The sequence below is a fragment of the Myripristis murdjan genome, chromosome 7, assembly GCF_902150065.1.
Source record: "Myripristis murdjan chromosome 7, fMyrMur1.1, whole genome shotgun sequence".
NCBI lineage: Eukaryota > Metazoa > Chordata > Actinopteri > Holocentriformes > Holocentridae > Myripristis > Myripristis murdjan.
The window spans coordinates 22,921,864-23,049,656 of record NC_043986.1 but is presented as its reverse complement, the minus strand read 5'-3'; the positions used below and the strand labels follow the sequence as shown (position 1 = coordinate 23,049,656).

Below are 127,793 nucleotides of genomic sequence, written 5' to 3'. Positions count from 1 at the left end.
ATGCAGGTCCAGGGCAAGTCGGATTTTAAAAGACACTCATCATCCCAACCACAGACTGTTCGAGTGGCTGCCCTCAGGCAAGCGGCTTCGCTCCATCAAAGCCCGGACTGAGAGGCTGAGAAGGAGCTTCTTTCCCCAGGCCACTCGGATTCTGAACACATAACACAAACTCTGTATATCAGTCCACAACACCCCCCACCCCCCTCCCACCACCACCTACAACTACACTACACCCTACATTACTGGCAGATTGCAACACGTAAAGACTGGAGGGGAAGGGGTGACTCCACAAGGCTGGATCAAGTCTGACAGCTCCTGTAACCCAGTACCGGGCATCAGGTTTATGTCACTTGGTCTCACGGTTTCACACTAACCCTGAACCTCCGGTGGAACGTGTTGTTCTTCAGGGTTTTGCAACTCAGTTCTTCTACTCATTTGTACTTACCCTCTACTTATTTGTACTTTTTGTACTTTTTGTACCTTTTGTATATTGTTGCAGATTGTATATAGTCGTTCATTGTATATAGGAATGTCATATATTCTTTCTATTTTATCTTTATTTCTATCTTATTTTCTTTTATTTTTTTATTATTATTACCGTTATTATTATTATTTGTATTTTTATTTTTATTTTATTTTATTTTTTTACTTGCACAGTGCCGGAGTTGTTGCAATTACATTTCACTGCTGCTGTACCTGTACATTCATGCATGTGACAAATAAACCTTGAATCTTGAATCTTGAATCTCCAGTGTGAGTCATGGATGTTAGTTTAGATGCGTGCAGCCCTTAGCAGGAAGGTTTTTATAAAGAATGTAGATTTCCTCACAACTCCAACAGAGAAAAGCAAACACAGGCTGAGGAGCATACAGAGTTTATTCCACTTTCACTCGAATCTGAATCAGGAACTGAAATAACTTCAAAAGGAATTAGCCATCAATCAATCACAGAAGAAATTGTGGAACTGAAAATAATTTTGAAGATACTTATATATCAGGATAATGTATAGTATTTGCTGCTAAGTCTATCTTCAGAGCCCCCTGACATGACATCTGTTAACAAAACTGTTTTCTGAACGCTACTCTTTCCTTTTTTTTTTTTTTTTTTTTTTTTTGATGAAATTCATGACAGAAACCTTAAATGCAACACCACCTTTGAAAACCGCACACTGAGCATTCACAGATGCCGGCTATATGCAAAGCAATTATATAATACCACAGTGTAATGGAGAAAAAAAAAATAAAGAATTTTTATGCTGTGGCTGCAATTCCAGGTGTGAAAGATCACTTCTATATATATTTCACAGTTTGGTGTGTGTGTGTGTGTGTGTGTGTGTGTGTGTGTTTGAGTGTGTGTGGTGGGTCTTGCTCCACTATCTGAAGATATATTACAGTTCATATGTGTTAGTTTACCACAAACTCTGACCTATTTTGGGTTAAACTGACCTCTTTCACTCTGATCGAAAGGGTAGTGGTCTTTCTGCTAAGTGAGGTGTTTACAGGCACTGGAGAGGCTTTGCCAAAAATACATTCTGTCCTCCTACTGTTAGTTCTACCCTAGTTTACTCCCCAAAAAATAAAAATAAAAAATAAATAGAAACACAAAAATTTAGACACAAAAACAAAAATGTCTCCTGGTTGAGTGAAGGTTCATCCGCTTCTACAGTTACAGTATTTGCACAATCTCCATGACGCTCACACAAACGGCCTTAAAAATTATCTTCACCACCTCCGTTGTTTTCTTCTTGAGCGGTTGATTTGAATGACTCGAACAACCTAAAAAAATAAATAAATAAATGTACAAAAATAAATTGATAATTAAATGAATAAATACATATAATGAAGGTTTGAATGAAGGTTTCTCAAGCACAGTGTTTACTTGGAAAATGCCCAACCACGTTTTGTGGAGGAGAAAAAAACCCTGGAGGCGGGGTGGGGGTGGCGGGTGGGGGGGCCTAAAGAGGAAATGGCACCTCACGGCATGGGGAACAGAGCACGCTCATGAGCTCGCCTACATCTTGTACACTCTCATCTCACTTAATGACAACTGTGTGACAATAACAAGAGCCCCACTGACACAAAGGATATTGCTAACCCTACAGGATATGCAGCAGTATACACTGAATTTCCTCTGTCTGATGTCTGTCACCCCAGTAAAAACAAAACAAACAAACAAAAAAAGTTATTTGCATATGCCAGCTGCTGATATTGCATCTATGTATTTATCTATCTATCTAAACACAGTGTATTAGACTAGGGGACAGCCCTATAAGCTGATCTACTTCACAACTACTAACAAACGCACCAGGTGAATGATAATGACTTACCCCAGCGCTGATTAAGGATAAAATAATTTTGCCAAGGCCTAATACTAGGTAGCCCACAATGCTCCACATCACCGGCAGGTCCTTCACAGTCAAGGAGCAGGTGAGGTTGGCGTTAGTGACCCCCGGCGTGTCTGTCACTGCTGTCAGGTAGACCTGGCTGACACACTCTGTGAACGAGTAAAAACAGAAAGATAAGAAACAATAGCTCAGGCTGCTATAAACCATAAACATGGTGATAAGTAAATAATTTCAGATGATGGCAGTCTCTACCATATTGATTTTATAAATGGCAGACCACTGTGAATACTTTCACACAGCAATGATTTTGTCAGGAAGATGAAAAATCCTTTAGTTGGTGGGTACATTTGAACATAAAAGCCTGCTCGGAAACCTTCAAAAGTGTCACAAAGGAAACTATTGCGTGTAGAGACAGATTGGTGGGTGCTACAACGAGCTCCACATGTATGTTGTGCTTTTTGATGTGGCTCCGCATGTTCTGTCGGTATCCGCCTTTGACAGAATCAAACTGTGACAATGAAGTTACAGTAGATGAGTCTGTATAATGTGCTGTTTCCTCAGATGAGCAGTAAAAACATCCACTGTGCTTGATTGTTTGGTTTGCAAACTAAACATATTTTTGAACCCTAGCAATGTCTCTGCATGAGGTGGCAGCTGTAGTCCACAATGTTCCCATCATTATTAGGATGGTGGTATATGTGACATGCCTGACTGAGTCTGTTAAAAAGAGGTCTAAATGATCAAATCTTCAAAGAGGTTCACAACTCCCACAGTGGAGCTTCGGTTCAGGCATCAGTTTATTCTCAAAAGTCTGCCGAAATTACTTGTAAGGGGAAAAATCTCTGTCTGGAAACTCTGTGGCAGGAGAAAGCTGTCCATAAAACACGAGCAGAATGTAATTCACAGCTAGCTCTTATAAACACTGAGATGCAACCACAGCATCACTGTTGCATCACGGATGGAAGAAGCACCTAGAAATAGAGCTTTGTGGATATTTGAGGGCTGCAGACTTGAAGAAAATCACTGTGTATCATCAAACCAACAATAATTGCTTTACTTTCATTCATTTAAAAAATGTTTTCATTAAAAATTATTTTATTAAATTCATTAAAAAAATTTCATTTGATTTCAGGATCAAGCTGCGGCTCATCATTTTAACCTAAGCTGAAATTCACAAGTGAAGAGCAATTTAAGATAATTCTTTTCTGCTCAAATACTTTGGCTTGTGAAAAAGGAATACAGTCTACAAAACAGGCTTCTACAATTATGGATGAAAATACCATATTTCTTATGAAGATTCCACAGTCTCTTTTTCATATCAGAGATCAAGAATACATGGCCAAGATTAAAAAAAAAAAAAAAAAAAAAAAAAAAAAAAAATTAAAGTGTCGAAATAGTTTCCAGATGCCTTAGCAGCTTAAGCTCTGGTCTACTCGTATCACTGTAAAATCAGAAATTTTTCTGAGGATGGTGATAATAACATTAAATGTACCTTCAACTGTCAGGTTGATCTTGGAGTTTGAATTTTTGCCCCCTACATTTGCCCCGATGGCGCACTCGTACATCCCCGAGTCTTCAGGTCTGATTCTGGGAAGAAACAGGCCGTACTCCTCTCCAAAGCTGGCTGTCCGGGAAAAGTTATAGGGCCGAGTCTGGCCGGCGCTGTGCCGCACAATGCCAACTGAGCTGTTACCGAGCTGCACAAAGTAAAATCACAGTGTTTACTCTATATTCATTCACCAGTGATGTGGCATCACAGCAGGGAAACACCACTCTAAGAGACAATGTGAAGTCAAAATAAACATTGTAGTTGTGTTCAATTACTATCCAAACCTAAAAAAGTATAGCCCAGTTTTTCAGAATGAATTATGAATTATATTTTTTTTATTTACTTATTTATTCATTTATTTTCTTTATTCAACATAGAATGCAGGTGTACTTGAGAAAGTAGCCTCTGTACATTCAATAGCAGGAACATCTGCTCAACAACAAAATAATAAAAGGTTAAATAATGTTGGGCCACATTACAAGTATCCATGATGATCACAGACAGATAATGCAAGAGCAAAGAAATAAACCTGCACTTTCACACAACTTTTTTGTTTTTTGATTTTTAACCCAACCCAACCCATCCCCAGAGATCATTCTATAAATTTCATTATATTTTACAGATAGGATATTTCAGTACATTTAATTGCATAGTGAACAAAACAATTCCAAAAAACAAAAACAACAAAACAAAACAAATTATATATTTATTGAGCCTCAATTTGAATTACAACTTAGGCCCAAACGATGACAGACAGAAGACAAAGTGTCACTCAAAAGCACCACAGCTGCACAGAGCTGAACACTGAAGCAAACATGATTAAAAATGAACTTGACTTCATTACACCTTAAATAAAGCATGAGCTTAAGGATGGCTGTAAATTATATACAGAATATTTCAGTTTCTGTGACATGACTGACCTTGTACCATGTCACCGATCGGAAGTTTGTGTTGATACCCGGACACGGCAGAGTAACATCACTGCTGCAGTCTGCTTGGAGCTGTATCACACTTGGTGCTACTGAACACACCAGCAGCAGCTGAGATACACAAACCACAGCACCGTTTATCACATCATAATCATAGTGTCACAGCTCCTGGCTCAAACAAGCGAATAATGTCAACATCTTTTGCGTTTTATGTATTGAACTGTCAACAAAATATTACGGCAATACATAATGGTAACACTTTCTATGAAGGTCTATTGTATAATGCATTATGAGCGCATTCATAAGGCATTATAATGCATTTATAATGCGTTATAAAACATGTTATAAATGTTCATAATTGTGTATGACAACTTATAACAAGGTTTATAAATGATTATAAGTGGTGGATATAATGTGTTATAAGCTCATCATTCATAATGTTTTATACCTTCATGGCAAAGTGACAACAGTGTTTTATGGAAGAATCTGAAGTCCTGGGTGGTATACCATGTTATAACTACCAGTTATAAAAATAAATTAATTAATTGTATTATAGTATTATAGTATCATATAATTGCTAATAACCTTACACAATGCTGTCACTTTACTTAGAGCTCACAAAGTCATCCTATAGCACATTATTGATGTTTATTAGACATTATTCCAGAAGTGCTGACACTTTACTTTAAGCTCACAAAGTCATCCTCTAACACATTATTGATGTTTATAAGGTATTATTCCATTTCAGAATTTGAGCATTTATTATTTCTTAAGATGTGTTACAGCAGTTCATATTATTTTTTATAACTGGTAGTTATAACATGGTATACCACCCAGGACTTCAGATTCTTCCATAAAACACTGTTGTCACTTTGCCATGAAGGTATAAAACATTATGAATGATGAGCTTATAACACATTATATCCACCACTTATAATCATTTATAAACCTTGTTATAAGTTGTCATACACGATTATGAACATTTATAACATGTTGTATAACGCATTATAAATGCATTATAATGCCTTATGAATGCGCTCATAATGCATTATACAATAGACCTTCATAGAAAGTGTTACCTACATAATTTTAGTGACTCCATGTCAAGTTAAAGTTAACTCACCTCAATGAACAAAATCATCTTGGACATATTTCACAATTGTCTCAGTAAGTGTCTGACGTTTTGATCTCACTTTTCTTGAAGTGAAAGGAGTATTTCCTGTGAAGAAATATATTCAAACCCAGCAAGGTGTCCACAAAAGGTTCAGTGTGTTGTTATGGAGAACATGTGCCACCATGTGGTGGCGGTGCACAGTAAAGCCTGTTTTTGTTCAGAACAGCATTGCTTTAATTTCAGCTCATATTCAGATAGTTTACATTAGGGCTACAAAATGTGGAAAATGTGTTGAGTTGTGGGTCACTTCCTTAAACCAGCAGTGGGTCAGTCAGGCGTCTCTTCCAGCGGACTCTCCAAGACTGAAAATCTTACATATAGAGCAGTCGGCAGGCTGACATCAAACACACACGAGTCCGGCTTATCCTGTTGTTTCCATCCCAGGGAACTCCCCATTGTCTCTCTTCAGCCGTATTATTTGTATGTGTCGCTCTTGTTGACAAAGGAGGTAGATATATGGTTATTAATAGGAGGCTGGCTTTATGGAAAAGGGAAGAGTGAGGTCTTTGGATTCCGCCATCTGGATTAAACAATGCCTCATTCAGCAGCAGCTGACACAATGAATGCATGGAGGTAGAAAGTTATTGACGACCAAATAACATCAGTGGAAATGAGGATACTTGGCCATTTCCTACTGCAGGCTGGTAACAGCAGCTGTGAGTGTTTTTAGTTTTATCATAGATAATTATCTTGGCAACAGACTGCAACAGCAAATAGAGAAGCACAATATTCTACATTTGACATATTCCAGCAAATGTGGACTCAATTATCTTTGTGGGGGTGCTTGTAACACATTTTCAGAATTATTTTTCAACTTGTTAGGAGGTGCAGTTGTCCAGGTGTTTCAGTGTTGTGCTCAGTTAAATACGCCTTAATCAAGCACAAGGGACTTTAACAACTGATGCAAAGTACGTGTTATACTCAAGGAAAAGCAGTGATTTATTATAGAAGGCGATTGGGAAAATGGTAGCTGAAAAACGTCCACGTTAGGTTGAGATTAGCTTCAAGGAATCCTTGTTTACTGATTCTCTTAAGGTTTGATTGTGAGTATGTAGTAACTGGGTGCATGTGTGTGCACAAATGTGTCTGTGTGATTTTGACCCTCCATATCGTAGCTACAGGGTGCTGCATACTCCAGTGAATCCCAGAGGTTGTTAGCACGCCCAGCTGCAAGTGCAGGCCTCCATGTTTCTGTCAGCGAGGTTGTTCATTGCGCACTCTGCAGCCTCTGATTGAGGAAATCCTCTGACTGTTTGCTCCTGTGCCAAAATCAAACGTCCCAATGGTTCCGCCATCCCTCCCATAGGCCCTGTGCAGAGAGACTTTCCCATGAAGCCTGTGCACGTTTACGACCGCTTGACCAATATGGCTTTTTGATAGCTGATACCAACAGCAGCCGATAGTTTGAGGCAGCTCTCGATATTTTTAAATATTTCAAGTTCAGCTTTTCCTCCATGTTTTTATTCTTGGCAGGGTGGCAAAACTTCAGACAGTGTTTATATTATTATGTGACACTAAAACTCTCCACAGAAACGAAGACTACCGAAATTCTTTTAAGGGTGGCAGCTCTTTAAAGGTGCGTTATGCGAAATTGGCAAGAACCCTTTAGACTCAGCTGACTAACAACATGGAATAAGCATTTATGAGTGGATCAGCTCACGAAAACCATGTAGACTCAGCCAGCAAATTATGTGCTCATTCCATGTTTTTTTTTGTCAGTCACTTCTTTCAACCCTTGGCAATTATAGTGCACCTTTAAGGCAAGATGGCTTATAATTGGGAAAACTCTGGGATAGATAACTGCATTAAAGTGAAGGGTTAATTTACAAAAAAACATTACTGAATGAGTAGATTAATAAATAAAATACAAAAACACAACTTTTTATTGCAGGTTTTAGAGACTGTTCTTATGTGCCTGTGGTGAGGAGAGAACCTCTAGCGAATCAGCAGAGGAAAAGTATGACTGGTTTATATCTTAATCTTAATATATTGGCCTTTAATTGGCAAACAGATATCTTAGTCTAACCTTAATGTGCACACACACACACACGCACAGACACAAATCAGACATATGTGACACACAACTGAACAAACACAGCTACACATGCTCCTGCGCTCCATCCTCAGAGGATCAGCATTCCCATATTTATTAAGTTCATGATTATTTTTCTAGAGTCTACGCAGCATGTTTGGGAAATACATTTGTTCTTACAGTTGCTATTGATCATCAGCACCGCATTTAGAGCATTCCTGCTTTCGTAAAGGAATTGTGGCCAAAGGGCTGAATCACATTGTTCAATTGTTTGTTTAAGGAAGCAAAGCCTTGGAATCCCTCTTACTGGATTCTCACCTCTGCCGCTGGGCTTTGGCAAGCTGCTGGGCGCTGGGTGGGTCGTCCTAACCTTTACCAGAACAGAGCTGCGCTACGATGGGCTGCATTGTGCTGTGATTTCTTCTCTGGGACTTCCTTTATTCTCTGAACCCCCCCTCCCCTCTCCGCATTCACTATCCATGTCCAGCCCTCCATCATCCTCCCCTGTCTCAAGGCCCTGCCAAACTCTTTGGCACATAAAAGCAATTGTTCCTCTTTGGGAGAACGGAGCAGACACAGCCTGCTCCTCAGACAGCCTCTTCTCCCCACAGAACCTCAGCTGATGGTCCGGCAGACTTCCTCCTCCTCTGGAAAAGCGGTCAAGTCGGATCGGAAGCAGGGTATCCAAGTCTCAGGACAGGGGAGCCACAAAGTGTCTCACAGCCATTAATATCTTTGACATGCAGGTTGAGCGGGAGGCCATCTCCCCAGTCAATGAGTGTTTGAAACATGGTGAAACAGACTTTACTTCAAGCTGAGGGCTGAGAGAGGATGCTATTAAAATATTACCCCAGTACAGGTTTGTTTCCATAAAGAGCTCTTTAGCAAGAGCCTTCAGGCTACAAATGGCTGCAGGTAAGCACCCGTCTGGGAATCAGGGCTGTGCTCCCACATGAGGTTGAAAAAACGTTTAACTTCCTTCCCTTTTCTGGATCATCTATTTTAGTTTTTCTTTCTTTTTTATTTCGGGTAAGGTGAGTGAAGGAACATGTTTAAGCAGTGAGTGCTGACAGAGCAGTGATTTGTGTTTTCTATATAAAGATGATTTTCATAGTGCAGACCCCCGCCAGGATGCATCAAATGGTGCATCCTAAATTTTATACTCTCTACATCTGCATGATTTGCTTGACAAGTTATCTCACTGGGTCACATTATCAGGATTATACAAATAACAGGGATAGGTCTACGACTCAGTTTGAGAGGTTACATTATGATTTGTTGTTTTGATATTTGATTTTTGTGCAAGCACAACACTCTCCATAACCTAAAAACAACAAAAATAAATCTCTATGATGTCAAATTGAGACTTGAGCTGTTGCACTGACAGTTAAAGGGAATATAGTTCGTTACCTTATTGTATTAGGTGTTCAACAAAGTTTATTGTATAAAAGTGTAACCTTCTGTGATCCAGATGACCCACTCCTATCTGAAAAGCAAAATGACAGTAAGTCCCTGTCACATTTTTCTGTGGCTGACTCTGAATGTTAAATACCAGATTAAATCCCAACACCAAATTTATGACCCTCACTCACTCTCGCTCTAAAGCAGCTGATCACACTATGTATTAGAGGGTACATCTATAGAAAGAGTCATTTCTTACAAATACCTAGACATATGGCCTGATGAAAAGTTGTGTTTTAATGTGCAAACTGGTAACCTGTTCAAAAGGCTTAGGACTTAACTAGGTCTCTTTTTCCATTTAAAAAAAATGTTTTCCTTTTAAGGCCAGAAACAAAATAGTGCAAAGCTCATTTCTACCTGTATTAGACTATGGTGATGAGATTTACATGCATGCAATTCACCATGGCTTTTTATATTAATATTTAGGGTGGTCCACTCCATACCAGAGGTGAAACATAGCCTACATGTTGCTCTTTATCACCAAGACATTGTTAAATTACCTCCTTATATCTCAAACCTTCTATTCTTTCAAACAAGCAACTATAACACAAGATACTTAGCAACCAGATTGTTTTAAATGTCCCCAGGGTGCACTCAGATCTTTCTCTTTTTATGCACCTTGGACATGGAAAGAGCTGCAAAATATCATTACCTTAAAGGCACTCCTTTCTTTGAATATTTTTAAAGGTCTTTTACAAACTGCCATGAAGGAAACGTGTGGTTTTACATCATTTCCTTGACTTGAGGTGGACGGTGATTGGATATCGTTGGTATGGCCTGAATGCCGCCCTTCCTTAACTATTTCCCTTGTGCTGTTTTTATGTGTTGTTTTGTGTTCTATCATGTGAAATTGTTTTTTATGTGAAACTAATTGTGCAGCCGTCTTGACAAGGACTCCCTGGAAAGAGATCTTGTGTCTCAATGGGACCTTCCCGACCAAATAAAGGATAAATATATTAAAAAAAACTAAAAAAAATAAAATAAAAAAAAATGTCAGGATGTAGATATAGAGCATCTCTCTTTGTCTTTCTGCACCAATCTTATGAGTTTATATGGATGATTAATCCATCACTTCATCCAACAAAGAAGAGGAAATGGCAGAAATAAAAAAAATAGGAATAGGGAAGTAATGAGGGTTTTCTTCACCGTTGTTTTGTATTTTCCATCTTTCACAAACAATAAAGCACACATATGTAGGCCATTTTTCATCTCAGGTCACAGAGCTGGCAGGGGGAAGTGGAACTGCCGTCTAGCTTCATTTCACCCCCGCTGAAATTCTTCCGGCACAAAATCTCTTTGGGCAGCTGGGAGATGCGAGCTTCTGAGGAAGAAAAAAAAACCTCAGAGAAGTGAAGTAGTAAAGTATAAACCTTTGCAGCGGTCCCCCAGGTGGATCTCTATCCCTGCCTGTCAGACATGTTAAACACATCCACAGTGGCCTTATTCTCTGCCTTTGCTTTTTCTGCTTCTTCTCTTCATCTTATGGTCTCTGTCATTAATTTCTTCCTGTCATCTTGCAAAAAGTCTTCTTCTGAATTTGTTGAAAACTCACTATTTTGTTCACTTTCCCTGGAAATATCACCAGAGAGTGTACATCTGGGTCCCAGCGCCGGATGATGTCAAGACTGGCGCTGACCCAAAGCCTGCCGCACAGAGAGTAGCTCAGAGAGGTCGGCTGTGCGTGTTTTCCCTTCCTGTGCCTCCGTGACATCTTCCTGCCGGGGGGTGGGGGGGCCTCAGGGAGCCATTCGAGGAGGCCTGGGCCTGGAGCGCCGAGGACTTAGCACAGCAAATTCTAATTAGTCTGACAGGGCAGGTGGGGCGGGGGGATATGTTTGGACCCCCAGCATGCACCTTTTACTGCCTTGAAATTCACTTTCCATATAGCCTCCTCTGTCACCAGGGACCCTTCCTCTGTCATTTTCAGGACTACGTCTGCAGTCTGATTCAAAGCGATCCCAGACTCGACTGTCTGTGTGTCTGAGCCACAGTTTGCCTGTTAGACCCATCACCCACAGTGGCTTTTCAGACCGGACAAGAAAGAAAAAGGCCCGCCGAGAGTGGACTGCTTTTGCTTAGCTGCCCAGTTCCTCAGTAGTTATGAAACATTTTCCAGTAGAACTGGTCTAAGTTGGCTCTTTAGTTTGGAGACGATGTTGCAAAGGAATATAATAAATACAAAAAATATGCAAGATTTTTCCGTACCTTTCAATGGGATATTTAAGATTGCAAAAATGTCACCCCCAAATGTTTCACTAACATGCAATTATGACTCGAACAATGCTGATGTGGCAAGCACTCAGTGAAATCCATCATAAAGACGACGGTCAGAGCTGGAGGTCAGTTTAAGGGTGAATGTTGGCCTGCACATGTGAAAGCTCCTCTAATCATTTAAAATAACTGCATTTTATCTATTAGATACAATATCCTGAAACTGTAGTGAGGAGTACTTTTGTAATCGGCAGCAGAATCATACCAGCATCACTCTCCTCCATTAGACGTCAACAGGGTTTCGCTTCTGTGCTCCACCATGACCTCTGACCTCTCACCCCATCCCTCCCTGTCCATTGGGCCCACAGCAGTGATTTATCCCTCTGACATACCAACAGCTGTGTTGGGGGCTCCAAGCAGAGTGAGGGCTACTATTTGCCGTGACTAATCGATAACAGACTTCAAAAAAACAGCAACCGTGAGATTTGAAAAAAGGAAAAAAAAAAAAAAAATACACCAGTCAATGACACCAGAAACCCTGACCCTTTACTTTGGCTCCACAGACTTCATAAACAACTTCTTGGCAACGCTTTTGGAAACAATGGAATGGAATGTGTGTGTGTGTGTGTGTGTGTGTGTGTGTGTGTGTGTGTGTGTGTGTGTGTTGGTAGGTGGGTGGGGGTGTTGTCTTACCATGAACACATAAAAACCATTTCACCTTTCTAAGTTTCTGATACTGTGTTGAGGATCGATGTCTGTAAATGAAGATTTGAAGATAAAGATGTTGATGTAGCGCTCGGCTTTCAAGCAAAGAAACTTGGGCGTCTGCATGAGGACTGAGGTCATCAAGAAAAAAAATATACTCATCAGCTGTTTTATGAAATAAGCGATCCAAAGTCATGATGTAAACTGAGTGGGCAGGTTCAAAAACCGCTGTAAAAAGGTGGTGTAGCAACAGGTTTGATTAGATTATTATGTCATATTTGGTTAAGATGTCTGTGGCAGGAACCACCCATTTCAAGTATATAATGCCAAATGTAATATTTTCCTTGTGATGTATATCATGTCGATGTAGTTTGTCATTTCCTGACAACTGTCCTTGTTCCTCCTTCCATCACAGACCACAATGGAAACAAAAGCTCAAGCTTTCTTGTATTATCCTCAACAATCTCTGAAAATTTTACATGGGAGTCCATATTGGGTTATTTATGTTCCACTGTATTGCATAAAATCAATCAATCGGTCAGTCAAGAGTCTGGGTGGGGACCTGATTTTTTTTTTTTTTTTTTTAAACTGCAGGCACTGACAGGCTTGTTGTAAAATAAAAGCACCCTTCTTCATGTCAGCCAACTAGTAGAATCAAGCAGGTCTCAAAAACAGATACTTGATTTTAAGAAGACAACATGTGACATTTTTTTGTTACTTTTTTAAGGAGGCTATGTGTGTGTGTGTGTGTGTGTGTGTGTGTGTGTGTATATATATATATATATATATATATATATCCTTAACCTTTGTTCATCCACATCCCACCCACAACCACATGAAATCAGGAAAATGTTCAGAGAAGGTTAATGTTCAATAATTTTTCTACTTTTAACAAACTTAGGCTGCTATGTTGCAGATGATTTCTTGATGATGAACTTTATTCCATCATAATAACTGTGGAAACCCTTCAAGTCTGAATCAGAGACAAAATCACGCCAGTTTGATAAAAATATATTTTATTTTAAACTTTTGTCATTCATGCTCCAAAACTCCTGAAGCTCTAAACAAATGCACTGCATTTTCGTAAGGCTTCTGCCCAGTTTCTCAAGTATAAATAGTCTCTTTGGTTCTGTTATTTAATCCAGCATTATGTGTGAGTGTGTGTGTGTGTGTGTGTGTGTGTGTGTGTGTGTGTGTGTGTGTGTGTGTGTGCATGTACTATTAAACCAGCTTTGACTCTTCCCTGAGAAAGTCTATGAGGATTTTCAGGTTGTTGATCATTCACTGGTCTTCAATCAGCGTCTCATTCGCAGGGAACCCAGCCCTCGGAGTTTTAAACAGTCCTTGCCATCCTTTATCTGGAAAAAAAAAAAAAAAGAAATGAAATGCAAACGAATTAGTCACTTAAAACCATACCAAAAAAAGTCTTGCACAACAGATTCGATTTGATTGAATATATCTTTCCAAGACTTCTATGGATTTTTTTGTCCAGTGCAATAACAAAATACTGTATGTAATAAATCACTGAAAGATACTCTCATTAAAATTAACTATACAGTGACTTATCTGAGGTGACAAGGAACAACTAACTAATTCATTTATGCTTGATATGCAGTTAAATTCCTGATGCAAAACATTGCTGGGAATTATGTTTTCAGGTTAGTATATGCTGTGCACTATAGTGGTGTGAGCTATTTAGTAAGGGGGCTACCAATGAAGTTACAGCCGCGTGCGTCAACACAAAGGCGTAGTGCGTAAAAGTGATTTTTACGCACACAACCCAAGACAAAATAATATAACAAAATAAGAGTGTTATGTTGTTTTTATGTTGTTTAGCCTGACTAAATGCTAAAAGGATTACACACCAATCACAACCCACTTATTCAACTCATCTTCATACAACAAATACTGTCTGCTCTCAGGTCTGACTAATAATCCGGTCACTGCAACAGATTTGGACACGTGTTGTATTTTAAAAGCACACTGACATTGTGGGATGTTTGTTTGAATATGTGATCAAAATTACAGCATTTACCCCTTTCCTTTGGTTGCTCAAGCAGAAGGTGCAGATGGTCCGCGGCTGCTTCGCGCCGCTCTCTCCTTGCGCGTAAACCGCACCGAGGCACGGCTGTCCGTCGCCGTTCCCGTCTCCGAGCAGAAGCACGTTGGCCAGATGAGAGATGTAGCTGGATGCCAGGCGAAGGGTTTCTATCTTTGACAGCTTTCTGTCCACCGGCTCGGTGGGTATCAGAGTCCGAAGTGCTGTGAACGCCGTGTTGACACTTTGGGTCCGGTCTCTCTCCCGGGCATTAGCCGCGTTCCTCTGTTTTATAACCACGACGCTGCTTCCATCCGTTTTCCGTGAAATCCTTCGTCTTTTTTCGGTGGCACACACTCCATAACTTCGTTCCGAGCTGCCGTCGCTCTCGCTGCGGTTGTCATCATCCTCGGACATCACGCTGAGATCTGAGTAGATCAAGTGCGTCGCCATAGGCCGCAGCATGGCAAATGTCATCATCAAAAGCTTGCCAGTTGTGGCCCAAAATAATTTGGTAAATCCTGACAAAAATGAGCAACAAAATCAGTCCATTATAGATCTAACCCTATAGGGCCATCTCAGTGTTGTGTGAAGGGCTGCATCAGGATAAAAACAATCCAAGACGGGTGTGATGTTACTGAGCGACTTCTCCTAAATCATGAGTCAACTTACTTTTAGCCTCTTGAGCGAATGGACCCTGACTACCTGGACAGCTGGACTCTTATAGCTGGATGGGAGGAGTTGCCACCGGCATACAAAGTTAAAACAGCCTATGACATGGAGAAAAAGAGTCTACCCTGACGAAAGCCTGTAATAAATCAAACAGGATAGTCTATGCCAATTATACAAACATCTCATTTATCCTATGTTTTTATAGAAATACGTTGTAATGTGATACGAGATTTAAAATAATAATAATAATACCACAGGCACTATAAGTCCCTCTAGGAATATTTAAGAGGCATTATGGGCCTAATGATTTTTGCAGGAGTAACTTAGTTATCATTATCAACATAGTAAATCTTTCTTTTATGTTTATAAGCAGTATAACCGCATTTTGGAGAGGAATTACTTCACCTAAACTATATTTCAGGTAGATATAAGCAAGAGGTGGCAGGGGTCTCTCAATTGTGATAAAATTTAAAAGGCACAAGCCGATTATAGACTTGCAAAATTTTCACCACGGGTATTAAAATGTAACCCCATTAAAGAGACGGGAGGCTGGTTTGCAGTCACCTTGTGTTTACTTGACATGTTTATGGCACTGCCACCCGCTGTGATTTGTTTACTTTGTACCAAACTGCTAACACATTGTAGAGTCAGTGCGCGCAATGAACTTTTCCCATGTGATAAATAAAACCAGCCCTTCCTTCGTTTTCGCTTAAATTAAAACAACCCGAGTAACAGCAGTTTTGTGCTACGGCTGGGTTTGTGATTGTATTTGTCTAACACTTCAAATCTCAAGTCTCAAAAATAAAGAATTCCCGTCTGTTATTCTAATGTCTTTTCAGAAATCCCTATTTTCTCTCTGTAGCAACACGTGGGCTCTTTAGCGGAATTATTTGTAGATATGCTGCTGTGCCTATTTCATGGAAAAATTCAACAGATATTACTAAATATTTCTAAATTAATATCAGAATTTTTCCATGCTTCACGCTGAGAATGAGCGGAGGGAGAAAGTTAAATGTCCAGGGGGCTATTCCACAAAGTAGGATTAGCAATTTTTACAAAAATATATTCTAAAATTTTGTTGTTGTTGTTGTTGTTGTTATTGTTGTTGTTGTTGTTGTTTTATAGTAATCATGCATAAGTGGACTATATTCCTAATCTAACATTCACATTTGATTTTACAGATTCAGATTACTGCCACACAGTGATCTAACTACCTTGCTGATCCTGCTTTGAGGCAAACCCCCAGCTGTTGATCCTGGAATGACAAAGATTTATATTCTTGTTGGCCTTGGTTTAAAAAAAAAAAAAAAAAAAAAAAAAAAAAGAGTCACAGGGCTGATTTAGAAGCACCAGACCTCCAACAGCCACGTTGCCAGAGGCCGGGTCTTGCAAACATGTCCCTTCCAGCCACAGCCGCCAGCTCATCCAGACACTCGAATGTGCCTCAGCTGCATCAACAATGCTGTCAGACACCCAGGCCGGCTGGTGAAGCAGCACCGAGCTCTCAGAGGACACGAACCAAGCACAAGACTCTGCACTGCCAAAGGCTGTTAAACAACATTCAAATAAAAATACTTGTCACCAGTCTCTGATGTGGTATCTAAGGTTCCGGCAGTGACTTCAGTACAGTTTCACATAAAGCCAACCGTACACACACTGGGTGGTGTGTCATTCCCCTATCTAGCAGTCAATAAATTATGTTCTGTATTTTTAGTGGCCATACGGTTAACTAGTCATTCCATGATGCAAGGCTCGTCAGGGCTGATCAATGTGTTTGTGTGGATATTTGCAGTGTGTGTAGGCCTATGCATGCCTTAAGCGCTGACAGAGATTGTGTGTGTGTGTGTGTGTGTGTGTGTGTGTGTGAGAATGAGCATGTTGACTTAGGACAGAGCGGTGGAAGGCTAAGCCATGGCTTCTTAGAACAACACTCATATTTTATGGGATCCTGGAAGGCTCTTGTGCTCATCCGGAAGAAGTGCTGCCATTTATCCATAGTGATGAGGCAACAGCCTGTTGGCTTTGCTGCCTGCAGAGGTCTGTGTTGTTTTGCTTCGCAGAGCTCTGAGAACAGCAGCTCCGCCTGAGCCGCAGAGCACAGAGCTGCCTGCCATGTTTGTGCTGTGCCACTGCATATTTCAGAGGAGAGCGTCCCATCCTGAATCCCACTGAACCATCGTCGATAAAGGTCAGGGGAAACTTCTGAGAGACACAGAGGCCTATTCATAGACAAAATGTTTAAATGTGCCTTGTCTTACATTTTATTAGACATACTATTAAAGAAATAATCCACTAAAAGTGTCTTCATATTCATATATATGTAGATGTGACATGATGATTAGACTTGGTGATTAGAGGGGGAAAGTAAATAGGAGCTTTCACTACAGTACTGTGCTTAAGTACAATTGTATTACAATTTAGTGAGGCTTCATACTTTTACACATTTACACATTTATTAGGAAAATGTGCTGCATTATCTGATTACCGAAGTAACTAGTTACTTCTCAGAATAAGGTTTTACATTAAAAATCATACCATTAACCCATAAATATGATGCACTGTTAGTTTTCAATCTTGCCAACAGTAACTGGAGCACGTACACCTACAATATTAAAATATGTGTTAGAGGTTAATGCATCAATAATTTAACACTGAAGGGAACCAAACAGTACTCTTCAGACTGAATACTTCTGCTTTTCATTTTGTTCGCTGACACTTGTGGGATTTTATTCACATTACATTTTTAATCCAGGACTTTTGCTGTTTATTTTTCCAACTATAGCATTGCTAGTTTTATTCAAGTAAAGGACTGGAGTACTTTTTCCAAGACTGATTTGCATTAAAAATGAAGAACTATCATGAGTTCTGATCAAATCTCAATTTAAGATCTGTTGCAAATGCTTTTGAGTTGATGATGAATTTTAAACAATAATCTTGTCAGGCTTTGCAGGGTCGTGTTAACCAGAGGGAGGGAGGTTCGTGCGGGATGCCTCTGTGTGCAGCAGGGAGGTCAGAGGTCGAGTGAAGCATTGCAAATCTGGCGCAAATTACACGCCTGCAGCGGCCGGTAGTCTGATGAAATTCCGGACGGAGAGCTGTGAGAAGTCATCATCATCTCCTCAAACACCTATACCTCCCCTCCTTCAAAAGGACTGTGGCTGTAACGCCTCCCAGAGTGGAACAAATGGGGTGAGCTGGCTAACCAGAGATCACTTTTCAGCTTTTACTTTAAATTTAGACGCACTCCACAGGGGGAGTAAGGATCAAGGGTGTGTTTAAATATCGCCATGCAGGGCTCGGTTAAGATCTTGGTAGTTTTATTCCCTCACTGTACTGGATCACATTACAGACCCACCAGGGATGAGGAGGTAAAGCTCTTGATGTGGATATTTGTTCAAACGTTAGAGGAGCGGTCCTGGTGGCTAAGGCGGGTGAGGTGCCTATCACATCGGGCTGGGTGATGTATCACTATCAATACTATATTGCTATTGTGATAAAGGACAAGATATCATCAGTGATTTTGGATATCATAATACTGTGTTGTGGCATAAGTGCTGTCTTTTCCTGGTTTTAAAGGCCTCATTACAGTAAAGGAATGTAATTTTCTAAACTTATTTAACTGTTATAGTTTTATTATTCAAGATATTGTGATATTTGAGTTTGTACGTACTACTACCACATAATTACAACATCCTACATTCCTATCTTAAATCATTAAAGCGGAAATGACATAATCTTTCAATAAACCTGATACAGTGAAGGCCTGCCATGTCTCTTAGCTTCAATAATTGTAACAGTAACTGACCTCCACATGAGTTAGAGTGGTGAAAAAAAATCCACATGGGAAAAAGGCAAGAACATGACATGGCAACAAACCATTTATCACAACGACCTGAATCACTTCCTCCACTGAGCCCCCCAAAATCCCCTTGATCTGTCTGAATCCCCAAAGATGAAGCGTACAGAACCACCCATGGAAACAGCCCCCCAAAGTAACAGGTGCAATGTTTTTTTCTCCCCTTTTTCTTACCGGGTTTTGCGTGTCAAAAACCCTTTGAGGATTCAGTTACTTCCAGACAGTCAGTGAGCCACAGGAAATCTTCTCACACGCGACGATTCATTGGAGAAATTTACAGTCCTTCAGGGCCGGCCGGTCGAGGCTGCCCCGGGTCTGTCCTCACTTCCTCGATGGCCACAGAGGGAGAGTATCAGGCAGGTCTGAGGCTGCATTGTGAGGGTATTGATAAAGGAAGAGCCTTGTTTCTGTGTAATGACCTGCAATGTATAGTTTACCTGGTATTCTTCTGCTCAGCTACAGTTCCTTCCTCTACGACACAGGCAAGAGAGCTGTCGTCTCACTGATGATTTATTGAGCAGGGCCGGCCTCGAGGTCTGAACCAGCAAACAGGGAGTCGTGGAAAATATTTTGCAAGTGATGCACTTCTTACGATTTGTCATTACAACAGGGCAAGGCATCATTAGAAACAAGTGTTGGGGTGTTTAAGGAAAGCAAAAAAAAAAAAAGTTCTGCTCAAAGTATTGCACTGGAAAGCATTCCTACTCTTTTAAATAAAATTTGTCAGTGTGAACGATTTGCAATGCAATAAACCGCACAAAGACTGGTTTTGTGCTTTCCTATCCATTCCTGCTGGTCTCATCAGTGAGTTTATCATTGTCGTGTGGCCGAGCTTTGTTCAAACCCGAAGTACTTTATTTGAAATTCTGGTTGAGATCCCAAGGTTTTCAAAGATACCAAACATGTCCTGCTCAATTACAGGGAAATGTGTATGAAATTATGCACAAGACATGTCGATATTTTCTCTTTTTTGCAACGCTGCAGCCATGAAACAATGGCATCTTGGGTTTGGATATTTCACACAATGTGAGCCTGATGTAGAGACAGACGATTAATTGGTCGGCTGATTGTACTGTCATACAACATGGAAAAACATGTTTTGATTTTTCTAAATTTTAAGCTATTTTGGGGACACTGATGGGTTTCAAGGGGTTAAACATTTAAATTATTAAGAAGACCAGTATGAAGCGTTGCCCAAGCATAACGTTGCTTATTACAACAATGTCCAGGTCCTGAGTTCATTCACCTGGTTGTCACTCAGGGTGAAGGAAGTGAGAGAAGGCCTTGCTTTTTTCTGGGGGGGGCGGGGGTGGGGAGTCTTATGATTTCACCTTCAGCCCTGCATCCCAGAGGAAATACTGAGCTTTTCATCCTCCTTCTTGCTTGGGCAAAACACAATCTGGAAGGGGTGGGAAGGTTAACAAGAGGCATCCTTTGTACAGACGGTGCCTGGGCAAGACTGATGATGAGAGGAAGGGGCAAAACTCAATGCCTGCCTCAAAATAGCCTGTACTATTAGACGGTACAAAGTGAAGACTGTCTTTTCCCAGTCAGCCTGATCCCGACCACGGAGGCTCTGTATTCTCATGACACCTGACCCCTCCTCCAACCCGCATGCTCCATCTATAGGCTCCTGTATTATGTGCTGCTGGAAACATCACAATTATAAGATGAGTGAACATGGATGATCCAACAAAACAGTGAGTAGCACAGGGAAAATGGGAATTTACTGTGATACATGGGCTGCTGAGATGTGACACTGACATGAAGGCTGTGATGACAACTGGTGGCAAAAAGTATTTAATTTTATTGGATGGTCAATATGTTACTGTATATGTTATTATTAGTAATTATCTATATGAAATATTGGCATCTTGTTTAAATAGGTTTCTTGTTTAAACCTTTTGTTTACGTTACAGTTCATGCCAAATGTACATTTTCTGTTCATTCTGTCACTGCAGCAAAAACTAGCTCTGTGTTGTTTGATTACCAAAATAAAATTGCCACCAAAACATGGTCACATTACAGGCTCCAAGCTGAGCAAAGTAAACGTTACATTTACTCTGTGACAGGAAACTGCAAAGAACCTGCGTGACAACTCACAAGAGGTGCACAATGCGGCAAGTCCCGAAACCAAAACCTCATACAGGGGGGCTCCGGGGGCATCTGCCCCCACAAGAAAATTTTAGTAGTTTTAACATGAAGCATTCATGAAGTCTGACTTTACCAATGTTTCAACCACACATTTCCAACCATAAGTGGAAGAATGATGGGAAAATGAAGATGTAAATTCTGTTTTATGCATGATTTTTGTTTGGAAAGACTGAAGCAACAGAATGACAAATTAACACTTGGTAAAATGTGAAACTTAAACACACATACTTAGCCATATGCATGCATGCATGCACGCATGCACGCACACACACACACACACACACACACACACACACACACACACGTTTCAACACAATGTCTTGTGTACAACTAAGGAGCTACATCTCCCCCTGCTGGTGAAGCTTTGCTCTTCAGTCACCAGCTGCAATAGGAGAGTTGCTACCTCTAACTGGAAAGAGAAATTTGGTTCTATAGAGAAAAACAAATGCAGTGTAACTCCACAGATGTGAGCCGACTGAACATGTCTGCTGAACAAACTGCTCTGGCCTCACAGCAGATCAGGTGTCGAGGCACCAAGGTAAGTCCTGAGGTCTGAGATGTTTGACTTGATGAGCTTGGCCGGGATTGTCGTCATGTTCAGCCGCTGGTACGCTGCAAACCTGTGACAGCCTCCAAAAGAGTAGAAGTAATCCCCTCCTTCTCTGCCTTTGATCCACAGCACGTCGATGGGAGGAACGGTGTTGACGTCTGCTGCCTCCTGAAGGAGATGAAGATCAGTGATGAATTCACAGGTTCACGGCAAGCATTTCACTCAAAACAAATGTCTTGCCTGAGTAACATACATGATGCTCACCCACAGGGATTTGATGTGATGTGTAAAATGACAACTGTTACTATCTATTCAAACCTCTGTTTTCATTGCCACTTTAAATTCCCTCATGAAAAAAGTAGGTATGCTATAATGTTTTTCAGAAGCGCACTACAAGCAGCAGACACACCATTAAGCCCCTATAGGAACATTATACTGATGATACACTATATGTTCCCGGGATATCACTCTGCATGAATATCATTGTGATGCCATATGAGATTAAAAAAAGGAATACTCTGCCTGAGGACCCCAGGATGTCCACATCAGCTACAACATTAAAGTCACTGTATCAGACACATTTTACAGGCTCGTTTTCATGTAAATTTCTATGTGCTGCCAGTTCAAGTTTTACAATTTTAGTATCAGTATCGGTAGTAGTACTAGTTGTAGCAGTAGTAGTAGCTGCAGGCCTGGTATTAATATTAGTAGTATTAGTAGTACTAGCATCAGTAGTAGTAGTTGTAGGCCTAGTATTAATATTAGTAGTATCAGTAATCACAGTAGTTGTAGTAGTAGTAGTAGTAGCAGTTGTAGGCCTCGTATTAATATTAGTAGTATTTGTAGTACTAGTATCAGCAGTAGCAGTAGTAGTAGTTGTTGTAGGCCAAGTATTAATATTAGTAGTATTTGTAGTGCTAGTATCAGTAGTAGTAGTAGTTGTAGGCTTAGTATTAATATTAGTAGTATTTGTAGTACTAGTATTAGTAGTAGTAGTAGTAGTAGTTGTAGGCCTAGTATTAATATTAGTAGAATCAGTAGTCATAGTAATTGTAGTAGTAGTAGTAGTAGTAGTAGTAGTAGTAGCAGTAGTAGTTGTAGGCCCAGTATTAATATTAGTAGTATCTGTGGTACTAGTATCAGTAGTAGTAGTAGTAGTAGTAGTAGCAGTAGTAGTAATAGTAGTAGTTGTAGGCCTAGTATTAACTTTAGTAGTATTTGTAGTACTAGTATCAGTAGCACTAGCAGTAGTAGTAGTAGGCCTAGTATTAATATTAGTAGTATCAGTAGTAGTGATAGTTGTAGTAATGTTAGTCGTAGTTGTTGTAGGCCTAGTATTGGTAGTATTAGTAATTGCAGTTATAGAAGTATTAGTATTGTCAGTAGTGTTAGTATGAAGTAAGCCTACAGCGTCACTAACAGGCTACAGAGCCACAGACACACCGTGACTCTACAGTCGCATTAGTGAGGTGACAGCTGGACATTAAAACATGAAATTAAAATATAAAGTCACAAGTGAGTACCACCAGCCCCCTGCGGTGAGGCACTCAAACAGCCCATGATCATGTGTATTTATTGGTTTTTACCTGTATTGTGCTCATGAGGCTGCGGACTTTGTGCTCGTCCAGCTCGGGCGGGATCGGCCGGATGATGACCCGCAGCGGGACGTTGTGGACCTCCTGGACGCCGTCGGAGTGGACGGACCTGCTGTCGCTGTGTTTAACCCTCCTCCAGTGTTCGGGTCAAATCTGACCGATTTGAAACTTAAAATAATCATAAAAATTTTATTTTTCATCGTATTGCCTCAAGGCCTCATGATATCCTCCACACTAGGCCTTTGAACATATAAAATTGTTGATAATCACTTTCATTGAATTTTGAGTGATTTAGTGAACATTGTTACACCCTCGGTGTTCCCGGTCAAAAATGACCGCCATAAGAAATGAATGGGAAAGACTATCGTCTAGTCATCCTTCAACTGGAAAACATCTCCATACACACACCCACTCACCCACCCATCCACAGCCACAACCCCCCCCCCCCCCCACACACACACACACACACACACACACACACACATACACACACACACACATACACACCACCCACCCACCTGGGAACCTGTCTCTTTCTCGTGCTTACATGCCCACCCCACCTCGTGTGAACCGCACCTGCAAGAATTAACAATGTATTGTATCTTCTCACAGACCCCATAAATGAAGTACATGTTACATATTTCAGCTTCAACTATTAGGTGTTAGTTACGGGAACCTGTCTCTTTCTCGTGCTTACCAACCCCCTACCCCCCGCGTGAACTGCACCTCGCGTGAACCGCACCTGGCAGAATTAACAATGTATCGTATCTTCTCACAGACCCCAGACATAAAGATTTATTTGTGCCTCGCTCTCATTCTACTCTGTGAACACCATGAGTAGACAACTGATGAGGCGGTTTTCTGTCCAAGAGGTTCTAGACCATACTAGCATATTTTATAAGCAAATGGTAATGGAGAGGAGATTGAGACTGAACAGGAGCTAGAGGAGGATGTCTCAGAAATGGAAGACAAACTTTAAAGCTTGACAAAAAGTTGACAAAGCTTTAGTGACCCCTCTAACTCAACGGCACCCTCTGGTGAGGCACCTGCAGGCCACAGATGCTCCACCAACAGAAAAGGGGCAAGCTCTGTGCCCCTAGAAGCAATAAAACCAGCCTCTCCTGCCACACACACACACACACACACACACACACACACACACACACACACACACGACTGTTGATGCTGATGTTCAGTGCATTTGGTCCCTGTTTTGAATTTGTTTACAATAAGGACTTCTGTGCTCTGTCTGTTTTTTCTGCAATAATTGCATTTACTTATGTCATCTACTGGTCTGAGACATTCCTTAACATCTTAAAAAGGTCTTCAACAAAAGTTGAAAAGTAATTAATGTTTTTTGTGTCAATATAAGCAGTTAAAACAGATCGGTCTAATCTGACCGCGAAGACTGAAATAAGGGCTGAAAAACGAATACTGGAGGAGGGTTAAAGTCCGTACCAGCCTGTGTAGACATGGCCAGCTGGGTACGGCAGACCGCTGACACTCTCACTCCGTTTTTAGCACCGTGAAACAAATGAAACATACCCCCGGTACAGTTTTAGAGGCGTGTGTCGGTTTGTTTACTTCCTCCTCCTGACGCGGAAATGAACAGGAAGCTTGTGATTGGCTTTCCGCGCTGCCAATCATCTCACTGCCCGTAATCCCGCCCCACCTGGCCTGACGGGCTCCACACCTCGCAAACAAAGGAAAATAATATTTTTTTATTATTATTTAAAGTAGGTAAACACATGTTTCATTTGTTTTATCAGCAGACAACATACGCAGCTGTGTTTGTGCTTGATGTTGTGCAGTAAAACACTGTCCTGTGTCGTAAACAGGAGCAATCACAGGTCTGCTGCTTGTTACCTGCAAACAGGCCTGCAAAGCACCGGAGGTGTTTGTTCAGGACTGCATGGCATTTATTAGTGATACAAACAAAACAAACCTAGTTACTGTAAACTTTCCCCCGAGCTGCACAGCCTAGCCTTTTGGTGGCACATCCTCTGCGAGATATCACGGCCAAACTGTCTCTCATTAAAATTCACTCTAGCAATTAGTCAAACAGTTGAAAAGAGTAGCTACAAGCTCAGAATCCTTTGCTGATGATAATTTTTAATGAGGTGAGTGTTGTGTATTGTTGAGTGTTGCATGATATTAGGCTCCCTCTTTCAAAGAGCACTTGGTAATATTCTATTTCTGTAGAGATTTCAAAGACCCAACCGGGTTGCTGTGGTTACAAAAAAGGACGTCTGGGCTCAGAGCTGTGCACAGGTAAGCGGAAAGCTTCAAAGATCCACGACAGCAGAGTGGAAACAAAACTATTGTTGTTTTCTCCAACCCACAGCCACAGCATCTTCTAATGAGACAATTAAAAATGATTTCTTGGACAGGGGAGGCAGACCATTATATTGAATTTATTGCAAATACTTTCAACTGCAGTGGCAGCGCCTTTCATGTTGATTAATTGGTCACACGGGGATCAGTTGCAATATGTAGGAGGTCCACATATAGAGTGTGTACTCATTAATAACGGTAGCAGTACATTATGTAGCTTTGTAGAATAAAACTGAACAAAATGCACCTTGTAGCTTGGGCGCTGCAGCGAATATAACCAATATGATCAGCTTTTTTTTTTTTTTGTCTTTTATAATGGTAGATATTCAGCAGTCTGAGCAACAATCTGTTTCATAATATCCCCCAAATAGTTAAGCAATCAAAGCTACTTTAAAGTTCGAGCTTTTTTCCCCTCTGAGAGAGAGCAACTCAGCTCATTACAATGCCACAGATGATGGGTAGAAAGCCAGCTAAAAAAAGAATTAAAAAAAAAAAAAATCCCCAATAAGAACAACAGGATGCTGACATAAATTGAGCACCTGGCTGCATGACTTGGTATTTCTGTATGAATAACTGTGGTAAATATGTATGGTGACATATCCCTCCTGGGCATTTGCTTCTTTATACAATGTCACATTCAAGTCGATGCTTTGCTGTCAATCAAAAGCCGCCACATCACAAACCACCAAAAGAGCCTCACATGAAGAGAAGAGGCCTTGTCAATCAAACCATATAGACATGTAAATTATCTGCACTGCCGAGGTGTATCTGGAGTCCCACTACACTCTGTGTGACCCTCCGCTGTCACAGCAGGACTGTATTCTAGTTGCTAACATATCTCAATTACTTAGATTGAGTTAGTCACACAGGTACAGCGGCGGGTCATGGAAGAACAGTTCCCACATAATGATTTGCTGTTAATATTAGATTTCAGTCCCCGTGGGATTGTCACACTTAGAGCAGCTGGAGAAAATTACCTGCCAGCTCCCCGACAGGGAAGTGAGCTATATTTATTTATACCTTAGTTTTTTTAACACATTGACATGCTTTTAAAGTGATAATTATTCTGACGGTGATTTTCGGTCTTCAAACTAGCTTTGTGATAGATGAATGTGTCTGAAATCATGACACGGTTTAGCAGCAGCGGATGTTACTGTGTGTGCAGCTGAATATGTGACTGATTTGTTCAGTGATGTTGATTATTCACTGGTGGCTCTCGCTGCCTAAACCTTTGAAATTATTTTCATCGCTGTGCTATCTCATTGCAGTACAGCTGCCCAGAATGGGATTTCTGTTTAATGATCTTCCTTGCCTTGAAATGAATTTGCTCGCCCAACCACATCCACAGAAAGTGCAAGTGGTTCTTTGGAGTGTGGTTATTTATATGTGGATTAGGCTTCCAGTGCTGTACCCCTTTCTTTCCATTTGCAGCCAGTTTACATAGAAACACATGATTACAGGTTTTTAACTATATATTCAGGCTTGAGTATCAACATTACACGGCACTCAAGAGTCATTAAATTGGTGTGCATTTCCCTCCAAAACACATCAGCACCTCATAAGTATTTTATTTGCAGTTCATTTATGTATTGTCCTTGTCTTTGCATTTATTGTGTACCACGAAAACAAGTCGCTATTTAAGGAGTGCCCCTTTTGACTTTTGCCTGAGTGCTAATGACAAGTTGGATATCTTAGATGCATAAAAATACGATTTTGACACGACTTCAAAAAGAGAAGCATACGGATGAGGTGGACCCTCTGCCAACAGAGAGAGGAGGAAACAGATGGGTTTTACACAAACAGCGCAAACATCAAGAACACTGAGTTAAAGAGCTTGGCAGTCTCACTTGATGAAACAGTGAGGAATGGAGGCGCTTTAATGAGCATCTCTCTCCTGTGATGCAGAATGTGAAAAGACAAACTGTTAGCTCTTAAAGGGGCAGTTACAGTTGGTTGGCCTTGACTGGCTGAACCAACTGGTGTGCACCAGCCTCGTGTTGAGACCCACTTTGGCCAGTGAGCTCGCAGGTTGGCCGGTTACATGGAGATTAATTTGGAGATTGAGATGCAAATGGAGTTTACATTTTGAAAATTAAACAGCCTAGATCATAACTTTACCTCCAAGTTAAGGATTCAATTTAGCTGATGACTATCATCAGTGAACAAAGGGTGCTAAGCTTGTTTTATTGTTTCATTGTTTATGAGCTCAGCTGACAGGAGGTGACCAGCCAACAGATGGCGCCAGATGTATGTTTAAGGTCAGAGCAGGAGCCCACACCAGTTGAAAGATGTTGCATTAGGTTGTAAGAGTTTTTTTTTTTTTTTTTTTTTAATTTACAAAGATTGCATGTTGAATATTGAGTTCAGTTTGAGCAACTGAAAGATGCTAGTTGCAGTCAAAATAGTCATTTTCACCACTGAATTAGGCCTAGATATTGACTGCATTATGCATTATGAAGATTATACTTCTCATCATTCAGGTTTTTTGCCCATAATATCAACAATAGAGACAATTTCTTTGCGTTTGGGCAACAGTTCAGAATTTAAATAAATGCTGCTTACCAGTAAATAATGTGAAAATCACAAATGGCCCAGGATTTCATTTTCCAGTCTGTGTTGTTAAACCGGCCTGCGCCTGGTGCTGCATGCAGATTTGTGCTATAACCTTGTGGTGCCACTTCCTCCATCAGAAGACAGTTTTTCCTCTGTGACAGTCACCTAAAAGGTGACCGTGGTCTCCTGTGGATATCTTTGAGGTGTAACAGTGCAGCCTGCTCAGTTTTGCAGGTTAGTTTTCAGTAATTTGGTTAATTTGCAGTGATGGTGGATGGTGATGGCTGTCATGCAGCAGAGTGATGTGGGGATATGTATGCAGGGCCATGGTCCCTCTACCTGCCTGCCATTGTTGATCACTCATAGCCGTTCTTGTTACACACGCAGCACACCCAGGGGTGATGTAATTGGATTCCATGGGTCCCTATTTTACAGTCCATTGCCATGTAATGAAATCAGTTATTTACTTTCATCATAAAATCTGATAAGGGCCAACATCTGCCATGCTAAACTTCCAGTGAGCACCGCACATGAATGTTGATGTCGAGCCTGAAACATCTTCATCTGCAGCACAGGGAGCCTGTGTGCTGATTTTACATAGAGCACTGGGATCAACACCGGGTGTAAACTTGTTGTTTGATTCTCAGAGGAGGCAAAAGATTCATCAAAATATGAGTTTATGTTTTGGTTATTTGCTTGTTCATGTTTAGTGGCTCGACTAGCAAGGAAGGCTGCTTTGTGGCGGTCACCACTTCCCTGCAGTTGCATAGGAAGAGGGCAATGTGCAGCAAAGTGTCTTGTTTCTGAGTCCCTGCTCAGCCTGCTGTCTCATTATACTGCCGGTGCGCTGCTGGAGGACACTGAAGGACACAAGTGATTGAATTCAAGTGTTGTATATTCCCCGGAAACCAATCAAGAAAAGCCCCAGAATAATAATCCCTGTCCGCTGCCATGATTCATTTTTATTTTGTTCCATATTTTTCTCTGGCTTTTGAGTCACTCAGAAAGAGTAGTTCCAGCATAAAATCAATGTTCCATTAAAATTTAATGATCAGGAAGGGCTTAATAGTGCTGGAACAGATGCCTCTGCTTTTGATATTACTCTGCATCTCAGGAAGCCTTTTTCAAAGCTATATTGGTATTGTCAGTGTCTCTGATCATCCCTGTTGTCCTCAGCTGAAAACAGGCGCTGTGAAAACAAATGTTTATTGGCACCGAAAGTGTTAGATTAGTCGTGCTGAAATTATAGTGAGGAAATTGATAATAAGTCTGATAAAATCCATCAGACGTTGACAAAGGAAGCTACAGTTGATGGCACATTATTATCACAACTATAATTACTTTATGAATTAATGTTGAGTAAGGACTGTTTAAAACAGATTCTGTGTTAAATACTATTATCTTGGCACTCTGTATATTTTCTGGTAAAATCTTAAACATCTATATATGTATATAAAAACTATTAAATTTATGAATTAGATGGAGGAGATTATGCTCTCTCAACCCCCATCTTTAAGTGTGTGTGTGTGTGTGTGTGTGTGTGTGTGTGTGTGTCTTTTCTCCTTTTCCTTGAGTAGCGATAAAATAATATCCAAAATATCTGTTGTCATGTTCTAATCTAAAATCAAATATCTTGTGAGTTTCCTTTGAAAGTCCAGTGAGTATTTCATAAGAAATAAAAATGGACTTGTAGGTTACTTGTGCTATTGTTTTTATTAACTTTATCATTGTTATTGTTGTCATCATTATTAAGTGTAGCAGAACAAGATAAACCAAAACACCCCTCAGCAATCATGGCTTAAGTTTCTTCATAATCAGCTGGAACAGAGAGATAGAAAGATAAAGAGAGAGAGAGCGAGAAAGAAAGTGGAAAATCTAAATCACTTTTTTTTTTTTGAGGACCATATGGAAGGTTTCAAGCAGCCAACCATATGTTGAAGGCTTTTGTCATGGAAATCATACTTTTTGGCACTTTTCATTGCGCAGCCAAGCCGGGCACATAAATAAAAGAAAACAAGAACAGAAAATCATACAGAACATGATCAAATCTTTCAGAATACACAGAGTTTGAAGTTTTCGTTGGTAACTTACAACAGATAGCTTTTAATCAAGACACTCCCTGATTCACATTGCCACCCAGACTGCAATTGGTACCTGTAATTTGTCTTTTTCTCAAAAAGACAACATGAATTTAAAAAAGAGCAATTAAATGTCTACATGCATTGTCATATTATTGCTGTGATATATTTACAAATATATTTACAAAATCATCAAAGAGGAACAATGTTTCCCTATACCCAAATTCAGAATCAAATTGTGCCTCCATTGCTGTGTAGGACGATCCGTAACACTGACAGTTTTAGATGCGACTTTCATTTTCCACAAGTTGTGATAATTTTAGTGGGTTTTTTTTTTCTGCAATACTAAAATCCCTCGCTTTTGGAAATCGATCCCTGTCACACAGTAGAACAGAAAAAAAAAGATAAAAACAGAACAAGATTGAATAGGAAATCCTGATTTCTGCCTGAATAAAAAGCTGTAATGTGAATATAAAGCAACGTGCCAAACCATGTGTGCGCTGCAAGCTAATGGGAAGACAGGTGGTTTGGATGCTCTCCTACAGTGATTCAACTGTAGCACTTAAACTACCATTGACAGGATAATGCTGGAATAGGAGGGAAGGACGGATAAGACCGGAAACCATTTTTTATTTCCTTTTCTGTCTCCCCCCACTCCCCCTTTTTTTTTTTTTTTTTTTTTTTTTTAAAGACAAGCTCACCATTACTGTGAGTGTGTCATCCATTTAGAATATGCAAATAGCTGACAGTGCATTTGCCTGCTGGTGCTTGACCTTCCCCTTGGAGGTCGCTCACCGACTCAATTACGCTCCCTATCTGCAGTCTGTCTGCAAACACCTGTTATCCTCCCACACTCTGCCACCCTCCGCCAATCCCACTTCAGCACATCTCCTACTCCATACGTCTGTTTGGAGACAGTTGGGATGGGACGAGGGCGGGTGGTGAGGGATGCGGAGCGGGGACAAATGAAAGGGGGAGTTGGAAGTGCATTAGAGTGCGTCATTTTATTACAACAATCACAGAAAAAAAAAAAAAAAAAAAAACTTTCTCCACCAGGATAGTTTCTCGTCAAGATCATCCCTGTTAGTGCCGGGCCGGGTTACACAGCACAACCCCTGACAGCCAGCCGTTCTGTTATCTCAGCAGGATTTTCTCCTTTAACACGTCCGAGGCTTACTTAGCTGTTTTAAGAAGCCATGCTGCAGCGCAATTTGAAAAAAAAGCACTGGTGACTTTGAATTTAATTTCGTTTAAATGCCCTATTATGTCAGTGACCTAAATGAGAATTATTGTCATCCTGTTGTGTAATACATGCAGCAGTTCAGTCAAACCATACCTTCCCCTCAGCTTCCAGGAAAGATTTAGCATTTTTTTCTTTCTTTCTTTCTTTCTTTTTTTTAGAAAACAAAAGAGGTATTAAAAATAATACAAAAGGAAAGCACTCTCCTCCAAGCAAATTACCTCTATTTAAAACACGTTTTTTTCCCCATCAGTTTTGGAATCTGTTACACTGTATAAAGGATTGAGTCTTGTTCATAGTCACTGCATCACTATTATTATTATTATTGCTTATCCACCTTTGAAAACTCAGTGTAACTAGATTACACCTACATTATTTCTATTCTCTAAGTTAAACAAGCTGCAAATTTACAAATGGATAAATGGATAATGTAACTTTTTTGGAGGGGGTGATATCTACACACACATCAGCATCAGGTTCTGCCATCTCTGGGAATTATTGCCTGAGATTTGAAGACAGAAAAGGGGCTCGAAATCTTCAGCCATAAGGGAGGAGGCAGTGGATTTTACATTTGGAATCAGCAGAAGGGGAGATATTTTAGCGCTTTATTTTCATTGTTTCATTTTTATTGCCCTAAATCGACTTGAAAAACAGGACAGCTATGATTGTTACACATGTCAATTGCCGTGCCAGTGAAGTTATTGCCGTGAAAGCCAAAGCAATCTGCATTCGTTTATTTGAAGCACTCTACACCGCTGCTACTGTACATTGTTCCTCTTTAAAAAACTAAGTCCCACGGACTCTCTACAGTTTCATGCATATAAACATTTTCTTTGAAGATCAGCAGCATCTTACAAGGTCAATGGATGTTCATTATTTTAAACTCAATTATAAACAATAAATAAATAGATGATAATGACTTAAGAAGCAAGGTTTTCAATAAATACACAGAAAAAAAATAAGGTAAATCAACCAATAAATAAATAGATAAATAAATAGATAAATAAAGTATTTACATGATAAATAGATGGTGTACATCTAAAACCATGGGCGGAGCTTTGAGCGACGTACAAACAGACAAACAATTATTTGACTGTCACTTTGTAACTGAGGGTGTGTGAGTCCATACCTTCTTCAATGTGAGGTATCAGGCGAGGAGGGGGAGCACCTCAAACGGTGGATGGAGATTGCTTTTGTTAAGACTGCATGATGCACCATAAAGGCAGCAGAGTTCATGCAAAGCCACCATGGTGGAGGAAGAACAACGAGAGTTTTCATTGCTATAGACAGGTCGCTGCACATGGCACTTATAACGATAGATCATTTGGTTTAGCTCCCAGTGTTTTTGTCCGAGTCAATATATCAGGGCAAGGAACATGAATTTGATCAGACGGCGTGCGTGAGAACCTGTTCAACAGGCTTGTTTAACACATCAAAATACCTGCTCTTGCAGAATTGAATTGAATGACCTATGGCCTATGAGCTTGTATAGCTTATGTAAATCACTTGAATGGGCTTGGCTTTTGCTTTTGTTTGCTTTTTTTTTTTTGTTGTTTTTTGTTTGTTTTTTTTTTTAACTTGTTTGAATACCCACAGTTACAAAGATACTCTTCATCAACAAGGGATAATAAGCACAAAAAAATAAATTTAGAAAAATCAAATAGAAAAATAACATCCGTTGAATTGAAACATTGGTGTGGAAAAAAAGGGGGTTTGTCTTTTTACCTTTTTAAAATGATCTCCCTTTTTTTTGCAAATACTGTCATAGTTCACATTTTCATAAAAAGTTCATGTTGGCAGTTGCAAAAGAATTCAATTCTTAGCAAATAAAAAGCAGCATAAAAATACAAGAGGTCATTTTTGTCTCTAAAAAAACAAAAGAACACTGTTACAGTCTGTTTTATGTTTTTGTTTTTTTTTTTCATTTTCCCATACTATTTGCTATAAAATATCAGGAATCTAAATATTATTACTATTGATATCAATATCATTATAGTCATTGATAAAAATTCACATGCCAGGCCTCATATATAATTGTGTTTGTGTGTTCATGTGTGTGTGTGTGTGTGTGTGTGTGTGTGTGTGTGTTAATATGTAAGTGTGCACATCCACGTGCACACGTGTTAGTTATTTGTGTACAACTAACATCTACAGTTTCTATTTTGGGGAAGGTTGTTTGATTGTATGTTTCTGTGGACGATTAGCTACTGTGCAGGGAAAAAAATCCAGCATCTTTTGAAATTGTCTTTGCCATAATCATTATAGTTTCTTCACATAATCTCAGTGAAAATATTGCTTTCTAAAAAAAGGGAAGAAAAAAGGCATGGAGGGCAGAGTGAACAGGGTTATTGGTTGAGAACCTACAACAGGGGTTCCAAATTTTGCTTCCTTCTTGTACTTAGTTTTCCGATCCAGAGTCGTCTTCGTCTGCGGAGCCCTTGAAGCAAGCTGACTCATAATGCTTGTTCAGGTAGGACTTGAGAGCGAAGGTCTTATTGCAGCGCTTGCATCTGTAGTGCTTGAAGGCAGAGTGTGTTTGCATGTGGGCGCGGAGGTTTGAACGGTCAGCAAAGGCTTTGCCACAGTGGGCGCAGGCAAAGGGCTTCTCCCCCGTGTGTGAGCGCATGTGACCTTGAAGGAGCCACGGCCTGCTGAAGGCCTTGCTGCACACGTCACACTTGTGCTTGAGGTCATGGGTGAGGATGTGCATGGCCAGCGCAGGCATGGACACGTACACTTTGTCGCAGGTGGGACACTTGCGGGCCATCTTGCTGTCCAGGCTGCGGTGCGTCTGCTTGTGTCTGCTGAGGTTGGAGGAGGTGGCGTACGTCTTGCCGCATTCGTTGCAGGTGTGGCGAGGCGTGCCGGCTCCCCTTTCCTGGGCCGCAGCGTTGGCAGTGCTGCTTCTTGAGCTCCCCCCACGACCCTCGCTGTCTCCCTTCCGCCTCGAGCGCCCATCAGAGATGAAGAAGGCATCCATGGTGTAACCCTCAGTCAGGGCCTCTGATTCGCCACTGTAGAAGCCGCTGGCTGTCATGCCGGACTGGGGGCTGTCGGGGTGCTCCAGGTCAGGGTCGCAGTACTCCTCCCCCCCGCTGCTCACCTGGGTGTACAGGGGGTCCGACACCGGTGAAGCCAGTTTGTGCTCCATCTTCTTCTCCCCCTGGTATACAGATGGCGTGATGTAATCCTGGATGTAGCCTGGGGAAGAGACACACACGCAATTACAGTTAGCCAGGGGTTGTGAGGGATAGGATGCGGTGACATGGTGGTGATTACATGATTATCGTGTTGGATGATTGCCCTTTTGTGAAATGATGGAGTAATGGCAGCGCAGAACAAATTGCATTTTTTCCAGATCACACAGGCTTTATGCATAGTAACGCAATGACGCAGGAAAACAAGACGCACTCAGCAGTGTTTAGGGAAGGTTGCACTGTTGCATCGAGAACGAACCCTGGATTTGAGGCACAGTTAATAGCTCATCAAAGAATTCCCCTGTGAACAAAGATGCACATTAAAGCCCCTCTTACATAAAGTAGTCTCATTGATTAGACCTTCCGCCTATGATAAGATTTTCTTCATCTATGATATGCCAGTCCTCTGTGACTGTGGCCTATCTCCCTGTTTGCTCAATTAAGGCTCTGTGAGCACTGGCATTATGAGTCAAATGGACAGCACACTTTGTGGAAGGAGACACTGGCACAGAGCAGCATTATGTGTCAACTCTGAACTTTACAAAAAAAAAAAATGGATAATGAATTTGTGCATTATTATTGTGAAGTGCTTTACTGCTGCAGGGGTTTTGTTTGTTTTTCCAAACCAGGAGTTTTGTATTATTAGAAAACGCACATCAAAACAGGTTGCACCTCTTACTTGAGAGTGCTGTCTGTATTATTCACCGCTGTTTTGTTGGAGGCAAATAAATTTTGGCACGCAGTGGGGGGAGATTGTGGAACACATCAACTTGTTACGGAGCTGGCTACATGCTGTAGGTTTTTAAGCTGCTTCTTCAAGCAGGTTTTTTGCATGATGCAGCAAAGCACAAAAATATCACAACCAACATAAATTTTCTGCAGCTGTACAGGACACAATTACAGAGAGATATATTCTTGTTGGCATCATTCCTGTCTTTCTTTCCCTTCTGAAGTAGCCCAGTGCCATAGGAGCTAAAAGGCTTGCTGGCAGCTTAAAGGCATCCAAACAGAAGTCAGTATATTCTTGTGCGGTGAATCTCAAGAGCTGAATGAATTCTGAATTACCTCCAGGGTTGCTATCATATAGGGTGAACATACAGTGTAGCTGCAAATCTAAAATCTGGTGCAATCCCTATCCTGAGAAAATAGTGCATAACTGCAGAAAAAAAAGCCATTCCTAAGCATTGTGTGCAGCAAGCAGTGGAAATTAGGTATTGACTGCTTTTTAATGAAATTCAAAGTTTTGCACTGATCAATAGGCCATCATCTGTAAAATAGTACAGCTGTTAGAACGGCCGAGTGCAGGAGAGGATGGAAATAGTGTAAGGAACCGATTAAGTGTCCGCGACACACAATAATAGTTTATTGAGCATGGTGTACTTGAGGACAGAGTTGAGCTGATATCTGATACATGGCATTATAGAGGGACAAAAAAATCCTTATATTGTTTGTGAAGAGGGTCACCTGTCTAGCACAGCGAGCCTGCTGAAGTGCCTTCAAGAATGAGGTCATTAGGAAATCAATTGAAGTGCTCTCTTACTGCACTATCTCCATCCCCAAGGGTTTCTGCTCACACAGCCCACCTTGTCAAAGGCATGACCATGACACCCAGCCACAGGGAAACACCAGGCACACTCATTAAACACACACATACACTCGCTTTGTTAAGGCAACAACAATGCTCTCTGTAAAAGAAAAAAAGAAAGAAAAGAAAAAAAGGAATCAGTGTTTTATTCAGGTAATACACAGAGTATGTTGTGGCTTAATCTTGATTTTACAAATATTAACAATTATTGGTAGGCACATCACAAGCCAAGATTAATTCATACTTGTTTTATATTAAAGATTTCCACAAATACACCTAAGTATCACTGCATTTTATGTATAATCTTTTTGGTTCTTATTTTGTTGAGATTTTTCCTCAGTAAATTCTATCAATGCAAGCAGAGTCATATAGCATGTTTCAATTACCCAAGGTCAGACAAGGAGTTCATCATTTAGGACTTGCACTGTATCAGCCTTTACAGCTCACAGACTCATTTCTCTAATGCAAAGCAAGCATGTAATTAATGGACCCTCTCAGCCACCCCTCTTTGTTGTTCGACAGACACTCAAGTCAAATGTCTCCACAATGGGGGGAAAGAAAATCTCTTGGCACGGCAGAAGTGCTGATGCTAGGTATTTCAGCCATGTTGAGAATTCTTTTATTTTGCCTTTTTTTTGACTCAGCATGAAAAGAGAGATTCTTTTGTGTGAGTTAAATACCTTTTGTCAAAGCCAGTGCGGTGCCTTATCGTTCTTTCCCCTTATTGCCCTTTTTTCTTTTTTAAATAATGCTTATTTATCATGGTTTTGAACAATAGAACAGGCACAAAAGAGGGTGAGAATACTAATACAAACATTTGCCCCATCATCATAATCTAAATGAATACAGCGTTAAAGCTAAATAACTTTCAGTCCAAACTGTACACTAAAATTAATCTGGTAAATATATGTGTAATTCTGTGGTAGTCTACAACAAATGCATTTAGAAAATGAATCCAGAATCTATGTTTAATTGTTGTCATTATTTCCTATTCTTAAGCCATTATTTTACATGTGATTTAACAAATCATTCCTGTTTTAAAACCAATTCTGTCTCTTGTCACCACAAATCACTGTGCTTCCATGTGCTTGTCAATACCGCTAAAGCTGATCGCCCAAAATTCACTGGACCTTGGTATTAATGCGCTTGAATAACAGGTGGGCATATAGCTGTGGAGGCTGGGAAGCTTCTTTTACTGTGAAGATATCATAACAAATCATAACAAAGAAAGACAGACATCTGGCCCTCTAAATATGGCCACAAAATGGAAGCGGTAAGCTTAAACCTGACTGTGAAAGTGAAGGACGCCTCTCAGCACTGACGGGCAGCTTAGTGCGCCCGGTCCGTGTGTTGACCACAGTGCTGCTATGTGCCTTTCTTCGTGTTTACTGTACAACCTCTGTCACGTGATTACTCCCAATGCTGCCCCAAGCATTTTTGTCTCCTTTTTCTCCTTCCCTTCACGATCCCTTTAGCTCCCCACCTCCCTCCTGGCTGTACTGTACAGTGTGTTGATGTCTCTGCGGCGGGTGATAGGCCTGCATGGCTGAAACTCTAACCCCTGCTAGTTTTCAAATGCCCGGAAGGAAGAGAAAGATGTAGTGGAGGGATGGGGGTGGGGAGGCTGTGTACGCTCCAGTTGGATGGGAAGAGGGGGGCAAGGGAGGCTCGGACTGTGATGGGAACTCAAGGACAATAACAGCTAAGGACAAATGTATCATCCAATACTCATCTCTCATATTCATGAATTTTTTAGTCCACATGACGGCCAGATAGAGTCAGCCTGTTTGTGTCCAGACACCACAGGGCTGAGGCAGCCGCACAAATACGTAACTGAAGCTTCTCCTGATTAGAGACACGTTTTGTTCCCTATTTACATAAGCTAATCCGCGACTGTGACCTGAATTGTGTCTGTCCTTCACTGGAGTCAAAAAACAAAAGTCTGGGAGCACGGTGATGGGGGTGGGGTGGCTCTGTTGGGGATTATTTGGGATATTGATGCAAACATCAGCAGGCTACATGTAACATCTCATGTTAATTTACACACTGTGGGTATGCTATTGGCTGAAGCACAAGGAAATTTAACCAAACAGGAAAACAAAAGAGGATGCGGTCTGTGTTAACTGGAAACGTCAGGCATGCTGAAATCAGCAGCGGAGCTGTCTACAGGGCAGTGGTGCTAGCACATCTTTACATCGGCAGGACCAGGGCAGACCAGAGGCATGTTAACTCACCATTCTCACTGAGACGAACCCCAAGGCTGGTCACAGAGTCTGTGATGGAGCGTGCAAAAGTGAACGAGTCGTCCAGGTGGTGGTGATGATGATTAGAGGTTGCCACATTGGACGAAGAGAAATCATCAAGCTTGATTTTCTTCACCAAAAATGAACGGGGCATGTTTCAGTGGATAAAAACACAGAGCTGAGGAAAAAGCATGAGAGAAAATAAAAGACCCTCTGAGGAAGCACACAAGCAGAGCTGGCTTGACGGTAATCCTTGTGGTTAATGTGGAGACAACAGCCAAAAACATAAAGATAAGAAAGAAAATGGAAACCAGTGGAGAACAAGGCTGACGGCAATGCTGTGTGATACTCTATGGCTCCCCCAGCTCCCCCCCCCCAAAAAAAAAAAAAAAATAAAACGATCCTGTTCAGCACTGGATAGCTCCTGTGATGCAGCAGGCTTAAGGGACCAGCGAGAAAGAGAAGAGATGGAGACAGACAGAGAGGAGAGAGAGAGAGACAGAGAGTGAGAGAGGGAGAGAGAGAGAGAGAGAGAGAGAGAGAGAGAGAGAGAGAGAGAGAGGGAGGGAGAGAGAGGGAGAGAGAGACTGTCAGACTAGCTGAGATCAGCAATCACGCCAGCCTTTATATGGGGCACAGGCAGTGGAAGATCAGGTGGTGCTGCGAAATGGAGCTGCTTAGCTTTAATCCATCAAATGTCCCCGGGGACACACATCAAATTACTACTGAACCGTCTGTGCATTCGCACACAGACAGAGGAGAAAGAACACAGCCAGACCCCCACTGCCCCCACTGCTGCTCCCCCTCTTCCCCTCTCCCCCGCTCCTTCTCCCTCCCTCTTTCACCCTGCTTATGCTCCCTGCTCGGAGGAGGAGTAAAAGAGGAGGGCAGACAATGGAGATGTGGATGAGAGCACATTCAGTGTCCTGTCCCCCATTGTTTTCAGATGAAGTGGCACAGTTTATGTTTGCCTTGTACAGGCGCTGCCTCCCTCATGTCCTCTCTGTTACCTCAAACACCCTCACACCCCTCACATCTATCCGTCCCATCGCCACACACTGCACTGCACTCGCATGCTGAAAACGCCAAGTGCTGCACACTTACTAAAAGCTATCTGAGCATCTGGGAGTGCTGGGGCTTTCTAACTGGATTCCAGCACTGATGATGAACAAGCTATGGGAAAGTAATAGTGCTGCACTGCTCGGCTTGTTTCTCCCTCCCCATTACCGCTGCACAGATGTGTGTCCTGCCATGCGTGGCAGTGAATTATCTGATTAATTAATTACATCTTTTTTGATTAGAGTGAAATCTAGAATTAGACTCTTGCTTGCTAAATTGGCCAGATATCTCTGGGTTGGTTTGTATTTGTTTGGACTCATTAGTTCACTTTGATTTGTGCGCCATAAAGCAAATACAGTAGTAATCTCCCCCACCACCCCCCAAACATTTAACTCAGCATTCACTGTTGCTTATTAGAATGAATTAAAGCAAAGTATTTATACAGGGAATCTCACTGGATTTACCTGTTTGATTCCCAATAGCAATAATCCAATGTCATCTTAACTGTATAGTAAAATAAAACCTCACCTGTGAAATGTCTTACAGCATTTAAATAAAGCAAAACTATTTAAAATTAAATTTGATATTTCTATTCCTGTCATCCTGCTTTATAGCTGAGGACCACGCAGGATCCTGATAGAGACAGAAGTGCACGCAGTATAGAGCTATGATGTTCCATTTGTCATCAAATTATCTATTCTATTCTATTCTATTCTATTCTATACTTATATTTGAGCAGCGATGGTGATGGTTGAGTAATGGCTGGGAAAGCATTGGAATATGGACAAATTTAATTTTTAGGAATAGACACAAAAAAGGCCAGAATGAGCAAAATTCATATTTTAATGAACACATTGTTCATAATTGTGATGTAGTTGAGCGTTTGTTTTTTTTCTTGCAAAAGTACGAAAGTGAAATCAGTAAAATCCTTTTTATATGTCTCAGCACACAAAATAACTTTTCCACATGTAAGTATATGGTGCAGTCACACCTTTTTGAAGCCATTATGTCTTGGATATTTCCCATAGGTTGATGTCAAGCTGTAAGCCTTGAAAGCACATGGTTCAAGTGAGGGGTGTTGAAATTTTGTATGCTAACTGAAGGAGGGTAATTTGTGACTTTTGTGCTCTTGTGACAAGTTCAAAGTATCACTCACTGGTTTGTCTTTTCACTGCTTTCAAATATAAGTTTATTGTATATTGTATATTGATAAGAGTTTTGAAATTGTGGTTGGAGCAGAGTTAATCCATAAATTGCTGGGCTCACCCTAAATCATCCCCGCCACTGACAGTGACCCTGCAACTTGTATGTGGCAGGTTTGAAGAGGGAACAGTATTAAATCAGAATGGCCAGGATTTATCACACATATGTGACTGTACATTACAGCACAAGTTCACATCGCTGTCACCAAGCCGAGCTTATAGTCCAGGAGCAAGGACAAAAAGCATCTGGGGAAAACTATGGATCATATTTTTCTAAAATGATGGTCTGGGGTGAGGGGGCCCAACTGTTTCTGTGGTGTGATGAAGTATTTCTGAACATAGGCCTGTAATGGATATTGTATTCTTTATGTGTCATGCTATGTAGCAGTTTTCCACATTGAGTCATTTAAATGCAACTATTTAATTATCCAATTTCCAGCTATTTTCTACATCATTAACATATATTTGTCAAGCGCACGTCAACATGTCTGGGTTGGGGCAAATATCATAGTTTGTTCATGAGAGAAAAGCACTGCGCCTGTTAAATTATTTTTCCAACTTATGCCTGGGAACAGGGAGGTTAAATTGACAATGAACCTTCCCTGACTGATATTGAGCTTTTCTCGCAGCTGAACTAACCTCGAGTTTGACGCTGCCTGAACTACAGTTCACCTCTGGCAGAAGCAGTCCTCATTATTCTGTCCTTTGTACAAAGCAGTCGAGCTCAGCCGCTTCACTCCTCTGAAGCATAGGCCTACACACACACACACACACACACACACACACACACACGCACACACACACACACACACACACACACACACATCAATATTTCAAACTCACGACAGTCTGAGGAAATGTTTAAGTGCTGATAGCGGCTCCACATAATGGAGGAAGCCACTCATAACTAGAAAAGGCATCATCCAGCATGTTTGTAGAGTGGGCCTACAGTGGCATCTTCTCACCATTCCCACTTATTAAGGCCTATATTTTCTGTACATTACATTATGGCACAGCTTCACATTTCATATTGATTTTGATTGGTGGATGCAACAAGTTAAAACGTAGCTACAGGTTATAGGTTACAGGTGAAAAACTACATTTAAAAGAAAAGCCGCTGTGATTGAAGTATCTCACAGGTTACATGTATCAGGTTGCAGGCAACATGTTGCCAGTTGTCTTGCATCCTGTTGCCCCCCTCCCCCTGTCCTTACCCACGCTCCAGTCCACTTACTGCCCCCAGACTCACTCTGACATGTGGTCACTGCCTCGGGACGTTACCATAGCGACTGACCCCCTTGGGCTGGAGGAATGTTTTTTTTTTTTTTTTTTTTTTTTTTTTTTACCCTCCCTGTGTTGTAGCAGCAGCTCGGGCAGGGGCTGCACTCCGGTCAGATGGGCTGTGATACAATCTCAACCTCATTAACATCCTGTATGGCCCTCCAGGGTTATGGAGATGACCTGGCCGGCCGAATAAATGAAGTCAATCTACTTGATTTGTTCCTCCTTCAGACACTTCCACGAGAGACACCACTGACAATTACCCCCGTCTACATGAACATCTATTATCTCTGTTTACAGATACGCGAAGCTCGTTTAATCATTTGGCTTAATTCTCCTGCTAATTCAAATGCCCAGTGAATTATGGGGGGAGGGGGAAAAAAAGAATAAGAACAACTGAATAGAGAACACAATTTGCATGGAGACTGTGATGGATAAAAGCTGAAAACTCAAGAGTCTCATTCTGGAGCACTATATAAAGTCAGTCGGCATGTTGGACTAGGTGGAGGGAAGCTATGAGTCCATTAGACATAGCCATCTATAATTCACCTCACTCTTGCTTACTGGGTCACTTCACTGAGGCTTTCTTTTGAACAGCTAGGATGCTGTTGAGTTGGTGATGATAAAGATCAAACAGCTGACAAAATAAACAACATATGTATTGGTATTGGATGCAATGATATTTAGTTTGAAAAATATTGCGTGTAATTTACAGTTATTTATCTCTTCACTCTAACCACGCATGCATTTTGTGGACAAGTCATTTTTTTCCCTTTTATATACACTGATGAGATATGGCCCAGTGACAAAGGCCAATATTTAACCTCCTACTGTGGATTCCCTGTTCGACATAAAGACTAAACGGACCTTAACTGCTACTCTAGCCATACTGTATCTAATGCTGGTTGGCAGATAGTTCAGTGTATCACTCATGCCCTATTTGGCTTGTGCCTGCCTGTTGTCCTGTATGCATCTCAGAGCGTGTGTGCATTTGTTGTCCATGGGCAACTGTTCAGTAAATAGGGCAATTAAGTGTGAAAAGCAGAAAGGAGCTAGCATGTTCCTATCTCTTTGGTGGGGGAGATAATTTATGCTAATAACATCTCTACCGCTCAAGCTGCCCAAAAATGATAGCAGACCCTTTTGGCTTCAGAAAAATCTTTCATCCTCTTGAAAAAAGTGGTTTCTCAACACCTTGCAAATAAGACAGCTGTGTGGCAGTGAATGAGCATCTCTCTCTCTCCCTCTCTCTCTCTCTCTCTCTCTCTCTCTCCCTCTCTCTCTCTCTCTCTCTCTCTCTCTCTCTCTCCCTCCCTTCCCTCTCTCCTCCTCTCTCTCTCTCCCTTTCATCTACAGATGATAATCTTTTCTCCTTCACTGTCTTGTATGGTGCACGTTTGTTCTTCATTTAGCCTGTCGAATACTTGAAACCTAGTTTCCCCCCCTTTTCCCCTGCTCTCTCTTTCCCTCACTCCATCCACACAATCTATCATAATTTTTCCTTCAAGTGCCTTCATTAGGAAGTCACTGCATGTGTGAATGTATTACTGTAAATACTAGCCTATGCATGAGTGATGCTTCTTAATAACACTTAAACTGTAGCTCAGTATGCTGTTCATGTGGCATAAATTCCTCTATCATACTGTGGGGCACAGAGGGATTCAGTGGCTGTGGAGAGCAGGGGCCATGATGGCAGTTCAATAAATAACACTGGTGAAAGTAGGAGCAATAAACCATATGAAATCTCCACCAGCTACCCACTATCATGCTCAGTAAGGAGCTCTCTTGTCACCCACTAAGAGCAAATCTGTCAGCTTCCAAGGGTAAGCTAATTCCTTTTGTGCAGCAGAAAACAGAGCTGAAAGCCCAATCAAATTGCATGTTAAAATTTAACAAAAAACTATTCCTCACTTTGAATGAGCCTGATCTAAAGGTGGATTCGTCCTTAATCACTTTATTTGTTCTCCCAAATATTCTTTTGTATCTCAAAAAGAAGTTATAATTTCATCTCCTCCACAGGATGAGGTACAAAAGACCTCTAGTGTATTCAGAGTATTTTCACTTTCTAGTGTTGTAATTAAACCTTAATTATAATAGTCATCATCACACCTTGCTCTGAGTTATCTAAAAATAATTGTTCAAATAATCTTATTCTAAATTAATTGGGTTAATTAATCACTACCGTACCCCCTCCCTCCCTCAAATAAAGGCATTGTGGGTCTTTTCACATTATGTTCCATGACGAAGGTCAGAGCAGTGGGTAATAGACTGTCGTTTCCAATTTGTACTTTCACGAAAAGGAAGAGCAAATGCATTAGTGAGATGGTATCAGTCTGTTTAAAATTAGACTATGAATGGGAAGATTTGCATGCACGCAGCATGGATGGAGGGGCTGAGCAGCAGCAGCACAGATAGATTACTCAGGTAGGTAGTTGTGTGAAGCAGCAGCGAGTCTACAAGACAATTACACACCAGCAACTCGTTTTCTTCTTGAGGATTCAGTACACCTGTTTGCAGCCAAGGGGACAAACAAAGAGACTGGTTCCTGACACCAAATAAGGTGCGCTTTTATGAATAAAACGAAGAAATCTGCAACCAAACAAATTTTCCATCAGGCTACACTGAGACAGGCTTTTTCCTCTTATGTGTTTTTCCTACCAGAGCATGTCAGGGAGAGAGGTGAGATCAATTTCCATGGGATTAGGCTGCCTGGGGAAAATGATTGCTTTTTCTAATACTTAGTAACAATTTTTCAATTTCCTGTGGTCTTTGTTACTCCCAACATTTTTGCAAATGAGCAAAACAGAAGCAAGCAGCGTTGCAGCTCTGCGAACTTCACCTTGGGACCAGGCATCATTTGCATATATATTGAGAGCATACGTTTTTGGTTTATAATAGTCACCATTCTGGGGTGGGGGCGGGGAACTGGAGGCGGCTGGCAGGCATTCTGTCACCTGTTATGAGGCCCTTGTCCATGAACATCCCTGAGAGACGAAAGCAGGCGATAATTATATGGTGCTGGGACTAAACTGGTGTTGCTCTCTCCTTCACACATTGTTTTAAATCTGAGCAGAATAACCTCAGGTAAAACAAAGACTCGCGGGTCACGGCTCTGCGGGGCCCTTCTTTGTGTACCGGCTTCTAGAGATTTTCAGGAGGGGACAAAGTTTACAGAAAATACAATTCCTTCATGAGCTCAGCACCAGTAGTGAGATTATTAAGATTTGAGAGTGACACTGATATATCCACATGCTCTACACTTTCCTATTTTCACAGTGTGGAGGGACTAACTATATTCAGGCAGAATGAGAGGAGATGCACTGCAGATGGTCACATGACAAATGGCTTTATTGCCCCGTTATGGAGATTTGAATCATAATTGAGTGTCTCTACAGTGATGTGTGCACTTGGTATGACTCATAGTGAGTCTTTTGCTAGAGGACAGATGAGCTCTGTTGCTTCTACTACATTTGGTGCTGCGTGTTTAGATTTCACCTTGAATCTTTTTAGATTAGGCTCAGTTTTAGACTGCTTTGATGATGTTTGTGCAAGATTTATGCTGAAAGAAAGGCAGGGCTTTACGCAGAAAATTAAAAATTCTCACAATGAAGCCCACTCAAGAGAAACCTGATTTTATTTTCCAATCAAATAAATAAAAAAAACCCTGATATTCAGTTTCACCGGGTATCTATCTGTGAATAAAGAGTAATAGTGTGAGCATGCACGTTTGCACATTGATGCATGTGCGCCACGCATCATTGCGTTTGTGTGTGTTGAGCGCTTTTCAAAGGGCATGCTTTTGTGCAGGCACAGATGATGCAGCTGGCAGAAGCATGACTATTGCTGGAAGCATGTCCAAGTTGGCACACTTACAGAAAGCCCTGGCTCCTGGGTCACACTTTATATAGGGTACATAAAGGCTGCCTACCCGTCTGCTGTCTGGCCCATCGATAACGGCTGTGCTGAACAGACTGAAAAGTGCAGAGACAATACGGAGCTGTCAGTCTTCATAAGTCATTATCAATTCTTTGTCAGATATTACTTTTACCATTTCCTGTCACAGACACACTGTGCTCTTCCTCTCCTGTGTAAAGGAGTACAGTGTTTCTTTAATTAAGGGGCAGACATAGTGCCTGAATATAAAAACATGCAACTTGCAAGGCAAGCAGCTCTCAACTGAAATGAGCAACCCATGTATACAAGGCAGAATCACTTGCAGCTTGTCCATTATATTCTTCACTGACGAGGGTGGATAATAATGTGGTCATTTTGTTATTTGAGCTTATTTTCAATACTCGACCCATACTCAAATTTGACTCGACCAAGAAATTGTTGTTGTGTAGTTTTGTACAAGATCAATCAGGTTACCCAAGTTACGATAGTTCCATTTATTCTGTAATTGCCTGATAAATTAACCACCATAGACACCTGTCAAAACAGCAGACAATCTCTGTGAATCCACCTCCCAATAGGGCTCATCTTGATGGGCTAAGTTGATAATGACAACTCCCCAAGTCTGTCCCCTCAGGCTGAAGGATGAGAGCACCATAGAGTTCTCTTCTCCCATCCGTCCCTATTAGGATAATGCATCAAATAGACATTTTAATTTGAAGTTCATTTTCTCCTCAAGGCTCTGTAAATGTCTGCTAGCACACATGCTGGAAGAGATAACCTTTCTTTGCAGTGTTGGCATGTGTGATCTTTTCATTTTTGTGTCCTAATAAAATGTTCAGTTATCATTTGCTACGTTTTGATAGGCATATCGCAAGAGCACTTGAGTCCAAATTCTTTGGTGTGAGCTGGATATTTGCTCTCTAGAACCAGTGGCTCATTTGAATTTATTTAAGAGACATGCAGCTTACAAAATAAATAAATAAATAAATCAGAAAACCTGATATTCCTTTGAAAGTGCACCTCCTTCAACTCGACTAAAAACAAAACCACTGATGACTCATTGATTTTCACAAACAAACCAAATTGCTAGTGATGGTAAACACCGCTGTGACTCTGAGGAGCCCTCATCACCCAGCAGTTATATAGCTGTGCACCCGCGACCCTCCTTTTCCAACATAGCTAGTGTGACGATAACGTGCGTGAAATGAGCGCCAAGGCCTGCCAGCGGTGCCTGAGCCCTCGCAGGGCCCGACACCTGCCTGCGCTCAGCTGTTCCTGCCACGCTTGACCGCATGTGGCTAATAAACAGACCTGTCCTTATCACTGGAACTCCATTAACGGGGACCGCAGTCACCTGAATCCCTTGCTGAGGCGACAGCAAATTATAAGGCAAATGTAATGGGTTTTGCTATATTGCCACACACTGAGATTGTGAATTACACCAAAGGCCTGATGTTATTACATGTCCCCAGGAGCCTGGCTCTGTGTTTATGATGACTACAGTGAAAAACCAGGTCAGTGCTCAAATTGTCATGGTCTTTGCCCCCATTGCTCCATTTCTATCTATCACGCCCATTCAAAGTGGGTATAAAGGCCTGCAGCAGGTCGTGTTCTTCACATGTCAGCCAGTGTTGAACACTTCAGACAAATGTCTCAGTCTGCACTCCGAGACAGACATGAGCATGCAAAGCCAACCCGCTGTCTTCATTATAATCAGTGTGAGGTGAAATTTTAACAGCATTTTCTGTCTTTTCTCCACAGCTGTAAACTTTGCCCCACTGCACTCTTTGACACTCCCCTGTGGCCGGTAGTAAATACACCGCAGCCTCTGTGGTCTACAGCGGAAAACAGGCCATGTAACACAAACGGCCAAAGGTACAGCGTTTGTTTTTGATTATTGAACCCTGTATCCTTTTCTGGCCATACATCTTCCTCTGCCAGATCTCCCTGGGGTCTTGGGCCATTCAACACTGCAGGCCAGCCTGCGAGAGGGAGGCAGGGACAATAGTACCTGCAGCTCCCTATCCAGGCTCAGGAGATACCACTGGGGCCTCGTTGACAAATTGTCCTTGTCTGGCCGCATGAGAGAGTGGGGATTGCAGTAATTGCATATTTTCCCTCTAATTGCATTTGTCACATGTGGTGGTCTGCTGCCGTGGAACCAGGTCTGGGGCCCTTCTCAATGATGTGTTAAACTAAACAGCTGAACTCTCACCTGCACCTCGTGAGTAGGGGATGAGCAGAAAAGGCCTGCAAGAGGGCAATAAATATGCAGTGGCAACAAAACATCAGCAGAGCAGCCATGGAGTCAGATATAGAGGGTACTGCCAGACGGAAACACGCTGCAGGTCCATTAAAGCTTCAGACGTGGTCGTGCAGGACCCGTCTCAGTGACGCTATTTAAGGGCAATCAAGGGCTACTACTTCGCTGGTCTCATAGCATGAAGCTTATAATTCCAGTAGAGCAAAATCATGTCCTCAGGGAGAAGTAACTTTCTGCTTTTATTTTAATACACCCTCTATTACTGTCAGCTTCAACCAAAATGATCTGTTTGAACTTGTCATTATGTCTCCTTTTTCTCACAAGGAAAAAGGCTTCATTATGCTTAGTGCCAAAATTTAAATCAACTGACGAACAAATTGAATGTGGCTGATCATCCAGGATGTGTCCAAATATTGGATGGGGAAAGGGTTTTTCTTATCGGAAAATAATGTAATGATGATGATCTGGTTCTGTTTAGTGCATTAACCACATGTTTCAGTGCTGTTTTCCTGGTTCAGCAAAGTTTCAGAGGGAGGTGGGGAGGGGGCAGAAATGAAGGATGGCTCTCATCTTGGCTTCTGGTGCCTAGTGATATGCGGCCAGGCTGCTGCATTATACAGAGGGTTGTACAACTACATTTTAATCCACTCGTGTTTCTGGCCTGATAAAAGATTCTCTCCATCTCTTTCTGTTAATTCACACCATCATCAATCAATGTGTCCCTGCTCCCCCCCTCCTGGGTTTTGGGGTCTGCTGCAGATAGGTTGGGGGTCCCCCGAGGGGGTTAGGGACATGACGGACTGGTCACAGATGCCACAGAAATTAAAATGCAAGAGTCTGCGCAAGGTGTTACATTTCTCAGACATGCTCATTTGCAGTAATATCTGAGCAACATAAGGAGGCTTATCTATGATTCCAATACGACTCTAAGTCTCAAAGATTATGTGAATATGATTAAAAAAAAACAAAAAAAAACGCGCTTTTGGGAACGCCGGCGCTATAGTGTATGGCTACAAGTGTGGAAGATTCCCCATGTAGTAGAAATACTGTTTTTGTCTCCAGCCATTGTCTGCTCATGACAGTTGCCACAGGCTACTTAGTAATGAATATGTGCCTGTAGCATGTGTGGCGTGTGGAACCTATGAATAGAGTAAATATGCACATCTCTGCACAACAGGTCAGCCTCTGAACAGAGATAGAAGAGAATATGATCAACCGCAGAATGTGCTCCTGCAACAACAAAGGAATTATGTATAAACAACTGTGCAGTCTCTGACTAATGTGTCATGCGATGATGTCTGATATTCCAGCAAAACCCTTTCAGACCAAAATAGGCTACATGTCTGTGTTCTTCAATTGTCTTTCATATATCCACAAACCTCTGATGGTAGCTCTCTTTATATGACACGTGAATATATCCTCCTCCGGCAGGCAGGTAATAGAATCGATAACAAAAATAGCACATTTGTACGACACCCATGATGAAATATTCCATGACAGATTCATGAAGGAAAAACATTTCTAACAGATTTCAACACATTCATGTAACATACTGTTACCCGCCGAGTGCTAACACATTATAGTGATGTTATTTCTTCTTTCAGTAATGCATATTGTGACAGATTAATTTTTTAAAATGGTTAAATATGAATAATAATATGACATTTACCAAAAGGTTATTACTTTTGTAACCATCCTTCATAAATGCCAGAATTTGACTGATCCAAAAATTGTATGATTTGTTCTCTTCTTCCATCCATGAATTTGCTCATAATTGGTTTCTCTGTTATTCTCATTGCAGTTTTTTTGTGAGAGGCCCTTGGATACAGGAATACATACAGGAACTTGTTTGGCTTTTCATATCATGTTAGGGGTCGCTCAAGCGCTTGTGTTCTTTCAACATTTTATCGGCACCACAGTGACACACTCGCACTTTTTGGCATTTCTGAAAGAAGACAAGATAAAAGGATGCAATATGCTGTTATTTAGTTAATAGGCTATTTTTCGGCACAGTAGTTTTGTAGCAAGACACAATAGCAGGTGTGTGAGAAGGAGAAAGTGAAGGCCTGGTGAGGTTTTTGACTTCCCCTGCTGCAATTCTTTGAACAGTTCAACTTGAACAAAGGATTAAGTGTCATTAATCATGTACTAATCTTGCTGATTTAGGTCAGCGGTTCCCAAAAGCCAATATGTATTTAACTCAATCACATGTCATCACTGTGCACGGAGATAAGAGCACAAATGTGCAATGTTTACAGACAAAAGAGTTCTGCAATTTACATTCAGCTGATAGACTGAAAGTTTAAAAAAAAAAAAAAAAAAAACTGCTGCGAGATTTTTAAAGTTTTTATTCTTTACTAGGGAAAACAAGACCCATGTTTTTGAGGAAGATATCTAACAAAAGTAATAAAAGTATATAACAAGAAAAGGAGTAAGGAATTTTGCTTCTGTTTATGTTTCTCCTCTAAAATATACTTTATGTATAGCAAAGTGAATTGCATGTTGCAGTATATACATGAAGTTTTGAGCAATGGCACTTTTTTTTTTTTTTTTGGTCAAATTTGCATGTTACTGGACCCCAACATTGTTTGGCATATATGAGTTAGTTTTAGCATTAAAAATTAAATGCATAAGCACTGAGTGGTCGGGGGTTGGCCGTTGTTATTTGAATGTGAACGTTTTTAAATTGAAAATTAGTGCAAGTGACCTTTATCATGAGATTTATTAATTAAAATCAAGGCACTGTACATAAAACTGATTGTTGGCCATTGATGAATTTGTTAATGAAGCATCTATTACTTCATGCTCCCTTTCTTTCTGCGCTGACACACAAATTAAAAACCTGTTCCATTTGTTTTCCATCTACAATAACACCTATATCACAGTCATGATGATCTTGACGAATGACTTCTGCATCAGCGAGACATTTTAGGCAACTTGTGTATGATCCATCAACAGGGGTTTTTGTTGTCGTGATTTAGTTGCGGCCTTACCTCCTAGTTTTAGTTAGTAGTTTGTGGGACAAAAGTATAAATATTTAATTCAAAGTAAATAATTCAGCACCTGTGTATTCCTCTGCGGTTCACCAGCAGCTCTGATCCAGTCACTTCAAGACGTCCTTTGTGGATGGAGAGCCCTTCAGCCTAAATGACACTTGGCCAAATAGCACTTAAGTACATGCTCAATATTTTAACAGGGCCATACAAGGAAGCTGTGGAATGGCTGGGCTGTTCCTGTAAAGCAATACAGGTGGATTGTTTTTGGTGGAGCAGCAGCACATATAACTCATGGTATATAGCTCATATCACTGCCTTTATGCTGAGGTATAAAAAAAATGTAAATAGACTTGGAAATTTAATAGTTCAAGTGCTGTGATACACTTGATATGCTCATAGGGGATTCTCATTGATTCCTCATCCCTGATACTCATTGAAGCCTACAGCTGTTGCTACTAGAACATTTCATTAAGGAATTAAAATTGACAAGTGGTTCTTATGGGAACCAAAGGTCACTCTGACCATTAAGGGACAAAATGTCTTTACCAGTCAATTTATTGTGGCACTGGTAAACCAGCAAACATGTTTTACACATAACAGCAAAAGCACTGGTTAACATGGTCAACAAATTTGATTTCAAAAATATACAGAGAAGTGATGCTGGTACAACTGGTAGGCATGTTATAAAAATACACTGCCCATTCTTCTGTATTTCAACATATTGGTAATCAAATTTACCAAGATGTTTTCCAAACTGTTTCCTGATAAGTGTTGAAATGGCTATTGACGGAGCTTTGATGAGTGCTCTGTTGATGAGAAAATTAACTTATGTACACTTCATTATAAACCCGGCAGACCTCAAGGACCCAGACTTTTATGAAGCCGGGACCAGATGTCATCCAGCCACAGCCCCAATTAATCTCCGGGCCTTGTAACACGCCCCAAGAAACAAAAAAAAAACCCTGATTGGGTGTGGAGGACAGAGACAGTGAGTAGAAAGCGAGGGTGAGAGATGCTATCCGGGGAGCAGCCGGCCCTGGCGAGTCTGCAGAGGGTGAGATAAGAGGGGGCGGCTGTGGTGGAGCCTGGGTCTCAGAGAGGAGGCTGAGGTTATTCATTGCTCTGCCGTGAAAGCTTGAGAAGATTACCCAGAGCCTGGTTGGCAGTGATACAAGGGGGACAGGCAGAGGGGGCCCCCCTCTCACCCCTTTGTTCCCCATCCATCTGCTTGAATCTCACAATGGCTCATCGGGACCAAGTAGGGTGGAGGGGTGGAGCAGCGGAGGCTTGCAGAATGGGAGGAAGTGAGGGTGGCGGGGTGGGTAAAGGAGGGTGCAACCTGCAAGACACTGGGAGCTAATTCGAAGGAGAGTGAAACTAAGAGAGGGAAAGAGAGGAGAGAGAGAGAGCGAGAGAGAGAGCGAGGAGGGGGGGAATGCAGGGAGAGATAGTGCAGGACAGGGAATGAATACTGGAGCACACTTGCTTGTTGAGATTGAATGAATGGTGCTGCAGCTGACAAGCTCTGACAGACTACATTGGGAAAGGCCAGGGAGGCGGGTGTTCACATTGTTATTTTCCGGGAGGTAATGGGCTGGCAGCTCCTCTTCACTCTGAATAATCAGTACTTTGGTTAGACTCAGACACCACTTCAAACCATGATAAATAAACCACTCCAAACGCTTGCGACCAAGAGGATAGCATTTGTCACTAAATGCCTTGACCACCATATTTATCTCGTTGAGGAATGATCAGATGATGAAGGGTGCTTTCTTCCATTACGTAGGTAATTATAGGTATTTCTACAGAGTGAAAAAAAACAACCAACTGGTGGCAGCATGACTTTACAGCCTGAGACTTTACAGTAGTCACATAACACTGATGGTGGTGAGGAACAGTAATATTACAACTCCCAGCGAGAAGGTTTATTAACAGAGAAATAGATAAGATTTATTCATGTTGTGTTCTGTAGCTGCCAAGGAAATGTGTAGGTGCAAATATTGTGCATGCGTTATTGTGTAAGCGTTACGGGTGTATGTTATTATCATTGCGCTCACAGCCCTTTGGAACTTTAACATGATTATTTCTAAGAGGATAATAACTCACCATAAGCTGCCAGTGTAATTGATGATTCACTGCGTACGTTTCTGGGAGCTGGGGCGCTGTAGGCCCTTTCCACGGAAAGGAGGGCAGATTCTTATTCCAAGTGCAAGCAGGTTCTATTAATGGCAGTTCATCATAATGCAAGATTTACTGACTCCCAACTAGTGCAGAGTTTCTGACTCTGTTTCACCTTCATAGTTGTTTAGCACCAAAACTGTAATCTAGTGCTGTAATTTTGAAGTACAATAATCACAAATCACCACGCTTGAAAGAGAATTTATCCTAAAAAAAATTAGCTTCCTTTTCATCCCATCAAGCAAGGTTACATTTTCTCACTGTCATACATGTAACCCCTCTTGAATTGTGACACTTGGGTCAACCCATCTTTTGATTGTCCTCAGTGTAACTAGTTCATGTGTGACTGTATGAATAGCTAGAGGCTATTACATTGCTGAATATGAATAGCAGACCAATTACTTTGGCCCAGATGGAGCTGTGTGCTCCTTGGAGAATGCCCTATCCTCGCCTAACACCCATGCGCAGGCACACACATGCACACACACACACACACACACATATATACTACACACACACACACACACACACACACACACAGGAGTCTTGAGGCCTTGCACTCTCTTGATAGTGAATAGGCATTGAGGGGATATGAAGAGGGCTAATGAGGTACAGAAATATGAATTTCAAAATGATAATCATGCTTTGACAGCATTTTGGATCATTTGATGCTCTCTCACTGTATTTGACGTGGGTGTCCTAGCAACGATGAGTTGCCAGTTTCAACAATGTTTTGATTGTCAGTTAATTGCTCAGCAGTGACAGATAACACACAGTGAAATTGCCATTTTAATATATCCAAACCACAGAGGAGACAAGTGCACTGTTAAGCATTTTAACTGACCAAAATTGAGTGAACGGATGTTGTAGCTGAATCCACCTCTCTCCCGGAGGAGCTTTTACTGGGATGTTCCCAAAAGAATCCTATCTCAAACCGAGCCAGTGTAGCTGGCGCTCACACATACAGTGGACATATGGCCAATCTCCCGTCGTCTGCTCTGCTATTTACGGCCCAGTAGCCTGTCATTCGTTTCGCCTCTCAGGAACCAGGATGACACCTGTTTGAATTCTCAATAAAAGGCTTTTTCATGTGTGGGCGAAGACTGTTGTCACTTAATCTGTCTCTCTCTATATCTTTAATGATTGTCGCCGTGCCGCGCTCATGAGACAGACAGTGATGATTCTGTTTTGTTGGTGTATGTATGGCCCACAGCACCTGTCAAGTCAGCCACAAAAAACACCCAAGAAATCAGGGAATTGTTGTGAATTAGAGGCGCCCATGTGCAGTCGGACAAGAGATAAAGCGGTAGAGTATGTGTTTCCATTTGGAATTTACAGAAGCCCGTAACACCAGCTGAAGTCCATGTATTGATTTATGATGGTACCATAGGCACCTGCTTTAGATGGCCCTATAAGCATCTGCAGTGTCTGGTCAGAACTGCAATTTATCAGATATTCAATATATAAACATGTCATAAACAATGATGACAATATACAACCTCTCAAAGCATCATCTGCTGTATTTATTGTACAACTTTGATTCTGAATTAATATTCAGCCTAAAGGCAGTGATACAAGATGCAAAGGCTGTCACATCAAAATATTATATTGTATTTTACTGTATTCATAACAAAGAAACATGGAATTCTATCATTTTTTGTGTGTCAGTTAATGTGAGTTCACTGAAAAAAGCTCCGTCTTAGCAAGTCTTATATTCTGTCTTAAAATATTGTCTTCCTAAAACAAGGTTAAAAAAAATCTGTCTTGTTTCCACTTATAATCAATTTATTTCCAATTTTCTTAAATGAGGTGATACAAGGGGCCTGAGCTGCCTTATTCTGCCTTGTCTCTGCCTTTTTTGTTTTGTTTTGTTTTGTTTTGTTTTTGAAGAAAAACATGATTTTAATACTCAGTAGGAGACTAAATTACTACAGATGGAGATTTTTTGCAGTGTTATGGTAGTAATAGTTGGATTATTGATCTTTTAATTATTTTAATCAGGTTTCATTACAGTTACATGACATCATGTTCTAATCATACCAGTGTCTGTCCTCTACTCAGAAATTAGTTTTATTACACAAGGGCTGTTGTTACTGAAATGGCTCCAAAATGACCAGCAATAATAGATGTTTATTCAGCATATGATCAATACCAATATCATCCAATATACATTAAGTACAGTGGAGATATAGTGTACCTATTGTATATGCTGTACAAGCAGTGTGCACAAATCCTGTGCACATGATGGAAGTGATGTTTCTGACACTTACGGATCTACAGCAGGTTGTACATTTTCTATATAAACCAGAGAGATGATATAGTGGGCATATTCAATGTAGAGAAGTGTATTTTTTAATCCTTTACATGTCAACTCAATAAATTGAATCACACATCACACTTTCACTTCACTTCTATCCTCTCCTGTGCTTCTTACGGATTTAGCGCTCTCTTTCTTAATTAATATGACAGCAAGTGTTAGTTCGGAGATCAAAGGTTGCTTCCAGAGCCAAACAGATGTTTGCTCAGAGCGCTGTGGACCGTACGAGGCGAATGCACAGAGCCCAGGGGGCCTGTGTGCCCTGGATGTGGAATCCTCTTTTGTAAGAGTCCTGAAATGCCAGCCTTCTCCATGGGCTATGAAAGCAGGAGACAGCCACGGGCAAGATGCATCCAATCGAGGTCTGCAACAGAAAGGAAGACAAAACAAAACATTCTCAGAAATAAAGACTGGTGGTAGGAACAAGAGTGGGAGACGATGGGAAGGAATGTCACAAAGTGGACAAGGAGAAAGCAGCAAGGTTTATAGATAGCAATATATCACGAGTATCATTTTTTATTTCTGTGTAGATCAAGATTTATGATGTGATCACTGTGACAACCAAACAACGATACCAGCCTGTAGAAATCGAAAGAGACTGATGATGCACAGGTCCATTCTGTGCATAACTTTAAGTGAAGCTGTCTTCCCTCTGCGCTTGGATGACCACGTCGCCCCCCAACACAGGAACCAGAGCACCCGAACCTGTGAGGGAGGGGACAGGATGCAACGCTCAGGTTTAGAGTGTCACCCTCAGGCCACAGAGTGCTGAGTCAGTCGCCAGTGACAAGGTCTCCTCGCCCTGCTTTCACCCTGACGGCTGAATTATTCATTAAAGGAGAGGAAAGCACAGGGGACCCTGCTAATTTCTCAATGGGATTGTTGGCTGTCCTCACAGTGGGCTGTCCAATGAACAGGCACACTTAGAGGCTATGATTCAAATGATCTGTGGAGGCTTTCCTTGGTACATTTTTGAAATTGTGCATCACCCACCACCCAGACAATTAAAAATGTTCTCATTGACACTGTGGGCAGTGTTGGATAGATCTTGCTCCTCCTGAATTGACAGGGCATTAACAGTTGGACATGCAGGGCTACTTTCAAGGACACCGCCTGGATGTGGGTGGGTGAGTGTGAATCAGACCCCAGCAGATTTATTGAGTGCACTCGCACCGTTAGATACATCCAACAGCAGCTTGGGTTGTTTTAAGGGTTGGGGACTTTGCCAATTGTCGTCATCAAAGAGAGTGTGTCTATGTGCTTGTCCTTTTACAGCTGGCACTGTGCCACTAAGGCATGGAGAGGTTAACTTAGCATATGACATTCTCTCCAGCACCAAATCCCCATAATGAACTAAATCATGTTAAAGTGAGAGCATACAGGGACAAAGAGAACTACCAAAGAGGAGCAGGAGCATAACATATCACCATTTTTCATCTCCAGTTGGTCTGCTTAGGGAATAGTATTGCAGGCAGAGATCAATTATCAACGAAAATGAAAATAAATCATTAAACAAAATGGTTATGATTGGAAAAACTGACAATTCATTTGATAGCTACCAAAGCAAAATAGAAATTCAAAATCTAAATGTCACATGAATAAAAATATATTCAGGGTATCATTGCTCCTTATACAGTTGCACAGGGGAATAAAATAAAATACTTTTTGTTGGGGTCACTGCACAGAATATAAATACAAAGCAAAACAGTGCCACAAGGCAACACAATGCAACACAAGTGTTTATTCCATTATCTATTAATAATTCATCATTTTTCCTATATATTATGTTGATCAAATACGACCAGGCTCACCACAAAGCAGTCCTCAAACAGGTTATGTTCAGAGCATCCATCACAAAAGTTCAATATTTCAAAGGTAGAGGGTAGGTAACACACAAGGTCGGTGGGGTGAAATACTATATTCCCCTGAATGTGTTTGTGAGACACTCTATTCTTTGTTCCAGCCTCCAATGCATAACATCATTGTCCTCTGCCATGTGCAGGTGGATAAATTATAACCTGTGGGCATGTATACGCTCCTTCAGCTCCCTCACCCGCTGCCATGTTTGACCCTGAGCGCTGCACTGAGTGACTGAGCACCACTCAGCATACACTTTCACCACCGTTCAATACACACACTCCGACTAGAAGGTCATTACATCTTTCTGTCGTTTACGTTGTGCTTCTCCGCGGTTTTAGTGATTGAGTTTGTCTTTAATAAGAGACTTCTGCTGGAAATGTCTCAGCATATGTGGTATGTTCTGATAATTGTGCTCTCATACAGAGCACAATCCATACTCTCTCCCACCGAAGCACCATCAAAAGTCTTTTCTAATGTTCTGAGGGAAGATAAGACGCTCCGGGAACAGTGGCACAGTGCAGACTCAGCAGAAAACAAACCAGTTGTATTTTAGAAAGGCATTTTCTTTTGATTCTCAAAAAAAAAAAAAAAAAAAAAAAATTTCTCTTTGCCTTCAGCCTTCCATTATAAGAAAGAGGGTGTAACGCAGTTGTTTCATTAGGATGTAGATCTAAGTATATCTCCCCTGGCTCTCAGATACCACCTCTGTTTGTGCTAATTGCACATCGTGCATCTCACCACCTTTGCTTGTCACTTTTTTCCACTTTAAATATCAGTTTCATAACTACAGGGAGTGCAAGGGAGCTGCACCTCAGGGAACATCGGTGTCACCAAGCACAAAGCCACAAATCACATATTTTCTGCCAACACACACACACACACACACACACACTCACACACTCACACTTACACTCACACAGGCCTACTCTGTATGTGTAGCACCCATAGCCACACATCCTTGTAGCAACAGATGGACTGCCTTGAGGCAGGGCCTGAGAGAGCGGTGTGAGGGGCAGAGCTGCCAATTGATTGGTAAGATCAGGTGTGCTTCAACACAAAGGCACCTCCTGCTCTTTTCAAGTGTTAAGGTTCTACTAGCCTTTGGACATGCGGAGACACAAAACAACAGTGGCATCTGTGGCAGGTAATGATCCCTCTGCCAAAAATCTGGATAATGACACAGCTCAACCATTTGTTGCAGTTAAAATCACTGTTGCTCATAGAGAACTCCACATGTGTCCTCTAGCAACATGTGCCGGAGCTGTGAGAGCGGCTCGCTGCAGCACTGCAGCCACAGCTATAGATCAGCAGCCATTCTGTGCTGGAGTCATGCCAGTGCGGGCAGGGCTGGGTGAAACTATTTCAGTCACCTTTATTTGATGCCAATCCAATCTGCATCCATAAATTGAGCTACACAATGCCTGAGGTCATAGGGAAATTAGTATACAATGCATCTGGAAATTAGTATGCACTGCACAGGCTAATGAGCATAATAACTGCATGAGTTATGTCAGCTACAATATTTGTCCATAGAAGGTATTAACGCTGAAAGTGTAATTACAATGTACACAGACAAGTAGGTAAATATGCATTTGTGGCATATGCGTCAACAACACATCACATACTGTGCATCATCTAACCTTTATCGGATGACTTGTTCACTGAAAGCTCAGCCGACGTATTGAAATTCAATCTCCACCTGGCTGTGAGTAATCTCATGTCATGTTTCCCTACAATGCCACTCTGGTGTGGTTCAGACAAGCACCCTGCTACCACTGGATTCAAACATCAACCAAAGGGGTTTCCCTTGATCCTCTCTCTTCTCCCCTTGCTTTAGTAAACACGATAATAGCAGTGCTGTGTTCATGTGGGCTCCATGTTAACACTGTGGCTGTCAAAGGCCATCATGCCCCTTCAAAGGATGATGGCTCTCTGAAGTGGGCTCTCTCGGTAGCAGCCATTTTCCACTTGACTGGCCCCACACACAAGGGGGACTGGTAGCCCCTAGCAGCTGTGCTAGACTGGTCATTGGGGGTGGGGTACAGGAGATGAATGGCTTGGATATTAGGGTAAGGAACGGGGCTAATAGCGAGGAGGGAGGGGCAGCTCTGTCCACAACATGCATCAAGAGGTGCATGCAGTATTTTGCCTTAAAATGTGTGCTTTACTTTGCACTCAGAATGGACGTTGATAATATCATGCTTGTGTTGTCAGTTACCTCCGTTGTTGTGCAGCACTCAGTCTGCACAGGTCTGTTAAATCAGGCTGTTCACCTGTTTTGGTCGGTCTGTTCATCATCAGTTCCACCAAATGTAATACCTCATCAAATATCTGATTTATATCTGCGCTATTGTTGGCACCAGGATAAAGCATAGCTTTGTATGTCAGCTGAAACATTATGTTAGTGGATGAAAACCTGGCCAATCTCTTGCACTCCTTGATGAAGAACAGACTGCCAATACCTCATCAGGAACTGGGAACAAAAGCCCATAGAGATATTATGATATAAATGATAATTCATGCAAGTGTCTGGTTGCCTGGCCATATGGGCTTTGTGTCAACACACCCGGCCCAGTCAGGTCTCATTCGGGACAGGGAGAGCAGGATGCATTTTCATAAATCATTTCTTGACACCACATCAAGGTTATGTGGCTGGCAGTCAGTAGCCTGTAAATTGCCTTTGCATTGACAATGCAAAGAAGCACCTTTGGGATTTCACTAGTTCAGTAGCTGTTCATGGTTGGAAAATTAAGATGACCTTTTTTCCAAACTGTGATAATAGAACCGCTAGTATAAACCAATAGTAGAGCTTTCTTGAAACTGTAAACCATTCAATCAGAACCAGTGTGCATCCAGACCTGTACCTTATACATCAGCATCTATTGTTACCCACCAGAGATGAGCTGGGCTCTATGCTACCCACGGTGTTGAGGTAATAATTAGCTCACTACAGCAGTGTAACAAGTTTGCACCCCCTCCCTGCTGTGCAGCTCTGTAATTGGTCCCCTCATGTGGCACAGTCGGGCCGCAGAACAAAGGGTTCCCAGAGGGGGAATCTATGCTGACCCATGCTGAACCCTCCACAGCAATGACAGGCAGGAAGCATTTACATATGCTGACAGACTTGTCTCTTCCTAGGGTGGAGCGCTAGGCACTTCATTAAAGCAACATCAATACCTGCTGATAGAAAACGAGGAGTGGGCCTGTGTGCATCACTGTCTGCTGGAAGACACGATAGTGAAATGACACAGGGCTGTCACATTCAATTTGAAATAAATGGACAACATTTATTAAGTGGAGTTTGTGTGGAAATTGATGGGAGAGAGGCTGTCTGAACGCTACCTTGTGCCTGTCTGTGAATTGTCTGCATGCATCAGCAATTGGTTTCCCCCGCAAGCTGTTCACCTGAAAATCAGCTGCCAAAATCCCTCGCCCTCCAGGTTTAACTCAAGAAAAATTTCCATACTTTCTGAATGTCCTGTTGTTGTTTTTGACAATAACGCTTCTCTTTTTCCTTTTGACTGGTTATGCTTTTACACCATGTTCTCAAATGTAACATGCAACTCAGTGAACCCTGGCATGGCATGCAATTGCCTTTGAACCAGAGCAGCATGCAAAGTCAGACACAGGTGACGTATCTGTCGATTCAGCAGCCGTGCTCCAGGAGTGCATATCTACACCGGCGGGGTCATTCATTCATTGCGTTGTGGTGCTCTGAATTCATTCTCTTATCCCGTTAAAGGAAGGGTAAATCCTCCTTCCATTTGACACGCTGCTCATTTAGCTGAGAGGCACAGTGGCTGGCTGGGGGATAGGGAAGGAGGGGGGGTGGCGGGATGGGGTAGGGTGTGTATGGAGGGGGGGGTGACTCTCTGGGAGGTGTCGTCCTGAGCAGATGGACCTCTCAGTGGCGTAGTAAGTGGAGTCTTCACATGGCAGAGGAGACTGCAGGATCTCACAGGACCAGGACACAGCATCCAGGTGGCCACGGCCCCTCCTGACCAGCTGGAGGAGCGATGGGACCATCTGACACTCGCAAGGAAAATGATACACTTTTCTCTGCCGCTTTGTTTTGTCAATGCCTCGACACAAAAGCCCCGAGCCAATCATGGAATTTAACTAATGAGGCTAAGGGAAAATCCATTTGATTGCACACAAATATTCAAGGTCATGTAACAAAAGGAGAACAAGCATTTACATGCAAGCTTCAGGTGGACCGCCTCATGTAAGCTTGTCACAGTTGAGACCGTATGCAGGTCGTGTTTAGAGAATGAACGTTTTTTTAACACCAAAAAAAAAAAAAAAAAAAAAAATCCTTTCAACCTCTTCTTTTTCTTAATATGTCATGTCTTTTGCATTAAGATCATATAGCTGCCCATCAATCAATTCTGACTGCAGCAACAAATGACTGCAGTGATTTCATGTTCATCTTATACATACTGCAATGTAGATTCAACAAATCCAAGTGAGAAAATCCCATCTGTGCTAGTCTTGCACCAATCCTTGGCCCTGGAGGCTACATCGGGCTAATTGCAGCCCCGTTTCCTCTCCTTTTTTTTTTTTTTTTTTTTTTTTGTTTTTACTCAGTGTTGGGGTCGGGGAAGTTCCCAAGTGACCAGCGGCAGGAGCAACAGCCAACAGCCCCCTCTGAGTGTCAATAATTAGAGCCCCCCTCCTCCCTGTGCCTCCCCACAGACACAGGCCTGCAGACCGCTGGGGCAGGGGGTAGAGAGGGCGACCAGCTGCTGATGGCAAACCACTCTCTGGTTCCCATCAATGACCAGCATCCCTCTGTCCTCCTCAGAGGATGTGCAGCAGCATCCATAATGGGGATGATAGGGCTTGGATCAGACACAGAGTCTTGCGCTGTCTGCTTCCTCGTGACTGAATATCTTTCCTCCTTTCTCTCTCTCCTGGTATTTTCATAAGTTTGACCGTGTTCATCATGACTGTTGGCAATTTATTAATCGGTTGATGCTTTTATAGTCCATGTTCATTCAGTCCATGTTTGAAAGGCAGTATATAATATGTAACAGCCATTTTTACTGATGTATAGTTCATCTTTACATATACCATAACTGCAACAAATTGTATCATGAGAGGAGATTAATGAGACCAAATTGAATTCTACCCTGTATCCCACTGATGTTACAATAGCCTGTTTTTATTTAATGTTTCACTTCACACATGTAAGAATGCAAGGCGCAAATGTCCTGAATTGAAAGTGGTTTACTATCAGTATTACAAACTGAAACTGAAGGGAGAAACATCTTTAATTTTTTTATCTTCTTCATAAATACACATCATAATGTATTCCTTGTGCTGCAAGGTTTTGTGGCCACTGAGTGCCTGGAGAGTGTAGGGAAGTGGCTTTTATTATACAAAAGTGTACTTGCGCCATCTAGTGAAGAAATACATAACAACAGTCTGAATGGCAAATGCAATACTGACAAAGAAAAATGGAAGAAAAAAAAAGGCTGGCCTAACATTGACCAGATTTCCTATTTAATATCTTTACAATGTTATAATGATGATTGGTTAATATCATAAAGTAAATTCCCATTATAGTGTATCAAATGACTTTGACCTCATTCTGATACATACAAACAGTGCACATGGTTAAAATTCTTAAAACCACAAACAGAAGAAAATGAAAAAGTGATTCCCTTTAGAGGAATAAGGAGTGCAGCATCCTGATCCAGCAGAAAAAAAAAAAACTTTAACTGAAGAGTCCTGTCTCAAGAGGTTCAGCTGGCGATGCTGTCGTCCATGCAGCGCTGAATTATCATAAGGGACATTTAGTGTTGCAGAAGTCCCCTGATTTAAACAGCTGGTAGACATTGACCAGTGGGAACATGGTGACTGACCCGACCAGGGAGCCCATCTGCTGTGCAACTCCACACCAGACCAGGGCGCTGTGGCTGCGGTCTCTCAGGATGACCCCCACCATCACCTTCACATAAGTCAGGCTTCCAGTGAACAAGACCCACGAAAGCACCTGGGGATTGCAAAAGATCAAGGTCGACTCAGCATTCTAGCCAAACAATAACCTAGCAAAGTTATGGCTGAAATACAAAACATGAACCTTTTTCTGCATTTTTATTTTTTAAACATTAATACCAGTAACAACAGAGAAACGCTGCCTCATCATGTGTAGGGGTAGGGCTCACTCATCAGAACAGTTTGTGTTCAAATATAAAAGCAGGGAACAAAAATACGCCTCAGGAACTCAAATGTGCATCCGTGCCAATCAAGTTGAAAACTCAAATATCAATATTTGGTGCAAGTATGTACATGATATACTGCATTATCACCCCTGATCCCGAGGTGTGATGAGTGGGAACAGTTACTCAACACTCAGGTTTTCTGTAATAGGAGTTGAACTTTGCCACATGAGACTCCCTGATAAAGCCACAGAGGAATGTTCCTGAAGAATCTGAGCCTGCTCTCCCTTTCTCACAATCTCTGATTCACCGTCTTTGTATGTCACTCACAATGATCGCCTCTCCGGCTGCAGAGTGCTGAAGCAGAGGACATGGACTCAGAGCCGCCATGGCCATGTTGTAGCTGCCAAATCCTGTCCCCAGCAGACCCAGCACACCAAGGAAGACCAGTGACCTGAAAACAATACAGGACATGATTCATAATTGCTAGTGATTTGCATATCTCTAGGAGTGAATTCCACATTAAGATAAAGGCAGCTTATCTTTTAACCCTGCCGCTGTGTCAGGGTCAGTGTGACCCGTTTCAATTTTTCAATCGTAATGGGGAGGAAAAGATTACAGATAAAAAGATTAAGATTAAGGATATTTCTTTCAGCATGACAATTTCTCTGCCTGGCTTTGTTAGTGTATTGAAAAATGGGGGGAGAAGCACTGAAAACAAAGGAAAACTATTCATATTGTGAGCACATGCTCCCCCTCAGATGATGTTTGTGTCATTATGTCTAAATATGGTAACGTTCCTCACACAAAAAAAGGATGACTGGCACATTCACTGGCAGAGCTGGGCGATATGGCCAAAAATGTTACCACAATAAAATGCATTATTTCAGTCGATCTCAATGATTACTTTGATATACATCAAATAATAATTATATCACTACTTTTTGATTCTGTGTGAAATCTGAACAATTTGGAATGCTAATAGTTAGCATTACGCTAATCTGTTTTAGCCACCAATGTGTCTCTTCACTCATTTAAACTGATCAATATTTTATTGAACAATTTTATATTCACGATGAGGAAAAATTATAGCCATTGTTTAGTTGCCCAGACCTATGAAATGATATCAGGGACAAAATATCCATCACTACCATAAATATTGATTACATAGATAGTGACTGAATTCTTGTAGATTATAAGATCTGTCCTGGTTGTATGTGACTTAGCTAACAGTAACTCCATTCATTATTTACTGACTTAATAATGGGGTTAAATGGGGACACTAATTGACCAAAATTTTCCCACATAAGTTGTGCACTTTGGACTTGGTGCAAAGCTGATACCAGTATAATTTGTACCTGTATGGGAAAAACATTGCGATGATGCAAGCCACTGGGTTGGCCATTGATGACAGAGCAGCGGAGAGGTGGTAGGCCAGGTTCCCGTAGGGCATACAGGAGTACGTCTGCACAGAGGGCAGCAGGCCGTTGGTGGCAGCGTTGACCCACACCACCAGAAAGTAGATGAAGGTCAGCTGGTACACAGAGTGTGTTCGTGCAGCCAGTAGAGGCTTGCTGTGGCCTGACCGCTCAGCCTGGGATTTCACATCCTCTCCATCAGTCTCTAATGCAGGGTTATCCAGGCCAGAGCAGACAGATGCCACAGTGTCTGGTACAAGGTCCTCTGTGGACAGCGTGAATGTCCGAGGAAGTCTGTTTAGTGCGCAAAAGGCAGCCAGACTTATGCACATCATGGCTGTTAGGAAGAAGAAAAAAAACTCAGTGGAAAAGTTGGGAGGAAGATACTCTGTGTGTAACTTCCCATAGCCTGTGTGGTTTCCGGTCTGGGAGGAGTTGACACATCTGGCCATGCCAACACCTTGTCCAAGGGCCACCAGGCCAGGAATGAATCCGCTTAGTCCTTCTCCGATGAAGTACGTGGTGATGTACTTTGCTGGAAGCTGCATCATGAAAGGCAGGAAGGTAACAGAGGAAGTGCAATCGACCAGAGAGAGGAAGAACGTTATGATGAAGAAGGCCGTGCTATGTGGCACCCCGGCCACAATTGTAGTCCTGTCCCAGAAGAAAGCAAGCAGGAGGCACGACAGGACACCGATGGAGAGGATGAAGTAGATGACGAAGCGCTCTTTCAGGCGGCCCGGGCACAGCTTGTGCATGAGAGTCACAAGCAGAGGTCCCAGGTTCGCCAGCTGGATGATGACGGTCAGGTAGGAGGGAAGCTCCCAGCCCTCAGGCAGCGCGTTGACAATGAGGGGCAGTTCCACCCACAGGCCATTCACAGCCACCCAGGAGCCCAAGCCAAAGGCGCAGGCCAGCATGTGGATGTGCAGAGCCATACTGCAGCCCGGTCAGTCAAAGGCAGCCTGGAGACACTTTGGGTGAAGAACACGCAATCTCCTCAGATGGTTCAACTTTACTGATTGTCATGCCTGAAGGAGAAGCAGAAAGTCATGTACACTGAAATATCACAAAATACTGTAAAAGTGTTGGTTCGGAGACACATCATCTCTTGTAAAACATATAATCAAATATTATCACAATAATGAAACTCTGTGGTCTGTATCATTGGGCCTCTACAGTACTTTAATCTCTCCATGTAGCACATAGCGGCAGCACAACCTGTTTGTTGGTAAGAAGGTCAGACCAAAATTTATCAATAGGTAGCTAATGAAGTGAGAAACTGCATGAGGCGCCACCTGAAAACTCACAAATCACTCTTTCAAGGCGCAACAGAGCATATTTTCGTAATGACTTTGACATCTCAAATCACATTTCTAATGCATTTGATGTCATTGGCAGTACAGCCAAGCTGCCTGAATGGAAAGCTTGCCAAATTACAGAGATAATCACTCCTGCTATGCAAGGGATGACATTATCACACATTAATGCTAAATGTTGTCCTTCAAGAACCAGAATCACAACCAAAAGAAAATTTCCAAAAGAGCCTGGTGTAGTTTCTTAGTTACAGTAAATCTACATACATTTATAGTCTCACATTAAAACAGCAAAGTAACCCAAGTCATGGACAAGTGCCTTGCTTCACTGGTGAAGGAGCTGAGCGCACAAAGGCTGTCTCAGAACTGAATCCATGCCTGCATTTTTAAGCAGCTGATACAACTTTCACATCCTCTTTCCCACAGTCTACAAATTCACTAAATCATGCGGGTTTCCTTCCTCTCTGCTTGTCATCAGGCATGCCTATGGCTGTCATGCTGATCTCATGATGATGAACAAAACAAATTAGTGCATGTCCTGCCTCTAGGATCACATGATACACCCACACTGGTGCAATATCATATTGCAAAAGTTTATGAAAAGCAGTGTTATGTTATTACAAAATATGTATTAAGTGTAGATAAAGTAGAAATAAGGGTACTGCCTTGTTATAGATTTCCAAACTTAGCAGAAATAGTGGAGAACTTTATTGATATGCAGAATATGTACAACACATACTCTTCATGCCCCTACAAGTCCAGAATGTTGCCTTTTAAACATGGAAGTGTACTTACAAGCTTCTGCAGTGTCTGGAGGCCCTGAATATGAGTTTCTGTCATCTTATATAGAGTTTAGTGGCAGCGTGAGGTCTCCTTCAACTCTTCCTTCATTTTACAGACTGAGGGAGATCACATGCCTGCCGCTGGGCAGGTCAGAGTCCAGTCCAGCAGTCGACCCCATTGGATAACACATGACAGTGTTAAATAAAGCTGAGCTTTCTCTGTCGCACCCTCACATTCATTTAGAAAGATCCAGGTGCTGAGGTTAATGCTGAATCACTTCACACTGACCTTGTTATTTTGGCACGCATTGCACATTTGGTCGCTACAGGACACAAATCAAATGTGCTCAGGGTGTATTTTTGGAGCCTGCACCGCCCCCTGTTGGCCATGTGTGCAGATTACGTAGTCACTCTCACCTCACACAACAGGCACTTTGTGAATAAGGTTAAAATCAGTATAAAATTAACCAGTTGCTAAATTAACCCAGGAAACCCAACCCTGTATTCAGTAATGGGACACCAGTGGCTTCCTATCACAACACCATGCATGTCCTATTTTATATTTGATGTTTTACCTGTAAGGTGGTTTCATGGTAACCTGAGGCTACTGCTTTATGTGCAGGTTCTATATAAATTTTCATTGGAAATAAAATATTTTGGCATAGCATTCAGCAAATGGAGTGGAGAAAAACAAAACCAGATAAATGCTTGAGTGTTTCAGACCAGAAAAGACTGACCACACACACAAAATGATCTTAGACAACCTTTTGCAGACCTGTCCACCATTTCTTCATTTTACCTGTCATTCCCCAATGAATGTAATATAATAAGACAGAAAATTCATTATCTAAAAATAATGTTAATGAAATAATTTTTTTAAAGCATGGTGTCCGCGGGGGTCCAACAGAAACAGTTGCAGGTATTTATCTATTTTGGATTTTGAAGTGTTTCAGTGGGGACTTTTTATAGAATACCTCTGAAGTTAGACACGACTCCCGCATAGGATTATTGTGTTTACACCCAGTGTAATGTCACCATAATTTAATGTTGAGGTTTGGAACTGTGAGAAATAATCCTTTTCATCAACACTTGGTCACACTTAAAACTGGGACATGATTACCTTCATTGCTGATATACTAGCAGCAGCTTTTATTACTAGTACAGTGATTTGAGTATTGAACATGAAAGTTTCATTTTACAACTGTATCTCATGGTGGGTTTACATTCTAATATTTTTTTTGGGGGGGTGGGGATAAAATGTGAATGTCTTACAGGTTGTCTACACACAAATCAGATCACCAAGACCATTACACAAGTAGAGATGTCCTACCAACAAGCATAAATTGAGTTGCTAAACTAATAAAAGCCAAACTGGGAGTAAAATCTGAAATAGTCTCCTCACTGATGGGACTGCTTACATTACACTTTTGCTGCATTTGGTAAAGTCATTCAAGGGCAGAAGATATGTAAACACTGTACATAAGGCAATTCATTTTGTAAAAATGCAAAACATCTACATTTATAACCCTCCTATGGGGCGAATGAATGACTGACCTTGAACCTCCTTCAGCACTAACATTAATAGATCTTAAATGGTCACACAAGTGGAAAAGCACGACTTTGGATTCATAAAAGACATGGAGGAAAGAGAGAAAAAAAATGTATAAAGAAGACAGTTCCACCAGTCAGATATCCTCTCTGACATTACACAGGACTAAAAGAGGTAGCTGATTTAGATTCTCTTTTCAAGCATTGTTTAGTCAGATGCCTGCAAACCTTTTGATATAGGCTACACATAATGTGATGGTGTAAGAATAGATAAACTGGTGTAAACAATGTTCACTTCAGTTCTGAGAACATATGAGAATGTGTGCTTAAATGAAATAATTATAAATAAATGTTTACTTAAAAAAAAAAAAAAAAGCTGTGACACCTTGGCTATGAGCTGCATCCACATGCAGGTACCATGGGAACAGTCAACAAACTGCAACAGTTATTCTATGCATGCCCATAACCTCAACAAATACTCATGAAATACTTCTCAACATATTTCATTTAACACATCTGTTTCATGTTTGACATACTTAACATGAACTGCCAAGTTAAATATGTTCTGGGTACAATTTTCATAGGGAACGATAAGCCTTGAAAGATAATGTATCTCGTCATAACTAACAGCAACCACAAATGGTAAGTGAACTAGGAACAATTATGTTAAGTGGCTATTTTTCAATGTTACAAAAAGGCAACACACGAGATGTACACTCAATAAGATTATTTATGTTATTGTACAATCTGCATTTATAACAAATAATAATAAAAAAAGATTAGTAAGATGTACAGTATTCGAATGATCACATCTGGTGCGGACTGAGGACTCCACCTGCCTCGTCACATCTAGTCCACCCAGAGCTCCAGTGATGAGAGAGGGAGGGGGCCGGGGCCTGAGAATGGCTTCATGAACAATGGATAAGTGTGCATGTGAATGTGTGTGCGTTTGTATGTGTGTGTCTGTGTGTGCGTGTGTGTGCATTCATGTATATTACGCTATGTATGTTGGTGTATATCTGTCATTGTCATGGTAAGTCTGCTGCCATATGTGCGCGCAGCCTGAAGTGTTGGCAGGCAACTGAATGTCAAGACGTGGTGGTGGATGGGATGAAGGAATGAATGCAAACAGAGAAGAGCTGGGGGGAAAAGGAGAAGGAGAATGAGAGGCAAAAGTAGCATGGGCTCAGTTGGAGTAGATCTGGCCCTCGGGTGGCTGGGGGAGCTTCATGTTCTCCTTGCACATCATGAGCCGTCTGAGCTCCTGCAGCACCATCCGGATGCTGTAGGAGTTCTGCCACTTGGCCAGTGCCGACACCGCTCGTGTGTCAACCTGCAGGGCAAAGAGAAAGGAAGGAGCCAATGTCACCACTCGGACCCTGACACACTCATAAACCATGCCATGAAACACAACAACAATGTACGAGTTAGAGACACAGATTTATAATCGACTCTGGATGGCTGACGTAATAATAAATTGCCCACCCACCAAGGTTTAAGCCGCTGAAAGTGAGTCAGTACCCATATGTGTGCGCCAAAACTAAGGGCATGATGCACAGTGCATTTTTAAAAACCCCACTCGCTAAAGGGAATGGGAAAGCAATTCACAGATGATTGTAACATTAGGAGAAAGCCTGAAATTCATGTGTATTGATATACTTTTACAGGCTGTATAGATCGTCCAAGTGGTTCAGCTCTTTGACTATAATAACCCTACAGTTTACTTTTCTGATGCCTATAATGCCCAGGTTTTCTTTTTGTCACAGTAATAGAGGTGTTCATTCAATTCTGGGCTTGGCATTGAGCTCATAGTTAGTGCTGTTGTTGTACTAGACTGCATTTTATTGAGAGCTGTTTCCAATATTCTGTCCCCCTCATGTATATAAATAGGGAGGACAAAAAATTAGAAACACCTCTCAATATAATGTAGTCCAGTACAGGACCTCTGCAAACTATAACCTAAGTAATAAGATAGAATAAAATTTACACATTTTCAGTGTCAACAAAAACTGAGCATTATAGACTTTGTTAAAAGGCATAATTTATTGCCGGGCTGTTGTATTGAACTGCATTAGATGGTACAGGTGGACCTAATAAAGTGGCCACTGAGTGTATATCAACATCTTTTGTTTACAATCTTACCATCTAGTGCAGCATCAATTTAGCAGCGAGGCTTAAAGCCAATGAGCTTATTCACTAGTACAGACTTAGATTCTGCTAAGACTAAGCCTTTGCTCTGTCTGTATGTAACGACTGGGATGACGAGTTAACTATGTGTCAGTAATAAAGGTAAACTAAAATCCAATGTGTATTTTTTAATTTCTTTCAATACTATAGAACTGACAGATGGCCTTTATTATGAGTAGGAAATCATTTAAAGGTGAAATTTTCAGCTGAGCTAGAGATTATTGACATTATTGATTGAACCCCTCCATAGTAAAGTTGGATGCACCAATATGGCATCACGGTGGCTTATTTTTTTTATTATGTCATCAACAATACAGTTTTTATTACAGATCAGTGGTTGCACATCAAGTACACATAGGTTTTGCACAGGAAACTAAAATTGCTAACAGCTGCCACAGTTGGAAATATCCTTAATAATAACAAGTAAAAGCAATGCTTTTGTAACACATTTTATGTTCAAAAAATTGCAACTGCTCTCACACTGATATTGTGCTTGGCCATATGGAGATTTTCATAATATTCTGATTAACAGTTCAGCCCTAGACTGCATAGTGTAGGGCTTTAGAGTCTAGAGCCCTAGATACCCAGGAGTGTAAACCTTAGTCACTGAAGGGGGCGTATTAAAAAAATCACAACCAATCTGAGGGCCAAACGGGGGTTAAATTTACTTAACACTTTTGACCAAAGTGGTTGCTCATTTGATCAAAACATGTCCTGTGTGTGATTCATACACAAATATGAACAGCGTCATTCCTTTTTTCTGGAATAACTTATTGTATCTCCACGCCTTCCCTGAATCCATTCAAATGACTAATAGTTTGATCACATGAAATAAAAAATAACCAGACAACTGATATTAAATCTGCAGTCATATATGTTTTTACTCATACATGCACCTCAGTGGTAAAAAAAAATAAAATAAAATAAAATAAAAATAAATATATATATATATATATATATATATATATATATATATATATATATATATATATATATATATATATATGTTCATGTTAAACCAAAATATGCGAAAAAAAAAAAAACCTGCTTTTGCTAATGAATTACCTAGTTAATAACTGTTGCAATCTGGGCTCCTGATAAGCTCATCAGGAAAGGGGGGCGGGGCCACACAGGTGTTTTGTGTGGTGCCATTATAGTGCAGGATGTTGCAGTGCATGTTGGAGTTTGTAGTATCAGCGTTGTGGGAAATATGGAACCGGACTGGTATTACTAGAAAGTCATCTTGCAGGCCATGTGTACTGGCCATGTGATCTGGCTGGCAGGCCTTGAATCTGACATATGTGCTCTAGACTGGACCGGTTCTCAGAGGAGAGAAAAAGCAGCACTTAGAGCAGGACCTTGTTTAATCAGGCTGATCAGTCAACTGTGCAGCCATGGGAAAAAAAGATTTGCCAAACAAATTTTTCCACTGACTGTATACAGTTGGTTTAATTGTACTGATGCATGCCACTCTCCAAGCAACAGATGTGAACACGCCTTACATTGCATGCACACTCGTCACATGTTACAGGAGCCTGATCTCCAACTTATTTTTCTCTTTCCAAATCTATTTCCTTAAATAACAAGGAGACAACTCATTGTTACAATCTTGTGTATTTCGACCTCCAAAGACATCTGCTGACAGCTTAGTCACTGTATTTTGGCTACATCCTTCAAATTAGAGTAGCAGCAGCTAGACAAAGAGATTTACTCACCACACCATTGGAGTTGTGCACGCCATTCAAATTTATCTTGGTCACAAATCTTACAAATGGTGGTGTCTCTGGATATCTGGGCCCACATTCAACCTTCAGGCTGTACATCCTATTTTCATAGATTGTCTGTGGCCAAAGACACAATTAAACAAATGAGGTGGGCTGGGAAGAGGATCCTGTTTTTAAAAACAAGATTTTATATAACAAATAATAGTAGATAATGCATGCAAATATCTTGATTTTCAAAACAAACAGAACAACATTGTTTGTTATACTCTCAAGGTTGTGCCCAATATTGTGCTACCAGCTGCAAAAGATCCTGTCCAGATAACCTGTATTTTTTGTTGTTTCATATTTTATGTGTCATTACATTTACTGTGCTGTTTTTTTTTGTTTGTTTGTTTTGTTTTGTTTTGTTTGTTTGTTTGTTTTTTTCATGGTGCTGACACCATCTCAGTTTCACTCTTAGGAGTAAGTGTGTTGTCCATCATTCTCAAACCAGCACAGTCTTAATAACTAAAGATCAGATCAATGTCCCTCTCCTCTACCTCTGTATTTTAATCATGTAGCTGATGCTCTTTACTCAGAGCAATTTATAATGACTGCACAAGCAGAGGGTCAGTGTCTTGCTCAGGATACTTCAAAAAGACACATGGGTCCAGCTGGGCAGTCACACTCAAACCTGTGACCTTTTGGTTACAGGACTGGTTCTCTAACCACTAGGTCACTCTGATGGCCTTTGCACACTGAGATATTTCTTTTAAATTCCACCACTCACCCTAGGAGGGCCAATAATCATCCCTCTCCATCGTGTTAAAGTCATGTCTTCGTCATCTTCCAGACCCCAGCTGACTGTTCCATCCCCCACACCTTTCTGGCCCTCTTCCAGCTCCTCTAGCAGCCGGAAATTGCGGGGAACTTTAACGCCTGTTTGGACACATGGGAACACGGTTCCACATACATTTCAGGTGATGTTAACAACTTCTGTGTCACGCATGCACATGGAATTTTCCAGCATGATGACAGGGTTTCGGCAGCACAAACTCTGCACAAGCTGTCTGCCTTAGTCACTGGTCAAGTGCAGTTCAAGGTGTGAAGTGGCCTTGACTCACTCTGATGCACAACACATGATGGCACTGAAAGCAGAATGATTGTTCCATCCCGTTTGGACTGGTCTTATGATCTACAGTCTCTGGACACTGAGGGGCCGTCGGGTGCCATTCAAGGGTATTGGATGCAAAGTTATATCACCTAATTACTTCTGCGTCGCTTTTTGATTGTGCTGCTGCATCACTTGGCCTCTGCAGTGAGATGTGGAGGTGCTTCCGTGTTATTGAGCTTTGCCTCCACGCAGACCAGCCTAACAAACACATCCGCACGCCTGGCCAGGACAGCAAATTTAGATATTAACAGCAAGCTGCTAGTCTTCAGCGCTATACTCAGCAACTCTGCTGGGTTACATTTCACTGTCTGCATTTTATCATCGTGATAGCTAAAACTGCTAAGTCAGAAGGCTAAATATTGACGTATTAATGATGTAAAACTACCATTCTGCTAGATAGCACACTTCTAGATATAATATTACATAGCAGACTAGCTAAAAGGCGTTGGGCTAACGATACTGTGGTGCACTGACAGCAGCGTTAGACAGCGTTATTAATCTACGATGTAAAGCTAACAGGCTGAGCTACACTACATACAGATTTTAAGGCATACCATCCTGTTTAATTCGTGACAGCTGGACGACATTAACAGCTGTTTCATGTTCGACAATTACAACCTGGTTCTGTTTTCTGTTAACTAACGCCAGCTAGCTTAGCTGAGAGGAAACCCAACACAGCCCAAACTACCGCTAGCGCTAGCTGTCTATTCATTCAGTCCAGCAGCCACACAGCGAGGCGTTAGCTTCATATTTAACGGGTTTTTCTCACATTACGACCACAAACAGCTGACCAGCCTCGCTCTGGAGCTCACATATAGCTTACGCGTTCTTTGTAATGATTTTCAAAGCACCAGGTTATTATGGTGATGATTTATTTATCTCATGCATATACCTGATCCGGCGGCGACCGCCATCTTGTCGCTTTACAGCGGGAGCGCGCACGTCGTTTTGCCATTGTCGCCTGCAGTTCGTGCACGAGGAAGAGCGCGCCTCACTCCAAACGCCGCCTCCTTTGTTGTCTCCTTGTCTACCAATCAGTATGCACGTTCAACCACACTCCACCAGTTAAATGCTGTGCACGAATATATTTATCATTATTAAATCTAATACAGCTTATTGGCTTATAAATTGTGTGCGTTGCAGCTCTTTCTTCGCAGCCATGTCGATGTTAATTGTCAGTGGATTTATAAAAGCAAGCAGACAATGGTAATATTATTTAACTGTTTATTTAGTTTACTTATAAATACAATTTCATATACACATTGTAAGTCTCCCAGATGGAAGACAACAAAAAGGCATCAAGGCATTGTTTCTGATATCTATATCTCCATCACCACCATACATAACCAACAACATCCATGGCTCTTGCCTCAGAAGAAATGGGTAGCAAGGTGTGGGCAATTTTAAGAGTCAACAACATGGTTTCCCATATTGCCGGCAAGATTTACATGTAATCAATCGGGGGAGACGATAAGGCAATTCAATAAAAAGTCCAGGGATCACTACAAAAATTGATTTAGACACATCATGTCAAACATACCCACAGACATTGCCCAGCTATAAACAAAATTGATCTGCTTTTGTAAAATTTGTTCCACGGGGCAAATACTTGGCTAATCATACATTGTCAACAAAACCCTTCACAACCACTGATGGAGACCCATTAGTCTTGAAGCAAGAAAACCGACACAGACCAACCACAATGTCCACCTCAATAGCAGAAGGCCTAGTTAACTGCACTAACATATGGCTACAATAGGACCTATAATGTATTTAAGAAAAAAAAATAAAGCATTACTTTGGCCAACACAAGATCTGAGAGGGAAAATGAGTGTTGTAACTCCTTTACCACACAACGACTTGACTATCAAACCCACCTGAACATCACAAATAGAAAGTGAAAAAGAGAGAAAAATATTATTTGGACCACACTCCCGAGGTCAATTAGAGAATATACTTGTTAGATCTACAACTTACTCGTAAACAGACTCACCAGTATGACATAACCATTTGTATTCTTTTAAATAAATATGGGGTTGTCAGTTTTGTTAATCTCCAAACACTTTGTCATGTCATATCTAGTTTTTCTAACCATTACCTTATTACCATGTAAAAAATTATTACTTACACTGAATTTAGCCTTATTACATAAACACTTAACTTTCTAGAAAGGTGGGAAAAATATGTCACTGCTTTTATATAATGACCACAGAGAGTAATTTACTTCAGTGAGGCACCACACAGTCTAAGGCTACAGCCATAAGTCGAAAATCATTTGTAGAAAATTAGTTTTCCCTCAAATGTCCTGTATTTGTAAGAATTAACCAGATGCCCAAATGTGTTTTTACCCAATACTGGTGAAAGGGCGTCACTGAAGTAAAGAGCAAAACCTCCAGGCTAGGATGTAGTGACACAAAATGTCATCCCTTAACCAGCAAACATTAAAACTACCAAGCTCACAAAACGGCCTTTCACAATAGTCTACATTTCTTGGCAAGCACTATGCAATCTGCAGTGTAGTTTTGCTATTGACCTATAGTGAAGAATCTTAGATAATCAAGTATGAAGGATTTAAAAATTGGAATATAACAGAGTACAAAAAGCTATGGTGGCTTTGAAAGAAACTATTTACTACTTACTATTATCAAATTATCTATTTTGACTGAAACACCCAAGAAGCGTTACGGTTTAGCCTTTAACCCGGTCAGTCCCACTGAGCAGCGAGGTGTGCGTCTCCCAGCAGCACCTGAAAACCGCTCCCAGCACTTCCTTGGAATGAAGATTAAGTTTTGGTAGTTCAAACCAGGGACCATTTTGGTAAAAGTTGAGGTTTTCCCATTTGAAAATAGATCCATCTAAATGAGAGCCTCACCTGCAGCAGAGTCCTCTCTGCTCAGTGGCTATTTCACACAAACTCTAAGGAAAGCTGGTGACCCGATATATTGCTTGCACAAGCCCAACATGCCATATGCATGCATGCACTCGTAAGCCTGTGCTGGTGACATCTTGAGAGTCAATAGTAAAAGTAGTTTTCTCATGCAGTTTCTTAACTAGCTAATATTTGAGCTCCATTTTGCCACATTGCAAATATGGGTAAAATATTGGGAAAAGGAAGCAATTTTGCCAAATTGGATTTTTTTTTTAACACAAGTTAAGACATAAAGTTAAGGGCCTCTTAATACACTGCATAGTTATCAGCTGTACAATACATTTACAAATTAATCACTAAAGCATTAAGAAAATTTTCACCCATCAGTTTGTAAATAATCTCATCTGTAGCACTCAAGTAATTCTTGGATCATCAGCCATCACTGAAGCCCTTGTAACATTACCAAGTCTGCTGGTCGCACTTAGCCAGACGGTACAAATTGGCAATATTACTGAAGGGGAATATTATGTTCCAAAACTATGACTGTTCTCTCCCAGGTTATAAAACAATAGCTGTGAGACGTGAAAACAATGTTACAGAAAATTGGCACATGATTTAAGAGTCGATTCCAAGAGGAAAAAAAGTCAGTTCCTGCACCTTTTCACCTCTGTATTGATTTATTACAAGATCAGTCAAAAGATAATAAATCAATGCAGGGGTGGAAAAGTGTGTGAAAGACTCTTTTTTTTCCCGATCTGGCTCTTGGACAAAGCAAACGGTGTGTGTGGCACCTTCGACTCAACATGATTAAGGAGTGCCTGCATATAATGAAATTTAAGACAAGAATCTGGAGTTAGTAAAAACGACCATCTCGACATTACAAAGGAGTGCTGCAAATGGAAAAAGAAGAATAAAAAAATCAACACAATTACTGCATCTGCGATACTTAAGGCTACTTTACAAAACTGCATGAGACTCCTTCCTGACGGCAACACCAAGGCTTGTTGACCCGGAGGAATCATCAGCTAAATAATAATAACTTTAAACAATGCTTTTCCCAGATTACACACATGATCATCTGAAAAGGCTCTTTAGTAGGGCCAGACAGTTACATTAAGTACAATAGCGTATAGATTTGGCTTTGGCCTTGCATCAACACTGTCTACAGTTACACACATTTCAACATGATTTTGATTTTCTATATTTTTTTTAGATTGTACTGTATGTTTACACATGGCCTGAAAATGGCGGTTTGGCTGTTGGCTGTTGTTTTTACTTTGTTTATTTTCATATTGTGACTGCATGCTGTCCAGAAAAAGTATAATTCCAATCACAACGCAAGACTGGCCACTTTCTTATCCAGTCTAAAATATGTGACAGCAATTTTTTGGTCTCAATATTTTTGTGTGCTTTCGGTCTTGTCACTCAGCACATCCTGTTATGATGAATCTGGATGATTAATCTGCATTGAAACCTGCAGTGTAACTGTAGCCGCTGTCTCAGATTTGCTTGTTGATTATAGTAATTCCATCCTGATAACAGCTGATTCAGAAACAAAGATGCTTATTGTACTGTACATTTTTTTTAAAGGTCTGCTTTAGTAATTACCCAATCTGTTCTTTAAATATCAACACTGGTAATGCCTGCAGAAACCCTGTACTGGCCCGGCCCTACTACTGAGCCGAAATCCAACTTTAACTTGTATGCCCAATAAGAAGGCCCTTTTTGAGGCAGAGATGCAATGACAGATCCAGCACCTGCTGGAAAAGAAAGCAGTAATAGCAAAAACACACTTTTGACATTTTTAGCATCTTTCCATACATGTATGTGTGGTGTTGAAGAGGGGGAAAACAACAACAAAAAAAAACAAGTGCAGTTAAGGGCATTTTCACCCTTTCAAGTATTCTTGCTGGGGATGTTTGAGTTTGTTTTGAAGGACGTAAAACATCACTGACTCTCCTTAAAAAGTGATTTCAAATGATGTGTCTGACCACACTGTCTGAGAGCAATGGCCTTTGTGTATCACCTTAAAATTGGTGAGCTGTGTTAGACATACAACATCAAGAATATGGAGCCTGTCAAGGAGTTAAGGAGATATTGCAATTTAAAATGATAATCTCCTCCGTGAGTAAAGAAAAAAACAATCCATCAACAAAGCGCTCTTCTTAAAAATCAGACAAAATGTGCAAGACTTAAAGCTATGGCATCAGAAATTGTTGGTTAAGTTTTTCCTCCTATGGATTACAGTTTCAGTTAGGCAAAAGGGGAAGAAAAGACAGGGCGGAGCCGGTGTCTTCTGAGGTAGGGTGCAGCTGGGCTGCGGTGTTACTTGACTTTGTGAGCCCATTTCAGGTCATCTGCCCTGGGCTTCTCTCCCGTCAGACCCTGGATCAGATCCTCAAGGTTACGCCAAAAGCCCAGCTTCTCCAGAGGGTAGTTCAGCCAACCTGGAAACACAAGACTCAGTGACAACGTGGCCTTTCAATTCCAATTTATCTCACAAGCTACAGACGTTTGACTTCATTTCTGATTCAAAAGGGCAAGGCAAGTTTGTTTATATAGCTCCAGTCAGACACAAGCCAATTCAAAGTGCTTTACTGAGGCAGAAATACATTAATGTCAAAGACAATAAAAACAATAAACAAAAGAAAATACAAGAAAATAAATAGTTAAAGATTAAAAAGATGCTGCATCTTGATTGGAAAGCCCTGATTTAAATGAGTAGACAGTTTTAGCAGACCTCTGGTAGTCAGGATGCTTGCTCCACAGGTGGGGGGCACAGAGACTATATGCTGCTTCACCTTGCTTGGTTTTGATCCTGGGACACTAAAACAGTCCCAGGATGACCGGAGGGGTGTGGAGGCTTCATAATGTATAAGTCAATCAGAGATAGATTTAGGCCCGAGTCCGTTAAGTGCTTTACAGACAAGTAGCAGGATTTTTAAATCTATCGTGTGACACACAGGAGGCCAGTGCAGTGATTTAAGTGCCAGTGTAATGTGCTCCACTTTCTTGGTGTTAGTGTGGACAGCAGCGTTCTTGATGAGCTGCAGCTGATTGATTTTCTACTAAGACATCTGAAAACACCATTACAACAGTCTAGCCTACTAAAAATAAACACAAGGTGGCTACTCCCCATCCTTTCCTATGTAACCTCACTGATAAAATAGAAGTTTGACGGAGCTGATTTGATAAGGGCTTAGGTTGAGTTGGCACTGAGTGTATGGAGCCCCACTCTGTGTAAATGAGCCCCGTCCATTCTGAAACCGTTTCATTGCTCCCAGAACAGGCTGCAGTTGTCAGTGAGCAGTGCATGTGGAGGAATACCAGATATTTAATGCCAGCGAGTGGCTAAAACGTGCAATTCCTTTCCTGAAAGTGGGGTTTTCACCTGACACAAATATCTGAGCTGGGACTTGCTGTAGAATGTCCATTAGGTGTATTAAATCCCTTTTTATGAGCCATGTGTCACTCTGGGGCGAGTGTCATTTGCTCCGACATGTACAGTAAGTGTGTCTGTGCCTGGATGGTCCAATAACACTTGTGACACCATAGCGTTAGGTAGACGGACAGTTTTCAGAACTGTTTACCTCTGGATGCCACCAAGAGACCCTCCTCACAGGCTTAGCTGTGGCATTACAATTGAGCTCACCGACCAGCAGCTCGTCCAAAACAATATACCTGTTGTCTGAGCCCTGTCAAGAGCTTGCTCTGTTTTAGCCAGTGGGACACGTCCAGATAAGTAGTGGTGTCTGCCTCAAGTGGGGTCTTGGATGGACTATGGAACAGGTCTAGTGACCGCACAGTCACCAGCATGGGGTTCATTATACCTGAAAGCCAGTCCGCAACGCACTTCATGTCTCAGGTTCTGATTGTTGGCCGGTTCAAGTGTTGTGTCAAAGTCTGTTCCCCCATCAATATCTGTTTCCCTTTACCTTCACCAACAGGAGGAAAAAATTATTTGAGGGAAGAACGGACTTCAGCACAACTGTTTAGGGATAAGGTTGGGTGCAGGTTAAGTTAAGAGGAAACTCATTTTGAGGGGGAAACAGACTTTTCCACCTTCTTGTATTTGGTAGAGTTGAGAGATTCTTCTTTCAGGTTCTGTGTTTTTCTGGCTGAGTTTGGCACAGCTGCTGCTTTCAGTGGAGGGAGAAGTGAGAGAGGTCATCTTTTTCCCAAAGCAAAACAAAGCTTCTAACTATTGCACTCTTTTAAGAGCATAAACCTGGTTCATAGTCTCTGCAGCTGACTGACTCAAGTTATTGCCTGATGCTCAATTGATATTATTATTTCATTTATTAATGGGTCATTACAAAGAAGGAATAGAACCAGCACACTCATCTGCTCCAATGTTGAATTTCATGACGTTTCCAGCCGAGGCTCTTCGTCGATCAAACTTCAAGTTTGAGTTTGTCAGGTCAAACTTGAAGTTTAAAGAGTCTAGGCTTGAAACATCGCCATGAAATTCACCACTGGAGCAGATGAGTGTGCAGGGTCTACTCTTTCTTCATAATCATATCTTAATCCAGCACCTTGACAAAGTGGTGAGTGCTTCCTCAGCTTTCAGTGGGTTGTCACCCCAAAGTGAATGTCATTACCTTCAGAAGTTTTTTGAAGCCACAGTCTAGTTAATATATTCCAGTGCCTCAAACATCAATTTTTCCACATTAATTGCTCACATTCCACCACCATAAGAGAAAATAATCTGCACAAAGAAAAGCCAGTCTAATTCTCAAGGGCAGAAGGACTCGTCGTGTTTCAGCCTCAGAGCCGTGGCTAGACAGTCTCACTCTCACTTCTCTTCAAAGAGATGAAATCTGAAAACTCTGTGAAAGCTTCAGTCACTTTTACAAATAATATAGTTGTTCGAGTTGAGTATTAGTCCTTGTGAGGTAGCGAAAAGAACAAAGAACAAAGTGGAGAGCAAGAGCAAAAGTGTTCGAACACGCACTGCTTCACTTCTGTGACAGGCCTCCGCCATAAAAACACACTGCAGTTTGCACAGGTTTTGTACAAACCTGTGGTGATGCAGAAGTACGTCTCATGCGGGGAGACGTGGTGGACGCGGTGGTGCTTGCGGGGAAGGATGATATGGCAGTCCTGGAGAAACACTACCCAGCGAGGCAGGCCGAAGTACGTGTGTGACCACTTGTGAATCTGGTTGGTGAGGGTCACAAAGATGGCTAGTGCAAACACATAGCAGTACCAGGGGTAGTTGTGGTAAATCTCCGCTACAGTTGGAAAGAAACAGAGAGGGAGGTTGGAAGAAAGAAGGTATTTATTTGTTTGGTGTGTTTTCCCCTTCACTAATTCAGAAGCAGTATCAGGTTATAATGATTCTGTGACTTTAAAATGAAGGCAAGCCTTGTTAGTAGCTTACCAGGGGAGAGTGTGAGGAAGTTGAAGGCCATGTTTGCTAGAGGGATTATGGTCAGCATGCAATTGTCACCATTGGTCTCAATGAAGTCGTGACGGGTGATGGCTGTGGGATCAATGTGGTGCTCTCTAAATGGTCGTATAAAGGCCTGGGGGAGAGATTGGACAGTAAACAACAGGAGAAGCAGGTAGTAAACCAGTAAAGTCAAATTAAGTGGTCCTTTTAAATGGCCATTCTGTTAATTGGGAAGAGGGAGGGGGTACAAAATGCAGATTTTGATGTGTACTCTTGGGCTAGATTACAGTAAGGTGTTCTGATTTCGGCGCTGATTCCAAATAGAACGGGAAATAGACTTGTGAACCTCTACCTTTCCAAAGATGGGAAGATCCACTGATCCCCATGTGTCTGCCCCCCAGTGAACAATGCCCGATGCAAAGTCTGCACTGAGTATGCCTGCCACTGAAATCCAGTATGAGAGGGGGAGAGAGAGAAAGAGAAGGAGAGAGAGAGAGAGAGAGAGAGAGAGAGAGAGAGAGAGAGAGAGAGAGAGAGAGAGAAATAAATGATGACAAAATTAATTCAATTTTAAAAATAGGAACAAACAACGTTGCTGCAGTGAAGCATGCTTTGCGGTGCATGTCATAAGAACTTATCAAACACTGAAGATATTCCCTAGTACGTCAATACATTGTGTAAATGTTGAGCACATAACTCACCAATGCCCAACAAGATGTACCATGCATGTCCCAGATGGAAATAGGCAAGGAGGTGAATGAAGTTGAAGGCCATAAGAGAGAAGCAGAGGACAACACTTATCCATTCTTGACATCTTTTTCCTTTAAAGTAAAAAAACAAAAACAAAAACAAAGCATATGTGTTAGCAGCTTCACAGAATCAAGAGAGGTGTGAGCACTGCTTCTTCATTGGGTTGATCTGGAATAATGTTACTCTGATAAGCTGAGAAGACTATCGATCATTTAAAACAGCCCAAAGTTTTAATTAAAATAGCCAGCAGAATCAATTCTCAGCTTTCTTGCAGCAGACAACTTGAATAACCTACGGTGAGGCCACATTCCTCCATACTTTGCATGTTATTATTGAGGAGCTGGGCCTGAAATACCTGTAAGATCCGTGCAACTCTTAAGAGAGTGAAGAGTATTTCTGGCTAAACTCAGTGGCAGGCAGAAAGGGAGGCTGCCTCAACACTCATATGGTTTCACAACTGACAGGAGAGACTCAATAGGCAACAATTGTTTGTAGTGTGGGCGTGTGAAGGCCCTTTGTGTTAATGGTGCAAGTTCAAATGGTGACAGTCGGATACATTGCAGTTCGAGAAACCACCGAGCTCGGCAGGAGAGAAGTTATAGGGAAACTATCATAGTAGGGGTGGAAAAATAATCTAATAACAACGGGCAAGATCAATCCGGATCATTAGTAAACAGGGAAACACTGTGATCTGCATTGCTGGCTGAGTTCAAATCAATCAGCTGAGTTCGCAATTAGGCTACAGCAACACTGTTATGAAAGGTCACAGCCACTCCATGCCCATATGGGGCCTCTGTACAAAAATCAGAGGCGGTGGATTCTTCTCACATTTGCAACCTAAAATGCTCGAAATACCACCGAGAACTGGCAACAACCCGACCAAAAAAATTCAACCAGTAATCTCACATGATTCCTGTTGTGTAACAAGACAAGAGTGTGACTATGTAACACGCCGGCAGTGTCGCTGATCGCTCACAATAATTCAGTTCATTGCAATTAACGGGAGATCGATACATCTGATTGCAATTTTTGAATACTTCGCTTTTCGCTGGCTTACTTATCTACTAATTAAAGCCTCCTGCGGTGTTATGTCACGCCGATGGACACTTTGACCACGGGAACAAATCCCACAACACGACACTGCTGAGGAAATGGACTCACCTGGAGTGTATAAATTCGCCAGTGCCCGGGCACCTGCGTGTTGCGGGCCCCATCTGGCAGCACCCCGGCCCGGCCCCTGTGGCTCTGGACTCCCTATTTCTTGTCCACACCCGTTCTCGTTTACCATTCTCGCCATGTTCTCCACTTTTGGTTCAGCCCAGCCCCTTCAGCCTCTCTACACATACAGGAACCAACGGATTCATCAACTTCTCAGCCCACAAATAGCGTAGCGTTCGCAGCCAATCGCACCCAGTTCGATAAACGCATCAGCCAATCGCAGCACGGGAAAAGGTTCTAGAGTTTGCCGGGGGACCAATGGCGTTGCGAGGGGAAAAAGACCGCATTTCCTGACCCCACCCGTCCTGCCGAGTCCCAGTTCTCAGCTCGAAGAGTCGAGGTTTCACTCGCCGCTTCTGCCCACATGATCCAGAAACCTCCGAGACGACGCCAGTGCACGTCCGCACCACTGGCTTACACCAATCAAAAGCTTTGAGATCCGCGTATGAGAGCGGGAGAGTGTACATTTGTAGGGGGAGGAGGCTGGAATTTTTTATGGTTGGAGTCCGATCAGAAAAAATGTGTCTTGGCGGTAGACGCGTATTCATGTTGCAACTTATCTTCTTTATGTTATCACAATGAACGTACCTGAATAACCAGAAGGAGCGATACCCAGCATATGGTGTTGATACAAAGTTACAAATTAACCACGCACTAGTATCTTTTTGTCTCTAATGGGGAATAGACCAAGATATGCAGTTGCTACTGTAATATGTAAAACAATTTCTCTCTTTTGTGCCGCTCTCCTTGCTGAGAGTGGATGGACAGATATTGGCTGCAAAATAGTGTCATTTTAACCTCTCTGTGACTGTGCAGTCGTTTATTTGCTTTCTTGCAGCTCTTCGCCACAAGATGGCAGTAGCTGCACACATCAAACCCAACCCGTGCTCTGAGTGAAGTTGGTAGAGCAGCCGAACGCTCAGCCAGCATATGCACACCAGCCTAGGTGACAAACAGCCCGTGTGAAGCGCTTGAGAAATCAGGTCACCAGTGCTGCTTCCATGATGTTGTTGTATTGTTGTTAATGATGCAGAATTTCATTAGTCAGCTAAACGTGTGCACAAAATCACTGGACCCCACTTTTAATGTGCATTTCTTGCACTGATCATATTTGACATATTGAATAGTTGTACGTATGTAGCACAACACTGATCACACACTGATTGTTTATCATTATGTAAAGCAAAGTTTCAGTATGGATATTCACATAATGTTGTGAATTATAATGCAAAATGCACAGTCTGTTGGCCTAATTTTATGAGTTAATGTTACTGTTTTGTGGCATAATGTAAACCCGTGAAAGTGAAGATGAAAATAACTGTATAGTGCTGTCTTTGTGAACGATGTGAAGCATCCTTTTACAGGGAGATCGCGCATGAACAACCCAAGAAAGTGATGGACAGCATCATATACTACTGAGACAGTGGGATTTATTAATGACCCCCGACTTGCCAGGATGTTAGGGGGCGCTGAACATGCCCCAACATTTATTGGTAAAGTATTGCATTTGGTTGGCATTCTGTATCTGCACTAGCATTGTTATGTAATTATATTTTAATTTCTGGTTGAAAATCATAAACATCATTTTTGACATATACTGCTGCATTCCGCTGCTGCGGTGAAAAGTAGTTGTTAGGTGTTTGTTTTTCTTTTTTAGATGAACAGCCATCATTATCTCTCTCACACATACGCACACACACATATGCGCGCACACGGATGGGGTACATTTTGTTATTTCCGACCGAAAGTAGGTTACCTGAACGTGCGACAAGTCACATTTACGACTTTTGTGGAGATCGGGCTCAGGAGGTCATGAGGAGCGTTTGAAAGCAGCACAGGTTGTCCAGTCAGTGCGCGTCACTCACCTGCCCGCTCCGAGCCCCGCCCCTATTAGAGCCCTATAAAACCCCTCTAAGACAGGAAGAGCTGTCAAAACCCACCACTGCATCAGAACAACCGCTGAAAACTATCTGTCCTGCTGTGTTAACGTGATAGGCTATGATTAAACAGTGAAACACACAGACTGACAGGCACTGCGCACACTGGGACATTTCTGTGCTGAAGCTTCTGCGAGCCGAACCACTTCGGGCGTCTCCTCTGCCCTCAATGTTCCTGCAATCCGGCGGGTGTTAAGATCCATGGAAGTGGCCGGCTTCTACGAGGAGGACAGCTTTGCTTTCCATAGTAGAGACAGCATTATCAGCCCCATCAGCAGCAGCTCATACAGAAGGCTTGACGACTCGATGACGGAGTTGGGCATCGACGAGCGGGAGAAAGCGATAGATTTCTGTTGTTACCTGGATTCATCTCTGCTCTGTCCGCAGTTTGCACCGCCGACACAGCAGCAGGGGGACGTCTTGTCAGATTTCCTGGCCGAGAGCAAGATCAAGAGAGTTGCAGCTCTCCAAAACTACAAGAACTACCCGTTTGTCAACGAGCTGGAGTCGAGTCAGTGCGACAACTTGAGGGACCCCAGGGAGCCCTACGCGCTGGGTTACACGGAGCTGCAGGAGACCCGTGTGGACACCGTGTTCAGCCCTGAACTTCTCGGGCACCGCTACAGACCTGCCCAGAGGAGCGAAAGTAAGGAAGAGGCAAAGATGGACAACGGCTCGTCTGGTTTCGACATGAGACCGTATCTTCATTACCAGTCCACTCCCAGCGGCAGTCTCGGAAACATCTCCACCGCGTCCTCCACTTGCTCCAGCCCCCCCGGCACACCTGCCCCGACAGGTAAAAGCAGGTCACCATCGCACACTGCCAAAATGCCCAGCGGCAAACCAAAGAAACGCCTGGACAAGGACAGTGACGAGTACAAGCTGAGGCGGGAGAGGAACAACCTCGCGGTGAGGAAGAGCCGGGATAAAGCCAAAATGCGCAACATGGAGACTCAGCATAAAGTGCTGGAACTGGCTGCAGAGAATGATCGTTTACAAAAGCGTGTGGAGCAGCTGTCGAGGGAGCTGGCGACCCTGCGCAATCTGCTCTCCGCCACTGGACAATGTTAGAGACCGCGGCCAGTCTCCGCGCGTCTCTCTGGGAAGCGGCAGAGACTCCTCGGCTACTTGTCTGATCATTAATGGACTTGAAAGCTGAAGGTGTTACACTGAACTGAACAACTGTTGAAAAATGGTACGCTTACAGGTGAAAACGGCTACCACCAGTTTACAAGGACACTTTAAATGGGAGTGAGGAACGGGGTGCATGGATTGCGCAATCATTCATGATTCTTGACATGCCACCTTAGCTTTATTCTCAGATGTAATTTTGTGTATGCAGTATTTCTGTGCAGGTTTTACATACATGCGAGTGAATTTATACATTTTCCTTATCTGGAGCAATGGTTGTCAAGGGAAGAGTTGTACTGCAGTGAAATGATGCAACTCTTTGTAACAGTATTGGCAATGAATGAAATAAGTCTAATTATTTAATATTAAAGGTGAAATGCTTTAATTGTACTTGATATTTTATTGAATTAAACAGATTTATACTTTGTTTTTCATCAATTTCAATGGTATTTTTTTCTTTTCTGTGCTTTCAAGGCAGGTGCAGGCATGGACTGACTGGGGTGTTATATTATGCTTGCCTCAGGTCTTAACACACACACTCACACATGCATGATTGAAGTCAGACTGCATGCTATGTTATGTCTCTCAGTTGCCAGACATTGTGGATACATCGCAGCCTTTATTTCAGATCCATATGGCAAAAATAGCAAATTTACAAGCCCTTATTTCAGGTTGCTTATTTGGATTCTGTGAGCGGTTCAGTCACAGCGTTGTCAACATAAAGTGTTGCCACATTGAAGTAAAATGTCAGGTTTTTTTTTTTTTTTTTTTTTTTTTTTGACATGGAATGCATTTTACCTGTAAGGCACTTTAATAATGCCTCTTATTAACACTCGTCTTCTAAGCTGTAATAATTTCTCAGTCCACAAAACAGAATAAGACACACAACAGTTTATTATAGCGTTATACAGCTTTTCAGATAATAATTATGATCAGACATACAGAGCAAGAATATGACACATTTGTCAATCTGATACTGCCATGGAGCAGAAAGGTGAGGAGCTGATGATTCAAAATCCCTGTTTACAGCAATTAGTACGGACTACAACTGAGAAAGAAAGAGATGTGCCACTCACTACACTGAGTAAAAACATAACTGAGGAGATTATTTATATCGATGCTACCCTTATTTTTAACCACAGGCTGCAAACTTCTGTAAACATCCTTGGTTTTGGAGAATCACAAAAGAGCACAGATTATACCTACCAGTTTACTCAGGGCTTTAGAGATAGTTGATGAGGTGGATTGAGTAGGTAGGGAAGATTACTGAGGAGGAAGTGGATTTATTTTCTTACATATTTCAGTGGCTGTTAGGCTGATAGATGGGTATACTCTTACAATTCCAGAAAAAAAGAGGTGGGTCTAATTTGTATAGGCCTACTTGTGCATACCCTCCATTACAACACCGAATTGACTGCTGAAAATTATATTGCTGTGAGCAGCAGACAACTCAGTCAAAATGCCTGCAGCACAAAAATGTTAGTTTTATCTTTAGCACACAGCTCTGTCAACAGTCTGGTGGGTCCACTGGCCCAGAAAGGGGTTCAAGGTTGCATGGAAATTAATCAACAACTAACCTCACACCACCTTAGGTCACGCTATAACAGCTAAGACCTGGGAGTCAATGCAGCTGACTGATTATGAATAATCCCAAGCAAGCCAGTTCAACCCTAACGTGGAAAACACTCAGTCGAATATTTAGTGGTTGAAATTGGGAGTGACAAGGTAGATTACATCAGACAAGTCAGATGAGGTGAAGACTTGCTTCTGATGGTGCTCACCAAACCGTATCACCACACATCTCCGTGTGCAGTTTAAACTTATACATGGTCTATATCTCTGTGTGAATTGTCTCTACCAGCTAAGCATGACAGCCTCAGAGTCGGCAAGAAGCGGAACACAATGCAAACAGCTGAGGCATGGTGTGATCTGTGGGTGATCCATGACAATTCAGGGTGGAGAATGTTTTCCATCTCTTATGCTGAGCTACAAGGAGGAAAAACCTCTTCTGCCAGTTTTTCAAGAGAGGCCTTGCTCACTATGCTGGCATTTTGAGAGCCATGTTATATTCCCCCCTAAAGAAGAGCAAACTAAAGTATAAACAGCGTCTCTCCTGTTTTGTGCAGTGAGGGCTGACATTTGAATACAGTGGATGTCTCAACAGCTCAGCTTTGAGCTATTGTGCAATATCCTCCTTTTCCAACACATCACTACTTTAAGAATGCTACGCCCAGTGTAAAGCAAGTCATTGTTACACTCCTCATAACAATAGTTTTCACGCATTCTGGCTCAGCTTCAGGCCTGTGTTACTGGTTGCAAAACAGTCCAAGTGAAAAATCCAAACTTGTAAAAGGAACACAATCACGGAGAGAATCATTTGTCAAATTATTTTCTTTCTCTCTTTTTTCTTTTTTCTCTTCTTGGAAAACATTTGACACACATATTTGTGTTGTTTTGCTGAGACTTTTGCATGAGAACCATGGAAACAGCAGCGGTGTCTTCTCCGTCCGTTTTGGCACAGAGAGATTTGAGCATTCTAAACATTCTTTCTTCGATGACCCCACATTTCCTAATGGAGCCTCTCTCCTTGCTCCTGGCTCACACGCTGACAGGAGAGAGGGAATTTCCCACAGAGGATGACCTCTTTTTCTGGAAAGTTCAGCCCAGCCTCCTTTTCAGAGTTTACCGTCAATGGGCAGTGTCTGTCCGTAAACTCCATGTTGCATCATACCCCCCTGCAGGCCAACTGCCCTGCTGAAAACTCCTCTGATAAACCAATACAAACACAGCACCATGCACCCCAACAGCACACACACACACTCGCACACTTACACACAGTCATGCACACACTCTCATGCACACACACACACACACACACACCTGTCATTCTAATGTCCACGCTGTACCAATTTTGAAATGCAGGAGAGTTTTTTCCCCTGTGAGTCACTTTTGTGTTGTACGACACTTGCTGCCAGTCGCTTGTGGTACTTTGACTGTTTGCTTTTCAAGACAATGTTCTTCAGCGTGATAAGAGCAAGATTAGCTGTGTCACGTTGTATTTCCTTAATGAATCAAATAAGCTGGCAGCTCAAAACAGTATCTCAAACAGTATAGCGGCTGCTGTTAATTACTATTATTAATTATTAATAACTATAATCATTTCATTTGCTTTTGCTTTAAAAATACATCCTTTTACATATTTTCTGGCTGTTGACTTTGAGACAGTGTGACAACTGACAGATACACACATAATACATTTGTTGGTTTTGCATTGAAATGGGAAAATAATAATTCTTATGTATTAAATTATCTTCCAAATGTAATTTTTATATCATGAGTTACACCAGCAGGCCAATTTCCAAAGACAAAATTAAGGTGAACCACAGAAAATGACACCATGAACACAGGGAAAATTTGTAGGGGGGATGTTTTATGGCATATTTACAAACTGTGGAATGCAATATGGCAGACAATAATATGTTTCTAATTACAAATAATTTCAGAGCAAAAATGTAATGTTTGATTTCCAAGCACATTGCCAAGACAAAATGAAAATGATCTGGCTGTGACAGTGGTTTTGTAAGGTAAAAGATCATTTTTGTCATCAAACAACTCACAGAAGAGTATACAGCACGAATGCCACAATTATTAATTTCTGCAAATAAAGTTCAATCTTGTGAGTTACAATTAATGTGGATGTAGTTTTGTTCACAACTTATTTGGTTGTTAGAGACTCTGAATTTCAGACACTGCTCTCGGTTGGCAGCGCTCTGTGGGCAAACGTATATTTCCCCTCAGCCCAGTGAAGTCGTGGAGTGCCTCAAGGGTCCACTCTGGGGACAATTTTGTTTCCTATCAGAATGCTGCCACTTGGTCATATAATTCATAGACGTAATACGTCTTTTCATTGCTTTGCTGATGATACATAACATCTGCCTGTAAAACCTAGTGATATAAGCAACCTTTAATCCCTGAAGGCCTTTCTTGCTGATATTAAATGTTGCATGTGTCAGACTGTACCTCAGCTGATTGATGATAAAACTGCCGTGATTATTTTTGGCCCACCAAATGTTACTCCTTAAAATTCCTGATTGCCTTAGCAACCTGGCAACCTATAACACGCTGACCGCCAGAAATTTGGGAGTCATTTTCTGTCCTCATCTGAGAAACAATGCCAAAGTGTTTTCAGTCTTGTTTCTTCCAGTTAAGAAAAATCACTAAATATAGGCCATTTCTGTCCTTTTCGGACATGAGAAAGTTATTAATATTTATTTCCCCGAATTTTTGCCTGTCACGAAGCTCCTTCTTGTCTGCAGCTGGTCCACAGCTTAGCTTGTAACTAAAACTAAAATGAGAGATCATATAATGTCCATCCAAGGAAACCTACTTCCTGCTAATTATTTCATCTAGTTTGGGAAATTTCATACATCCTGAAGTGTTTTTATAGCATCATCATGGTGGAATAAAGCACCATTGCTGTAGAGAAGCTTTCTGGAAGGGTTTTTACAGCTTTATGGCTCTAACATGAGACAAACCTAAAAAATCTTTGAGGTACTACTTGTGTTCAGACTTATAGATTTTATGGTTGACTTTTAAAGCAATAAATGATCTACCAACAAATCTATTCTGACTGTTCCCAAGTCTAGACAAAGGTCAATAGGTGGCCGAGCATTTGAAATCAGGGCCATTAAACTCTGGAACAACTGACGTAATGAAATACAAGAAGCCAACTCTGTGGTCTTTTAACACACAAGTAAAAATTAACTTTTACAAACTTGCTTCAAGCGGCTAACATTCTGATTTTGCTTTTTAAATCTTTGTTTCTGCTTTGCTAAATTTGCTCTAGTTCCATTTTTGCTGCTATTTTATTCTATGCAAAGCAGTTTGCGGCTATGTTTCAAAGAGTGCAACACAGAAAAAGTTTGTTAATATTTTCACTAATTACAGTTCCTTGTACAAGTGAAAGGAACACCGGATATCCGTGAGATGGGGTGTAACGGGAACCCAGACCGCCTGACCTACCGTAAACGAACCAGAACATGATCTGTCTTGAAGGGAACCCAGATTTCGACATCTTCATTCACTTCTCCTATTTTGCTGTAGATGACTGCAAAGAGGCACGACTGACGTGCAAAAGTGACTTGCGGTCACTACACAGCAAGGCTATCATTGCCCTGGTCTTGTGTAACATTACGCCATCCTGCGTCTTGCAAAATGAACACTGGCTTATTCGATCAACAGCCATGGGAGTCAAGAGAGTATTTCAATCAGCTTGGAGTATGCAAAGGTTCAACTCACGTTTTACCCACAGGCGTAAAAGAACACGCAACGCTGTTCCATCATTAACGTTTTTATTTATTGTTTTGTGACAGAAAGCCATTTCTCTGGCATAAATCCCACTTCCTCTAGGATTTTAACCAACTTTAATGAAACTTACTTTATGATTAAAGATGCAAACCTTTTTAGTATCCACTATTTCAAGCAATAACAGAAAATTTGTCTTTGGAAAGGTGCATGGCTCACTCATACATGTACCTGGAGCACCTGAAGCATGCAGCAGGAAGTGAAGGCTATGAATTAAAATCTACATTTAAAAACTGACCAATCACAATCAGTAGTTGAAAGATAAAAAGTGATATTTGTCAGTTTAGTTCAATAAGGCCACAATGGTTCACGGTTGCTGCTGAACTATGCAATGGCAATGGGAAGAAGTATGGACAATAATTAACTTTAGCTCTGCAAGATGTTATGCCCTCAGTTAGGAGTCAGATCATTTAATATATGACCTCTTTGGGTAAAAGGAAAGTAAATGGTTACACAAGAAGTGGCAAAAAAGGCCTCTTTGGTGGTATTTATTGACACTGCCGCCACATGTTGACCTTGACCTTCAAGAATAAATACATTTGAAAAGTTTCATTCCACCTGTGACACTCGCTCATTGATAAAACAGAAATACTTTAAAGGAGCAGTAAGTCACACTTTCATTTTCCACCTGGATGCTCTATATGTGGGATACACTGAATGTAAATTGGAGGTATCCTATTTTTTTTTTTTTTTTTTTTTTTTTTATGAATATGCTCAGCAACATCCAGAACATTCAGGAGTGAGTCAGGACCACCTCACATGATTGAAATAAAGTTCAATCCATCAACAAATCAGTTCCTTCCTGATCTGTGCCTGCTCTGTGACTCAGTATACTTTTGAAGGACTTTATAAAAATGAAGAAATGCAACTACTATGTCTTTCCAGGTGCCAAAGTTTCTGTCAATACTGAAAGTTTAGGCCATGGCACTCTTCCTCAAAGTGCCCCATTAAAATTTCCTAGATTACCAGATGCAGTATCCGGGGGTCAAATAAGTCAAGGTCCTGTTTTCTTCTGACAGCAAGGCCTAATCGAAATCTGAAAATAATGGAAGTGAAAATTTGTCTCACTGTACCACACACGATGAATTTGAAAAAAATTTTCGCAAGGATCCTATCTGTGCCAAGATTAGAGCATTATAAATTTGACTTGGAATTCAGTTCATTGTTCATTATAAATGGACCAGACTGAGCACTCACACTCAAATTAAGTATAAAGATGAAAGATCAAACCCTTGCTTTGATAGAACAAACAGTAAGAAATGGAGACTGTATCTGGTGAGGCAGCTTCAATGGATTTGCTTCCTATAATCTGTATCATTCCACTTTGCCCTTGTTCATATTCATTTAAACACAAAATGTAGCTCCATCAAAAGTGATGGGCAGAATGGCATTTTTTAAAGCTAAATGTGAATTTTAGCAGCTTACTTGTGAAGCACTAGAGCCTACACTTGTATTTTGAGTCATGCCAGAGTGATAACGCTATAGGAGATTATTTTCCATCTGTAAGTCACACGCATCATAACTTACGCTTATCTATTTTTTATATCAATACACTTGTAAAATCATGGATAGAGGCTTTAAATAGCTGTAGTAGTGATATGTGGGGTTTGACATGAACAGATTACACAACAGGAAGCAGGGCGTGTTGTCAGCGGTGGCAGACATGAAAACATCCACCACCCACACCAGCTAAAATCTATGTGGCCGTCCTCACGTTCATGTCAACCAACTTACCTTTCACCCCAATTCCACTGGTTGGTATTGCAACTGCAGAGTCCTCCTGACAGCCATGCATGCTGTCAGCAGAGCTGCGACAGTGAACCAGAAAGTCTTAAAGAAGCGGTGAAGTATCTGTTCTGCATGTCAGGAAACTCAAATGTAGGCTACCATTGCATGTCAAATCTAACTTTCACACCATGGTTGGTTTTTTTTTTTTTTTTTTTTTTTTTTTTTTTAATGTTTTTTTGGGGGGAGTTGTTTTTTTTTTTTTTTTTTTTTGCACGTTGCTGAGGACAACATCTCACATCAACACTTTAACCAAAAGAACACCAATGACATCTGTGGTGAGGTTAGAAAGGTTAGTGAGCTTTATTTACATGAGGACCCTCTATCTATATCAACGTCATCAGTCTTCAACGCGTTCTGCAAAGGAAGGATGCGGGAGCTTTGTAGCACAGCAGGGGGAAACACCAGCCTCAAGCTCTCAGTATTTACGCTGTGACCTACATGCACGACATGAGCCTATAGCAGCCCGACTGCATGTCACGTCGATGCCTGTGTTTGACACTTTGTCCACAACAGTAGCCAGGGACAGGAACAGGAACAGCAACTGCTCTCGGGTTAATGTCATAACAACCGTCACCAAAAGACATCAACTTTGTACTAAGTGACTGCGGTTTCAGGAGAGCAACAGTGCAGTGCTTTTCCATTTGAGTGGTAAACAAATGCAGTTATGGTGCTCAGCCAGCAAAAACACTCAGATTCCTTTTTAAAAAAATCACCACTATGCCATGTTAAGGAACAAGTGAAAATATTAGTTTCAAGTGGATCAATACAGAAAGCTGATCAAGTTTCACTTGCCAATATTTGAAATGATAGGGGCATGAAGAAACATGGTCACTAGGGTGATACTTTCATGCCTCTTGCTATTAGCCACCCATTGTATGCTGCTGATGTGTGATGACTCAGGCTTTGCAGAGTGCAGAGTCATAATTTTGGAAAGATCTCTCCCCCCTCACCATGGTTTCACATTCAGGAATTTCCTGATCCCTTCTTGGCTCATAGTGAGCCTGCAGCCTGCAAAAGAGACTTTCAAGATTGTCCCACCCACCCTGACATCTGGCCAGCTACTGGGAAGTTCCAGGTTAATAACAAAACCTGGGACACATGTTGGACGTGTTAGCGGGGCAGAGTGGATGTCCCTTGTGAGTGATGAATGATGATTGTTCAATCATTGTTTAAAAAAAATGCTAATTTTGTACTTTGTTATTAATGCAAAGTGAATTGAGTGTCTTGAAAAGCTCAGACAAAATGTGTTATTGATTGTACTATGAACACAGAGCACAAATAGACTAATTTAGTTAGCGCTGCTGGCTGCTGTAGAGTGAATTTCACTTTTGGTTCTTGCCACTTTTTTCCAGAATGATAACTCAGTTCATTCACTTTTCATTTGGATCATGAGACTTGGATTCCTCTCTCCCCACTGCTATTGCTACACAAATTAAACTCACAAACAGTACAGTAAACAGTACAATGTGTACCCCAGAACAAGTAATGGCAGATGGCAGATAGAAAATAAACATAACAAATGAAATAGATCCAGCTTCATTATCACTTGTAAAATCTCTTGAACCGCGCTTAAACAACTCAGAATGAAAGATTTCATCATGATGAAGAGCATTGATGAGTCATGACAACAATGTCTGATCAGATAACATTCAGTTTCAATAGAACAACTGTGCCTTTAAGATCACTTCCTGTCCTGTCCACACCTTGATAGTAGTTTTCCCAATGCAGTTGAGTGCAGCTTGTTCCATCTTGCCTGCTGCTTGACGTCAGCAAGCCGTCGTGGTTGGGAGTGCTATTACTCACTGTTTAAGTTGCATTCTTGTGCAGCGTGTACCAGCGCCTCCTTCTTATTTCCCAAACAGGAAGTTCTAGCCAGGACCAGTGCCAAATTAGTTATACTATACCAGCGACAGTCCATAACCCATGTACCCATAAAAGCCTGAAACAGTGAACCAGTGCAGATAAGCCCTTGCCTCCTCACTATGGGCTGACCATAACTGCTGTGGTCTCTCACAGTAAAATGAACCAAAGGTCATTCTTGGCTCTTTTACAACACAGGGATATGGAGTCCCTGGAAACAGTTGCTATTAGGCTTAAAAACTTTCAAACCACAGTAGTATACTACAGTGTAAACCAATTGTGGTTCAGTGTTGCCTAATAAGAATCTGAATATGTTCTCATAACAAAGCATTAGAAAACAAATGATTAAGGAGATGAGAATCCAGTCCAGTGTACAAAAATGTTCTTCCTACTCATGGGGGCAATTAGACACCATTTTAAGTTCATTATTACATTAAAACAAGGCAATATTTTTGGCATTAGCTGTTCCCCTGGAAAACTGAGAGAAGGGAATGTTCTGCCACTGGAGGAATGCTCCTGACAATTAACCGTAAATAAAAGAGCGATGATTGATGAACAGCCCCAGGTGCGTTACAGGAAACAAGAAAAGTGTGGGCAGTGAGAAAAGGCCTGGCACTGTAGTCATTGATCAAAGTAGAGGAGCCAGCGATTCTTCCAGAGTCCCACAGAGCCACCTGGTGGTGCCTTGAGCAGACTGGCCTCATCCTCTCACGCGGCCCACTAGTTAGGCTACTCACCGTTTAAAGTACACTCTCCGTAATGTAGTGATGTACATGTGACAGGACTTTAACCGAGGCGTCCCAGGTGGAAGATGATTCTCCAGACGTCAGTGGGGATATTTTTATGAGCCCTCAGCTGCTGTTAATCTGCTTGCTTACAATAATCATTTCATCATTTTACAACCAGCTATAAAGCATTACTATTAGTAGTAGTAGTATTTGTTCTTGTAGTAGGTGCTTACTTACATTTTTTTGATTGGTCCAAATGAAATCTTGAAGACATCAGGGTGAGATAAGAGTGACATAACCATACAGCACGGCCCTACATAATTAGACAACTGTGGATACAACAGAACAGATTAACACAATCAAATTATTCAGCACAGGCAGGGCCTCACTTTATATTAAATTACACAGAAACAGAGAATTCATTGTAATAACCCCAAATCCCCATTTATAGTATTCATGTGGTGTTGAGTGCATCATAAAAGCTGATCATTGGCTGTGGCCGGCTCTTTGCAAACATCTTTTGTTTGATTGCACACGACTTGTTTGCCTATCACGGTAGGCGTATGGTGAGAGAATGTAATCGTTTACTGAGCCACTTCAAGGAGTTAAATATCAAACCTCCTGGTCTGATGTCACTACTTTTTTTTTTCAAATCCCCCCACAGTGCAAAATGTTCTGTCAACATCCACTCGTGCCAGTTTACTGGAAAGCAAAGCCAGACAACTGGAAACGCTGTGTACACAGCGGCACATGTGGAGTGGGTGAGGGCTGAATGACTGTGAAGGTGGAGGCAGCCATCTTTACGTGCCAACTATATTGGCATGGTGATAATGCAAACGCACAAGGTTATGAACTCAGACTGAGCTCTGCCAAGGAGTGTGCGCTCTTTAGAGATGGAGTGTGTGCTGAGGAAAACGTGTCTCCCTGCAAGAGTGTGTTTTTTGTAGTTCTATCACCAAAAGGCTTCGAGGGCACAGGACAAGCAAAATTAACCAAATCGATAATTGTAGTCAAATTACATCCAAATGAGCTGCATTTATGGTACTGCACCATAGTGGGTATTACATGCAGTATCAATTTCATGTTCATATTGATTTTAACACTTCATTGTTGACCTTCAAGGCTTTACTTGACCAGGCCCCTGATTATATCAAAGACCCCTGATGAGTCTGGGTGTCCTCTGAGCTCAGCTGGCCCCACAGATTATATTTGCTCAATCTATCACTCCTTTTAAATCCTCTCTAAAGCATTCTTTTTATTTTATTTTTTTAAATATATTATGATTGTTGTTTTATTGCATCTTTTTGTGGAGTACTTTATGACACTAAGACAAGTGATATGTAAATAAAGTTTCTATTTCTTTTCATTCTATTGCTAGGTGTAGAGGTTCAAGAAAACTGTGGTTCGGTTTGTATTGCAGTTTTTGGGTGACGATTTTCAGTTTGGTTTGGTTTGTGGTTAAGAAAGAAAAAAAAAAACACTACCATTTCCAGTGTTCTCTGTATTTTGTCGTATTGGCAAAAATAACTCTTCTTTTCATTTGGTGATTTGGGGTAACAATATGAAATCAATAAACATTTTTCAAAGGCAAAAGTCTACTTAGACTTTTTAAAGCAAACTTTTCAGTATATTCATTAATTCATCAGCTGAGTGTGTGGCAAGATGGCTCTCACACAGTGGATGTTTGTAACTGCACTTTGTAGGGTGCATTGTGTATTGAACTATTAATTATGAATTATTAATATAAGAGGAATAGATAAGATTCACAGTTTGTTGAAAATGGTGCAACTAGTCTGGTTTGCATTCTAAGCCTCTTACACAGTAACATATTTCAGTGCCATTATTCCTGACTGTGGTCCATAATGTTGTAGTTTAGGTGGCTGCTCTTTTCAGATCAGCCAAATTATTCTGAATATTGGTCCCGTTTTGTAAAGCATTTTGTAATGTTGACTCTCCTGGGCAAGGCTGCCTGTGTAATCTTGGGCAGGATCAAGGCATGGCTCTGCCAGTCTGTGGTTCACCTCAGTGCAAACCACGTCTAGCGTTGTGTGTTGTGCAATAACAGGCTTCAACATGGATTGCTTTTAGCCGATTACCTTACCTGAACCAAGTGCTGACATATACACATATTTTTGCTTTGGGAAAAATAATTGCTTTAGTGAGTTTTGTTTGTTTGTTTGTTTGTTTTTGGCAACACTGTAAAATCTGATTCATGTCCAGAAAAGCTCAGCAGTGTAATTACCTCTGATTCAGTTTTAGCTGTGTTGAATTTTACCTCATGTGGCAGCAGGCCTGCCCCCATCAAAAGGCCTCAGCCCTTTATGCCTTTTGGTGGCCCAACAATGAAAAGAAAACACACAGTGGTGTGTGACATTTTATTATCACAGTCATTGTTCAGAATTAAGACTGAGAATGAAGTTATGAACATAAATCTGTTCTAAAAACCAGAACAAATCAACAGTAGACTTTTTTTATTTAAAAAAAAAAAAAAAAAAAACAATGAGTGTAAATAAAAAATACATGTTTTCAAGCTCAGCATAAGTATAGAAATACAGGAAAAACTGGTGCAATGTCTGCCCAGGTGCTGAGATTTAATCCCTTACTGAAGCAGAACAAAATAACTCAGCACATTGAAACCTGATTTGAAAAAAATAATATATATTTAGATATATATATCTATAATAATGTGTCCAAAGATAGGACATTTATACATTCTAGAGAAAGGTACAGCTGTTGGACTCAAGCTCTGTACTTTTGAGTCGTAAAGGTAAACTGAACGCTAGCAGCTGAACTAATCTCTTCTTAGGACAAACCTGTTGATTTGAAACTGCAGCATGCTAAGAAGTTAAACGTAATCATACAAAAACAATATTGCCAGCTCAGGGCCACGCCATGACAAAAGAGATCATCACTACAGTGTATTTTGTTATTTATCCCTGTGCTGGTGTTTGATTTTTGGTTTGTTCAAAATCCCTGGTTCCCGGTTCAGACAGGCAGGATGGTTTAGCACTCAGAGGTTAGTAACTTTAAAGGGCGACACACGGCTAAGTATTTGTATTGCTGGCGAAAAGAGTGGGGCACAGCTACTTTGTTTCACCATTGGTTAAGCTGGCATTCTTGTGCGTAAATGTGGCTGAGACTTCACAACAGGTATCAGGCACACTCGGGCGTGTCAGACACTCACCTCTCCCAGCGTGTAAAGCCTCCACAGATTTCACCCATTACGGCAACTGAAAAGCTGCTCTCCCTGAATTCACAAAAACAAAGAAACTCCTGAGGAGCTGACTTATTAAACAACTTATTAAACATCTATTTGGGTCAAGATTTTGCTCGTGCCAATTTTTAAGAACGCCAGGCAAAGGGAGAACGAGGCATGTCACACCGAGTCAAACAGAACAGCTCGGGACGTGCAGCGAACGCACCACCGCTATTCAAATCAGACTGTACTGACTCGCAGACTGTTGAGCCACCAGGGAAGGGAAAAAAACACGGGGAATCGATTACCGGGAGGCACCCTCGATTACAGCTCACATTTGACGTAAATGTTAATATATTAGCATGAGTATTTCTCACTGTGTAGATTTAACTCAAGCATCAGTAGAAAGCGCCAAAAACTACTACTCCAACAAATTCTCACACACACACACACACACACACACACACACACACACACACTCAACCTGCATGCCCTGTGCAGCCCTATACACGACCCACTGGTGAAGACAGTTAACACCGTCAGTGGCCTTCCTACATCCATCTGCTATCTATTGGGCACAGGGTCGCCTCCCTCTTGCTTCCGCATATTTCACCTCACTTTTGGGTTTAATACTGACCCATCTACAGCAGAACAAAAAAAGAAAAGAAAAAAAAAAAGTTTGGTATCTCCCTTATTGGTTTGCTTTGAGACAGGCAGGTCAAAAATCTGGCTCTGTGATTTCTGATCCATTTGTGTCAGGGAAAAGAAAGATTTGTGATGAAAAAACAAAACAGCAAAAGCCTACTGGACACACTGGTAAAGGCTGAAATGGAAGAACACTTATGAGTGTCATTTGGTAAATGTAGAGAGGGCACATGTGTAAAAAAAAAATGGGCTGGTTCACCGAGCAGTTCACAGAACACAGGAGCTAAAACATAACATTTTCTCTACAGACTGCTATAAAAAAAGGAAACGTGTGTGGACTCTTGCTATTTTTACGTCGGCACATGTATTTGGGATGTGACACCTGAAAATTGAGGCCCTGAGCATCCAAACTGACAGTTTGAGGGGAGTTGCGGTGGGTAACAGGGAAGCAGCAGCCCTTTTCCCCCAACCAACCAACTCCTTGCACTGCATTTATAAACTGAACGAGTGAACCCGACTCTGGTGAAGTCCAAATAATCCACTCGCTCTCAGAGTAAACCCAGAGTCAAAGAAGGCTGTCCAAGCGGCCTCATTCACTCTGCAAAAACAGTGAAGAGAAAGGGAGGAACAAAGGGAGGAGGAAGGAAAGACATCAGTGGATACAGGCTCGATAACAGACATAAGCACCGACAGCCAACGCCGTGCACAGGCACACGCTGGTGAGCGTGGGGGACCAGGACCCTGCCGCAGGGGAGCTTTCCTCCGGCTGCTGCACCGCCTGGGTCAGCCCCTCCTCCTCCGCCTCATGCTCCTGCTGCGACTTGGAGGTATGATCTTGGTTTCCCATCTGGCAATCAGGCTGATCAGCAGACTCGGCAGGGGGCTCGGAGGCTGCAATATTCCTCCTTCGCAGCTCAGGCTCAAGTGAGGACCTGAAAAAGGAAACGTTACCAGAACAGTGATTCAGTGGTCGGGAGATTTTAAAAACTCCATGAAATGAACTCCCGTTACTTTCACCTCCTGAAAAACAGCGGATCTTTTAAAGAGTGAGCTGATGCTGCACCAGTAGGTGTAAATAATGCCGCTTTTCCATTACACAGTACAGGCTCGCCTCGCTTCACCTTTCTGGATTTTGTTTTCCTCTTCACAACGAAGCCCTGCTGGTCACTTGTGGGCTTTTTGACTGGTTTTTCCTCCCTTTTCTTCCAGAGCCCCACACAAGTATTTTATTAAAAAACTAATAATAATATTAAAAAAATCAAAAAGGCCAACTCAAATGGCTGCATCACAAGAACAATATTAATGTCGCTAAGAGATTAGCTGAAAGAAATATTAAATAATAAAACAAACTGTTCAATTTCTCTCTGACCAATCAGAGGTCTGCAGCATGTCACGTTACATTTTAGCATCGGCTGAGCTCACTCAAAACCTCAACAGATGTGGTTCCAAAAAATAGTTCACTGTATCGGATACTATCCCAAACTTTGGCCCAATGACAAACCAAAAAAACGCAGGCACGACCAATACCATGTAATGAGAAAGGGGCTTAAGCATTTCAACCAATAAAAAGCTTCACAGTTGTTCACTAAATCCCTCCTCTCCACACATCCCATCAAATAAAACTTTCTCTCCCATGAAATGACGCTATCTGATGCATATTTTGGGTGCCCAGCCCAAGAATGTCCAAGAATGTCCACCTCGTATAAAGTCTATGTGACGTTGTGCGTTCTGATTGGTTGATCATACGTGGAGATCTGAGTATGGGATTTCAGCGACATGCAAATCAACCCAAAGGTAAAACCGCTTCAACGTGCCGCCATGTTCTTTACATGTGCGATTTACATTGTGTTTGACTATAAAATGCGCTTCACTCATATCTTTTTGGTGAAATGATCCCACCCAAACTCAAAACATACAATCAAGGAAGAGAGAGAACTATTTACTGGGTTCTTTAATCAAGCAGAAAAGGGTGCTTTTCCTAAAGAATGGTTGTGTCTCTTTAAGAATTTAAATGAACGCCTCTGGACAGAGAAAGATGATTTCAGTGTTTACCCCAGACTGTGGATCTCATTCTGTTGGATGATCTCATTTTCAGGGAAGAAGGATGGCTCAACTTTGCCGTTGTGAGGGTCTCTGGCAGGCGGACGAGGAGGAGGAGGAGGAGGTGTGAACTCTGGAGGGATATCCTCCTCGTTTGAGAGCTCTTTCCATGATTCCTTCACAAAAACATGCACAAATCACTTTGAATAAGTTACTTGAATTTGAGATTCATACACTGTTAAGACATTTGCAAGACATTTCATGCAGCAGAGAGCTATTTGCAGCTTCATTTGGTTACCTGACAAAACCCTGGATCTACCACATACAGCATAGTTTTTCTATATTAAAACTTCAATGGAATAAAGAGCAAAAATGAGAGCATGGGCTTGCCTGCAACGATGTGTCTCCCATGATGCACTTGGCACCTTCAATGACAGCGAGGTAGGAAAAGCGAAGTTGATCTGCTGTCTGAATCAAGCCCATGCGGTACTGCCGCATCTCCAGTAGCACATCACGGATTTGCACAGATGACGGGTCCTTGCGGATGGACATCTGAACACAATAGAGTGCAAGGTTACAGGACTTGTTGAAATGGAACTGTATTATTCATCCTCCCCAAAATATTACTGGAAAGTGATTACACGAGCCTCTTATCCACTGCCACAATTAAACATAAAAGTATAAAAGGCACAACCAGCTGTTTTTATATCAGTTCACCGCCTGCTCCACCGGCCTTTACGCCTGTCAATTAAACAAACAGGAAATAAAAAAGTGCCATTTCACTGACTGTGTTGTGTTTTCCAGCAGCCACACCAGCTGTCATTATGTGCCACCAGTAAACACGCTCTTTATCCCATCCACATAATTAATTAATTATAATTCATCACATGGACCTAAACCATCGAGTGACATCTCAGAAATGTATCAATGGTTAGTTTGTAGCACTCATATCTAAACCCACATTACAAAGTGTGTCACAGCTAAAAAAAAAAAAAAAAAAAAAAAAAAAAAGAATATGAACAGCTACATAAAATGTTGATTCTGAATTGCTATAATTGAAATGAATGCTAAAAAAATTATCCTACAAAGGTAGTTAATCAATGTTATTATAATAAATGTGCAACAATTAAATCAGTGATGATAATGAGCGCAGAAATGTCTCACTGTGACCAAGTGTGAGCTCCACCTAAACAGTGTAGTGGTAACCATGGTAACTAGCTGCGGAGGAACAGCATCAGCTCAGGTTGGGCTGATGAGGTTTGTAAACTCCATGCACAATAAATGTCACTTTGACTTCATTGAGCCCATAATATTTGCATGTGAGCTTTTGCACCTAAAACTCATGTTTCCTCTGGCATTTTCACTTATTTCAATGGACGCTGCACTATTTTACTAGAATATATTACACCTAGAGGCACTACAGCTCTAACCCCTGCACCCGGTTGCTTCTTAAATTAATGACAAACAAATTTAGGATCATTCCTATTGCACTCATTGTTCTTGCTCTGGATAAGACTGAGCTACTTTTCTGTAAAATGTTAACGCAAATGGCAGCAGAGGTAAAGTCTGGGGTACAGACCAGTAAGAGGCAGGTGTCAACAAGACAAAAGGTCCCGGAGCGTCCGATGCCAGCGCTGCAGTGCACAACCACCGGTCCCTGGTCCGAATTGAGACAGCCTGACTCTCGCACCTTGAACAGGAAGTTCAAGAAGGAGGCAGGAGACTCTGGGACTCCAAAGTCAGGCCAGGTGGTGTAGTGGAAATGTAAAATCTCACGGGTTTCTTGTGTCTGTAGAGGGACACAATGAGGGATGTTAAAAGAAGAAAGAAGACATCAGTGCCCATATCTATATATTATCATAACACCTGACTACTACTCAGAAACTGGTTTTCTCTTAACTAAGTTGAAAACCTCATTTGACTGAGCCGGTAACTCTAGATCAACACTTGCTTAGATTGACAAAAACACCAAAAACCTCAAACTTACAGACATATTTTCCAGCTCCAGCTGACGGACTGTGTAATAAGATTTGATGTCCTCTGAAACAAGGGTGAGCTTGAAATTGGTGTCTTCAAAGATAGCCTCTTTCTCGTCTCTGTCTGGCCAGTACTGGGCGCATTTGATCTAATGGGGCCAGAAAAAGGCAACACTGACAAACGAGACAGACAGCAGTTACTGACACTGTCTCACATCCACATTATTTCCCCCTACTTACCAGTGTTGGAGTAATGTGTTAGTGTAATTTGATTAATTTTCCTGGCAGTGCAATAACATTTTAATTATTACATTATGGTTATAATAAAAAAAAGTTTCATTTCTGTTACTTTGGCACGGAACTTCAGTGGAGTAATGGTTAATATATCATGTCAAAAATCACACCAAACAGATCAAAATCACTCTTGCTCGCTTGCGTTCATATCGTCTCATACAGGCAGGTTGGATTAATAAACTGCTGAGGAGAGAGCGGTGACAGAGGTTGGCCGATTGTCAGGGAGCTCATTCAAGATCATTCACAAAGCAGGAAAAATCCGTTGTCTCCTCCCAATCAAGATGTTAGTTTTGGAAAAAATATGGTTTCTCACTCAGCGGCGAGAAAACAATATCTGAGCTGAGGTGAGTCTGGTGGAGGTTTGCCTCCTGTTTGCTGAAGGTAACGAGCAGTTTCAAGTTAAACAGCCTGTAATCAATACAGCGAAACACTGATGAAAGCAGAAACTCACTGGGATCACGTGACTTAAATTTAACTCGCTTCCAAAGATTACTGATACTGCTGTGGCTGTAACTGTAACTGAGAATAATCCTGATAGTATTCAGCACTGATGATACTCGAGGACAAAACCATAAGACAATGAAGAGAAACTGTGCACACACAAAGACTGGGAACAGTGAGAAAGTGCTACAGATTGTGATGTTCATCTGTTTCTGGAAGTGGAAATGGGCTAAAAATGGGCTAAAAAGTCATCTAATTATGTGGTTACAATTTGTATAAAGGAATGAGTAACTTTTGTTAGTAACATCCTCAGCAGTGTTACTTACAGATCCTTTCTCTATGACTCGGTTCAACATCACCACCCCACGAGTCCTCTGCTCCCACACCATCTCCCAGAAGTGACCACATGTAGTAGGAAGGGGTCCCTGAGAGGAAAACATTGGACAGGCATGCTATGAGAACTGAGGTTTGTGTTTCTACCGGAACTGAAAAAAAAAAAATCATTGTCATCCAGTGTCACCCTGTTTAGTTATCTGGCCAAAGCTTTTGATACCGATGGCGCTATTCTAACAGTATAGGATCAGAGTATAGGATCCTCAAGTCAGTTTCATGGTTTGACTGGTTTAACAATGCCCTCTTCTATTTACTATTATCTCAATAATTTATGCCAAAACTTTCCAAACACCAATTAATTTTCAGCTGTATCATGAAGAAATGATCATTTATTACTGGGCTGATAACTTCACTGAAGCCTTTAAAAAAAAAAAAAAAAAAAAAAACTTCCCAGCTGTTTTAACATTGTGGACGGCTTGTGTTGTTTAAAATCACAAAAAAAAGTTATCAAGGGCAAAGTGACTGAGTCAGTTTCATGTTGATGTATAAGGAATTGAAATTGCTGGCTGCCCCTGACTCAAGCCACAAATCAGCACCATAATGAGATTGGGATTTTATTTCAGGAACAAGTCATGTTCATCTTTTGCATCTACACAGACACTGGCTGCCACCACTTTCATGCTGGTAAATGATTATAGCAATGACATACGGTCAAAATCCTCCGTGTGTGTATCACAGACTACTGAAGACTGTAAGACTCTCACTCATCACCCTTCCTGTTCGTTCAGGTTGGCTGGCCTGCCCTGTCCACTCGTGAACATTTACATTTTATCAGTGCTATGAGTCTGCCGCGTGCCACCTCACTATTGCAGCACCTCTGCAAAACTTGGTGGAAATGACAATTCACTGAATCAGGATTTGTTTTTGGTAACTGTGTTCCAAATATAAAAACTGTATGAAGCAAGCAAAAGCGCTCTCTCCCCACTGCAGAGAGATTTGGAGCTGAAACAGCTGGTCTGTCTTGGAGACCTCACACTGATAAAGAGGGATCCTGTAGCTGAACAGCCTTTGTTTAGTGGAGGTTAAAACAGATTTGGCCCAGGCGCCTGCTGGTTTGATATTCCACCAGTGTCTTTTAAAGCACTTATATAGATTTTGCTTTATTATTTTATACCACTATTTTACTCCTCCCTCCTTTTTTGACTGTATTCTTACATACAATTATATTTTATTGATCAACAACCTAATGTTTGTCTTGTTCCCGTTCTTTCCTTTGCAATGGAGACCCTTAATCTTAGTGATACTTATCTTGTTCAATTAAGGTTGAATAAAAAATATATATGGCCTTTATTTTATTTATTTTTTTTGTTTGTTTGTTTTTAAAATCAACCCTAAAACATTACTCACCAGTGTTACTTCTACAAATATAGAAGTTAGTAGAAATCAGTCTAAAGTGCAAGCATCATGCATCAGTGCCACCACCTGGCCCTCTCTGGAGCCATTTCATTTGTTTTTTTTTTGTTTTTTTTGTTTTTTTGAGATAAACAGTAGGTATATCTTCAAGATCGACTGAAGTACGCCACACTCAGCAAGCGAGTGATTCTTGGTGATATTACAAATCATAGATATGGCTCTCTAGCCTCCTTGTATCATGATAACAAACATTAAATGAGATGCCCCAGATCAGAGTCATGATTGTGTGATTCACTGACACCAACGTAACATCAGTGTGTCTCCAGAAGAGTGTACTGTTCTCCTCAGGATTTTTTTTTCTCTGTACTCACCTGAGTAAGGATATAGCTCCTCTGTGCCTCCTCTACTGATATTAGGCTGGCATTTATGTAGTCATTTGTACCCAGCTGCAGGCGGATTCTGCTGTGGTCAACTGGGGAGAACATAAACATCATGAGAATATACTCACGTTTGTTATGTGGTAAAATCCCCGAAGACTATACATGCAATTGCCTTGGGGCCTTCAGATCGGCACAGCTGCCAAGAGCACGACATGTCTGTCTTTGAACAAAACACACGGACTAGTTTCTTTGCTTCATGAGCAAGATGGTCCACATCAGTTTTCTTGATAAAGTGTAGAAAGAGAATTTCAGTTTCTGAATAAATAGAACAAACATGTTTCAGTTTCCGATTTTCTCATCACAAAGGATGCACATAACTAGCTGGTGTGCATCATTTGCATAGCCTCTTTGACGTTAAAAAAAAAAAAAAAAAAAAAAAAAAGAGGAAACCACATAGTTAAGCTGCTGGACTGTGACATTATGGAAAGACACTTTGTTAAAAGAAAATACTGACTTAGCAGCGGATACTGAATTGGTAATCTGACATGACAAGACACATCAGTAGTCCAATGTGATATGCCCAAAATGACAGCTGATCACATTGAAGCACACTCATGGATCTTTGCTGAGATGAAGCTTTCTCTCATAACACTACAACTCTCCATGAATACAGAATAATAGACCAACTACTTATGAAATCAGGACATAAAAATGTGCATTAGAAATCATGTTTTTCATTATGTCACTCCCACTCACAATAATACAGGGGCTTGCTGTATGATTCTAATGGTTGGTAAAAAAAAAAAAAAAAAAAAAAAAAAAAAAAAAAAAAATTATTCAATCCAATATTTGCATGTGAAGTCAAACGGATGCAAGCAGACTTTGTGTGTGTGTGTGTGTGTGTGTGTGTGTGTGTGTGTGTGTGTGAGTGACATTCATATGCAGGCAAATAAACAGTTGCAATTGTTTTCTGGCTGCTGCTATGAAGAACAATAAATAAGTCTCCACTGTCTGAAATTTCTGCATAAACAGGAGCTCACTGGTGTGACCGAGCACTGTAGGTGGTGTGCTGCTAAAAGTCCCGGGCTGTTTTCCACCCTCCATTTAAATGTCATCATTTTAAACAGACATGTAAACAAATTGCTCTGTTCACTGCACTCAGGAAGGGCAGCGTAAGACTCACATGGGCTAACATCTCTGTAGCGATTCCGAGTTTTGTTTTCAGGTAATTTGGCATGTTTGCAGGGCAGCTCGCTTGACTGCTGCCGAATTTCCTGTGAGAAAGAGAGACAAAAGATATTACATTACAATTCTGGTGCAAAATGAAAGACATGTCCCAGTAGATGGTACAGGCTTTAACACAGGAGGTGTCCACAAATCTCTGTCTACAGCCCAAGGATGTAGAAAAATGTTTAAATGGAATATTATTTTCTTGTGTTGGAGGTGTTGGCATAACAGAACCAACACCTTAGATACTACAGTGCAGCTACAATGGCAAACTCCATCAAAGTGCCACCTAGTAGCTACATAGCTCTTAATAGACCTATTCGTCATATCAGGTAAGCCTACACAGGTCCAACACTAACATGGTAGTAAACTGAATGACAGCTATCAGTGATTAATGGCTATTTTGTGCACGAAGCTGACAAAAGATTATGTAAAAGAGCCAGATGAGGGGAAGCTGAAGTGACATTATTCATGTGAAAACAGCCGCTGCAAAATATCAAGAGACACCAAATTTATCATTTGCATCTGACTGTTATCAGGATACAGTGCAATAACGTGATGAGATCTGCTGCTTGTGGGAGCGAGGCAGACACATCAATCATCAGCTCCCGACAGGAGGAGGATGGCCAACCGGGGCAGATACATACACATATACAGTCTTAATGTCGGCGCAGTACCGACTGGGGTATCTATCCCGAATATACCAGCTCTCAAAAGTCAATTTCCACCTTCATTTACCGAGAGATCCTACCTGGTAAATGGCGCTCCATCTCCCGAGTTCATCGATTTCCCGAAACTGGGCTTCCATTGCAGTCCAGCTGCCGCTCCTTTAGCCGATAGGCGCTGCTGCAGCTCCTGGGGGATTACTAAAGCTTTCACTCCCAAAAGTGTCCCGTAATTGCTGACAACTGTTCGGCCACTATTCTATTCCACTATTGTAAGTACTGTCGGCTACATAGATTACTGTGTTGTCTTTCGGCCTGGTCTTACCGGAAACACGCTGTAGGCTCCTCCTACACACGATCACGACTGTCCTTGGGTGCCTCAAAAAAAAAAAAAAAAAAAAAAAAGCAATAGTGTTTAAAAGTGAGGATCCTCTCTGGGTTTTTCTTGGGGGTCTGGTTAAAGCCACGTGGCTCCTAGTTAGACTAACATATATCGCGTTATATGAATAAGCTTTTCATGATTGCCATTCCAGCAGGAGACATGAAGAGGAGCAGATGAGGACGCGCGGGAGGCGTCTTGTTTCTGGAATGAAACGCGTCCTTCCCTCCTTGTGGAGCGCGCACGCACACTGACGTAGCGGGCTGCTGTTTACTTCCAACCTGAAGAGTGGTGTGACCTGCTGTAGGTAGAGAGGCACCGCGTATGTCTGAAACATTTCAGTTAGTTCACAATAAAATCGTGTCGGAGGTGATAGTCCATTGTTTTGAGACATTAAAAGCAGCCGTCCCCCCTCACAGAGGACGCCTACGCGGTGGCAGCCCAGCAGAAGTCATCATGGATTACCTTTAGTCCAGTGGCTCTCACCAGACAGTGTGACAGCACAAACTGGGACAGGAGACTGTTGCTACCAGTTAGCAAGGCTAGCTGCTCAGCTAACGTTACACCTTTTTGACCCAGCGTTACATCGGCGGCAGGTATAAGCAAATTACTATCATCTTTGTTGTGTGTCAGCTCATTTGTATTTGTTGCCTCGCTCTAATTGTTGGCGTACTCAGTGAGACTACATGTTTTTATCATTAGCCTACAGTGAGCAACGCTAGCAATGCTAACGGTAGCTAATGAAAGTCCCATTCCAGTTTACATTACACATGAATCAGTAGCGAGCCAACACTTAACCTATCCGAGGTTTATTAATATGTATTAGGACATTTCTCTCTCTCTCTCTCTCTCTCTCTCTCTCTCTCTCTCTCTCTCTCTCTCACACACACACACACACACACACACACACACACACACACACACACACACAAACACACACATATACTCACACTTTATGAATGGTAAATAACATTATAGGGCTGGCAAATCAAAGTCTCAAGTTGTTTATGACTTGTATGATAAGTATGCAAAGTGTTAATATATCATTTACAGGGAGAGAGATGGATAAAGTTAAGATTTTATACTCAGTAAGAGTTTGATTTCTGCCATCTGTGGTCAGACTGAGCCCGGTTGGACTTCCTTGTTGTCTGGACTTTGTTTCCTTCAGACCATTGTCAACAGGGATTGTTTGTGTGGCTGCTCATTTGTTCGATTCTCACAGTGTCCTTGAGAAATTCTCCTCGACGCATCATGGCTCCCAAAGACATCATGACCAATTCCCACGCCAAATCTATCCTCAACGCGATGAATTCACTCCGCAAGAGCAACACACTTTGTGATATTACTCTGAGGGTGGAGAACACAGATTTTCCAGCCCACCGTATTGTCCTGGCTGCCTGCAGTGACTACTTTTGTGCCATGTTCACCAGTGAGGTAACTCTGACACACTTCATTCCTAAATACAAAGAGGGTTGTTGAATTTGTTGCCTCCTCCAAATGTGTTCCCTTATGGCATGACAGAAAAAAAGTTGACTACAATGGTCACTGTTTTCAGGAAAGGAAAGTGTCCTGGTTACATTTCAGAATATGATTTGTTTATTTTTCTACAGATCATTTGACATAAATTACCTCTCTAATTTGCCCATTCTGAGAATGTTTCCCTTTGCTAATGAAGCTTACTAGACACACAAACATAAATTAGACAAACATATGAGAATGGCAAAGGGATTGTTATTACTCTCTACGACAGAATGAATGAATGAATGATTGAATGAGTGAAGTTTATTTTTGTGTCTTGTCATCGACCCATTACATAAACTTAATGTTGTGTTCTTTGCCATTACATCTGATATGTTTCTGTTATGGCCTGCAGCTAGCAGAGAAGGGGAAATCTTTTGTCGACATTCAAGGCCTCACTGCATCAACCATGGAGATCCTGTTAGACTTTGTCTACACAGAGACGGTGCTTGTTACAGTGGAGAATGTACAGGAATTGCTTCCTGCTGCATGCCTGCTACAACTCAAAGGTAAGCATGCAAACGCCCTCTGTACACTGATTTGAATAGTATGTGCTAATATCACAGTGGTACCAGCTGGTGTCACTGTGAGTGTAATATGTAACACAGACATAGCAGCGTTTCCAGATCTGGAGTGGAATTTGACTTGAAACTTGTGCCCATCAGGATTTAGCAGAATTTGAGTGATACATATTTATAAATACAAATGTGTCATTGTTTTTCTCAGGGGTGAAAAGAGCCTGCTGTGATTTTCTGGATAGTCAGCTCGACCCCTCCAACTGTCTGGGTATTCGCGACTTTGCCGAGACCCACAATTGCCTCGACCTGATGCAGGCTGCTGAGCTCTTTTCCCAAAAGCATTTTCCCGAGGTGGTTCAGCATGAGGAGTTCATGCTGCTCAGCCAGACAGAAGTTGAAAAGCTTATCAAATGTGATGAAATACAGGTGGGGAACCTCTGAAAGTCTTTAGGCATTGCTCTTTTCAGTGTTATTGTCAAGTGTGCTTTGTTGGCTGTTTGGCCTACAGTTGTTTTATGGTATGGAGCTGTGCCTCAAGCACTTAACTGAATTTGCACCTTGAAAGACCTGAGATACGTCTGTAATAATTACGATGACCTCTGTGCCCTCTACTTCTGCCTACCTGCATCTGCTCTCACACTCAGAGTTGGTGTTAAGATGCCTGAAATGATTGTAATGGTGTGAATTATAGTGTTTTATCTTACACAGCTATCATTCTGTGTCACAAACACCTGAGAAGGAAAAGAAAAAAAGCAAGTACCAACGTGCTGTAATCTCAGTTAGTGGGCCCCCCCAGTGCCTGTCAAATTTGTGGATTTGGCTGACAATGAAATTGCAGAGAAGGAAACCTGATTTAAGTTTGCCTTTGTGCTCAGGAAATTCCTGTCTCAAACCGCAGGCATTGCTTTGTGAAAACATGGTTATTATCACATGATGATTTATAGATCACCAAATCACTCAAAGCGTTCTTCCTGTCATTTTTGTTGTTTTGAAAATGAAGCTAGACCATACATGTAAATCGCAAGCACATATTATTTACCCTCAGTAAACCTGTTTTTCGATGTACCATCTCTGTCATGACAAATCTACTCACAAAATTTGTTTACTTTTTATTAAGCTTCAATTTATTCTCAACACTTATAACTCCATCAAATTGCTTTTTTTCTTTAGAACAATATTCTGTAGTCACTGAAAAAAACAATTTATTTGCTGAGAAGTAGTTATTGATAATAGATCTCAAACAATCTGTTTCAGTAATAAATATTATCCAACTTGTAAATGCGCAGTTATCAGCTCACTGTTAAAACTGTCCTAACAGGTTATTAATCTTATTATATGCTGTCTGTGTGAAGGTGGACTCAGAAGAACCTGTATTCGAGGCAGTGTTGAATTGGGTCAAACACAACCGCAAAGAGCGAGAGCCGTATTTGCCAGACATGCTCGAATTTGTTCGAATGCCTCTGCTGACGCCCCGCTACATCACAGATGTCATCGACTCTGAGGTGAGCCACATGCAACACCGGGGGACGAGGCCCCGTTGTATTGTTGTGTAATCATACGCCTCCAAGAGAGATAAGATTTGAGGTATTTTTCCCAGTTACTGTCACAATTAAGCAAATATGTTTTGACATGTTCCAGCCACTCATTCGGTGTAGTCTGCCATGTCGAGATCTTGTGGATGAGGCCAAAAAATTCCACTTGAGACCAGAGTTGAGGAGCGAGATGCAAGGCCCGCGCACACAAGCTAGACTAGGTACGAGTCCCGTTCTTACTGAAACTTCAACTGTACACACTCCTCCCATACATGCCATTCATAAGCCACACTGTTATTGATGTCAAAATGAAAAGTAATTAGTGGGTCTTTTCAGGTGCCAAAGAAGTCCTGTTGGTTATTGGTGGGTTTGGCAGTCAACAATCACCAATAGATATAGTTGAGAAATATGATCCTAAAACTCAAGAGTGGAGCTTCCTACCTGTAAGTATCAAATAATTGCAATACCAGTTCATGTTGTGACTTTTACGATCTTACTGCAGTTGACTGATCCCAGCTGTGCCTTTTGCAGAATATTGCACGGAAGAGGCGTTACGTGGCCACGGTGTCGCTCCACGACAGAGTGTATGTGATCGGAGGCTATGACGGTCGGTCGAGGCTCAGCTCAGTCGAATGCCTGGACTACACAGCGGACGAGGATGGCGTCTGGTACACCGTCGCCACCATGAATGTGCGCCGTGGCCTTGCTGGAGCCACAACACTCGGCGGTAAATGATTGTCCACATGTCAACCAGGGGTGGAAATATCAGGAGCTCAGCTTAACAAAATTTTGTGTGAAAATCCCTGTCAATATTTTTTTTTCCTCAGAACAGTCTGCAAATAAACAAGCTTACAAGTTTTTTTTTTGTTTCTGTCTTCATATTTGGCTCTTGATAGACATGATCTATGTTGCTGGAGGTTTTGATGGCAGCCGACGTCATACCAGCATGGAGCGATACGACCCGAACATTGATCAGTGGAGCATGCTGGGAGACATGCAGACAGCCAGAGAGGGAGCTGGGCTGGTGGTGGCCAGTGGGCTTATATACTGTCTAGGTAGGGACAGACGTCTCACATCTTAGTCGGTGCAGCAACACATTGGATCATATTTAGAAGATGTAGTAGCTTGTCTTTACCCTGTCGTTTATTCACAGGTGGCTACGATGGATTAAATATACTGAATTCAGTGGAGCGCTATGATCCACACACAGGGCACTGGACAAGTGTTACACCCATGGCCACCAAGCGGTCTGGTAGGTTTTCCAGTGTGAGATAACAAGGAGCACTGAAATATTACTTGGCAGCTTTTTGTGTGTGATGGGGTGTTGCTGGTGTATCTGAACAGCCTGTATTCTCTTTCAGGGGCTGGTGTAGCTTTGCTCAATGACCACATCTATGTGGTAGGAGGCTTTGATGGTGTTTCACACCTTGACTCTGTGGAGGTTTATAACATCAGAACAGACTATTGGACCACTGTAGCCAGTATGACTACTCCTCGATGTTACGTAGGAGCAACTGTCCTCCGAGGTCGTCTCTATGCCATAGCCGGGTAAGAAGAGGAATGACGTGACGTATGTTGCACCAGCTGAACTGAACCTCACAAACTAGTTTGACTGTGCATTCCTACTAAGTCCAAATTTAGGCATTACAGAAAAATTTAATTACTGCACCAACTGCAGTAGTTCAATCGTAGGCACAAGTTACAGCTTAATATGTAAAAAATCCATTTGCATGGTGCGCCAATCTGACAGATGGGAATACTTGCTGGACGACCCACTGGTACAAATACAGCACATTTTACATCACAAACACAAAGTATCAACACAAATATATCAGATACCAAGAAAAACCATGATACAATTGTGGCTGTTTATCAATTAAACACATACAGGTTTTCCGTCATAGCACTATTGTTGTCTGATCAAGTAACATCTGCAGTAGTTTTCTTTCACAAGGAAATTGGTGTAGGCACTAGAGATTAGCCGGGGCCCATCCATCTGTTGGTCATGCACAAGATGCAGTATCTCATATGTCTGTGTGTGTGTGTGTGTCCAATTTTAAGTTACACATAAATCAGCAGAAGTCTTTGTCTGCTTGTTTTGACATGTATTCTTTTTGAAACATCTGTATTTGCGTTTAATTTAATTTAACTGACTGTATTTGTTTGCTAGGAACTTGGCAGCTACCTGATGAAGTTGAAACTTGGACAAATGTCTCAGTGACTGTTGTACTGTAGGGTTACCCGGAAGCTTGTGTGAGAAAAGTCTTATAGAGTAACATAAAGAAGTAAGGGTAATAGGACAGCAAGAACTGGCCTCGGTTTTAACCCAGATAGTTGTTTCCAGCAGTCAATCATTTTGCAACCATCACAAAAGATTTCTGAAATTGGCTGCCCAATAAATTTGAAGTGATTAGAGTTTAATGAATCACACCGATTAGCCAAGTGAGGTGCTGCAATGTTGTGCAATGGTGAATCTGATTTCTGCATGTTTGCCTGTAGTGGATACTACAGCATTTGTTGATTTGTTGGATTTTGACAAAAAATCTCAAAATTGTGTGTGTGGAGAGTGTAAGCAGTCGTGATTTGTTCACTCATCATCGCAGTATCTCATACAGTACTTTATGATTTTGACTAAGTGCAGCTCGAAACAAGGTGACAGTTCTTACTAAATGGACTGGTTGGAGACTTGATCACTCACCAGGGACAGCATGTTCACTATTGCCTTGTTTTACACTGAAACTTTTGTCTGGTTGTAGTAGGTATTGTTGACAAACTTCAAATTAATCCCCGACCTAGATGATATAGTTACCTGTTTGAGTGGGTTAGAAAATTTAACTGAGGCTACCGTTAATTGGAGCATGGAAAATTGATTTTGGCAACCATGTTCCTGGCCATTTAAAGGGAAAACATCACTTTGTGCTACAGTGTTGCTCAGTGGTCCCACTCAAGGCATGATTTTAGTGTGAAATAATCTAGTTTAACTGCAAAGTTTAATTTAGACTTTACACTCTAATGTGGGATCAAACCCTCACCCAGCTGGTGCAACAGGCAATAGGATTTAACACTGAAAATGTATTTATAGGCACATCACTGTATATTAATGTTTATTAATTTGTTAACTGTTTGTTCCTCCATGTTTCACAGTCCCTCTGTGTGTCTCAATTTCATTCTAGATATGATGGCAACTCTCTTCTCAGCAGTATTGAGTGTTATGACCCAGTTATTGACACGTGGGAGGTTGTCACCTCCATGGCCACACAGCGATGTGACGCAGGAGTGTGTGTTCTACGAGAAAAGTGATTTTCTTCGCCAATGACAAGAACCTCAAGAAGCCAAAGTGGCGTGGAGGACTGGCAGACAGACTTTGTTCACATGCCACTAAAATGGAGCCACAAAGGGAGATGTTTGGTCGCCAGTATGCAAACAGGTACCCTCAGAAACGATTGCAGCTGTTCGGGGCTGCTTGTCTCTGCCAGACAGCTAAACCTTTGAAACTTGGACTGTGCAACAGAGATTCAGCTTCACCGTGGTTGAGTCCATTTCTTAAGAAGCCTCCAAGGAACCCACCACCACTTGCATGACTCTCTTTGGTGGTACTTGTTGCTGTCGTTACTGTGAGATTATTTTTTCATTTGGTCTTCAAAGTGCAATATATTTCTACTTGTGGGGAAAAAAAATGAAAAGATGGAGCAGATTTAGACTCCAGCTGCTGCTATATGCCTTATGCCCTTGGCCTACATCTACCAGAACATCCATGTTGCCTCCCATTTTGACTGTGATGATTGTTACATTAGCTTGTTATCAAGTATAATCATTTGGCATTTGCAAGGTCAGTAATTCAAACCCCTTTTGTATTTTTTCTGTATAAAGCTCAGTGCTTTTAGAGTCAAATCACTTTAATACAAAAGGTTTACTATTTGTTATTGTTCCCGAAATAGAGGATATATTTAGAGATAAATATTGTTCTAGGAAATGACTGAATTGTGCCATTGTACTCTTTGCTTATTTTGTCGCTCTTACGTGATTGTTGAGATCTCAAAAGTGGAAAAAAGGCAAAATAATGAGTATGAGGTGCATGTGATTGTCCTCAGCTTATTCATCTGGACACGTACATGTCGGTCACTGAACCCTACAGTTACTGTCGCTTGGGAAGTGAATAAACATAATGAGAACTGATCAGTTTTATTTTGTGTCAAGTCACTCCTGTCCTTCAACACCTGTGAAGTGATGCAAAAAATACAAAATACTGTAGACTCTGAACACGAAAAGCTGAATCAGTGTCTGCTCTCCCACCAAAAAGATCATTTACATATATGTCAATTGTTGAAGAAATCCCATATGTACACTGCTTGCTTGACATGTACTTTTTTTGATGGACAATGACAATGTGAAGAACGTGAATCACCCAAACCAAGTGATTACCTGCTATTTTGTGTGGCTGCAGTGTGTAAACTGTATGCCCACATGCACTCTGAGACCACTACAGTGCAACTCATGACTCAACACCAGCGTGCACTTTGCCACGCTTAAGTTTTCTGTAGCAGAGATTGCTTCAGTAAGTGTACTTGCTCAAAGTTTTGCCTCTTAGCTCACTTTGTTCTCAGATGTTGTCAGATTTCTCCAAATTCAGAGTAACTGTTCATGTGAATTCATTTTTATGATTGACTATCATTTATTTATTTAGTTTATTATTATTATTATTATTATTATTATTATTATTATTTTATCTTTGCTGGCTAACCTTTATAAAGACCAGAAGAAGTTAAGAAATTGCACGTAGATAACATAACCAACAGCATTGTAATTTTAAGCAGAACCAGTTCAGCTGTGAAATAATCATTATTTACTAATAACTGTGTCATACTTGTGGAATTAACTATGAAAAACTGTGACAAAAGAGTTACCTCTACAGTTTACAATTTCAGCAAAATTGGCTTTGCTCCTAATGTGTGTTTTCTTAGCAGGAATCTTGTCAGTGAACAGGATCCACCCTAAAGGTCTACATTGACATATAGCCTAATAACTGGGATAGGCACAGGCAAGGAAAATGTGCCCAGAGCCTGGGTGTTAAACAAAATCAGGCAGGCACAAGAAAATTCAACAAGACGTTTGGAGAAGTTTCAGTACATGTGTAGTATGTATCCATGGGCTCCTATTAAGTTTTGGTGTGACAGAAAAACTTTTACAACTGTATGTAATATCTGTATGAATATTTGTATTTTATAGTTTAGTTTGGGAGACAGACATAACACATTAAGTTTAGTTTCTTTTCCCACACACGCTCAAGTGTTCATGCTGTTGGGTCTACTTACCTGTTTGTCATGACAAGCTGTGGTCCTCCTCGCGGCTCAGGCGCGCCAGCCCGGTGCGCTCTCCTGTCCGCATCACGCGGCGCTATAAAAGAGCTCGCGGCGCAGCGGGAGGCGCAGTGCAGCGCAGTGTTGGCGGAGACTCGTTGCCCGTCCGGTCGACACCGCAGGACAGCAGGCTGGTTTTGCTGAAGCCGTTTGACTTTCAACTCCTATCAAAAACCCACTGCCCACCAAGCATCTGCAGCAACATGGTGAGTCCTTGTAATGACTTTTGAACTATGATTTGTTGAATTGAAATGAGGGAAGCTTGTATTTTATAGATGTTTTATTCTGTAATATTTCACTTGTGTGGAGTGCTACACCATTGGCAGTATTTTACAGAGCAGTTTGACATCTTGAAAGTGCTCTAAGAGGAAGACTGCTCTGATGCTTTTTGAACTTCCAGCCAATTTGCTTAAGTTTTAAGGACAAAATAGTTAAAAAAAAATCCTATTCAAGATCTATTCAAAATACTTTCTAGACCTTATTATCAGCACAAAGCTATGCCATATGAATGTGAACACACAACATTTTCTCCAGTCTGCAAAACCCTGGGTGAGAAGTTGATGCAATGCATGCAATGTATGTTGCAGCTGTTTGTCACGGATGGATTGCCATGTAGATCTACAGGCTACAACTTTCTGAACTTTTTGATAGCTCATTTCTTTTAAGCTGCTTGATTCTTTGTATTACACTGTTAATATTTGTTTATCTCAAGATTGTTTTGTGAAATTAATGGGTATATATATATAGAGAGAGAGAGAGAGTATGGAAGATAGGCTGTCTACTTCAGCAAGAGGTAGTCCCTGCAAAGCTTCATCTTTAATCTTGGAATATATCTGAGCCTTGGTGGTTCACAGCTGGTTCTTGTCATCATTCTGTTTTTTTTTTTTTTTCTCATTGTCTTATGTCTAATCAGTGTTTATATTCTAAACTTTAGTCTGCTCTTGCCTTACAAATGTCACTCAACCGCAGAAAATCATCTTGGGGGAAGTTCCCTCCTGGAAGACAAAAGCTCAGTTTGCAGCATGTTGAAACTTGACTGCTAGAAACACCGCTAGAAATGCTGGCTTATCCCGATTTTGACATTGTTTACACTTGCAAAAGCTGGGCACAGTTACAATGAGCAATATGTGGGGGCACACACCTTTACCTGCTATGCACTTTTATCTGTTTGTAATTACACTGATCCCCAGTGGCTATAATCATTTATGTCCTTCATCTCAACAGCAAAGTTAATCGGCAGATGCCAAATTAAGTTCATAGAAAGACCTCAAACTGGGGGGAATCTTTAATATGTTTAATATCTTAATCTTTACTTACTTAGCAGTTTTGTAATCTTTGTTGTAAAGTCTTTCTTTTTGGGAAAAAAATGAATGTTAACAGTCTCTTCAAGTTAAAGAGCCTCAAAATAGGGGGCGCCCTGGTGGCTCACATAGTAGAGCTTGTAATGTCATGGCTAAGTCCTAACCACAGCAGCCTGGGCTCAAGTCCGAGCTGGGCCCCCTGCTGTAGGTCATTCCCTCTCGCTCCCCTGCCTTTCCTGTCTCTCTCTACTGTTACTGTCAAATAAAGCAGAACAAAAGAGCCTAAAAAAAAAAAAAAAAAAAAAATCTTTATCTGACCCTTGAACTTGACAAAGTTCATCATCCTTGGGTCTTTGCTGGCAGCAGAGGGCTGCAACTAATGGGAGTAACAAGCTGAAAATGTGGAGAACTACTACTAAGATGTTTGTTTTGACTGTCTACTTGGTTTTTAGTATATGGGATTTGTGACTACAATCAAAATGCTGCAAAATAATTACAAATATATGTATATATATTTTTCTTTTCAGAGAGAGTGCATCTCCATCCACGTAGGCCAGGCAGGTGTGCAGACGGGAAACGCCTGCTGGGAGCTCTTCTGTCTGGAGCATGGCATCGGGCCTGATGGCGTGTTTCTGGAAGGTCCTGTAGAACCAAACTCTCGTGAGGATCCGTTCAACACTTTTTTCAACACTGGAAGCTCTGGGCGTCATGTTCCAAGAGCTATATATGTAGACCTGGAGCCTACAGTGGTCGGTAAGCAGCCCCTTGCATGCGTTTATATATTTTAGCCTCTTTATCTCTTTCGGTCATTCTCCGCTCCCCTGCTCTGTAGCTCTGTGATATGTGGTCAACTGCATCTAGTGTGAGGGCACAGGGTAACTCACTGACAGCACATGCTGAAGACTGAATGCAACGCCGGTATCCAAGCAACAAGTCCAGTGGTGGAAGTGATGACTCCTCTACCTTTCCTCCAATGAGAATGATGTTGGGTAACATTTACAGAAGTGTATTTATGCAAATGGAAAAAGCTCTAGAGTGAAACAGTGGATTTGATTTTAGTCAGGTGGAGTAAATAAAGAATAACTTCACAGTCTTCATAATAAACTGCACATCTGGACATGTGTTTATGTCTTGGTGGCAGGCATATCTCACTGCACAATCTATTAAAGTAAATGACGTTTTGGTATTGATTTGACCATCCTCATTCAAAAAAACATATCTTCCTTTTCAGATGAGGTCAGGGTTGGAAAATACAGGGAGCTCTTCCACCCTGAGCAGCTAATCTCTGGAAAGGAGGATGCAGCCAACAACTATGCCCGTGGCCATTACACTGTTGGGAAAGAAATCATTGACGGGGTCTTGGAGCGTGTCCGTAAAATGGTCAGTTACACTATAATAATAATTATGATACCTGATTCAAGTTGACACATTATTTCCTGTAAATGTTTTAAAAGGGGATACCAGTTCATTATTCAAATACGGTTTGCCTAAGTCCTAAATTAGCAGTGATAAACATTCAGTACACTGCTGCCCATAGGCAGAAGTGAGAAAAAGTTTAAATTGTCAGTATAATTTTAATTATTATGTTTTCTTTTCATACTTCAGGATTACATTTGTAAATCTAATGAGGATAGGAATAATGAGGCTCTTTCTACAATCCTAGACTTACTGCATGAGCTTAAAGCAAATGTCACACATCAGGACATTAACTTTGTTATGATTCTGTATTCATTTTTCATAACAGTCAACCTGTGGAATTTGCGGCCCCAGAAAGATATACTCAAGTTTTTATTGGAACTGAAGCTTTTTCTCAGACTCTTCTTCTCACTAATGTCAAACAGAAAAAATTTCTACATCAGTCATCTACTAAAAACACAGAAAAAATATTACCAGATTTGGCATCACATCTGTTTGTGTATTTTTTATTAGAGTTGTAAGTGTTATCTTTACATTATGTTTTCCAGTATAATATCAGTGAGTGATACTACCATAAAATTTTGGGCACGTCAGTATTAAATAATAACAGGACATACATGGAAGGTTGCATGATAAAAAAAAATAGAAATAATTTCCATGAATGAAACATGGCTTTAATAGTTTTTACAGAATGCCACTAAAATGTCACTAATTCCTTTCTTCTCTTCAGACTGACCAGTGCACAGGTCTGCAAGGATTCCTTGTCTTTCACAGTTTTGGAGGGGGGACAGGCTCTGGCTTCACCTCTCTGCTGATGGAGCGCCTGTCTGTCGACTACGGCAAGAAATCCAAGCTGGAGTTCGCTGTCTATCCGGCTCCCCAGGTGTCCACTGCTGTGGTGGAGCCCTACAACTCCATCCTGACCACCCACACCACCCTGGAGCACTCTGACTGCGCCTTCATGGTGGACAACGAGGCTATCTATGACATCTGCCGCCGTAACATGGACATTGAGAGTCCTAGTTACACCAACCTCAACAGACTGATTGGTCAAATTGTCTCCTCAATCACTGCCTCCCTTCGTTTCGATGGCGCCCTCAATGTCGATTTGATGGAGTTCCAGACCAACTTGGTCCCATTTCCGCGGATCCATTTCCCGCTTGTTACCTACTCGCCCATCATCTCTGCTGAGAAGGCTTACCATGAGCAGCTGACTGTCGCTGAGATCACGAGCGCTTGCTTTGAGCCAACCAATCAGATGGTAAAGTGTGATCCTCGTCACGGCAAGTACATGGCTTGCTGTGTGCTCTACCGAGGTGATGTTGTCCCTAAGGATGTAAATGCAGCTATTGCAAATATAAAGACCAGGCGCTCCATTCAGTTTGTTGACTGGTGCCCCACTGGGTTTAAGGTGAGCAAAGAATGGTCAAATTAGATTAAAATTTTAACCTCAGATGGATGTCTGTGTCCATGCATTTCTCAGATTATTTCTCTCTGACTTTGTCTTAACAGGTAGGCATTAATTACCAGCCTCCGACTGCAGTTCCCGGCGGTGACCTGGCCAAAGTCCAGAGGGCTGTGTGCATGCTGAGCAACACCACTGCCATTGCTGAGGCCTGGGCTCGCCTTGACCACAAGTTTGATCTGATGTACGCGAAGCGTGCTTTTGTTCACTGGTATGTGGGTGAAGGCATGGAGGAGGGAGAGTTTGCCGAGGCCAGAGAGGACCTGGCATGTCTTGAAAAGGATTACGAGGAGCTGGGTCAAATGAGCCCCGAATCTGAGGATGATGAAGCGGGCCAAGAATACTGAATTCTAAATCCCAGGGGCTGTGTTAGCTACACTGCCGTTATCTTATCCTGCATTAACGGCTATTTCCTAAATATATTGTGTATCTTTTAACCTTGAGAAAATCACTTTGAGTATCTCTCTCATTACATTGCTTGTATCACATTAATTTTGAATTTTAATTTGAATTATGTGCTGCTGAATAAAACTTTTCTTGGCATACTCTGTGTGAGACTTAATAGCAACCACAGGCAAGTATGAAGTTAACTGTAATTACTTCCAAAATACAAGGATTTGCAAGGTTTGTATGCATTACAGCCTGTATCTCTTTGACTTACTTTCTATCATCAGTAGAAAATGGAGGTCACCTTCACTTGTCCCATCATACTTCTTTATTTCTTCAGTAGCCGAGGAAAGGTTGTGTATCCCCAGTTAAGGCCCAACTTTGAACTGGACCCTAAGCAATATGAGCAGTGACATAATGCAAAGTACAAATGTGGATTAACTGATAAGTACCACCATTTTGGACAAACATCAATTATTTTCCGAAAAACATTAAGTAATGTCTTCTTTTCTCCTATATTCACATATTCACAAGTTACTAAATTTCATATATCCAAGGAACTATCATCATCAAGATTATTCTCAGGCAGCTGATTATGCTTGACAAATGCAGAGGAGGATAAACTTAGTTCAGTGTGCTCACCCTCCGCAGCATCCTTGAATGTAACAGTGACCAAGTTTTTTTTTTTTCTAACTGGGACACAGTTGACAGGCACCTCTGTCTTTACAGCAAGTGTTATAAAACCTTCATGAGGAACAGCCAATCAAATTGCCCATATTGGCTATTTAAACAAGAAGTCCCGGTAGCCGTGAAGGTGTCACCTGAAAGTATCCATCCGCGCAAGTGTAAACACAAGATAGGCTACAAAGGAGAGTGGCTGTGCAGATAGTGATGAATCCAAATGAGAAAGAGGCGTTAGACTGAAGTCATCGTGATAATTTTCATAACTGAATACAATGAGCATTATAATACTAATGGAAAACACCGTGGGTTGCTCTACTCTTACCTTTTATTGTAGTCATAATTAGACATGCTGTAGCCCAGCCTTATATAATTGCAGGAATAGATGTTGGGTAAATGTTACACGTAGGCTGCTGTTGAGCAAATAGTATTTTTAATCTGTGAACTCAAGGCTGTTGTTTGGGGTCATGAAATCGTTCCCAATCCTGCAGGCAGGAGCAGCTATGCACGGACATCCTGCTGGTAAATTGTGGGTGTATAATGAGTTATAAGCAGCCTGTAATAGGCCTCATGTCGACATAAGACACATTATAAACCCTAGGCTACACCAAGTTTAACTTGAAGAGTCCATGGCAGCCCTAACCTTCATCGTTTGTACGGAAAATAACAGGCTTATTTGGAGTAAATTCAATATTCACTGAATTTAAAATATTGAATTAATTCTAACTTCAGCATGCCAGAGGGCGAGCTTATGTGGTGTAGTTGTGAAAAATTAAAATGTGTAATTTTAATCTGTCTTTTAAAAATAAAACGTTTCACTGGTGATGTCGATATGAAATGTAATGATAACGGTGTATTATGCCACAGCGCTTACAAAAAATATAATTCATATTTACATCTCACTACTTATTTTGAAATCTGATTTATATGGGACATTAATTAATAATGACAAATTACGCAAACGCTATTTAAAAAACTATTTGGTGTCTATTTTTTTGAGCGGACGTGCTCACTGCCTTGGAACATTCGCTTCGCTGTGCGTGGATGTGTGTGTATGTGTGTGTGTGTGTATGCGTGTGAGTGAGTGTGTGTGTAAGCTGCTTCTCGTGTTGATGTCGGTTGGCTACCCGCGAGTCTGACGGTGGAAAAAAAGGCTAGACCCCCGCAGGAAAAGCAAAACACGGTGATAGTTGGCTGCGCCTCGTCCTGTGTGAGTTACAAGGTCGGTCCGGAACGATGAGCCAGCCGCGGCAGGACGAGTTCAAGCCGCCGCCGGAGTGCCCGGTCTTCGAGCCCAGCTTGGAAGAATTTGGAGATCCTTTTGCTTTTATCAATAAGATCCGTCCAATCGCCGAAAAAACTGGCATTTGCAAAGTCCGCCCGCCTCCGGTGAGTACGCAAAAAGACGCTAAAACAATTTCAGTGATGCTGAATTAGTTAACATCTAACTACAACGCCGTAGCTGAAGATGGATCAGGCACAAGCCGAGCGCTGAGGGATTTAAAGGGACTTTTCAACATGGCGGACTTGAGGCTAGGCTGATTCTTTGTGTTGCTAGCTGTCTTTCGTGCTCGTTATCTTTGCAGTTGCCGGGACATTTTTGGCGTTTAGGTCGCAGCCTGTTAGCCGCGACGTCGGGGACGGCAGTGTCTCGAAACGGGAGTGATGTTGTTGTTTGCAGTGTGTCAACAAAGCGTCGGTCAGGTCATTGAGGCTGGCCAGCTAGCTAGCAGGCTAAGGCTAGCTTGTAGCTCACCAACCTGTCATAATTCAACACACGGCATTGACACAGTTGCCTATGCGGAAGCCATCCGATTCCATAGAAAATAATAATGTAATGACGACAAGAGAAACGGTGACTGTAACACTGATGATCCACCTTGGCTTGTGGCTGATTCGCCGAAAAAACATTTTAGTTATTATGCATTATTTATTGAAGAGCATCATGATGCTGTTGAGACAGTCATCAATGCACTCCAGTGTGTGAACCATCACCTACTGGCCAGCTGGCACTGTAGTTATTAACAAATGGCTAGTGTTTGTTATCCTTATGGTGTTTTGTGTGCCAGATATTTTTCCTCATGGTTAACTGTCAAAAGAAATGGCCCCATGTTGGGACAAAAAGTCCACTGTCTAACTGCATAGGCCACTATTGTTGTTACATAACAAGTTGTGACTTTTGAAGTTGCTATCTTGTAGTAAATTGTGGTTGCCCAGTGCATTATTGTAATTTAACCCTAACTTTCTTGGAGATTACCCAGTGTTAGTCATCTTCATGTATCAGCCTGTGTGAGGGTGTTGTCCTCCATGTTGGCTTTGTGGTAAGCTGGGCTGGTGAGTGAGTCTTCCATCTGGCCATTTTGTGTGTCAGTGGGGGATGTTGGCTAGTGAGTCAAACCAAGAACTTGGATCTCTCCTTGCATAGTGAAATATTGTCACAGTAAATGCAAGGGTGTGTGGAATAATGAAACATAAATATTGATTGGTGTTGTGAATTTTAGCTTAAAAAGGATCCCTGTGTCCCTTTAATACCAATGGGCCTGATGTTTGCCCAGACTAAATTTTAACCTCAGTCTTAAAATCATATCTACAATAACGTGGTCGCACACTGCGTATTAGCCCAATTTCTTTTTTAGTTTTTCTTTGGCTCAGGCACAAAGTCTGAAGTATGGAGTTTTACTAGATGTGGGCTCATGCTTTGTGAGAAAATGTCCTAAACAAAGAGTACTGAAAGAGAAGTACAATTGATCTGACAAATATATACCAGTGCAGGAATGGAAATCATGAAAACTATTACTACAAAACTGTTAAGCCCATTATGATGACCCTCATCTGCTATCACATAGCATTAAAGTTATTTTTCCGGCTGTTTAGGGTTGGCAGCCTCCATTTGCTTGCGATGTCGACAGACTTCACTTTGTTCCTCGCATCCAGAGGCTCAATGAACTGGAGGTAAGTTTGGTTATTTAATTACACAAATGACTATTTTTGTGTTGATGTAGAAATGAACACAATGTACCATTCATGTGTGTGTCGCAGCACTGTGACATTATTCAGATTATGTCATGTTGTCACTATGTAAAGACAATTGTAATGTAGGCATTAGGCTACTGATTATTATGGTGATAGAACAATGATCAGTTTCATTATTATCTGCTAATAAGAAAATTGCCTTACACAGGACGTGGGGGTAATTTAGGAAATTACGAGGCTTCAGTTTCACAAAAGTAAAGCAAAAATAAATAAAGGCAAAGTCTATTTAAGATATTCTGCTTACCAATGAGACACAGACAAATACATATGTACAAAAGCAATACCCCATCCCACATAAAGCATAGATGCATGGGTAAAAAAAGGAATCTGTTTGGGACAGAATTACAGCAGATCATTGCTTTTGTATTTTATTTTTTGTGGATACATTTTTTTTTCACCCTTTTTCTTGAGCCTTATTTCTTCAGTGATGACTGTTGTCATTGTATATTCTCATGTGTCCCTTTTCCCAGGCACAAACCAGAGTCAAGCTTAACTTTTTGGACCAGATTGCCAAGTTTTGGGATTTGCAGGGGTGTGCCCTGAAGATTCCTCATGTGGAGAGGAAGATTTTGGATTTATACAAACTGAATAAGGTGGATGTTTGTTGAAATTCAGGACAGCATTTTATATTATTTGGCTGTTTGTGTAAAAATGTTGTTGGATTGCACACGTCATTAATGTGTAACTTGGAGGGAATTTTTTATTTCAGCTGGT

General features: G+C 41.4%; 11 protein-coding genes and 1 long non-coding RNA gene across 16 annotated transcripts in view; 5 read left to right on the top strand and 7 right to left on the bottom strand.

Annotated features, from left to right (window-relative positions):
* Window positions 1-13,604: 13,604 nt before the first annotated feature.
* Window positions 13,605-14,923, bottom strand: tcf15 (transcription factor 15). The gene is made up of 2 exons (XM_030056079.1): window positions 14,441-14,923; window positions 13,605-13,763 (listed from the first exon to the last, which is right to left on the bottom strand). The coding sequence occupies exons 1-2, from the start codon at window positions 14,921-14,923 to the stop codon at window positions 13,701-13,703; spliced, it is 546 nt and encodes a 181-aa protein (XP_029911939.1). The 3' UTR covers window positions 13,605-13,700.
* Window positions 14,924-20,952: 6,029 nt separating this feature from the next.
* srxn1 (sulfiredoxin 1 homolog (S. cerevisiae)) lies at window positions 20,953-24,867 on the bottom strand. The gene is made up of 3 exons (XM_030056045.1): window positions 24,720-24,867; window positions 23,262-23,398; window positions 20,953-21,843 (listed from the first exon to the last, which is right to left on the bottom strand). The coding sequence occupies exons 1-3, from the start codon at window positions 24,811-24,813 to the stop codon at window positions 21,634-21,636; spliced, it is 441 nt and encodes a 146-aa protein (XP_029911905.1). The 5' UTR covers window positions 24,814-24,867; the 3' UTR covers window positions 20,953-21,633.
* Window positions 24,868-25,282: 415 nt separating this feature from the next.
* On the top strand, window positions 25,283-64,172 carry LOC115362201 (uncharacterized). The gene is made up of 3 exons (XR_003928476.1): window positions 25,283-25,390; window positions 25,473-25,541; window positions 64,068-64,172. It is a non-coding gene; the product is annotated as an uncharacterized LOC115362201 (long non-coding RNA).
* scrt2 (scratch family zinc finger 2) lies at window positions 30,897-38,939 on the bottom strand. The gene is made up of 2 exons (XM_030056044.1): window positions 38,492-38,939; window positions 30,897-34,676 (listed from the first exon to the last, which is right to left on the bottom strand). Exons 1-2 carry the CDS (start codon window positions 38,652-38,654, stop codon window positions 33,874-33,876), a joined length of 966 nt encoding a protein of 321 aa, XP_029911904.1. The 5' UTR covers window positions 38,655-38,939; the 3' UTR covers window positions 30,897-33,873.
* slc52a3-1 (solute carrier family 52 member 3-1) lies at window positions 62,854-67,504 on the bottom strand. Its single transcript, XM_030056042.1, has 4 exons — window positions 67,244-67,504; window positions 65,073-66,163; window positions 64,045-64,168; window positions 62,854-63,548 (listed from the first exon to the last, which is right to left on the bottom strand). Exons 2-4 carry the CDS (start codon window positions 66,068-66,070, stop codon window positions 63,336-63,338), a joined length of 1,335 nt encoding a protein of 444 aa, XP_029911902.1. The 5' UTR covers window positions 66,071-66,163; window positions 67,244-67,504; the 3' UTR covers window positions 62,854-63,335.
* An 851-nt stretch (window positions 67,505-68,355) lies between these two features.
* On the bottom strand, window positions 68,356-74,868 carry LOC115361635 (ubiquitin-conjugating enzyme E2 variant 1). Its single transcript, XM_030055145.1, has 4 exons — window positions 74,735-74,868; window positions 73,459-73,607; window positions 72,681-72,806; window positions 68,356-70,111 (listed from the first exon to the last, which is right to left on the bottom strand). The coding sequence occupies exons 1-4, from the start codon at window positions 74,754-74,756 to the stop codon at window positions 69,965-69,967; spliced, it is 444 nt and encodes a 147-aa protein (XP_029911005.1). The 5' UTR covers window positions 74,757-74,868; the 3' UTR covers window positions 68,356-69,964.
* A 3,429-nt stretch (window positions 74,869-78,297) lies between these two features.
* On the bottom strand, window positions 78,298-84,153 carry peds1 (plasmanylethanolamine desaturase 1). Its single transcript, XM_030055143.1, has 6 exons — window positions 84,018-84,153; window positions 82,808-82,927; window positions 82,459-82,550; window positions 82,095-82,239; window positions 81,733-81,945; window positions 78,298-79,158 (listed from the first exon to the last, which is right to left on the bottom strand). The coding sequence occupies exons 1-6, from the start codon at window positions 84,151-84,153 to the stop codon at window positions 79,037-79,039; spliced, it is 828 nt and encodes a 275-aa protein (XP_029911003.1). The 3' UTR covers window positions 78,298-79,036.
* Window positions 84,154-86,019: 1,866 nt separating this feature from the next.
* cebpb (CCAAT enhancer binding protein beta) lies at window positions 86,020-87,576 on the top strand. Its single transcript, XM_030056819.1, has one exon. It carries the CDS (start codon window positions 86,213-86,215, stop codon window positions 87,080-87,082), a length of 870 nt encoding a protein of 289 aa, XP_029912679.1. The 5' UTR covers window positions 86,020-86,212; the 3' UTR covers window positions 87,083-87,576.
* Window positions 87,577-99,365: 11,789 nt separating this feature from the next.
* ptpn1 (protein tyrosine phosphatase non-receptor type 1) lies at window positions 99,366-109,839 on the bottom strand. The gene is made up of 9 exons (XM_030055466.1): window positions 109,579-109,839; window positions 108,784-108,874; window positions 107,592-107,692; window positions 105,801-105,899; window positions 104,751-104,888; window positions 104,343-104,552; window positions 103,154-103,315; window positions 102,776-102,939; window positions 99,366-101,655 (listed from the first exon to the last, which is right to left on the bottom strand). The coding sequence occupies exons 1-9, from the start codon at window positions 109,633-109,635 to the stop codon at window positions 101,376-101,378; spliced, it is 1,302 nt and encodes a 433-aa protein (XP_029911326.1). The 5' UTR covers window positions 109,636-109,839; the 3' UTR covers window positions 99,366-101,375.
* Window positions 109,840-109,962: 123 nt separating this feature from the next.
* klhl12 (kelch-like family member 12) lies at window positions 109,963-117,616 on the top strand. 2 transcript variants are annotated; one of them, XM_030055464.1, is made up of 12 exons: window positions 109,963-110,467; window positions 111,094-111,305; window positions 111,745-111,898; window positions 112,116-112,333; window positions 113,260-113,409; window positions 113,546-113,660; window positions 113,776-113,882; window positions 113,971-114,166; window positions 114,336-114,494; window positions 114,593-114,691; window positions 114,801-114,987; window positions 116,613-117,616. In XM_030055464.1, exons 2-12 carry the CDS (start codon window positions 111,123-111,125, stop codon window positions 116,737-116,739), a joined length of 1,695 nt encoding a protein of 564 aa, XP_029911324.1. In that variant the 5' UTR covers window positions 109,963-110,467; window positions 111,094-111,122; the 3' UTR covers window positions 116,740-117,616. The 2 variants fall into 2 exon arrangements, with proteins under 2 accessions (XP_029911324.1, XP_029911325.1); XM_030055465.1 differs by having other exon boundaries at window positions 111,084-111,305.
* A 623-nt stretch (window positions 117,617-118,239) lies between these two features.
* tuba5 (tubulin alpha 5) lies at window positions 118,240-123,514 on the top strand. Its single transcript, XM_030054852.1, has 5 exons — window positions 118,240-119,002; window positions 120,625-120,850; window positions 121,329-121,477; window positions 122,244-122,924; window positions 123,026-123,514. Exons 1-5 carry the CDS (start codon window positions 119,000-119,002, stop codon window positions 123,323-123,325), a joined length of 1,359 nt encoding a protein of 452 aa, XP_029910712.1. The 5' UTR covers window positions 118,240-118,999; the 3' UTR covers window positions 123,326-123,514.
* A 1,567-nt stretch (window positions 123,515-125,081) lies between these two features.
* The window catches only part of kdm5bb (lysine demethylase 5Bb), a 15,065-nt gene continuing 12,353 nt past the window's right edge, over window positions 125,082-127,793 (top strand). For 3 of the 4 annotated variants that reach the window (XM_030054851.1, XM_030054850.1, XM_030054848.1), the window contains exons 1-4: window positions 125,082-125,435; window positions 126,921-126,998; window positions 127,550-127,672; window positions 127,789-127,793. The exon at window positions 127,789-127,793 is cut by the window's right edge and continues 166 nt beyond it. In XM_030054851.1, the coding sequence (XP_029910711.1) occupies window positions 125,283-125,435; window positions 126,921-126,998; window positions 127,550-127,672; window positions 127,789-127,793 (359 nt within the window). In that variant the 5' untranslated portion in view covers window positions 125,082-125,282. The remainder of the gene's footprint in view (window positions 125,436-126,920; window positions 126,999-127,549; window positions 127,673-127,788) is intronic. The other variant, XM_030054849.1, reaches the window with a different exon arrangement.

Bases quoted from the DNA above. Each gene is read 5' to 3' on its own strand.
- tcf15 (XM_030056079.1), bottom strand. From the start codon at position 14,923: ATGATGACATTTGCCATGCTGCGGCCTATGGCGACGCACTTGATCTAC. The intron at 13,764-14,440 runs GTAAATGCTGTA...TTTTTTTTCCAG, and splicing joins TGAGCAACCAAAGGAAAGGG to ATAAAGGATGGCAAGGACTG.
- srxn1 (XM_030056045.1), bottom strand. From the start codon at position 24,813: ATGTTTCATTTGTTTCACGGTGCTAAAAACGGAGTGAGAGTGTCAGCG. The intron at 23,399-24,719 runs TTAACCCTCCTC...ACTGGAGGAGGG, and splicing joins TACACAGGCTGGTACGGACT to TTAAACACAGCGACAGCAGG. The intron at 21,844-23,261 runs GTAAAAACCAAT...CATCTCCTTCAG, and splicing joins GCCTCATGAGCACAATACAG to GAGGCAGCAGACGTCAACAC.
- scrt2 (XM_030056044.1), bottom strand. From the start codon at position 38,654: ATGCCCCGTTCATTTTTGGTGAAGAAAATCAAGCTTGATGATTTCTCT. The intron at 34,677-38,491 runs GTGAGTTAACAT...TCTCTTCCCCAG, and splicing joins GGTTCGTCTCAGTGAGAATG to GCTACATCCAGGATTACATC.
- slc52a3-1 (XM_030056042.1), bottom strand. From the start codon at position 66,070: ATGGCTCTGCACATCCACATGCTGGCCTGCGCCTTTGGCTTGGGCTCC. The intron at 64,169-65,072 runs GTACAAATTATA...TATTGTTTTCAG, and splicing joins GCAATGTTTTTCCCATACAG to GTCACTGGTCTTCCTTGGTG. The intron at 63,549-64,044 runs GTGAGTGACATA...TGCAATCCCCAG, and splicing joins CAGCCGGAGAGGCGATCATT to GTGCTTTCGTGGGTCTTGTT.
- LOC115361635 (XM_030055145.1), bottom strand. From the start codon at position 74,756: ATGGCGGTCGCCGCCGGATCAG. The intron at 72,807-73,458 runs GTGAGTGGTGGA...CTTTGGCCACAG, and splicing joins TGATTATTGGCCCTCCTAGG to ACAATCTATGAAAATAGGAT. The intron at 70,112-72,680 runs GTGAGTAAATCT...TTTGCCCTGCAG, and splicing joins TGCACAACTCCAATGGTGTG to GTTGACACACGAGCGGTGTC.
- peds1 (XM_030055143.1), bottom strand. From the start codon at position 84,153: ATGGCGAGAATGGTAAACGAGAACGGGTGTGGACAAGAAATAGGGAGT. The intron at 82,240-82,458 runs GTAGAGGTTCAC...TCTCTCCCCCAG, and splicing joins ATCTTCCCATCTTTGGAAAG to GCCTTTATACGACCATTTAG. The intron at 79,159-81,732 runs GTTTGTACAAAA...TTGTGTTTCCAG, and splicing joins GTACTTCTGCATCACCACAG to GTTGGCTGAACTACCCTCTG.
- cebpb (XM_030056819.1), top strand. From the start codon at position 86,213: ATGGAAGTGGCCGGCTTCTACGAGGAGGACAGCTTTGCTTTCCATAGT.
- ptpn1 (XM_030055466.1), bottom strand. From the start codon at position 109,635: ATGGAAGCCCAGTTTCGGGAAATCGATGAACTCGGGAGATGGAGCGCC. The intron at 105,900-107,591 runs GTGAGTACAGAG...TTTTCCTCTCAG, and splicing joins GGAGCTATATCCTTACTCAG to GGACCCCTTCCTACTACATG. The intron at 104,553-104,750 runs GTAAGTTTGAGG...GTCCCTCTACAG, and splicing joins TGGAGCTGGAAAATATGTCT to ACACAAGAAACCCGTGAGAT.
- klhl12 (XM_030055464.1), top strand. From the start codon at position 111,123: ATGGCTCCCAAAGACATCATGACCAATTCCCACGCCAAATCTATCCTC. The intron at 112,334-113,259 runs GTGGGGAACCTC...GTCTGTGTGAAG, and splicing joins TCAAATGTGATGAAATACAG to GTGGACTCAGAAGAACCTGT. The intron at 113,661-113,775 runs GTACGAGTCCCG...GGGTCTTTTCAG, and splicing joins GCGCACACAAGCTAGACTAG to GTGCCAAAGAAGTCCTGTTG.
- tuba5 (XM_030054852.1), top strand. The intron at 120,851-121,328 runs GTAAGCAGCCCC...CTTCCTTTTCAG, and splicing joins CCTGGAGCCTACAGTGGTCG to ATGAGGTCAGGGTTGGAAAA. The intron at 121,478-122,243 runs GTCAGTTACACT...TCTTCTCTTCAG, and splicing joins TGGAGCGTGTCCGTAAAATG to ACTGACCAGTGCACAGGTCT.